Here is a 144179-nt window from a genome sequence, read left to right on the forward strand (position 1 = left end):
AGTTCTATACCACCTAAATACTGATCCCCCTGGCCACTGCTCCCAGCCCTTGACAGTCATCTTTCTACTTTCTGTTTCTATGATTTTGATGACTTGAGATACTGCACATGAGTGGAATTATACAGTATTTGTACTTTTGTGACTGGATTATTTTGCCTAGCACAGTGTCCTTCAGGTTTACCATGCTGTAGTATGTAACAGAATTTCCTTCTTTCAAATGGCTGCATGAGATTCCACTACGTATATACCGTATTTTCTTAATCGGTTCGTCAATTAATGGGCATTTGAGTTTTTTCTACCTCTTGCCTATTCTGAATAATGCTGCCATAAATACTGACGTGCTGACATCTCTTCCAGATCACAATTTGGATTCTTTTGGATATATACCTGGAAGTAGGATTGCTAGGTCATATGGTAACTCTTTTCAACTTGTTGAGGAATCTGCACTCACAGGAAAGTTTTTTCAGTTCCTTGTGTTATGTTTTATTCCCGACTGAAATCTTTATATGTTATTGTCATATTGTGCAGGTTTTGTTTTCACTCCGCTACCCCTCTTCCACATCATGTTTGCTTAGTTTCTGTGATATTTCATTTCTTCTTGCCTAATGCGTATAACTTTGTCCAGATTTTTTCTCTCTTCTGATATAACTGATTTTAATTTTCTTTACTCCATTTACAACTTGCCTGGCACTTGCTTGTCTTTTCTGAGTTATAACTGGATAGACAGATTTTGCAGACAGTTTGCTCTACTGCAGTATGTGGGGTGGATAGGAGACAGGGGAGAGTTAGGAGCTCTTTTTGGCACCTTGGGTATTCTTTTGGGGAAGACTAAGTCTCTGTTATCTTTCCTGATGACTTAGATACCTTCTGACAACATATGCTCCCATCGAATGAAGCTCTGCCCTTAGGACAGGAAACCCACTACCCTCTCCCCTGCCTATCATCACTAGCACCAAAGCTGTGACTAACTGAAGAGCTTAGGCCATGATCAGAAATATTCAGATCCTCTTACTTACATCTATTTTTATACTTCTCTTCCTGTCAGCAGTTCGTACTAACCCCTCACGCTCAATGTAGTAAAAAACGGGGAATAATACTTCCTTCTCATGAGACTTAAGGTTATCAGCATTTTCTGAATTTTATCAACTCATTAATGCAGATGCAAAATATGATATCTATGACTAAATACAGCACACTACTCCCCTGAAATTTCCTTTATATCCTTGATCATGGCTATGATCTGAGTATTTGTGCCACACCTAAATTCACATGTTGAAATCCCAAAGCTCAAGGTGATGATATTAGAAAGAAGGATCTTTGGGAAATATTTAGGTCATAAGGGTGACGCTCTCATGAATGGGATTAGTGTTCTTATAAAAGAGACCCCATGGTGCTTCCTAGCCCCTCCTGCCACATGAGGATACAACACGGAGAAGCCTGTAACTCACAGGAGGGCCCTCACCCAACAACAGCGGCACCAGATCAATGACTTCCAGCCTCCAAAACTATGAGAAATGAATTTGTTTTTTATAAGCTACCCAGCCTGTGGACTTTGTTATAGCAGCCCAAATGGACTAAGATATCACTTTTTAAAAATATTATCATAATAGGCCATACCCTAACTCTTGCTTGACAGTTGTTATTCTTTTTATTTATTTGTCTGTTTGTAGCTTTTTTTGTAATGGTGGGTGAAGGGTTATCTCATTCTTCCCATTTAATTACATGTATTTGAAGAAAGAAGAGTGGAGACTCAAATACCATACAGCATTAGATCTTAGAAATTAAGACTTCCTTTTGAATACAACAATCTTAGACCAAATTCCAGAATGATTTCAAATGAAATGGGTTGTAATTATTACTTTTTTCATATAGACAAGTTTGCACTTCTGTAGTAATTGTTTGCTTTGAAATAATCAGAAAATAAATTGTAGAAAGGTCAACAATACTTTCCTGAGTAAATATAGGACATTGATCATAAGTGTATTCTTACACGTGCTTGACCTGAACCATTTCAACTGCCCTCCACTACAGGCATTGCTGGAATATTGCAAGTTTAGTTTAACAAGACCATCATAATAAAGTGAATATCACAATAAAGTGAGTCACACAATTTTTTTTTGCTTCCCAGTGCATATATTTACACTATACAGTAGTCTATTAAATATGTAATTGCATTATGTCTAAAAAATGTACATATGTTAATGAAAAAATACTTTGTTGCTAAAAAATGCTAACCATCATCTTAGGGCTGCCACAAACCTTCAATTTATAAGATCAACAATATCCGCAAAGCACAATAAAAAGAAGTGCAATAAAACGAGGTATGCCTGCATGTCCCCCCAAAAACTTTGTTTGACACATTATAGTACAAATATTTACCTAAAGCCTATACCGACTTTGAGAATATCACATTCATATCCCTTGGTGTTAGGGGTGAAATATTTATCATCACATTCATCTTTTATTAGTTTGAAATCTGACATGTCTATCTCAGAAGATCCTTAAAGGTAAGCTCTCCACTATTTTTGAAATCCTTTTCTCATGATGTTTCAAAAACATAAACTTCATTAACGAGAAAGAGAAGAAAATTAGATAATTGCTCCACTTAATATTTGTATAATGATTTATTATTATATTTGCTTGTAATGTAACTCCTTTTAGAGTTTAATTAATCCCACTTAGTGTTTAAGTATCCCATATATCTGCCAACAGGAGTTCAATTTCTAGTTGCTATTTATTAGCAAGATAATTGGGCTTATTACTTAAGCATGGTGCCTCCCTGGCATTCAGCCCAGATGGGATATTTTATATGTATTATATCTGGAAAGGAAAGTATACATTTCCTCAAAAGCAGATGTTTAAACAACATTAAGAACTTGAATTTTTTTCAAACCACCATAATGCACTGAACTGGAACTAAGACAATGTAGAAGAACCAAATGCATTAAACTCAAGAACTGGAATTCTTTCTCTTAAACTGTTAAGTTTATATTTACTATTCGCTCAAATAATTATATGATTTTATTTATCTATGCACATTCATGTAAATATTTCTAAAGGTGTTTTACAACCAGCTTAGTTGGTTGAACTGTTTTGCCTGCTTGTAACTTCCTTTTTTCTGAAGAATATTTTTCAAACTTTTATTAAGTTTTCTTGCTGAAGACTTGCCAAGTTTCCAGTTTTTAATACAAAATTTATTTTGAGATACATGGAGTAACAGATTACTTGAAAGAAAAAAGACCCCCAGTAAATCTTGGAGAAAATTATGCAAAATTTTAAATCTAGGAATTAGAAGTGGAGGACTGACAGATCAGCGGTATCATTTCTTCTTTGCTAAGTCTATTTCAGCACTTGATGACAAACTAGGTTTTGAGAACAAGCTTGAAATAAAATTTATGCTAAACATGAGAGTATGTGAGCATGAGACTCAAATATACTTTACCGTGGCCCATAAAACTCAGGGCAATCATATTAAGTAACCTCAAATAACCCAGGGAGAAAGGACTTTAGAAAGACTGGGATGGGTCTATATTCAATTGTCAAAGGAAGGTGTCACTATGCACAGATATATAATCCCTAGGACATACCAGTGACAAAATCTTCACTTTCCTAATACAACAAGCACTTCTTATTAAACCATAAGCTTTCAGAGGATGGGAATATATTAATTTATCATTATATTCCCAGCACTGAGTAAAATATCAGGTTCCTGGAATAGGCTTACCAAATGATTGCTGAATGGATAGATAAACAGTGAGGAAATAGGCAAATCTAGCAGTAATACATTAAACAGTTACTACTTAAAATCTTAATTGACTTATAATAGAGCTCAGATCTCCAAAATGAATGTCATTTTTGCCATGAAAAATGAAATCCTTTTAATTATATAATACCATATGATTATTTTAAGCTACACACTCTCAAAGCAAAGAAATTATGAAAAAGGCACATTTTAAATATTATGAGCTCTCAAAACATAACAAATAGTATGCATTCACAAAAGCATCCAATGTAATGTTACGATAATTTCCAATTTTTAAAAAATATCTCCTTTTAGAAACCTACTTTACTATTGATGAGATGGAAATAGAGCTTGGGAAAGAAGCTATTTATCTTTTCTTCTAAAACTCACTTGCCCTTAAAATGTGATGATTCTTTTCGCCATTGTGCTGCATTTATATGTACCCAAGAAACAGACTTCAAGGAGAAAAGAAAACACATCTCTCTCTTCTCTCTTCTTATCTTCTTTTTCTTCTTGGTTAACTCAGAAGCACAGGAGATAAATATAACATAGGAAGTTAGAATAAAAAGTCTCCCTAGGACTTCAAAAACACTTCATCAAAATGAAACAGAATTTCTCTTATCCAGTATGTGTTTTCTCTCTTCTCTGGCTTCAATTTTATTTTCATATGTCTTTGTTTCTATGTGCTTTTTCCAAACTACTCAAAATATCAGTAAGAATCTATATGACATCTACAGTTTAAAAATACAAATGGTAATGGTACCTTTTTCTCAAAGCTCTTTTGTAGACCTTAATCCTCTACATTTCTGTCACACCTAAGAAGATTCCTACCACATACTGTATGGTTTTAGATCATCAGTGATCTTTGATAATATGTAACAGTATGTTTTTGTAAATTATATAGACTGATCCAGAAAACAAGCAGGTTGAATATGGAAGACAGGGATTAGGAGGCTCAGACGAGATTGCGAAGGGTTAGTGGGCATCAGGATTAAACTTTCCTCTCAAGGAGAAGAAGCTGAATATCAACCTAAGTGTAAAATTGGTTTGACATATGACTGCATAAAATGTCAATGGGTACCTTATCTTACACGTCCTGTAAATTTGGTAGGTCCCTTACTGGTTTCTATAACCATGTTAGTTTACAGACACAGACCACGGCATGGAATACCCATATGGAATGTGGTTACTGTAAGAAGTGTGTGGTACGTGGTGGCTTACCTTGTGCATCCTGCTTCACCACCAGTGATTTACATTTGCTGATGAACAGTTTTCGTGTCATGGTAACTGTGGCAATTTAAGTCCTCTTTTTCAAGGGGGCAGAGATCTCAGCATGACAAGATGACAGGCTCGGGAAGTTCTGACAGATAAACCTATGCAGAGGCTAGTCCAACTCATTTGGACTAAGCAGTAAGAATGAAAGGGGATCTCTGAATTTAGATACACTGGGCTCAGACATAGCTCACTGGGTTGTGGGTAATTCTCTAAGCCTCTGTTTGCTCATCTGCTTGTGATGAAAATTAAATGAGAAAATACACAAAAGTAGATGTAATAAAAACTCAAAAATTCAGTAATGGTCTTTGGCATCATCAAGTAGCATTTATGATGTTTATATTATGAAATGTAAGTATATACTACCCCTAAGGTGTTGAATATATCAAGAACAAGGAAACATTTCAAACCCAGAAGAATCTTTTTTAGTGGAAGAGAATATTTACCATGCAAAATGAAAAGAATGGACTCTGTGCCACAACATTTAAATATAGTCATTTGTTACCTAGTTTCATCCCTCTAAATCACAGTTCTGAAAGCCTGTCAGCGACAAAATAAACTTCCCAGAAACTTAATAATGAGAAGTAGCAGTCAAGATGAATATGGGAAATACAGCTGGCCTAACAGAGTAAGTCATTTTTTCAGTTGTGTTTAGATATTTCAATAAATAGCCTGCGACATTATTGTTATTCTTATAACAAATAACATATGGTAACATAACCCACCAGTGGTATTGAGCTGCAGGATGACTTACGTGCACCATAACACTGTTTGTAGTAAAAATAAAATTGTCAAATGGTATATGGAGAGAATTCTTTACATTATATTGTAACCATTGTACTTGCTTTACAACTGTTATTTTCATACATGTGATCAATTGTAATAATAACCTGGGGAGAAAACTGTAATGTCTTCTTGAAAATCTTTTTTTTTTTTCTTTTTTCATTTTGGTTGCCATGTCATATTCTTATTTCTGCCTTGCCCTGGTGTTTGGCTTGCTGACATTCCATGTTATATTCATTGACAAATAAGATACTTAACTTTCTAATTGCTGTAAAATAAAGGTAAGTCAGACTGCTTGAATTCTACAGAGCTGGTTTTAATGTAAGAATGGCTCCAATGAAGATGAGTAGGTATTCTAGGCTTTTATTTAAGCCATAGAAGTTCAGGGCCAGGCAATGCTGTCATTCTTGAATTCCTATTTTCTCAAAGGCACAAAGTGATCACCTCCTGGCTATTCACTCAGCTGACATGAAGAATTTTTACTGAGGTTGCACATGAGTGGGGTAGAGGGGGAATAGAGATTCTTATGCTAAAAGGAAAATTCCTTAGTGAACAGAACCGATGGCAAACAGTTAAGTAGCAAAAACTCACAAGGAAGGACAAATAAATAGTCTAGGATAAAGAGTAGCTGATATAACAAGTGAAATTATTTCATGGTTCCAGGGATAGGTGGGGTGGAGCAAAATTAAGAATTCCATTGAGAAGTAATAATGATTTTGGTAATTATAAACTCTTCACTGAATTAGTTTGGGCTTTGGACAACATCTGATTACAATACCTGTGGTATCATCAGAAGTTTAATTAAAATAATTTATGATTTGTGTTAAATTTAGAACCTACAGGAGTGATGTGGCAAAGCAGGCGATGGTGTTGTTACTTAAACATTTTCATATTCAAATTCGAGTCTACAGTATACTTTAATATGGTAGGTCTTCACTACCAGAGGTCATTAGTATATCAGCTCACACAATACAAAGACATTTTCTATTCCTGTCGCATAATTCTTATACACTTCACTGTGGGGGCAAATTAATCCCTTATTTCTAGATCAATAGAAATAAGGTTCTGGGAAACATCCTGTCTTTAGGCTGACATAACTTAAGGATTCTGAGGTCAACAGTTTACAGATTTCTCAAGTCAGATTTGTTCTAACTTTGTGTCCATTACTGGGGAAAAAAGAACTCTTACCCTATTTCTGTTAACTAGCTCCCACCTCATACTGCAGTGTTATTATTTTAATCTGTGAAATATTTTGAATAAAAGAATAATGGTAATTTTCATGCATTAAAAAGATATCCATGAAAGCAATGTGTAGAATGAACTGAAAGTAGGAAAGCTAAGGGACAGAGACCATGGGGAAGGACTGATGAGGTATAAATTAGAACAATGTAGCAAGGTAGAGACAGGAGGTAGGTCAAACAGGGAGACATTGAATAAGGGTGAATAAAAAGAAGCTAGTTAACTGGACACTAAAAGATTGTGGGTCAATATAAAACAGTAGTTGTTTCAAAACCACACTGGCAAAGGTTATAAAAGGAATGAAATGTGAGGAAGGACAAGGAGCCAGTATTTAGCAATTTAGTGACAAGTGAGCAAGTACTCACACACACCTTGAACTAGTATTGTTTTGGTTCTAGAGCTTGTTTAAAGACAGTTTAATTTGATCACAAATTGAATCACTATCACAAAAAAACCTTTCATTTAACAACTATGTTTCTGTAATGATTCTAGATGTTGGAAATTCAAAGGTGAATAAGAAGCTATTCCAATGCGGATATCACAGTCTTCTGCAAAATGGTACACGCTGAGGCATTCTGTCCACATAATTCAGACAAAGTAAGTTTCAATTAAAGACAGGATTGTGTTTGGTTAAATCGCTCACACTGGCTTTACTCTATTGATCAGGTTTACTGCATAATTATTTGACCCTTGGCTTCACTTTGCTTGTGCTAGACACAGTCAATAACTTGGTCGCAGGACCTGAAACCAAAGCTTTGAAAATAACGGTGCTGATTGATCAAAAGTGCTAATGTATGTGAAAGTGCTCCGCAAATTGCAAAATATTATGTAGACAAAACTGCCACCACTTTCTCTTCAAAAAGAATTTACTCTTCCAAACACTAGACTGCCATTCAGAACATGACTCTGAGTCACTGGGAACTGGCTTTATGAGCTGTGGTGCTGGAAACTGAAGTATTTACTTGCTTTCTGGCAGACATTTACCGTGTACCTGCAATATCATACATTACCTACTGTGATGGTTAATTTCATGTCTCAACTTGCCTGGGCCATGGGCTGCCCAGATATGTGGTCAAACATCATTCTGGGTGTTTCTGTGACTATGTTTTTAGGTGAGCTTAACACTTAAGTCATTGGACTTGGACCAAAGCAGATTGCTCTCCATAATGTGAGGGTGCCTCATCCAAGCAACTGAAGGTCTGAAGAGAGAACAAAAAGATCACTCTGCTCTGAACTAGAGAGAATTCTCCAGAAGACTGCCTTCAGACTTCATGTGCAACATGGTTCTTCCCGTTTCTACAGCAGAAATGCCTTCACACTCAAATAGGAACATCAAGCCCTCCTGGGTCTCCAGCTTGCCTGTCTTCAGACTGGAACTGAAACATTATCTCTCTTGGGTCTCCAGCCTGTTGGCCCACTCTGCAGATTTTATACTTGCTGGCCTCTATAATCACTTGAGCCAATTTCTTATTATAAATCTCTTCACATATAGTCTATCCACTGTGATTCTGTGATTTATATTAAATGTATATTTGGCCTTCATCTCTAAGACAGTTTCTGTCACAGAGCTCCTAAAAACTTTGGAATTTCCTAAGTGATTAAGAGTGATAGAAGTGTCTTGATCTTCATAACAAACCCTCTTCAACCACAACTGGGTTTATGTTAATGAAGTGACATTTGGAAAGCACCTAAGGATGAGGGCTGGTTGGCAGGGGAACCAGCCGTGTAAGTGGAGAGCTGGACTTTTCAGTCCCACTCCCCTAACCTTCAGGGAAAGGAGAACGACTGAAGGTTGAATCAATCACCGAAGGCTAATGATTTAATCAATCATGCAGATGTAATGAAGCCCCCGTAAAAAACTGAAAGAATGGAGTTTGGAAAGCTTCCAGGTTGACGAACTCATAGAAATTTGGGGAGAGTGGCAGGCTCAGAAAGTAAGGAAGATCTGCAACCCTTCCCCCATTCTTTGCCCTATGCTTCTCTTCCATTTGGGTGTTCCTGTGTTATATCTGTTTATAATAAACTGGTAAACTGGTAAAGAGAATGTTTCCCTGAGTTCTGTGAGCTGCACTAGCAAATTAATTTGACCCAAGGAAGGAGTCACTAGAACCTCTGATCCTTAGGTAGCTGGTCAATCAGAAGCTCAAGTAGCAACTTGGACCTGTGATTGGTGTCTGAAGTGTGTGGAGAGGGGGGCAATCATGTGAAACCTAGCCCTTAACCTGAGGAGTCTGACACTATCTCCAGGGTGTGTGAGAACTGAGTTAGTTGCTTGGTGGCGTGAACACACACACATATCATATTCATAGGTCCTACTGTTTGTTTCTCAAGAGAACATTAATACAGCTACTCATCCCAGCAAATCTAGGGCATATACATATATCAAAATAATAAAAATAATGATAAATACAACACCACAACAACATTTTCATTGTGAAAGATTAACAAACACTATTTCAGAGTAAATAAAGAAAAAGCAATTAAAACACATGCAACCACAGCACTGACACAGGAAGTCAATTTTTCAGCCAGTGTTTTAAAACTCTAAGCCAGAACTGTACTATTGTGAGTTTTCCAAAGACCATTTGCTTTAAGTTCTATACTCAGTAGCAGTTTAAATCTTAGTGACATATCAAAAATGGCTTATTAAATTAAAAAAATTATAATGGACAAATATAAAAGGAAGAGTTGCTATTTTATTCTTATCTCAATACTTATTTCCTTTTTGTCACTGGACTTAAGTTTCCTTTCCGGGCTATAGCAAAACAAAATATACTATTTTGGCTTCCTGGAAACTGCCCCAAATGCCAAATACAAATGGAAACCACATCATGGAATGGGTGCAAAATAAAAACCACTGTTTTTCTCCAAAATGACTGTTTTGTAAACTGAAAAGCACTGTTATTGCCTAAACTAAAAAAAAAATATTTTGATTCATTAGTATAATTCTTTAATTTGTTTTATTTACTTTATTATAGATATAACAGTATAAATGTCAAATTATAGCTTAACAAGACTTTCACCTATTTATTTTATTTATTTGATAGAAAACTTGGTGAGCAGTTGTTATTCCCACTGTAAAGATGAAGAAAATAGGAATTAGTTTTCTCAGGCAGCATATAGCTGTGCTCACACTGTATTTCAGATTTTTAACCCCAAAAGCCAAATATCATTCACTACAATCAGTAACAGCACCCTATCCTGAACCCACATTAGCTGAGCTCCTGCTTCCTACAAGCATCACAATGACGCTGGAGAATATGAAGAAACACAAATTGTCATGCAGGGTTTCCAGGGACATACCATGAGGGTGAGGAAAGTAAACCCTTGTGAGAAAGTAAAATCATTAACAATACAAAAAAACTTTTAAAAAAATGAGGATAATATTTTAAAATTTTCTCCAATATATTTTCACCCTTCAGTAATGTGATTTTATTCCTTGATGTTTTAAGACCATTTTTATACCATGGGATGAGAAAGAGAGAAGAGAAGCAAAGTTCAAAAACAAGCAATTAAGCTTTGTCTCTCAGTTTCAAAAATTAGGAATGGAGGGTATCAAAATCCTTAGATGGGATAAAGAGGGTGCCAGGAAAAGATGTCCTAAGAAAGTAGCCTGAACTCAGTTTGAAATCTGAAGCTAGGAGATGATTCATGGACTTCAGAAGCAGGTGCCAACCTGAAGCCCCCCAGAGATATAACATGATAGATAGATAGATAGATAGATAGATAGACAGATGACAGATGATGGATGGATAGACAGACAGACAGACGAGTAGTACAGATTAGTGGTTTTCAGACTACTCCGGAGAGCCAAAGCAATAGCCGTTTGCTTTATTTCTCTCGCCCCTATCAAGGGCTGGAAGAGAGGATCCATCCTTACTGTTCAGACATCAATTCAGGCTTGGAAAGAACCAGCCAGCTCTTTCCTTCTGACTTTTTCTCTTCCACCTCAGCTTATTTTTTGTTTCCTCTCTACCCTCACCTCTGAAGCCATTTTATGAACTGTCAGGTGTCACCTAAGCCTCCATTAGAACAAAAACAGGCCTTCCTGTTAAAAGAAAAAGAGAGAGAGAGCAAGACAGCAAGAACGAGAGTGAGAGAGACGAGAGCTCATCTATGATGAAGTTCTGTAGCCAAATGACAAACCTAAGAAAAATGTAGTACAGTTTTTATATTACAAAATTTATTCTGTGTTTTCCATGATAATTTTGGTGATGAAAGAACATATTTCATAAAGTCATGGAACTACTCGATAACTGTTTCTTCAGAAATGATCTTTAAAAGAGTATTGTCAACACTCTGTGGTCCCCATATTTTTAATGTGTGTGTGGCGGGGTCTATTTTTGGCAAGTTGCTTTTGTTCATTAAATCACAAGCTCAGGAAACCAGTGATTTAATACAAGTGCTATGCTTCTTAGGAGGTAAGGGTTGTTTAGATCTGAGGAGTCAGAGGCAGTATCAAGGAAAAGGTAGGAAATAAGACAGGCTGGATTTAACTATGTGGAAACTAGGCAGAGGACATTATAGAAGGAAGGATGCTGGTAGAAAACATACAAGGGCTACTTTCCTATCTTAAAATAGGAAAAAAAAAGCAGCCTAGTTTAGCTTGAGAAGATGTAGTGAGAGTTACAGTTGGTGGAAAGTGGGTCAAAGTTGATTTAAAAATTTTGAATGTCAAGCATTAATAATTAAACTTTTAGAGTTAGGCAATTCTACTGCTCACAGCTGAGAAAGAAACAGCCTCTAAGAAAACAAAGGCATTGACTACAATATGCTCTTTCGAGAAGTTTAGTAACTAAAAGGAAGGGGTTAGGATGGAAATTCAAAAGATAAACGAAGATTGAGAGAAGGCACTGATAAAATGGGGGAACCACTCTCAAGAAAGAGCACCACCCAAAAGAGTGAAACTACAAAACTATCGCTTAGGAACTGTCTCATTTAGTAGAGCAAACTGATATCTTATACGGAGTTTAGTGGAAGAGTTTGTTTCAGGGTGAGTTTCTTACAGATGTGGAAGTGAGGAGGCAGAAGTATGAAGACTGTTGGTACGTGTTTTGTGCTGGTGTCAGGTATCTTTGATTGACTGAATATGTTTCATTTGTTTCTTTGGCAGTTTACTTGTTACCATGGCTGCAGAAAAATCATCCTTGCCCTAACTATATGGCAACTTCCTTACTCTCACCATTGAATAAAAAGGACTTCATGTCTTTCTTCCAAGTGATGGAAGCTTGGTTCAATCACCCCTCTTCCTTACCATCACTGTATCGCACAACAGCTTAGCTGCTATCACACTAGTCCTCAGTACTGTCCTGCCATAAGTTGTTCTCTGTGCCATCAATGGATTCATCCTGCTACAAGAAAGATAGATTCCATGATGTCACTGTCCTGCCCAACCACCTCTAATAATTCACGGTTCCTATAAACGAAAATTCTCGATCTCTTCTTTCCATACTTATCACGATGAAGCCCAATCCAGACTGTCGAGGTTTATCCTTGCTACCCCCACTTCATATACCAAACTCTTACTAGGCCATTTTTATCACTGTGCCCTGAAATTAGATACTGAAAATTCTAACTTCAACTCTTTGTTTATCATTGCCTAAGATAATTGCAATGACATGTATTTTAAGAAATAAACAAACAGAAAAACCACAGAATAGAATACAAATTTACGGTAAAGAATAAACACACACACACACACACACACACACACACACCGCCTATTAAAATTTCAATTTAAATACAAGGATCAAAGAGTTACCCACTACCTTAAAACAATACTATTCTCACTAGCTAGTGCTCTGGCTTAAATTATTCAGAAAATCATCTCAAATCATTGCCTTAATTTCTCCTTAAACATAGAATCTGAGTCAACAAATATCAAGTACCCTTCTAAAATCAGAATTCAATTAAGTTTAAATCATTTTAGAATAACTCAACAAAGGCATCTATCTTCCCTCGTTCCAATCAGTAAAGTAGCTTAATTCAGAGATGGAGCACCTCATCTCAACGGGTGAATATGAAAATAAACTGCTCTGAGTTTTGTCTCCCTTTCTTTCTTCATGCTCCATTAGGACGCAACAAGAAATACATTTTCATTTTTCTGGTCATTAAAGAAGAATGAGTATAGTAGAAAATGAAATTTAGCTCATTTGGATTGAGCTCAATTTAACGAGGCTGACCTTTCCTGTTCATTTTGATATGTTTCTTGTTTCTAAACAAATACAAACCTTACTCTGATGAAATATCTTAATCATCCCTCATTCATAAGCACCAAGTCTTAAGCAGATGAACTGTAGAAGTGCCGCCTTCACAGATATCCTATGCCTTTCAAAGCACCAGCATGAAACCTTAGTTAACTGTAACTACAAACATAAAAATCAGCACATAGATATTTATATAAGTTAAACTGAATGAGGAAGACTCATTGTGGCTACATTTTGGTTTCACTGTAGGCTAGCCCAGCTTGGTAAGGTATACTTATCCCATATATAGTAGATGGGACCTTTTATATTTTTCCTTTAGCATCTAGATCTCCCTCCCAAAGCTTCTCAATATTCAAACTATTTTCACTGTGTCCAGTATATGGCATATACTGCATGAGAGATCGTGGCCAAAACAAAATAATTTTGTGGAATTATATTTTGGTTGGAAAACAGTTACATGAAAAAGGAGCAGTTGAATTAACTTAGAAAGTATAAGGTAATTAAGCTAAAAAACTTACATAAATTTCAGAGTATAGAAAGTCACAGAATCGGAAAATCCCAAAGATGAGATCCAAAACCCATATATACCAGTTTCACAAAATCAAAACAGTTGTGTGGTAGAATAGCAAAATACATGGTTAATAACTGGGATCAAATATTGGGACCTTATATTAGGGGGCCTGAGAGACAACTTTATAGAAATTAGACTCTGTCCTTAAATAACACAAAAAATAAGTCAAAGTTCTCAGAAAAGAGGACTCAAATTACTTAAGTCACATGTCAGTCACTGAGACGAATATGGCTCAATCCTTAAGCTTGGAAACTATTTTCAGATATGGTGAGAAATCAGGACACCCCAAAGATATCAAGCTAAACTTTCAAGATGCTAAATACTATGATTTATACCTTATTTCTTATGTTCTATCTGGTTTTACTGGCATTTTAAAAACAGTGGATTAGAGAAGAAAACTTATCCCAGCTTATAAATTAATGCTTTCATTAACCATATCTTTCGAACTTGTCCTATTCTTTACACTGACATTATAATAGCAACTAAGTCTAAACGGTAACCAATTAATCTATTGAATGGCTACTAAGTGCCATGCATTTTGCTAGAATGGGGATAAAATAATGAGAAAAAAGGCAAAGACAAAAGTAATTAACTAACAAACAACAACACAATAAAACAAATCATTCCTATCCTCAATGACATATCCTAAAAGATAATTAATAATCTTGAGAATTAAGTAACTAATCATATAAATACCTGATTATTATGAATGCTGTGAATAAGAAATAAATCATGCAGTTCAGGAATTGACCTAATCAGGGAATCTTTCTTGGGAATGAGATGCTTAAGGGGAGAAATTAAAAACAAGAAATAACTGACTGAAGGAGAGGAACAAAGTCTCTCCTTGACAAGACTCTAGTGTAGACTCTTCTGGGCCTGACTAGGACCTGGCCTTGAATATATCCTCAAGAATCCAGTTTTAGAAAGAATCTTGCTGTTAGTTTGGCCAAAATCCCCCACCTTGACATCTAGTCAAATTCCTCATCCTTCACCATCCTCTAGGCCATGTCTGATTACCCTAACCTGCTTTCAGCAAGATTTCTGTTAGGTTAGTTTGGCCAGAATTCATCCTTACTCCTAATGCTTCCCCTTAATAACTTTCCATCCTCTGATCCCCACTCTGCTTCTTGTTTATAAATCCCCACTTTGTCCATTTTGTATTCAGTACTGAGCTGAGTTCTACAGTGTTTCTTTCCCCCTATGGCAACAGTTCCTGATAAAGATCTGTTTTTTACTGCTTTCATTACTGTCAGATGCTGTTTTTTCTTTAAACTGTACATAGGCCCTGAGAAGTGAGGGGTCGTTGTATCACACTGAAAAACTGTCCTTATATTTTTGTAATAGCACAAATATGTTTAACGTGATTGGCAGGAATCTGCACATTATTTCTTCAAGTTAAATCAGGCCCACCCACTGTTTTTATAAATAAAGTTTTCTTGGAACACAGTCACACTCGCTTATTTACATATTTTCTGTGGCTGCTTCACCTAATAAGAAGGCAGTTGGGTAGTTGTGACAGAGACTGTATATCCCACAAAGCCCAAAATAATTACCATGTGGCCCTTTGCCAAACCCTATTATAGACTCTTAATCGGATATACAAAACATTGATTTTTATGAGATTGCCAAATTTTACAAAACTTTGCCTGCTTTGGGACACATTTCATCAAGGAACTTATGACTAATTTTAAGACTTGCTTTCTAGAGTATTACTACCAGAAGCCTTTGTGCAAGCAAAATTTTAAGCAGACTCGATTGAAATATAAATTCGATTGAAATCTAATTCTCTTATTTAAAGCAAAGCAAGGGGTTTCAGATCTCTCTACCTAGATATTGGGCCAATCTTTCTGGGCAAAACAAATACTTCAGAAAATACTTCACTAGACTGCAGAAGGTATCCTACATTTCCAAAGGAGCCATAGTCATTTAATTTCCTGGAAAACAAAAAATTTTCCCATACAGAAAAGTTGAATTAATAATATATCATCTATGTACTCTACAAATAAAGTCAATACAACATTTTGCCATATTTGCTTTATCTAGATCATGTCAGTGTGAGGGTGTTTACAAACTTTTCTTTTACAGAATAAATCCTACATAAACTGCAGGCATCATGACCCTTCGGCCCTAAGTTCTTTGGGATGGCTCTCTTAAAGTAAAGACAATCTTTTACATCACCAAAATATCATTATCACAGCACAAAAATAATTAGCAACAATTTTTCCTAATATTTAACATACAGCCCACATTCAATTTTATCCCATTTGAATTACAACAACTCTCAAACTCATGCATTACATTTTTTTATCTCCCTTCAATCTTTATCATTCCATGACAGGTAACCATTTCCTTTTTTTTCCCTTTGGTTTTTGTTTTATTTCATTACATTGACTTTCTGGACAGTTATCCTGAAGAATATGCTACATCTGGAATGGTCTGATTGTGTGTGCCTTTTAATGTGTTCATTCTTTTTTCTATTTCCTGGAAGTTTAATTGATTAAAACCCATTGAATAAATGAAATCTCATGAGGCCACAGTAATACTTTTAGGAAAAGAAACAGGGAGAAACACAAAAAGAAAACAAACTAACACTCTTCAGTCTCACTGGAGGTGATTATTACATCCATTTTTCACTCTGAAAATTTCTAATCAAAGGGAAATAAGCATTCAGCCTACTTTTAGAAGGAGCTGTATTTTATCCCAAGCGGATGAGAAAAAGTGCTTCTTCAGAGGAAATTCCAATCAATAAACACAGAAAGAAAGAGAGAATTAGAAAATCACCATTCTACAATACCCAGGGAATCATTAATTGAGGAAAGGACAACCAAGAGATGCTGAAACTATTAGATGAAAGACTGCTGCAGAACCAGTCATTAACCTAGCGCCAAAAAAATCTCCCACCCACTTCTAGAGCACTTATTCATCACAAAGGAAAAACCACGACTTTAGAGAAACCTGTTGGCACTTTAAATTATACGATCAAAGCTATCTCTACTAAAAGTGAGACAACCTGATTTTATGTCCTTTTGATATGACATGATGTAAAATATATAGGATCACCTGTGAAAGGTTCTTGTCAAACATTTTTCTTTTTACTTGAACGTAGTTAAGTCTTTAGACTTAACTACCAGTTCTTCTAATTAGGTGCTTGATGAAATAATCTCAAAAAAAATAACTTGATAAAAAAATTTTTTTTAGGTTGTAAGTATACTTGAATTAATCACTCTGCTAGTGGGTGTGACTATCACAGCTGACCTGGGAAGTAACTGAGAAAGCTGCACAGGGCAGGGGAAAGGGCGGTGGACTGTGTGTAAGGAGCCTCACTTCTACGCTCAGACCTTTTTTAACTCAAAAACCTGGGTGATCTTGGCTACCACAGCTTTATTCTCAGGGCCTGTTTTTCCAATGACACAATATGTTTGAGTAACATACTTCTCATGTTATGCACTAAAGTTCTATGAGTTTTGAAATCACAGGAAATAGTCTCGCACAGCCAGTTTAGCACAGTGATTAGGAGGACGGACTTGCGACCCCGCCTCGCAGGCTGTGAAACCTCAGCTCCATCACTGCTATATCCTTTCTAAGCTGCAGCCGTTGACCCATAAAATGGAGATACTGCAGTTACATTACCTACTTCACAGGGATGTTGTGAGGACTTATTTGGTTAATGCAGCTAAAATGCTCAGAGAAAATGACAACTGCACCATAAGCATTAAACATACATTCTTACATTATTATTGTCTAAATTTATTTAAAATCATTACTATATTTTACTTAAAATGAGGTCTGAATTAAGACCATGCTGGGCTTCCTAGGTGGCGCAGTGGTTAAGAATCCGCCTGCCAATGCAGGGGACACGGGTTTGATCCCTACTCCAGGAAGATCCCACATGCCTCAGAGCAACTAAGCCTGTGCGCCACTATTGAGCCCGCGCTTTAGAGCCCGTGGGCCACAACTATTGAGCCCATGTGCTGCAACTACTGAAGCCCACGCGCCTAGAGCCTATGCTCTGCAACAGGAGAAGCCACGGCAATGAGGAGCCCGTGCACCACAACGAAGAGTAGCCCCCACTCATCGCAACTAAAAAGAAAGCGCGCGCACAGTAAAAAAAAAGACCCAAAACAGCCAATAAAATAAATAAATACATTTATTAAAAAAAAAAAAAAGACCATGCTGGTGGCAATTACATTGTAAAGTTACACATCGCTGTGGTCAGTGTGTTTGTCATAATAGGTATTTGACACATTAGTGAAAAGTGTGCCAGGCTCTAGGCTGGTTTGAAATCTGAAAGCCATTTACAACCCCTTTCTCCCTTTTGTTCCTCTATTACAGAGTCTGGAGAGTTAACCTTAGCAAGAGATGGCTAAGTGACATTCCTGCTGTAAGAAGTTAGTGGAAATCTACTGGTAGAGTATCTAGCAAAGCTTCTGAACAGGAGAGACTCAGCTGACATCACTGCTTTTGTCCCTTACAATTTGCCGTTCTTTCTGTCTGACACAGTATCAGGAAGCAGCCATGTTGAGAATGTGAAGTCAAAAGCCACAGTCTTTAGGTTGGCAAAGGAGAAAGATATAAGAGCTGGGTCCCCAATGACACCACTGAACACCTATACAGAAGTCAGCCTGCTAGACTTCTTGTTATATGAGGAAAGTAGGTCCATATGTGTTTAAACTGCAATTTATCTGATTTTCTATTGTTTGCTACCAAGGACAATTCCAACTTATATACTTATTCTATTTCATTTCATGTTGTAAAAACACTAAGAGGGAGGCGAGATTATTATCTGTTAGACGTGCAGTAAATACATTCTTTAAAAGCCTTGTTTTGAAAAGAGCTGTAAAGATTGAGTTTCTCTTAAACTTTCATTGAAGTTTAAAACTTTATTTTGCTGAATAGGTTAGGGGATTATTATCTTGCTTCCTAATTTGTATCCTCCTCAACAGAAACTGTACCAGGAGCAAACCGAGATGGGCTAATACAAATGACATTGTCTTAGGACAAAGGTCTATTGAATTAATGGACTATTTGTGGGAAGATAAGAATTTTAATGTGGCTTATGGATTGTGAAGACTTTAAGAAATGTCTAAAAGATAATTCCCACCCTGATAAAAGCAATCAGTTAAGACAATTTAACAAAAGGAAACTTCCACAGTGTGATAGATAATAAAAGTATTTGTCACTGGGTCCTGGAATATGGAATCCACTCTGTGGTATGCTTTGCATAGTAGGTCTATCTCTTACTGTTAAATTACTACGTTAGCCCTCTTCATTTTCCTTATGCTGCTAAGAAAATATAATAAAACAGGTTAGTTGAAACTCATTTTTGAATAAAATTCAAACTGATTCCCACTGCAGAAGATGCCAAAAGGAATGCAAAGGCACCTTCTATTTCTTAAAGCCTTTTACGGAGAGCTTACTGAGCTTCAAGGGAATAGCCATATAGCTATAAATCTTCCTCTACTTCTTTTCCTTAAAGTTTCTGTCCTCAATATTCTGCTCTAAACTATAGATTTAAATATAGCTACAGAAATCCTTCCCCTGCTCAATTCACTTCAAGACCTATAAATAATAGAATCACCATCTAAATATGTTTGCAAAGCTCTTTTGATGTTAAATTTTCAGCAGTATCCTAAGTCTATATACCATATGGTTTAGAAGGAATTATTTCAATTCTAGAGCATTCCAGAAACCTCATAAAAGCCAATGAGCAATTTGTTTTTCTGAACACAAGAGTCACAATTAAGATAGCTTTTTCATCATAAGGTGTTTTGTCAACTCTTTCCACAAACAACCAAAGTAGAATTTTTATATTCAGCTACACACTTTCATGTTACATGGTATTCAGAATACATAAAAGGATGAGAGGAGAACATCCCAGATTTAAAGGTGACTGGATTTACTGATTAATTCCACCTAAAGGTTTTTCAAATGTTAAGCACAAGAAATTTAAAAAAATTGTTTTTACCCATGCAAGTATGCAGAACACACGTATTCCTGACACCAGCATGGCAAGGTAAATGCAAGTGTTCAAGCTGCCTGCTCCTTTCCATCATCTCTCTCTCTCTACACCACAGCGACATTGAGGTGCAACATTTGGAATGGTCAAATAAACTCCTTTTCTCTATAATCTACCCTTTTGGCCCTGAGGAATATACTCATTCACACTGGAGACTTGGCACAGTTAAGCTCTCCCAAGGACTGTCCTAAATGCACACCAGACATACATGTAAGCCTGGGTCCTGACTGAAAACCATAATAATCAAGGACTAGCATGGACTCTGAGTCCAGCAAATACACCACCTCCTCTGTTTCATCTTGTTAACTAAGCAGATTAAGTTCCTGCCCTCCAGAAGCTCACATTCTAGTGGAGGATAAAGATGTCAAAGTAAACAAATGACTTAATTTTAAACAGTTCTAACTCCTATAAGAAAATTTAAGAACATTATCGAGGGTAGAATATTATCTCAAAAAATAAGGCTCAGGGGGAGGAAAAATTACTTTTATTATCCTTCTAGGTTCTCTGGCTGTGAATTGGACAAGACAGATTAACAAAAGAAGAGCATACAAATGTATTTCACATAAGTTTTACACAATATGGGAGCCTTCAAAAGGAAATGAAGACCTGAAGAAATGTTTAAATCTGACCATTTTTTACTAGGTTTGACAAAGAGTGGAAAGTCACAGAAAACATGATAGGAAAAATAGGTATGAGCTAAGGGTAGTAAACTCAGGGAAACTTAACACAGCCTGCTTGCTCAGGTTCCTCTTGGAACCCATCACTTCATCTTCAAAGGTAAGAAAGCTCCTTTCCTCTGGGAATAGGGAAGGTCTCACCTGAGGGTCTACTGATCTGCTTCAGGTGAGAAGGTGGAGGTCAGACAGTCTTTACGCAACTGCTGTTTCTCAAATTCCTTCATTTTAAAAGATTCAATATGCCAAAGTGCCATATTTGGGGGTAGAGTGTTCTGAATCCTATTAAAGTCTATTTTTGAGAGGGCCACAACTGAGCAGGTATTTAAGTTGTGCATGTTGGGAAGGTGGATTATTCTGGAAGATGTAGGAGCTAGTTCAAAGGCTCCAAGGTGAGAATGCAGCTGATGGGATTTTAGGAACAGAACAAGGCCACTGCTGCTGGACCAAAGCTATCAGGAAACAATATGGCAGAAAACAGGCAGGGCTGGCATCCACCAGATCCTGTAGGCTATGAAGAGGTAGGAGATTACTAAAGTGTCTCACACAGGAGAAATGAGAACTTATATGTTTATTGGAAAAACCTCTCCCTGCTACAAAGGGATGCTATTATGGGACTAACTTACAGGGCTATCTATGCTGAAGAGCTTGTGTATGAAAGGGACTGTACCCAATGTTTGGTATAGAGCAGGAATACAATAAATCTTAGCTCATTGCTATTTCTTTCCATTACAATGATGCAAGACCACAATGTATCCCAAATCAACACAGAGGCAAGTGACTGCATTTTTCCACTCTATTTAACTTTAAATTGCTTTGCCTTACCATAAAAGTGACACACACTCATTTATAGAATTCATAAAACTATGAAGAACTATCATAAAGAATAAGAGGAAAACCTGCAACCACAACTCTTTCTCCCAGAGACAACTGCTAATAGTAGTTTCTTCTTCTAGATTTTTTCTATGCAATCATATCCAGATAATTGGGCTCACATTATGTGCACACATCCATATGCTGTTACATTTTTCTGTATTAAAGCAGTTAAGATTTAAGAGTTTCATAGAGCTCACAAAATCTCTTTACAGAAGCAAGGTGCCTTACAAAATCAGTATGATTGCCTCTGCACATTTGTTTAACGCTCAGACAGGTCACAAACTGAATGTGTATGTATTCTCAGTGAAGTCTCAATTCAGCTGTCTGATGTATGGAGGGCAACCTAGAATTTTTATACCAATTTAGCAGATGGGTAAACTGAGAGTTCAGTGGCTAAAGGGAGAAGCTGCATTTCAAATGATAATAGTAATTCTGAGCCAAAATAGTTCTACTGGCGATGTATTTATTGTCTACTACAATGCAGCATAAAAACGAGTCACTCACTTAGCTGAAGACCTTTAGCTAAAGGGGTAAGCAAAACTTACATTTTAAAAATAGTTTTCACCTACAGATAGACTAAATCATGTGAAAATGATGTGTGAATAAATATTCTCGCCAACAATGATTTTATTAGCAAAAAGTTAGCAAAACCCTAAATGTAGTCACAAGGGATTGGTTAGGACAATTATGGTATATCTATACAATGGCAAGCTATCCAGTCATTTAAAAGGATGTAATGTACCAGAAAACTACTTGCGCTAATCAATGAATTTGGTAAAGTTGCAGGATACAAGATTAACACACAGAAATCTCTTGCATTTCTATACACTAACAATGAAAGATCAGAAAGAGAAATTAAGGAAACAATCCCATTCACCACTGCAACAAAAAGAATAAAACACCCAGGAATAAACCTAACTAAGGAGGTAAAAGACCTGTACTCAGAAAACTATAAGACACTCATGAAAGAAATCAAAGACAACACAAACAGATGGAGAGATATACCATGTTCTTGGATTGGGAGAATCAACATTGTGAACATGACTATACTCCCCAAAGCAATACACAGATTCAGTGCAATCCCTATCAAATTACCAATGGCATTTTTCACAGAACTAGAGCAAGAAATCTTATGATTTGTATGGAAATGTAAAAGACCCCAAATAGCCAAAGCAATCTTGAGAAGGAAAGATGGAGTTGGTGGAATCAGGCTTCCTGACTTCAAACTATACTACAAGGCTACAGTGATCAAGACAGTATGGTACTGGCACAAAAACAGAAATATAGATCAATGGAGCAAGATAGAAAGCCCAGAGATAAACTATGGTCAACCAATCTATGACAAAGGAGGCAAAGATATACAATGGAGAAAAGGCAGCCTCTTCAATAAGTGGTGCTGGGAAAACTAGACAACTACATGTAAAAGAATGAAATTAGAACACTCCTTAACACCATACACAAAAATAAACTCCAAATGGATGAAAGACCTAAACGTAAGGCCAGACACTATAAAACTCCTAGAGGAAAACATAGGAAGAACACTCTTTGACATAAATCACAGCAAGATCTTTTTTGATCCACTCCCTAGAGTAATGGAAATAAAAACAAAAATAAATAAGTGGGACCTAATGAAACTTCAGCGCTTCTGCACAGCAAAGGAAACTATAAGCAAGATGAAAAGACAACCCTCAGAATGGGAGAAAATATTTGCAAACGCATCAACAAAGGATTAATCTCCAAAATATATAAACAGTTCATCCAGCTCAATATCAAAAAATCAAGCAACCCAATCAAAAAATGGGCAGAAGACCTAAATAGGCATTTCTCCAAAGGAGACATACAGATGGCCAAGAGGCGCATAAAAAGCTGCTCAACATCACTAATTCTTAGAGAAATGCAAATTAAAATGACAATGAGGTATCACCTCACACAGGTCAGAATGGGCATCATCAGAAAATCTAGAAACAGTAAATTCTGGAGAGGGTGTGGAGAAAAGGGAATGCTCCTGCACTGTTGCTGGGAATGTAAATGGATACAGCCACTGTGGAGAACAGTATGGAAGTTCCTTGCAAAACTAAAAACAGAGTTACCATATGACCCAGCAATCCCACTGCTGGGCATATACCCAGAGAACACCATCATTCAAAAAGACACATGCACTCCAATGTTCATTGCAGCACTATTTACAATAGCCAGGACATGGAAGTAAGCTAAATGTCCATCAACAGATGAAAGGATAAAGAATATGTGGTACATATATACAATGGAATATTACTCAGCTGTAAAAAGGAATGAAACTGGGACATTTGTAGAGACATGGATGGACCTAGAGACTGTCATACAGAGTGAAGGGAGTCAGAAAGAGGAAAACAAATATCATATATTAACACATATATGCAGAATATAGAAAAATGGTACAAATCAACCAGTTTGCAAGGCAGAAACAGAGACACACATGTAGAGAACAAACATACTGACACCAAGTGGGGAAAGCAAGGCGGGTTGGGGGGCAATGAATTTGGAGATTGGGATTGCCATATATACATTACTAATAAGAAAAAAATACCAAATTGTACACTCTAAATATATGCAGTTTATTGTCTGTTAACTGTACCTCAATAAAAGTTCTAAAAAAAAAATAAAAAAATAAAATAAAATAAAAGGATGTAATGTTATGGAATACCCACCCAGGTGCTGTTAAGTGAAACCAAGCAAGATGCTTTATTCTTGTGTATACAAAATTATATTTAAGACACAAATATGACTGGAAATACATAGAATATTTCTAGAGGAATACACAAGACACTAGCAACTTATTTTTGTGGGAGGGGAGCTGAGTGATGTAAAAACAGAAGAGAGACTTACATTTTACCATGCATGTTTATATATTTTGAAAGGTGTAAAGTGTGCATATATTATTTAATCTCTAATTTTAAATAAACGCAGACAGAAATCATTTTTATTCAGGGCAAGGGAAATGGGAGGAGGCAGTAATTATCGTGGATATGACCTTTGTGTGATGTAAAAGCAGAGAGTAGTAGAAATGAAACTAGATTTGCAATTTAACAATCCATCTCCACCATTAACTTGCTGAGTGACTAGTTTAATCCTTTTTATTTTCAAGTTTCAGTGTTACTTTCATTTTAGAGGAGAGCAAACTCTCTCTCCCACCGACCACCTTATAATATTGTAAGGACAAAATAAGGAACTGCGTGGGGAAATCCACTATGAACTGTAACATGCTATACAAAATTAAGTCTGTATTGTTGAGCCTGGATGCTTACTGTTTTGATATTCTCTAAATGGAACCACATCAAATATTAACCACCTCCATTCTTGTTCTCCTCCAATACAACCAAAATTTTGGTAATAAATGAGTCTTCTTGAGTGACAGATCTTAACATGAATCTGTCCAAAAAAACTCCAGGGACATATCAAATTTGTTTGGCATTCCAGGCTTATAGTGCCCCTGCGCAATAAAAAATACAGTTTTCCTTTAATTACTTTCTTTTAAAAATAAAGGTTCCAGTCCAAATGTTTAATTTTCTTTGTCCCTAAACAGTACCTTCAGTCTTCTGACATCAGGTTGTTAGAGCTTAGTTTGTGGCAAGGATAGGAAGAATACACTCATTCTTATGCCAAATCTAACGTGCATGGACTTTGTGGGGTAAAACTGGTGGAGAGGACAGGAGGTGATTATGGTGATGATGTTGTAACACTACAATTTATTCCCTTACATATGGAGCACTTACCCTAGTGACACCTAGGAGGCTACAACTATTAAAAGAGGGCATATTTTGTGTGCTCCTCCTAGATTATCTATTCTTCTTTCTCTGATGGTGGAAAAGATATCCATCCTTTAAGGACCATTTCAAATACAGTTCCTTTCAAGAAGCCATTTCCAATGACCACAACTGAACACTATTTAGCCTTCTGTGAATCACTACTGTATACTCTTACTTGTCTTATGAAATGTCACATTCTCATGTGATATAACTGAGTTAATTTTCTTCCCTACTATAGTGTTTGCTATCTGAGGACAAGACTGTGACTTGTTAATCTTTCTATCTGCAAAAATATTTCATACTGAGTAAGCATTCAGCAAAATATTAATTCATCACATCATTTAATAAGTAAAAAGTCTCCCACAAATCCACTTCAAGCTATGTGATAAAACAATTCAGTCTCTAAGTGAAAAACTACTAACTACAGAAGGAACACATTTGATCAACAAAGAAACTGCCTTTATAAAGACCTCTTTTGCACTGGGAATTCATTTCCTGCAGCTACCCTATTACTGAATTTTGTTCAAAAACAAACACCACTATTTGTACAAACTAAGGTAAATTATTCTCTAAACTTGCAATACATACAAATTAGCAGGTTATTTCCAAACAGCTAGCTTCACTTGGGTTCTTATTTGTGCTTGTTTAAAAGTTCTTCCTCCTTGTATACATGCATTGATTCAAAAACCAAATGCTCAAAGCAATTTAACAAATATGGAATAGAGATTTTTGTTTCAAATTGGAATCCCAAGAGAAGGGGAAAATTACAGTGACATTAATAACTAATGACTCAATCAAGAATTGATTTGAGACAAATTAACAAGATGAAAGTCAAATTTAGGCTCATTTAGTCTGTCTAGAAGAGCTGAAGGAGAATGAAAGCCAATAAGTGCTGAAATTTTGAGAGAAATTACACATTTAATTCATAATCTCTACATTTATTTTGAAATTATTTCAGTGAGTTGTTTAAATGCACCAAAATGTATAGCTGATTCTTTTTTCAATATAAAGACAGAGTTAGCATTCATCAAGTCTCCGTATTGAACTATACAACAGACGCATCTGATGCATATTTGACCCTCACATAGTTTCATAGCTTTAATCATGAGTGATTGAATGGGCTTCTAAGAGAATTAAAAAGAAAAACTCCAGCCAACAACTTCCACTACCTTCGTTGGCTGTAATTCTACTCCAAGATTTCATCTGGCCATTTGCTTGGCCATCACCTCACTCCTTCAAGCGTCTAAGTTTAGTTATAACCTCCTTCCTCAACTTTGCTTTTCACTTGCCTGAAGAAGTTATCTCATGCCTTACAAAAAAAGCAGTGCTAACTCACTCCAGGCAGCAAAGTAATTTATTGTTCGGAAAAGGTGGAACCAGGTTCTGAAAGAGAAGCCTGACTGCTATGGCCTTCCAGGAACCAGAAACAAATAGGTGGTCTTTTTGTGGATACAACCTGCTTGATGAACGCCTCCGTGCCTATTCCATCCTAGTGGATTTCTGGGAGCGAGTACCTGGTTATCCTAGGTGTTGTCTCATGCCCAACGCCCTCAGCAAAGTCAAGGCTGCTTGCCTGACAGTTAAAAGTGCATCCCAGGGCTTCCTAGGTGGTGCAGTGGTTAAGAATCCGCCTGCCAATGCAGAGGTCACGGGTTTGATCCCAGCTCCAGGAAGATCCCACATGCCGCGGAGCAACTAAGCCCATGTGCCAAAAAAAAAAAAAAAGTGCATCCCACCTATAATGCGGGCGACAGCTTCTCAGCTGGGAAGGGGAGAGGAGTGAGGGGAGAAGACACGTGTTTACTGCCTCTCTAACCCAAGCCCCCCACCATTTTCTCAGAACCTTTCCTCACAGGAACACAAAGCTCAGATTACCAATAAAAGAAACTTTTGGAACTTCCCTGATGGCACAATGGTTAAGAATCCAATGCAGGGGACACCAGTTCGATTCCTGGTCCAGGAAGATCCCATGCGGCATGGAGCAACTGAGGCGGTGTGCTGCAACTACTGAGCCTGCGCAGCTAGAGCCCAAGAGCTACAGCTACTGAGCCCGTGTGCTGCAACTACTGAAGCCTGTGCTCCACAACAAGAGAAGCCACCACAATGAGAAGCCAGCACACCTCAACAAAGAGTAGCACCCCCCCCAACTGCAGAAAGCCTGGGAGCAAGCAACCAAAGCCCCAACGCAGCCAATATAAGTAAATAAATAAATGCAAAAAAGCAAAAAAGAAACTTTCAGACTTAAAAGTCAAGAAAATCTCTGTTTGTTTGCTCTATTTAATTCTTCTAGGTCTTTGGTAAACTTTTCAATCTTTGCATCCAGTCTTTTTTCAAAGTCCTGGATCATCCTCACTATCATTATGGACACCAAGTGGGGAAAGCTGGGAGAGTTAGGGGGGAATGAATTGGGAGATTGGGATACCAAACTGTATACTCTAAATATATGGTGTTTATTGTCTGTTAACTGTATCTCAATAAAAGTTCTTAAAAAAAAAAAAAGTCAAGAAAAATAGCATGTCGTGTCACGTCTGCTTGCCTGTGCTCACAGGGTTCACGCCGATTGGAAAGCCCTCAATCCTGGTTGGGTGAATTCCACTCCTGCTTCCAAACCTAGTTCGGATACCACCTCCTTTGTGATGATTCTCCCGCCCTCGCCAGGAGGAACGCACAGTCCTGCTCCCCAGCTGCCCAGCGCTTCCTCGCCGTCTGGACTCACTCGCTGCGATACACTTAGTTGTGCAAGGGCCGGTCTCCTTGCCGGGACGGTGAGCGCACAGGTTACAGACGGCTTCCTGACCTCGTATACCTCCAGACCATCCACTCTGACCCGACCAGCACGACTGCCACAAATGTGCTCTGAACACAAAACCTTGAGGGTCAGGATGAAATCAGTTCCGCGGCCCAAGATGGAGCCGCACCTGCCAGGGGGTCCACGCCAGCAACCGGACCTGCAGAGTTCCCTTCCATGCTCTGCTTGACTAGAAATGCAGTGTATGCAGCCAGCCAAGCCAACCCCGGGCCCTAGTCTTCCTTCCTTATTTCTGGAGCTTTCTAAGTAACGCTCGAGAGGCAGAGCAGCCCCCCAGGCCGCTGGGGCACCGCCCACTCCAGAGGCTCTAGAAAGCTCGCGCTGGCCCAGCATCCCGCAAGAAGAGCGCGACGCTGCTCGTGTGTGAAACGCGGCCCTCCGCGAGTCCGCCCGTGGTTTTCCCTGGAACAAAGGACCTCAAACTCGTTACTGAATTGTTTCGGTGTCCTCATTTGGCAGTACTATGCTGATAAGTTCATTCCAGACAGTCTCTGATTCTAGTCTGTGGGAATACTATATATAATTACAAAATCAGCACACGTTTAAAAGCTGAGTGATGAACCAGAGACCGTTTTGAGATGTAGTTTGAACGAATTTAATAGTTCCGCGTGATTAATATAATGATGGTCGGGACACACATTTTTCCAGGGCAGGAGCCCACTGTGTCCCACTTTGCTTGGCAAAGTAATAGAGCTATCCATTTCTCCTTTACCCTAGATTCTCCTCTCCCAAGATTCCATCACCAGTGTACAGAGAGGCCAAGCTTTCACTCCAGGACGGGCCAAGGAAGGGAGGTCCCTAGAGGCCAGATCGCCTGGGACCCTTGCCTGGAAAGGCCGAGCCCTCAGTCATACCTGGGATTGTCATACCCGGTCCCCCATCGCTGCAGCTGGTACTCTGAGGTGGGAAAAGACAAAGGAAGAGGGAAGCCCCAGCAGCTGGGGAGACCCAGTTTGCCTTGAGGACGTTCCTTTCTTCCTCCTGCCTGGACAGCCCTGAACTCCAAGGAATTATTTGGGGGAAGCAGAAAAGAGAGCATCTGACATCCGTGACACCTCTGCCAGAATCTGGGTGTGAGGTCTGCTGTTTTTCAGTCCAGCCGCGAGTGTTCTATAGATCAAATATGGGAAGTGCTTTTTCTTCCCCTTCTCCTCCTCCTTTTTCTTTTTCTTCTTTTTCTATTCCTTCTCTTCCTCTTTCTCCTTCCTCTTTTTCCTCCTCTTCTTCCTCCTCCTCTCCTTCTTCTTCTTCTCCTCCTTTTTCTTTTCTTTCTTCTCCTCCTCCTTCTCCTCCATCTGAAAGGCCCCTGGGGAAAATCTTGGCAGACTGGTCAATCTATAGTTCTAAACATATGAGTAGGGAAAAAATGATATTCTATTGTAATTTTATTTGGCCAACATACATTCTTGAATGTGAGAAATGATGGCCTTTGAATGGCAGCCTAAATTATTATACTATTCTCCAGCTAGAGCTGTTTTTTTACGGAATAGAAAGAAAGAAGAATTTCCATATGTTGAAGCATTCATAAAGTTATATAATAGTGAGCAGCCAGGTAACATGATGGTACAATGAAAAAGGAAAGGCATTTTGCCTAGAGCTGATTGTTTCTGAAGGGAAAGGAAAATGAGGGGCGCTGGGGAAAAGGGCTGTATATGTTTTGTGGGACCAATGTTTGTTTGTATGCATGTCAGTACTTGACTGGCTGAGACGTCTTTGAATAACAGGGCTCACATGTGACCACACCAGGGTATCTGTCCTATTGTGTCTGTTTTACCTGTGGCAGAATGTTGGTTGGGATTTTCTGTTTAGGACTAGCCTTTATCAGGGTAATCAGAGCTCTGTTCCATCTTATAACCACTCTCCACCAGGGTATTTTTACAAAACTGGGAGATCTTCAGCTATTCCCCCATGAAAAGGAATTGTTATTTCTCTCCTGTGTGCCTGGGCCCTCTGGAACACTTAACTTTATCTAGACCATCTCTAGCTCCTGAGACTGAAGCAAAGGGCAGGGAAAGATCTTTTTAAGGTCAAGCAGAAAAACAGATCTCAGCAGATCCTGTCTTAATGTAAAAGGTAACTTGTAAATGAGCTCTATTTAACTGACTTAAAAGTAAGCACTTAAACAAATTAAATATAAATGTCTAGAAAATTGGCCAAGATAAAATTAAAACGTTTGGATAAACTCTTTAGGAATAATTGTTTTAGGAATGTGTACTTATGAATAATCTCTTTCACCCACTTGGTAATCTTAAAATTTAGAGTTAAATGATCCCGAAGTTTATTGAATAGATAGGTCATTTCCAAATACTGATACTTTAACTGATACTGAAACATTTGTGAATATTGGCTGCCATTGGCAGAGAGGGAGACTAAAGGTATTTAGGAAACTAAAGGTATTTGGTGCCACCCTGAGATCTTTTCTGTAAGAAAGCATCTGTTCTTAGAGTGCATGATCAGAATTTTCAAAGATTGGGTTAAATCTAGTTGGGTAAATGGATTTTGTTGGGAGTGGGCTCAGACAAGGCCAGATTTTCTCTTATGGAGAAGAATAAAGTTGTATACTTTAGGTTAAGATGTTTTGAACATCATCCAAAACATCTCTTTTGAGATGTTTCTCCCTTCCAAGTTATCTTGGAATACTGCTTTTGATAACAGCTTGTGAGTTCCTTTGTCTTTAAGTGATCATATGTGCCTTTGAAATCTTTTCACTTTGGTAAAATAAGTATTTGGCAGTTTTCTAAAGATTCTTTTGACCTCCAGCCAACTTTGAGATGCTTCAGAGGGCCCCTGAGGCATCTCAAATATTTAACTAGGATTATTTGGTAAATTAAATTAAAATATAATAATCAGTCAAGTGTAATCTCAGTTATCATAACCAAGTTTCTTTACAAATTACATTGCAATCAGATGTTTGAGCCCTTTTTAAGTCTTTCTATTGTATAGTGATGCTTTTGCAAAGGTGCTTCATCTTCAAGAATTATGTGAAGGACCCTTTTTTGACAAATAGAGGTTTCTGATATATTTCATATCATACCACTGAGCTGGGTAAGAAATTTTAAAATCTTAATGGAGAACCTATGGCGGCATAAAATTAACAGAAGGGTTAGTTACTGAATGGGCTGGTAAATGTTTATGGTTTTCCCAGACATAAGGAAGCCCTCCCCCTCAAGCTACCTATGACTTAGAAAAATTGGGTAAATTACACCTCAGGAAAAATGGAAATATTCTTTTCTCTCTGCCTAGTCCCTCCAGAAATTGGAGATGCTTGGGTTATGGAAATGAGGGTAATTTTAGAGAAAAGGATTGTTTCAATAGATATGAAATTCTAGTTCTGTTAATTGAAGTCTGAACTTATGAAGTTATTGTGTTAGCCACAGTTGCCCTGATGTTTAGGAGGAAAGGAAAACTACCTAGAGAAGGTATCAGAGTGCAATTATTATGTACCCCCCTTGTTTTAGGTCTATTGCTGAAAGCACATGTACAATGCTTGTGTGACAATTGGGTATAAATGACAAAATGTATGGCCTATAAAGGGTATCCTCATTAACATACCTCTGAGGTTGGTTCACAATACCTGATCAGTTTCCCCCCCATCCCCCAACATGGATTGACTAGGCAAATACAAAATAGACCTAGCACCAAGCTGAATCTCCCTGGCATGGAGGGACAGATATTTTTTGATCATCAGTGTCTTCTGTTGAAAGATTTGCAATCAAAAGGGGAAATGAAAGAAAAATCTTGCATGTATTGAGGTATGAGGAAGTCACTCTGGCCTATACATGGTTGAACTTAAAAATTTTGTGGCCTTTCAGACATGCATTGTACATCTGCTTTAACACTGAGATGGGGAATGCATTTGAAAGTCAAAATGGATTAATTATGATAAAACTAGGTGACCACTGTGAATGTGATTTCAGACACAAATTCCTATATTGTTGCAAACTTGGAATTTTCTGAGCTATGTCAGACTTTAGCAGCCACAAGGATTTAAAAATTTCCCCACCCTCTTCAACAGATTTGGGCTAAAGATTTAAGAGGATTGTACCTGGATCAAAGTTAAGTAGAGGACCTTCCAGCCAGAAGGGAAAAAGTAGTGACAGTAAAGAGAAACATTTCTAACTTGGGAAGAAAAAATTAAGCAGTATGTACAACAGATTGATCAATTGCTAATTGCTATGCATGAGTTTATGTTCCACAGGTCTCCCCCTCACCTGGAAGCTCTCTTGCATCCCTTCAAAGCAGGAGACCTGGGTGCTGCTGAAACTATGGAAAGAGCAAGGACCTAAGCAGCAGCTTAAAGAGAAATGGAAGGGATCTTATCATCTTCTCACTCCTCTCTATAAAATTGGATGGAGTAAAATCATGGGTACATCACACCACAGTAGGAACATTACCAGAGACTGACCAGCCAAGCCTGCCTACAGCCAGGGAGCAGGCTCCTGAGAAGCAGACCTCTCACCCTTTGGGAAACTTTGGAAACAAGTAGAATGAAAGTCTATTTTCTTATGCCTTTCACGTATCTTCTACCTAAGAGATTCATATTCCGATTCTTTTGATAATTCTAACTGCTAGATATGTGGTCAACTTCCTATTTGCAGGTCATCAGGATTGCCTTTTTGATTTTTCCCCATACAAGGAATGGGACCAAGGGACTGAGATCTTAATCATAACTTGGAACTCAAATATTTTTAATTTGGTATCTATTCCCCCAAATTAGGCAGAACTACACCCCATCTCAGCAGGAAGTAGTTAGAGCAGTCATCTCCCAGTTCCCTGAAAGATTTGGGGAAGGATAAAACCAAAGTGGGAATTAAAACCAAGTCCCCCTGAAATTGAGTTCCTCTGAGAGTTTGATTAACATCTATTGTTCTCTTCCTTGTCCAACATCTGTCCTCAAGATTGAGGAGTATCAAAGAAAAGGGTGGAGTGAAACTGAGTGAGGCCCTGTGGGGCTCTCAGGCCCTTTTTTCTCCTGTGTCTTTGTAGGCAAGACTCCAGCCTCCCTGAGTATTGAAGGAAAGACCTTCCCTGAGTTGCTAACAGTTGCTAATCAAGGGAGGAGTAGCCAAGAAACCACCTGAGGCAAGATTAAAGATGAAAGGAACCAGAGAAGCTCATTAAGATTAGGAGACCTGAGAATCACCTTCAAGTCCTGTTCACACCCTAATCTTGTCAGACAGCCACCTTCGAACCAGTGCCTTTGTTTCCCATCAGACATTTAAGGAAGAGGAAAAGGGGGCGGGGGGGGGGAACTGTCAGGGGAAAGTAAACTTTTGGCTTATGACCCTTAATCCTCCAGAAAGAATCAGAAGCTTAAAATCTTGTGAAGAGGTTGGGAGATGTTAATGATTATTATTAATTGAGCATTTACTATGTGTCGAGAATTACGCTAAACTTTACCTACATTAACTTAATCCTTGACACCAATTCTGTGTGCTAGGTATTATCCTGTTTTACAGATAAGGAAACTGAGCCTTAAAGTGATTAAATAAATCAAGCAGCAGGTCCAGGATTCAAAATCTTACAATGCACAAGCTCTTACTCTAAGGTATCAAGGAAAACTGATATTAGTTAGAACCCTTGTAAGGGGCATTGTCTTACAATGAAACACAAAGAAAAAATATTAAAAGCAGCATGAGAAAAGCAACAAATAACATATAAGGGAAAACCCATAAGGATAACAGCTGACCTCTCTACAGATACTCTGCAGGCCAGAAGGGAATGGCAGGATATACTGAAAGTCCTGAAAGAGAGAAACCTACAGCCAAGAATACTCTACCAGCAAGAATCTCATTCAGATCTGAGGGAGAAATCAAAAGCTTTCCAGACAAGCAAAAGTTAAGAGAATTCAGCACCACCAAACCAGCCTTACAACAATTGCTCAAGGAACTTCTCTAAGTAGGAAACACAAGAAAAGGAAAACACCTACAAATACAAACCCAAAACAATTCAGAAAATGGTAATTGGAACACACATGTCAATAATCACTTTAAATGTGAATGGATTAAATGCTCCAAGCAAAAGACACAGACTGGCTGAATGGATACAAAAACAAGACCCTTCTATATGCTGCCTACAAGAAACCCACTTCAGACCAAGGGATACATATAGACTGAAAGGAAAGGGATGGAAAAAGATATTCCATGCAAATGGAAGTCAAAACAAAGCTGGAGTAGCAATACTCATATCAGACAAATTAGACTTGAAAGTAAAGACTATTAAAAGAGACAAGGAAGGACACTACATAATGATCAAGGGATCCATTCAAGAACATATCACAATGGTAAATATCTATGCCCCCAACATAGGAGCACCTCAATACATAAGGCAAATGCTAACAGCTATAAAAGGGGACATCGACAGTAACACAATAATAGTGGGAGACTTGAACACCCCACTTACATTCATGGACAGATCATCCAAACAGAAAATAAATAAAGACACATAAGCTTTAAATGACACATTAGACCATCTCCACTTAATTGATATTTATAGGACATTCCATCCAAAAACGACAGAATACACCTTCTTCTCAAGTGCACACGGAACATTTTCCAGGATAGATCACATCTTGGGTCACAAATCAAACCTCGGCAAATTCAAGAAAATTGAAATCATATCAAGCATCTACTCAGACCACAACGCCATGAGACTAGATATCAATTACAGGAAAAAAAGCTGCAACAAATACAAACACATGGAGGCTAAACAATTCACTCTTAAGCAACCAAGAAATCACTAAAGATATCAAAGAGGAAATCAAAAAATACATAGAAACAAACAACAATGAAAACACAACAACCCAAAATCTATGGGACGCAGCAAAAGCAGTTCTAAGAGGGAAGTTTATAGCAATACAGTCTTACCTTAAGAAACAAGAAAATGATCGAATAAACAACCTAACCTTACACCTAAAACAACTAGAGAAAGAAGAACAAAGAAACCCCAAAGTGAGCAGAAGGAAAGAAATCATAAAGATCAGAGCAGAAATAAATGAAAAAGAAAGGAAGGAAGCAATAGCAAAAATTAATAAAACTAAAAGCTGGTCTTTGAGAAGATTAACAAAATTGATAAACCATTAGCCAGACTCATCAAGAAAAAAAGGGAGAAGATGCAAATCAACAGAATTAGAAATGAAAAAGGAGAAGTAACAACGGACACCTCAGAAATACAAAACATCGTGAGAGACTACTACAAGCAACTATCTGCCAATAAATTGGAGAACCTGGAAGAAATGGATACATTCTTAGAAAAATACAATCTTCCAAGACGGAACCAGGAAGAAATAGAAACCATGCACAGACCAATCACAAGTACAGAAATTGAGGCAGTGATTAAAACTCTCCCAACACACAAAAGCCCAGGACCAGATGGGTTCACGGGCGAATTCTATCAAACATTTCGAGAAGAGCTAACACCTATCCTTCTCAAACTCTTCCAAAATATTGCAGAAGGCAGAACACTCCCAAACTCATTCTACCAGGCCACCATCACCCTGATACCAAAACCAGGCAAAGATGTCACCAAAAAAGAAAATTACAGACCAATATCACTGATGAATATAGATGCAAAAATCCTCAACAAAATACTAGCTAACAGACTCCAACAGCACATTAAAAAAATCATACACCATGATCAAGTGGGGTTTATCCCTGGGATGCAAGGATTCTTCAATATACGCAAATCAATCAACGTGATACATCATATCAACCAATTGAAGGATAAAAACCATATGATAATCTCAATAGACATGGAAAAAGCTTTTGACTAAATTCAACATCCATTTACGATAAAAGCTCTCCAGAAAATGGGCATAGAAGGAAATTACCTCAACATAATAAAAGCCATATATGAGAAACCAAAAGCCAGCATCATTCTCAATGGGGAAAAACTGAAAGAATTCCCTCTTAGAACAGGAACAAGACAAGGGTGCCCACTCTCACCATTATTATTCAACACAGTTTTGGAAGTTTTAGCCACAGCAATCAGAGAAGAAAAAGAAATCAAAGGAATCCAAATTGGAAAAGAAGAAGTAAAATTGTCACTCTTTGCAGATGACATGATATTATATATAGAAAACCCTAAAGACTCTATCAGAAAACTGCTAGCACTCATTGATGAGTTTAGTAAAGTAGCAGGATACAAAATTAATGCACAGAAATCTCTTGCATTCCTATACACTAACAACGGAAGAGCAGAAAGAGAAATTAAGGAAACTCTCCCATTCACCATTGCAACCAAAAGAATAAAATACCTAGGAATAAACCTGCCTAAGGAGGCAAAAGATCTGTATGCAGAAAACTTTAAGACATTGCTGAAAGAAATCAAAGACAACACAGACAGATGGAGGGACATACCATCTTCCTGGATTGGAAGAATCAACATCATGAAAATGTCTGTACTACCCAAAGCAATTTACACATTCAATGCAATCCCCATCAAATTACCAATGGCATTTTTCACAGAACTAGAGCAAGAAATCTTATGATTTGTATGGAAACGCAATAGACCCCGAATAGCCAAAGCAATCTTGAGAAGGAAAAATGGAGTTGGTGGAATCAGGCTTCCTGACTTCAAACTATACTACAAGGCCATAATGATCAAGACAGTATGGTACTGGCACAAAAATAGAAAAGAAGATCAATGGAATAGAATAGAGAACTCAGAAGTAAGCCCAAACACCTATGGGCACCTTATCTTTGACAAAGGAGGCATGCGTATACAATGGAAAAAAGACAGCCTCTTCCATAAGTGGTGCTGGGAAAATTGAACAGCAACATGTAAAAGAATGAAATTAGAACACTTCCTAACACCATACACAAAAATAAACTCCAAATGGATTAAAGACCTACGTGTAAGGCCAGACACTATAAAACTCCTAGAGGAAAACATAGGCAGAACACTCTATGACATACATCAAAGCAAGATCCTTTTGGACCCACCTCCTAGAATCAGGGAAATAAAATCAAGAAGAAACAAATGGGATCTCATGAAACTTAAAAGCTTTTGCACAGCAAAAGAAACCATAAACAAGACTAAAAGGCAACCCTCAGAATGGGAAAAAATAATTGCCTATGAAACAACGGACAAAGGATTAACCTCCAAAATATACAAGCAGCTCATAAAGCTTAATACCAAAAAAGCAAATAACCCAATCCACAAATGGGCAGAAGACCTAAACAGACACTTCTCCAAAGAAGACATACAGATGGCCAACAAACACATGAAAGATGCTCAAAGCCACAATGAGGTATCACCTCACACCGATCAGAATGGCCATCATCACAAAATCTGGAAACAACAAATGTTGAAGAGGGTGTGGAGAAAAGGGAACTCTCCTGCACTGTTGGTGGGAATGTAAGTTGGTACAGCCACTATGGAAAACAGTTTGGAGGTTCCTTAAAAAACTAAGAATAGAACTACCATATGATCCAGTAATCCCACTACTGGGCATATACCCAAAGAAAACCATAACCCCAAAAGAAACATGTACCATAATGTTTATTGCAGCACTATGTACAATAGCCAGGACATGGAAGCAACCTAAATGCCCATCAACAAATGAATGGATAAAGAAGATGTGGCATATATATACAATGGAATATTACTCATCTATAAAAAGGGATGAGATGGAGCTATATGTAATGAGGCTGATAGACCTACAGTCTGTCATACAGAGTGAAGTAAGTCAGAAAGAGAAAGACAAATATTGTATGCTAACTCACATATACGGAATCTAAAAATGGTACTGATGAACTCAGTGACAAGAACAAGGATGCAGGTGCAGAGAATGGACTTGAGAACTTGAGATTTGGGAGGGGGCGGGGGGTGAAGGGGAAGCTGAGACGAAGCAAGAGTAGCACAGACATATATATACTACCAAGTGTAAAATAGATAGCCAGTGGGAAGTTGTTGTACAACAAAGGGAGTTCAACTCGAGGATGGAAGATGCCTTAGAGGACTGGGACAGGGAAGGTGGGGAGGACTCGAAGGAGGGTGGGGGGGGGAGTCAAGCGAGGGAGGGAATACGGGGGTTTGTGTATAAAAACAGATGACTGAACTTGGTGTACTCCCCAAAAAATAATAAATTAAAAAAAATAAAATAAAAAATAAAACAGCAAAAAAAAATATAATGATGGTCATTAAACAAGGAGAGAAAAAACAAGATGTATCAGGAACTCAAAACTCTCTAGGCTAGATCTTACAGAAAAGAAGCTCAAATATTCTTCCTACCTCCTACAAACTTAGTATCTGATATGAATGATAATGATATCAATATTCAAAGCAAGAGTAGAATAATGGAGACATAATAATAAAGAAAAAAAGTAAATTACCCCTATGTCCAGGAAGTAGTATATGAGTATCCAAGAAAGGAGTACAAAAAAAATCTAAGTTGAAAAGTGAAGAATTTGCACCCAATAACCTAATGCAAACAGCTACTTTCCTACCTGCTTAAGGTAAATTGGAAGGTGTCCAGTTCTTCAGAATTCTTAGAAATATGATTGCCCACTTATTTGATATTTAAATTTCTTCACTCTTTAATATGTTATTTAATTTTTACTTGGCCTGGTTTGTCTCTCCAATGAGATTTTAAACTCTGTGAAAACAAGCACCGTCTCTTTTCCTTCTGTGGTATTCTGCAATATTCTGAAAATCTGAACATTCTAAATGAACACAAATCCAGAGGTCCTCTAAAGCACACAGGGTTATCATTACCTTATTTCCTCAAAATATTACCAATATGAATAATATTATCAATACTTGATTTTTAACATCACCTCCAAGTAATCTGAACTGCACTAAAAATCCTGTGTTTATAGCATACTCATTTGAAATTATCCCCAAGGCAGGCTACCAAAATAGTAATAATAATAATAACAATAATAACAACAACAATAATATAAAAAAGCAGTAAAGAAAACCAGGAAAGCCAATAGGACTATTGAAAAGGAATTCCAAGTCTATATTTATAGCTTGTTTGAATTCAATAGCAGATTAGACTTTGAGTGGTTATTATGTGTTTCAGCAATTCTGCTAATAAACATTAAGGGGGAAAAAGCAATTTTCTTCAGACAAACCTAGATCTGTGACACTAACTACTTTCTTACTTGCACATACATGGCTTAAATTAACTGAAAATACTCTTAGTCTATTTAGTCCCTTAATCTGAAACAGAGGTATGAATCACTTTAAAAGGAACTCAAGCTGAATTCCTGCTTTGAGGTGGCCAGTAACTCATTTAGCTTTTGAGTTTTATTTCATTTCAGGGACACAGTAATTGAAATACAACAATTCCCTCTGACTGTGGAAAATAATTTTGAGTTTAGTATTAGCACAACTTTAAAAAATTAAATAAATCAAATATAAATAGAGATGTGCATATTAATTTAATTCTTGAGAAGGTTGTAAATTTTTATGCTCAAAGCAAACATACAAAGTGGAGTCCATTTTATGTTGCCTGAATCTAGACACATCACAGGAGGAAAATTTTTTTTCTCTGACCATGTAGACATTAGTTAGTCCCTTTATTGAGTACCTGTTAGGTGACCAACACCATACTAAACGTGAGCCCAGGGCAGTGTGGACTGTAGAGGAAATGAAAGGTCAGGTGCCTGAATTTTAGTTTATCCACAGAACAGAAGATAAAAATAGAAAGAAAAAATTATACTCATGAAAACATTTACAGAGCTTATAACAAATTCTTTATTGAGAGTTTTAACAGAGCCTGGTAAATTAGTTTTTCACATTGCTCTTTACTAAAGGTATTCACATACATCTTTCCACTGGAAATTGATGACAGCTGGTATGCATCTTTACTTCCATTCAGATTGGCTGCTTGGACACTATGCAGTGCACAAGACTGCAGGCTCAGAATAGTCCCAGGCTTGGTTTAATGCTCTGATGTTGCTATCTTGAAATTCAGCATAATACCTGAACACAGGGCTCCACATCTTCATTTTGCACTGGACCCTGCAAATTAGGTAGCTGATCCAGCTTGCATTTCACAAACAAGAAAAGACAACAGAAGGAGAGGAATCATCTTCAAAAGCATGGAAACAGTTAATGAAATTCTCTAGAGAAGAAAAAGAAAAGATGGTATTTCATTGGATCTTTACCAGGACAATGGGAATAGATGTGATTTGGTGGCAAAGGGGAGGAAAAGTGACAATTTCCAGGTAGATTAAATAGATACAACATGGCCCCTGTTAGGGTGCTCATACTCTAGTAGGAAACTGGGGTCCACCCAGACTCAGGTTTATCTCTGCCTGACAAAACCCTGACAAAAAATCTCTTGTGAGAATTTTAAAAGAAAAGCCAAGAATTTGAATTAACTGATTACACCATGAATAAGAGACCTATGGCCAATCTGATGTCATGTGCCTACTGCAAAAGCAAGCCTCCCTTTTTTTTTAATTTTAATTTTGTATTGGAGTATAGTTGATTAACAATGTTGTGTTAGTTTCAGGTATACAGCAAAGTGATTCAGTTATTACTCAACCATTAAGAAGAATGAAATAATGCCATTTGCAGCAACGCAGGTGGACATGGAGATTATCATACTAAGTGAAGTAAGTCAGAGAAAGTCGTGGAATCTTAAAAAAATGATACAAATGAATTTATGTACAAAACAGAAACACACTCACAGACTTAGAGAATGAACTTATGTTTACTAGGAGGAGAAGGGAGGGATAGATTGGGAGTTTGGGATTGACATGTACACACCGCTATATTTAAAGTAGATAACCAATAAGGACTTACTGTATAACACAGGGAACTCTGTTCAATACTCTAATACAGGGGTCCCCACCCCTGGACCTGTGGACTGGTACCAGTCTGTGGCCTGTGGGGAACTGGGCCGCACAGAAGGAGGTGGACAGCGAGTGAGCGAAACTTCATCGGCCGCTCCCCATAGTTCACCATCGCTCGCATTACTGCCTGAACCAGTCCCCACCCCCACCCCGGCCCCAGTCTGTGGAAAAATTGTCTTCTACAAGACTGGTCCCTGGTGCCAAAAAGACTGGGGACCACTGATCCAATAACTTAAATGGGAAAAGAATTTGAAAAAGAATAGATACATGTGTATGTATAACCAACCTCCCTTTGATCAATGATCCTAGGGCTCTCTCCTTGGTAGGAGGCCATTGTCTCTGTGCTGCTTCTGACATTGTGAAAACCAAGATGCTCTGTACATTTGAAAGGACTTCATACAATGCTAGTTTTGCTCCACAGGCCCCGGAAGTGTGACCTTCCAGAGTATTCCAGGGTCTCCTTTCACCCTCATTCCTCACTGCATCCTCCTGACCATTTGTTTTTTGAGGCCACGTAGACTTTGGGTTTGAAATGCTTCGGGTTAAGGGCTGACAAACTGTGTTCTGAGGGCCAAATCTGGTCCAGAGCCTGTTTTCGTAAAACTCTCAAAGTGAGAATGGTTTTCACATGTTAAAAGTGTTGTAAATAAAGCAAAACAAACAACAGAGAATATGCAACAGAGGGAGTACCATTAATATATGTGGCCTGCAAAGTCTAAAATATTTACTATCTAGACTTTTATAGAAAAAGCATGTGAATCCTTGGTCTAGAGTCAACCATTTTCAAAGAAACATGTTGCACTCTTCATTCTTTCCCTGACCAAGAACAATTATTAGGGTATCTTAAAGCTAGAATCCTTAAATTTTTAACAGCTAGATTTACAAGGCACAGTAGGGCCTTAAGAACTCTATCGAGTTGATTGTTTTGATCTTGGAGAGTCTGGATTACGTTACCCTCACTTCAGAGCAAGACTTGATTCACACCTCGCACCCTCCTGACCTTGATTGAACCTTGGCTGCCTCTGGTTGGAGCTCATCCATTCAGACTCAGCAGTAAGCAGTAGGTTGCTTATAATCTTTTATTTTCATCTGTCCTCTCCCTCTTCCCTTTTTTCCACTCTGAAAGAGTAGTCTGCTCATGACAACCAAAAATAAGTACATTTTCTCATCATTCATCTCTCCTATAGGGCTCTTCCTACTGGCTGTGAGCCCACATTATACTGAGAACCTTTGAGAAATGCCATCGGTGTAACTCTATGGCCCACACCCTAGGTTCTGAGGCAGCCCTTGTGACTACCTTGCAGACCTCAGTGTTGGCAGAGGCACTTCCTTTCACACTCACCCGCATAATGGCAGGTACTTTTTCCAGGTACAAACAGAGTTCATCAAGTTCAGAATCCTGGCCACCACCAAGCCTTCCCTGGCTGCTTCTGTCTCTAACAGATGGGTACCCAGCCATGGGTTGTTCTATCTCAGCAGCCAAACCGTCTTGGCCTGCCTCAATGTGTTGGTGTAGAATATTGGAGAAATGACCAACTGTGTTGAAGCTGAAGAAGGCTGGCTGGAAACATGCCTGTTCTCAGCATAGAAGAGATTTTCACTCTACTGCAAAGAGAGATTTTTGGATGATTTACTTCAATAAAACCCTGCATTTATTTTTTCCTGTCCTAGTACGTCTTAAGGCATGGATGAGGGGAAAAAAACGGGGGGAGGGGGATGATGAGTGAAGCTCAGATACGGATAAATAATATAGCTGTAAATAGTCCAGAAGGGAAATATGAACTATTAAGCATGACGCACTTATTATGTTATAGTCCTGTTAAACTTGACTGAAGCAAGTGTTCTTCCTTTCTCTTTCTTTTCCTTTCCTGACATTTATGTTTTTGTGCAAGAATAATTTACTGAGAGATGAACTTGTACTAGTTCTTCCTTTTTCCATTCCTTCATTGCAAGCTAGAAGGCAGGCCCTTAGTTACAGATGTTTACAGAGTGGAAAACAGAAGCCACCTTAAGTTAAAATCTCTTTTCCTGTCTATTATAAAAACTTTAAAGCATTTATGCTAGTGAGTGCCTTCAAGGGCAGGAAGGGAAATAGGAAGAGATTTTCTTAAGGATAAAAAAAAAGAAAGAAAGAAAATGGAGACTGTGGAAATAAGAAAACAAGCCAAAGAAAATAGGTTCCTTAAGTCTTGGTATCTTGGTATCAATATCTCAGGGAGTTAGTTGACAAGAACTGAAAGGAGATGGTTTTCTGGTGTTTATAAGAAGGTTGGAGCCCAGGCACAGGAACTTTTGGTTTTCCCATAATCGGCTTTTCCCAAAGCAGAGCACAAAAGCAGCAAAGTTATGAATAGAGATAACATGGAGACTGGTACAATGGGCATCTCACTGATACCATGGATGGATGACCAATGACTAAAATGGTCCTATGGATGTGCCCAATGTCATGATGCTAAAGAGTCTCTGGGACTTTTGCACAATTCTGGGCAAGTCAACCTCAACAATACTTAATATTACTTTTCCCATCAGCTGATGGTGGGGAACTTTGGAATCAGAATGATTTTTAATTTAAAAAAGGGGATAAATTGGACTTTCTTGAAAATCTGAGTTTACGGACTGTGATTTGAGTTGGCCATATCTTTCTGCTTATAGATGATCACAATAAACGTCTTAAAAAGATGGGGAGATCATGTGGCCTTTGTCATAGACAAGGTCAGTAGCCCTTGCACACAGAACATCCCTTCGTGTTTTCATTGTCATTGAACTTTATTGTCAGTGATGGTTTATCAAGAAAACTGCAGTTTGGAGCCCGGCCCCTGGAAGAGCTCCTCCTACTAATCTCACAGGGTGGTTTCTCTATGAAGCAGAATAGTCTTTTAAATAAAATATATATATGTTGGGTAGAAAAGAGAAATTGTCCCATGTGAATTGATGCTGCAGGATACATAGAGGGAAAGGCCCCTTTTTCATACACACCGACGTCAAAGGATTTCACTTCCTCTAACCTTGTTATAAAACTTTTATATCCTTGACTAGCTGGTGCTTCTAGTGCATCTGAGTTTGCAGCTGGTCCAAGTGCTGAGTGCAGAAAGAAGCCTTGGCTGGAAGAGTCCTTCTGAGGTCACCCTGCCTATCTCCCTGCCTCCAAGCAGATTAGCACCTAAACCAAGCAATTCACAAAAGTACTGTCTATTTTTAAAGAGCTCAAGAATCGGCATTACGTAACTTCACTTTGGTAACCCACTTTAATGTTTACCAAGCTGTTCCTATATCCAGCCTTCACATAATCTAAAATAGTAATTGAAAGAAGAATGAAAAAGATTAAATAAATAAACCAAAAGAAAATGTGCTCTAACTTAAGCTCAGTTTCTTTCCCCCTCTCTTAAGGAGATAGATTATATTAAAAGTGCCCATCAGTCTATTTTAAAAGTGCCCATCAGTCTATTTTAAGCTACTTTTTTTTTGCTGGGTTGGGGGAGGGGGGGGGCAGCCTCCTGGGATTAGTGCCCGTTCAACTCTGTCCATTACAGCAACCACGCCCACCCTCCCTTAGTAGGTTGAGTGCTGCCACTAAGCCTTCACCACCCCATTATCCAATTACTCCCAACATTTTTTTTTTTTTTTAGATTCCCAGGCCACTCATTCAAGCACATGTTCATTTTTTTTTCACATAAACCCTAAATTTTCTTTCTAACTCATACTGTCTGAAAGTATCTTTTTTATTTTGCTTATTTTTAACTCTGTGTTCTACTCTCATCTCATTTCACTTCCACTGAATGGAAGGTTCCAGAAAGCTGGAGCATTGTCAGATTACGTTATGGCTATCTGTCCTATTGCTAGATTATCAATAGGAATATAGCAGGTGTGCATCAAATATTTTCAAATGAGAGAATAAACTGAATAAGAAATTGATACATTTGTCAGGCATCATTAAGTGTCTACTTTGTACAAAGCACTTTTGGATTACAAAGATGTGTTTATGTGAGTGCTTACAACCCCAGGCAAAAGGTAAAACATGATTTAGCTTGCTCTAGTAGAAAGAGAAATAAGGAGCTCACAGAAGACATAATGCTAATGAATCCATCTTGTTTAATTCTTATTCTTATGGACGTTGCTTTGACGCTCAATCCCAACTCTTGCCAATGAATAGGCAGCATAAGCCCTCAGTCTCTTAGGGAGCACTGAGTTTGTCTTTGTCTACACAATTACTGGTGAGACTTCTGTGAGGGCTGCCCAGAAAGACAAGATTCTGTCTGGGACAGATACTATGTCATCTTCCCCTTGTAAAGAAGGGAAAGTAGAGCTAGTTGATCAAACTGCCAAGAAATCCAGAGCCTCAGGAATGCTCCATGATGATAGTTTAGAGCAATTCCACAGCTTGGCCAATAAAATGATGATGATTGTGAGCTCCATCCAGGATGTATTTAGCTTTTTTTTTTTCCCTCCCTCCCTCAACTCCCCCCCACCCTCCCTCGTATTTAGCTTTAAAAAAGAACTTGCTAAGAATGTAGAGCAATTATATTCCAATAAAGAGCTTAAAAAAAAAAAAAACTTGTTTAGCTTTCAAAATAATCCAGAGATTACTTAGAACTTAAATTCCAGGAAGCACTGCCAAGACTTTCCAAAACATAATATATACATTATTTTCTCATGGCTCTGCACTGAATAAGCATTGAGAACAAGTTAAAAGGGGTTAACTTGTTATGCAAACTGCTACAATCTGTGATATGCCTTTTGGTTGGAATGACAGTAACCTTAGTGAAAACTCATGCCAGTTTTAAGGAAATGTTAAACATTCTTCCCAAGGGTCTATGAATGATACATTCTGTAACATGGAAACTGTCAAGCTGCTTGTTGAGGATTCTAGTCACAGTAAGGCTGGTACTATAGTCAGCACAGTATTTCCACCAGAAGGATAAATCAATGATACAATGTGAGTGTATATGCATTCACCTAGAAAAGCAGAGCTACAGTGGAGGAAACTAATCATTTTTAATCTCCCTCTTACAAGAGTTTTATGTCCAACTCTTATCCCATTAAATTATTTTCCTAAAGTAAGACTATAAAATAGACTTCTGACTCTTGCATTTCAAGTGTGCTGTTTAATTCATTACTTCTCTGAACAAGAACAAATAACAAAATAAGGAGTTATTGATATTCTAACCCTGTATGCTTCAAATGACCAGGAGAATAAATATCTTGCATGACATTATAAGGAGTACAAAAAACTACACTTCTATTTCTTCCATACTTTATCAACAGACATGGCTTATCAGTTATGTGATAGTTATATGGACTTTATGATTGATTTTCATGGCCCAAAGCTGAAAAGGGGCAACAGGGTGTTTAAGAAGCATCTTTTTGGCAAATACGTTTTTATCTATTGATTTTTTTCCCCTTGTGTTGGCAAGGGGAATTTATCCAAACATTTGATTTATTTACAAGTTTTTTCAAGTGGTGTGCCATGTAGTATTTCATGAAGTCTTTTGCTTCATTTTACTCATTTTGACCCTTTTTTTCAAAATGTTATTTTGTAGGCCATCTCTGCAATGAAACTTTCTTCTCCCTGGCACTCTGCCCAACAAACATCTGGACTCTTCAGGCCTCTTGGGTATTCTTCTTAGGACTCCTCCTGAATTTAGAGAGCATTTCCTAAATTCTCCCTTAACGCTCACATTCAAAGCTGTGTAAGCATCACTTGTGACCCTCACCCCGGAAACTCTAATTCAGTGGGTTTCAGTAAGAACCTAGGAACCTTAATTTATATAGGTTCTATGTGGGATAGAGATACATGGCCAAGACTGGGAACCACTGCTTTTTTTTTTTTTTTTCTTCAATCTTAGGTGTTATCACAGTTATTTTGTTTGTTTGTTCAGTTTTACAGATGTCTTCTTTATTTTAGAATCTCAAATTCACGTCTTCAAGCCTCATGCCTAATCTAAGTTCTATCTTTCATTTGCAAGGGTGTACTAGACTCATTCATTGGACTACACTAAAACCCTCCAAAAGAATATATTAGGTGCATATCCTACACCAGGTACTGTGCTACCCACTTTACATAAACCACCTCATTTAACCATCGTAACAACCCCTCTGAGGTAGAGTTTATTAATTTCATTTCCCAGATCAGAAAACTCTAATTCAAAGAGGTTTCAGGACTCACCCTACATTATACAATATTAAAAGAGCCAGTTGACTGGACAGCTTGACTTTTTTTTCCTTCGCATTCAATAATGCTTTAGACACAAATATAAATTTGATTCTGAATTTTCCCTTCTTCAAATTGATTCCTTTTCCAGAATTCCACTTTTCCTATGCATATTCCTAAAATTTTTGTGACCATAAACCAGAAACATTATTATGAGCTAAGAATTATGCTATTTCATGTCATCCTTCCAACAATATTATGAGCTAAATACTGTTTCTACAGATGAGAAAATTCAGCTCAGAGAGCATGTGTATTATGTCCAATGGAATGTACTACATCCAATGGGATTTGCCTGAACTTTCAGCTATCCTTCTCAACCAAAATGCTACACTCAGTAGAAAATAAGGACCCTACTGGCCATCAGGGACGATGACAAACAGGAGTCAAGGGTGCCTGTCCTAACTCTGAAAGCAAAATGTTAAAAGGACACCACAATTTCATAAGATTGAACCAGTCCACATTTGGGAGGAAAACACGCCACACAGTGGAATTAAAACACAGCATTAAACTCACTCAATTTATTAGAGCCTATGTGTGTATGGTGGAGACAAGAAAATGAGCTCCAGGATTTTTTCAGGATGAATAATTTTTACTGTAATTGCGTAAATACTGATGTAATCATTACAATATTTTCCAAATAGAATTGTCAGGAATGATACACAATAAATATTTTGATTACAGCAGAACTAATGATGACAACTGGAATATTTTAATAAAGTTTCTAATTCTGTTTGTGTTTGCATCTTGAAAAAAAAAATCTGATGGTGATTAAGAGGTAGTCATGTGTCAATTAGAAGGACAGTTGATTTTTAATGAAAATTAACAGTAGAAATGATTTGTTCACAATGATAGATTAAGGCTCACTCACAAGTTTACCTGGTAAAGAAACCAGGCTATTTCAGAAAGGTTATTATGTGCTAACTTGTGAAATAACTTTAGGTCTTAAACCATTGATGAAATTACTCAACCTTTTAAATCTGGTATGCCAAGACAATTTTTTTCCCCCAAATTCCTTTATATGCTTTCTCATAAGTCTGAAATTATTCCAAAAAAAAAAAAAAAGTCTCATGGTTGGGTCTATTAGTGCTATCTTAGTAAGTGAGAGGACAGATATGTAAAAAAGAAAAACATTTAAAATCATTTTTCCTGTTTTGCAACTAATCTTGATATAATAATTTATTTCTGGAGAAATGGAATTCTTTTATCTCCCAAACCATAATCATTTAATTTGGCCACCTATTAGTATTTTGGCATCTATTAACATTTTAATTTGATGGGGGATTTTGTTGTTATTGTTCTTTATACCCAGAACACTTAGAAACTGAGTATGAATGGTTTGCTGGGAGGAAGGAGCTGACTTCGTCCAGGAAGAAGAGGAAAGAGTTAAGGAGGAATGAGATGTTACAAAACTAAAGAAAAAAAATATGTGTGCAGAATGTTCACACCATATTGAAAAATCTGTGGCAAGGGGGAAAAGAAGAAAATAACTAATGTTGACAGTATATGTTACTAGGTTTTCCCTTCTTAAGGAAGTGGGTGTGACTTGTTTTTCTTTGCATTTTGAGCAGACAGCTGTGCTTAGCAAATGCTCAGTAAATATTAGTTGAAATATTTGAAAAAATACTATGTGTCTTACATATTTTCTGAAACTCTCTTTATAACATTTTAATATTACTACATAAATGAGAAAATGTACATATTACATTAATATGTAATATTATTACATAAATAATAAATATTATTATTAGTATAATAAGAAACATATAAAATGCATGTAATACTATGGGTTCACTATTAGGCAGCCATCAATAACTCTGTGAAAGGGCTATCATTAGCCTCTTTTTCAGATGAAGAAACTGAGGAAGAGAGAGATTCACCACCTTAGCAAAGTCCTACACCGAGTCCCTGGCAAAACAAGGGGTACCTCTTTTCAAAACTGTGTTCTTACTTTGCAAATTTGATGTCCAAATATATTTTTTAAGGCTCTTTCTCGTTTATCTCTAGCATCCAGGGACCATATTTCTCAGGCTGAAGACTCCTCTGGTGATGGATAAAGGAAAAGGAGATCCAAGCAGCCTTCCCCTTCTGGTGTATTGTTGCCGAAATGTTAAACGACAAACTTCTCCTTGCCTGTCTCTCCACAGATCCCTCATTCCCCAACATCACTTTTCCCGACCTCCCTTCCTTTAACTGTGCCTCCCAATCCCCCTATCCTTACACTCAAAAAACTCTCAAACTCATCGTCTCTATTCACTAAGCAAATATAGACCCAACACTTGCTGAGCTCCCCAAATGAGTATCCTTTGGAAAGAACAGAAGCAAGACAGAGCATTGCACTCCTCTTCACTCAAGGAAGAAGATTTAGTGCATCATACCAGGCCTGAAGGGAGAAAAAGTCCTCTTTCAGATGGCACCAAAACAACTAGAGTCATTCTGCCTGTTTCAAGATGAGACACAAAGGAATATCTGAATAGTTTCTTGTCATTGTGATTCAGTCCCCTGCATTCTGAAACCAAGTGTTGTGCAGGTTCTAAATGTTCAAGAATGAGGCCTGCTAAGGGGTGTGAGCATCCTTTACGATGCTCCTAAAGGAAGCATCTATCATTTGCCCTAACAAATGGAAGGATTTGCCAACACTGGCCTCAAGTCAGAGGAACGTATAGTGTGATGCTACGAAATTATTCCACTACAGAAACGTCCATGCTTCTCTTTCAAATAAATGAATGGGGATAGTGGATGCTCACCTAACTTTTAAGATGAAAGATTTTCCAGGAATTTAGAAATCTGAACTTCCTATGACCTATAATACCGCTTGTACACAACTGTATTTGTAAAAATTACCTCCCCTTTCCAGCATCACAGAGATCTATTCACAAATGATAAAACTTGACTTTATTAAGGCAAAATACATCTATCATCTTTTCTGTTACTCCTCCCTCTAGTTTGTCCCAAGTTTCTTAAGATAAAATTATCTTCCTTAATCCCCTGAATGTAACAGAAGAAAGGTCAATTAGCAGTCTATATACAGGACAAGCAAGTGCTATTTGGATTCTATTTTCTGCATCCTAGTTTGATTTTCTAAATATGTTTTGAGAATTATCAGAGAATTAACTGATCACCTGGCTACAATGAGAACAATCTAATCAAAAAATGCAGTGATCAGCTTTGTCCTATTTCAAAAGGGCCACTTATTACCTGTACGAAATATAACAGCCTATTACTAAATTTACCTACTCTATTTTCTAAGGGTTGCCATTATCATCATGGATGTGATTGTACCAGACCGAAGAATACAAAACATTATCTTCCTGTTGAAAAATGGCTCAGCGAGATTTCAAAGCAAAAATTCATAGATAGCCACCCACACACTGCTTAGTACAATCACTTCTGAGATGGGTTACTTCCCGTGATTACATAGGACAGAGGAAGGGATACCGAGAAAATACAGTGGGCCTGCCAAGACATTTGTCATCAAGTGCTACAGGATAACAAGAGGAAGTGATAAAAGTAGAATGCAAATAGGAAGTAGCAAGACCAAAACCAAAGTGATGCCAGATACTGCACATTACATATAACTGATGGAGCTGGGCCCAGAAAGAGAGCCCCAGAAAAAGTAAGAATTTTTGTTGGGCTCCTCTTCTTTGTTTGAGGCTCGCCCTCTTCTATAGAGCAATGGATATATGTTGAACAGAATTAATATCCTTGCACTTAATTATGTTTAACTGATTTTCCGTACCTCTTGCTTCAAGCAAATTCCTCGCAAACTTTTGTTTGCTTGTATTTAGTTTGTTTCCCCACCTCCCGCCCTGGGCAGTGTTATTAGAATGGTAGATTAGAAGGGTGACATAGACCTGGCGTATGTGAATTTGATGGTGTTTTCAGGGTTTTACTGTTCACATGTGAGATACTATGGCATGGAGAAGAATGCAGACAAGGAGGTGAATTAACGATATGTTTAATGAACATATCAAAGTACTGTTAATTGCACAGGTAAGGATGAAGGCGTTTCTAACTGGAACCTGACACAGTTCTACCATCAGGCCTGTCTTGTTCAACATGACCTTTTTGCAAGGCTCATCAAATGGGAAAATAGTATACATTTGGGAGAGACACAAACAGGTTAGATACAAGAGTTAAAAACAGACCCTGCAAACCGGGATGAATGAGACAAATACAATAAGATAACATTTAACTGAGGGAGAATAAGAGGAACAGCACATTAAGCTTCTAGAAAAGAGTAGTAGTGATATTAGCAGCTACTATCAACTACGCAAACACATTATGGATTAATTCTTGTAACAACACAAGTGAGGTGAGTGTAGGGTCTATATTCCTACATTTTATGTATGCATGCTGACAGCATATCTAGGAACTGATGTGAAGAAAAATATTTCCTTGATCAAAAAGCAGAGCTTACATGATGATTTATCAAATTAAGAACATACTTAGCAGTGTTTTTTAAAGCACTGTAACTGCCTACTCAAATCATTACTAAAAGAAAAAAAGAGACACTCCTATTGACTTTCCATTTGCTTTACTGAACTTGTTTAGTTCAAAAACATCTGATATAATAAAACATGCCCTTCACAGAATAACATTTTTGATGTTCCCAAATAAAATGTAAAAAGAAGTGTTCCTTGCCTTAGGACATTTATTTAATAATTCTAATCTTATGCAAAATTGTGTATGTGTGAGTGTGTGTGTTGACATGAAATGCAGTGGTGATTAAGAAATGTGAAATAAAATCTGGTATCTAGAAACCAAGTACTGTTGTCTTGTTTGGGGAGAGAAGCATCATTAGTGGATCTTGTTTGGGGAGATGTTAATCACCTGTCTCTCAGTCACTGGCATAGAAATCACAAGTTGCTTTTTAATTGTTTCCTTTTTTTTTTTTTACAGCCAAAATGGCAGAGGAGGTTTTCTGATCATCAACAAAAACTAGCAAGTCTCTTGTTTAAATATCTTTCCCTTTTTCTTCATGAATGAAATAAACCCCCTACGGGAAAATGTTGGCTTTTTGGTCATAAATCATGTCTTTCTCTTCCAGAAGCTACTTTATGTGATGATGTAGCCAAATTTCACTCTGAATCCCATGTGCTTACCAATGGTGGCAGTGACATTTTCTCCTGGAGGAAATTAAATTTGCCTTCACCTTCAAAATGATGAGCTCTGCCTCTTAGCAACTGGTTGTCCTGGCTGAGCTCCATCCTTGAAATAAGGTGATGCATCACTGTGACATACAGAATGGATTTTCAAGAGCTGTCTTCCAAACTATACAGGGTAGCTTTCCATTGCTGGCCGGGGCTGCTGAGAACCTGAGGATAGAAGACAACACGGACAGAATTCTTTTGAGCAGGGAGGTGTATTCACAGCCACTTTGTTGACTGAGATGTGTTCTAAATTAAAGCTTTTTTCATTGCACTACAATGTGCCAAGGAGTTGGGCCAGCGAGGAGAGACCAATCCAGATGGTACTAGGAGTGCGATTCCTCCCCCTTTCGGTGGGCAAAGAGTGGACTAACCATGGCTGAGCAAGATCAACAGAAGATCAAACTGGTACCAGCGAGAGTTCAGAGCTTTCTCTTTACTAATGAGGTCACTCCCTGAGCCAAAAAAAAATTTTATTGTTGCAGAGTTGACTAGAGGTGCCCTATTGCCCTATTTCCCTTTCAGTATGAGGAGTCTGATTAGGTGGGATCCGTCTGCTGGAGCTCTTTTCCTGTTGCATCCACCTCAGCCACGCCCAGTCTAAGCACATCTTTGTGTGAAATAATGAGACCTCAGGGGAACTTGTGTAGTGTTTTCCTGCTTCTAAGTTTTTCCTAACAATAAATTCTGTTTTATATTTATACCCCATGGCACTCTGCTGTGTATAGCCATACCTACCCTACACTGCTCAACAGCTTGACTTTCAGGCTTCTGAGCATTTTAAATTCATTCCACTGGTTGGCTGTGCCAGCAATCTAGAAGTAAGCAATGGACACAAAAATCTCTCAAAATCCCTTGGGATGTGGAACAAGGGCTACCCACTTCAGGGCATTTGACTTGAATATTCTTCCCTCCTTTTTTCTCTTTTGATCCTTCTTGAGTTCTTCCTTTTCCTGAGTGAAGGAATGGCAGAAAAGCAGTCAAATTTGATTTAGAATTAGCCTGGGGAAAAGAAGCAGAAAATGACCCCAGTTCCTCTTCTTTTCTCTCCAGCCCTGAAAGGAAATAACACATACACCCAGAAATCTGGTACTATACTATCAACCCAGTCATGCCATTGCTAATTGGGCACTATCCACGTGATTCACGAATGTAAAGGACATATTTGTTTGTTTCTGCTACTAGTGCCATTGTTGGATGTCTCTTTCCAGCATTCTTAAGACAGCCCTTCACACGTAGTCATCTTGCCTCCATTGGTACCTGCCTGTATCTGAAGCAGATTTTAAATCTGTGAAGAAAATTGATGACCTGCTGGGCAAGAGTGGAAGGACCCCAGAAAGTATCAGCAGCAGGAATGCTGGCCAAAATTATGGATATTGTGGTTGGGAATTTAGCTCCTCTCTGTAGATATTGTGGTTTTGATTTATTCTGCAAATATGTAGGAATTTTTATTATTTAAGATAAGATAAAGTTTTTACTTCTAGCCCTCTGGGTGCAAAGATAGCTGTTGCTCTGTAAATCAACACAGGATTATCTGCTTTCTGCATCAGACTGTGAGTCTGAGACAAAATACTCCAGTCTTCACTGAAGACAGTGCCAACAATTCATCTTAATTTTGTGTACTTTAAGTCAGTTTTCCAAGGAAAATACACTGAACAAGATATGATATGGAGAGGAATCATTACATAGTTAAATACACAAACGTAAATTCTGCATAGTTATTTGATTTATTTTCTTAGATGGTTGTTTTCTTGCATAAGTAGGTTTTATTCTGAGAAGTTTCGTATTCACACAAATAGCTGATCATTTGTTTCTAAATGGTTCTTCATATTTTTCTAAACTGAAAACAAGCTTTATAGTTACAAGAATGTAAATATATAAAGCATTATTATTTCTGTCCTTCACATCGAGTTTAGATTACAGAATTTAGTAAAAGTTAAAATTTATAGTTGAATCATGTTAGTCAACAAGTGTAGGAGACTGCTTGATTCTTAATGTCAAGAAACTTCAGTAAGAGAAGCAAAAACTGAGGTAAGCCTGATGGCTAAATCTGAACTTGGCTAATGTTCACATGCTGGGTTCGATTTATAGGGTGCAATGAGACAAGTAAAATTATGCATTTGAGGCTTTCTTTTAACCTTGGGAACAGAATGGAAAACTGATGCACACAAGACAGATTTTCTTATTGTCTTTCTTGCTGTGGGCATGAACTAGCCACTGGTTCTTTACCACTGATCCATATCTCATCAATAAGGTATCATGTTTGGAAAGGTTAACAGTCTCTATACAAATTTAAGATGACTGCAAATATGGACTAGGGATTGTCTATAATATCTGAATTATACACTTGCTTGTAATGTATACACAATGATAAGAAGTACCAATGCCTAAATATTACAACACTTTGCATTTAGTAGAGACATATGCATTGTTCCATTTCAATTACAACAGTAATTAAAATTATATATTACCACTCACCAATCTACAGAAAAAAATACAAAATAATAAAGAATAGAAATGAATAAATAGCTCAAAAGTTCTGAGTAACTGGGAAACTTCAACAACAGACTAACTCATTTCACCTAGCAATTTTGCCTAAAACTAAAAATATAACTTTATTTTTTGTCCATGTGCAGCTAAATGTCACAGAGATGGGTCTATATTTATTTACCAGTTCTTTGCCCTGAGGATCTGTACCCAGTTCTTATTTCTGTCAAGACAATGAATTTTTACATAATAATGCTTATATAAACTCTGGTATGAACCTCTTAATTATTTGAATAAGTTTTCCATTTTTTCAATCTCTTTCAACAAAAATAGACATATAACAACCTTTCGAATGCTTGGCACCCAATCCAACATAGTCAAGCTGAGAACAAAATTTTTATCAGAGTGGAAAGTGGAGCCAATATCCAGAGAATAAGCACAGTGTAGATAAATATTTAGAATAAGCCAGGCCTCAAATTTAGGTCTGACGATATATATAAATGTTGTATTCCTTCTGGATGTTTTTAAATAATTATTTTTAACTCTTCACTTTAATAGTAAAAAGCATGGCTCAAGTAACACAGCTATTGTAACAGATTTTTTTCCTCATTTAGTGATTTTCTGCCAATGTAAGTTTTTTTGTTAGTTACAATGTGAAAACATTTCCTTAGTCTTTGTCATCTGTTCCTGGCAAATAATAGCTGCCATTGCCACTCAGTGAAGATGCCTCTTGTTATACATGCACACACACACACAGATCAGACAAAGGCCAGATATGAGCTCGTGTTAATAGCATAACCACACAGATTCACAAATCAGAAACATTCTGTACATATATACAGAATAGTCTTTGTGTGTGTGTGTGTGTACAGAGGGAGGGAGGGAGGGAGAGAGAGGAAAGGATATTTTGCTATTTGGACTATGTGTGTTGAATACTGATGACAGAACATTCGACTGCTGCTTTAAGCCAGGTCTTCCTGGTGAAATATAGGACATAGAAAATTAAAGAGTACTTGAAGAAACGGAGACTACTAAAAACATGCATGGCTTTAATCAAAGCTGAGAAATATTACATTCTTCCAAAAAAGAAATTCTGTTGGTGGACATGTAAACACAATCCTCATTTGTGAATTTTATAATTGATCTTCCTGTCTGACATTACTAACATTCAGGGCAGGAAAGCATGCCTACTTATTTCTGTAGTCAGAAAAGCAAACACTTATTGTGTACAGTTATTATTCTGGATGTATAAAACATAACAATAAATCAGACTCTCACCCTATCTTGAGGAGGATCATGCTTACATGAAAAACAATAGAAATTCAGCACAATGTGGTACAAGCCAAATGTCCAAACTTCAGAAGATAAGTTAAGAACTTAAGATATCTCCATATGACAGACAGCATAGCAGTCATTACAAAATCATGTTTTAAAGGACACCATTACCTTAAAATGTTTCCACTAAAATACAACATAGTAATACAAAACTGCATTCACAGAATGATACCAGTTCTATTAGATAGGTAGTTGAAGAAAATAGATATGTGAAGACAAAAAAGAGGGAAGGAAGAGAAGGGATGGGGGAAAAAGAGAGAAAGGGAAGAAAGAAAAACAAAAATAAACAACTGGAAGGAAGGAAGACATGTCAGCAGTGTTTATAACTAAATTGTGAGATTATGTGGATTTTTATTTGTTCTTTATAATTTACTGCCTATAAATAATGCACATTATTACAAAAGTAAATTAAATAATAAATTCTAGACAAGGATTACTTACAATCTCTTTGCCAAATAAAAATCAGTAGTTTCCTTTTTCTTCTTTTGTCCTTTTCTATATGAATAATTAACTTTTTATATACATGAAAAATATTCAAATTAGAGCTTTACATTCTTCAGTTTTATTTAACGTGGAACTTGAGCTTTGTTTGCCCCTAAGGATTTTGTTGTTTGCTTTTTTATATCCCCTTCCTACCACCTCCATTTCTATGCCATCCCTACCAACCAATTTCACAGTCTGGTGTGGGTTCTTCCTCCCACACCATCCCCCACTCTCCTAACACAGACACGTACACACGTTTATGAAATGTATAGGATTGTTTGCCCATTTTTACGTTTTTATACAGCTCACATTTTTCACTTTTTTTGAACACTATTCCTGGTCAAAAGATATATATCTAACTCATTAAATTTAATAATCATAAAAAATATTTATTGAACTTCTAACGTACACCGGAAACTCTTGTAGCCCTGGGGCGACAGTGTGAACAGAAAAGATGACTATGCCACAGTGGTGCTTCCCATGCTCCACTGCATGAATGAACCAGTTTACTCAGCAGTTCCCTTGTTCATAAATGTTTAACTTGTTCCCCAAATTTCCCCCTTTCTTTGCCCCTTCACACAGCACTGTATTAAACATCTTTTTATATACACAATATATTATATTCTTATATTCTCCACATCTTACTTTATAGTGGCTTTATATTATTTACTTACTCAGAAATACCAATTATCATTCTTTTTAAGAAATATTGACCAACTGCAGAGTGTACTAGAGCTATAAAGAAAGTGTTATAAGACCTCTCAGGGAGTAACTAAAATCAATGTACAGTTTTCAAGGATTAGGTTCCCATCTGCAAACGGTTCCAAGCATGGCAATGTACTGTCAGTCAAAGGAGAGGAAGCATTAAACTTAAAGCAGACAGCATTCATGTAGGTGCAACAAAGAAAGGGCGAGGGACTGACTGAGCAGAAGAATAAAGGAGTAGCAGCTGCAACTACCAAACAGTTAAATATAGAAAGTATTTAAAATATATGTGAAACATGGAGTTGCATGGTCTTTATTCTGTGATGTATGAGTTGGGTAATAGTGGAAAATATTCAACTCTATCAGAAAAGCATCTGTGACCCACTGCCTCATTTTGACACTTTATTGTTTTTTTATCATGACTGTTAAAGAGGGAGAAAGAAAGAGATCAATGCATTTTCCCTACTAAGTGCCAGTTAGTCCTTTTAATTTCATAATTTTATCTAATTATTACCAATTGTATTATTATGATATTGGTGTTATAATCATGATTACCATTTTACAAATAAGGAAACAGGATCGCAGAAGTTAAGAAATGGCAAAGGAACAAAAGCACTGAGATTGAAAATTAGGTTTTAATTCCAATATCCCTGTCCCTCAGAATACATCTACTAAGACATTTTCTCAAACGCTTGGGCAAGATAGATAGCAAAAATAATTCCCCAGTAAAAGAAATAATATGATGCATGGCATCGTGGATAGCCATGCATATTTGTTCTTTGGGGAGTGTGACTATATCTTTTTTTGTTTGTTTGTTTTTTGTTTATTGGCTGCATTGGGTCTTCGCTGCTGCATACGGGCTTTCTCTAGTTGTGAAGAGTGGCGGGGGCGGGGGGGGGCTACTCTTTGTTGTGGTGTGCAGGCTCCTCATTGCAGTGGCTTCTCTTGTTGCAGAGCATGGGCTCTAGGCGCATGGGCTTCAGTAGTTGTGGGCACATGGGCTTAGTTGCTCCGTGGCATGTGGAATCTTCCTGGGGCAGGGATCGAACCCATGTCCCCTGCATTGGCAGGCGGATTCTTAGCCACTGCGCCACCTAGGAAGTCCGACTATATCTTATATATAAATCTCACTACCTCTCTCACTGCCCATGACACATGCCAACTGATATGCATGGAGCTTAATTTAAACTTTGAACTTCCCAGTCAAGCCCTATAATTCCTTGGAAACTGTTCACCACCACTGCCACTGGAATGATCACTATGGGAAGACTTTTCCTACATAAAGGAGACACATTTTATTTGTACATTAAATAAATTAATCACACACATGTTCATACCTGCATAAACCTAGGCCAGACCCAGCCCCTTCTGCAAATACAAAGAGAAGACCTGGCTATGTAACTTCTCAAGCCATATGCAACAGGAAGACTCTAGAACCCTTTCCCCAGGTTATTTGAAAAAAAACCTCTAAAATCTTGCAGAAATCTTCTTAAATAAAATTCAAGAGATGGATAGATGGGACTTGCACTTTTCTCACTTTTCAAGAGAAGCATTCACACTTTATATCACTATATAAATCCCTAAAAGTCGGAAACCTTAAAGTACTCAGAGTACTCATCAAATCTCTGTGGAGAAAATAATCCCTGACACATGTTATGGGTACAGCTTGAGACCTTTGCAAATCATCACATTCAATAATGCTCCAAAGCACCTCATTTTACTCACGAAATACAATAAAGTATGGCAGGAGTGAGCTATAAACAGGGAGAAGTCAGCTAGAATCAATGATTAGCCACATATCAAATCCAAACCTCACCCTTAGCAAGCCTGTAAAGGCCTTCCACGACTGGGACTTTCCAGCCCCTCCTATATACAAGAAAACGAGAATGTTAAAACCAGGACCCCCACTGGGTCTACTGCTGTTCACTCCTTCCCTCCCCACATGTAATGGGTTGTTAGTTTGTTGAGTCTGGGGCTGTTTCTAGTAGAATCTCTGCAATATTTAACACAGATCCTCCCCCAGAGAAGACAAACAATGCTTGGTTGAATGCACTAGAGACAGCAATAAATTAGACAGAACTTATAATTCAATACATGCTGGGATACTCCTGAACTGTCCCTGGTAAATACAAAATGTGTCATGTTAGGATAATGTCTCTTAATAATTTCACCAAAATAAGACTAACAGCTAGAGACAGTAGAACATGTATGCCTGGTAAATTTTTAATTTGATTAAATGTTTCTTTTACTGAGAAAAAGGAGCCAGAGTTTTTAAAAATGAGAAATTAGGTTAAAAAGACTGCTTAAACTTACTAATGTAATTCCATGTAAAATTTATAATCTATTTCATAATATATTCATGCTTGTTTTAATATAACAATTTCATTTTAAATTATACACAACGTAAATGATTTATAATCCCTCACACGAAATTTCAATTACAATTGGCCCTTCAAGGCTTCTAGAAGGCATAATATACTTCCACAGTGGGATGTTTACTCATGTTCTGGTATTAGTGAGTATCAGGAAGTGGGAGCTTGGGATCTACAGAACTTAATATTAGAAGTCCAACATTAGCAGTTGAAATCTAGAGGAGTGAGGGTGCCTTCATCACAGATGACGGGATCAACATGGGGCTGGATTAGACAGGCACTTGCTTGGTTTGGCCAGTGTGGCTGAATGATGCATAGCTTTAGTATTTTAAAGGGCAATGGATTTGAGGGCAATGACTAAGCCACTGTTAAAACTGGAGATAACACAACAGCTTAGGATCTATGGTCTTACATTAGCTTTACTCTTCTATGTTACCTACCTCTGTGAGTATTTAAGTTTAAAGTTTCTGGTTTAAAATCCCCCACAAATTAACTCATTACATGGATATCCTTTAATAAGCTGAAAAATGTTCACAGTTCTTCTAGGCAAGGCATACTCCTAGGCACAGTGGGGAATAGGACAAAACACCAGGTACACGCATTAAATAGCATCTATTATAGCACTGTAACCAGTACAAATTGGAAATGCTATCTAATAGTGCAATATATAAATGATAGTTAAAAACAGCATTAGAAGGATATCACAAAACTATACAGTATAAGTAATTCTTATTATCCAAATCTATGTGAATGTTAAGTTCAAAAAGCAAAATAAATAATCCAAATGCAAAATAAGTAATTAAAAGAGGCTCATACTGATGAAATGTTAGAGTTATGAGAATCAATAATATCTTTAAGAAAATGTTAAAACAACATTTCAAAAACAGGTATTTCATGAAGTAGTCATACATGAATGTTTAGACATATATAAACTAGCATAATGAAAAGAGAGAGAGCAAGAAATAGAGATGAGAGAGGGAAATTATTAGATCATGTAAATTAAAAATTGAAAGGCTCCACATTCAGGTAAGGCTTGATCAGGAAACTAAACAATGTTATCAAAGCCAAAACCTAATCCTTTCCATCTCTCTGATCTGCTTGTCTCTATACTGGTTTTATTCTCAGATATAATTTTTCCCCTTATGAAGGCAAGATGGTAAGGTGAATTAAAGAGTTCCAGGTTTATATTTTCAAATTTCCAAGTTCAGGAAAAAAGAGAGTAATCTCTCAAAAGTCCCATAATTGGCTTTTGGCAAGCTCTGATTTTAACCCTTCTCTGTCATAGCAAGCACTAAGATCTGCAGATGTGATGCTATGATGGGCTAAACCTGAATTACATATGTGCCCAGAAACTAGTGGCAGAGTCAACCATGAGAATAAAAATTTCATCAGCTGTAAGTTGAATACAATTAGTTCCCCAAACAATATTCTTTTTACTGTCACTAGAAAAAGAAAAGAAGGATGCTTAGCAGGAATTCAAATAAATATTCACCACTGGCACTAAATGTTAGAAAGCCTTGAATGTTATGACAAAGAAGTTGTGGTTTTCGTCCTACATTTAACAGTAAACAAGGAGAAGGTGGGCACTATAATAAAAAGGTGAATGAAAGAATGAATCAAAAGGCAGCTGGAAGACTGAATCACAGATGAACTCATTGGATGTTCTCTCTAGCAATTTTGCTTACACCCCACAAATTTAAAAAATGATGGGAAATTTTGGAGAATAAACACTGCATAAAAGGATATCTTTGACATATCACTCCTGACAGGGCTAAGCCAAAGGTTGTGAAGATAAGTAAGTCTGGAATAAAATATTAAACCAATTTTTCTTATTTGGTTTTGATTTAAAGGTACACCAGGCAAAATGATTTATCTTCTGTCCAGAAGTCATAAATCAAATAATTTTAATGGGATAAAAGAGGAGAAAAATGGGAGATTCAGAGGAATCCGTTATTTGTCAAAATGTAAACTTAATAATATTCTAAATTCTATCCTCATTGTCTGCTTCCATCACATTCTGTCGAGTTGAAAAACAAATCAACACAACTAAACAAATGTGTCATTAAAATTGGGCATTATGATACCAGGAGTTAATGGAGAGAGAGAAAAACTATAGTACACCAAAGAGTAACCTAGCTCTGTACCGACACAACTTCTAAACTGGAAAAGCTCAGAGGCAAATGGAAAATGAACGTCTGCCAACTTTGCGTCTGACAGAGATTGCCTATTTTTCTTTGAGACACTTATCATGGAAGGAGCTCAGAAATATTTTCAATGCATGAGTTAATAAAAGAGGATGAGAAGCTACCCTAAGGAAAAACAGAGGCACAACAATACTGCTGACTGCTGAATTCCAGCATATTGTCTAGAGAATGTAAAGAATTTCTTCTTATTCATACTTTTGCTTATATTCTGAAGGCATCAAGGGCTTTCCCATGTACTGTATCTGCCTTAAAAAAACTCTTCCACTCTACCACAAGGTTTCTGATTGCCCTCATGACTCAAGTTGAATTCTTATCAATGCAGAAAATATTTTTTATTCAAACCTCTGCTATATGGGGGAAAACAGATCATAGACTCAGACTATGTTAATCTTTGGTGAAAATATTGGGGTTTTTTTGTTGTTGCATTGAATGCCAAACTTGTGGGTGATTAAAAATAATCATCTTCATAATTGTTAAAGCCTAAGGAGCATCAGCTAAGGTGATAGTAGGAAAACCAAGAAATCAAACAAGTGTCTCATGAGAAAAAACAGGAGAATCTACAAGAAAAATGCACAAACATGTTGAGTTACTTGAGAGAGTCAGCAAGACAAAAGTAATGTGATCCTTATAACCAACCACATGATGGTTGTTGGGATTTGACAAAAGAAGTTTAATGGAGTTTAGGGGAAATGCCATATATTAACAAGATTAGGAGTAAATGGAAGTGAAGAACTTGATATATTTTACTGAGAATTATTTCTAGATGTTCAGCTTTAAATGAAGCCTGAAAAACAGTGCAGATGCAGAAGAGGGATATAAGATCAAGGAAAGGATTTATTTTGTTTCAGTTGATGTTTTGTCATTTATTGTTGCCTTTGTTTGGATGGGAGAGGTAAGAGTCTTTGTATTCTGAAGGGAATGATCCAGCAGAGAGAGGGAAGGTTCAGAAGACAGAAGCTATGAGCTGAGTAGGAAAGTCTTCAAGGAGGTTGCCACTGGTGTTAGAAGAAGAAGTGAACACAATAAGGGAAAGTTTGGGGACCTGGTGTGGAGAGATATGGAAGGCAACAGAAGATTTTATTTCTTACTGACAACCTATAAGGAAAGCTGATAAGCTCAGTGTGAGGAACAAGGAAGAGGAAGAAGGAGTTAAAGATAATGTTACATTTTTAAATGGTAAAATCGCTATAAAGGAAAATAGAGAACCAAGATTTGTTCTTGAGGTAGAGATAATAATCTTTCAGTATACTTACTTGGCAGTGCATGAGTGACTTCCAGGTACAGCTAGCCAAGTTCTTAGAAATGGAACATGACAATGCCATAGAATTATCAGGACTAAAGATTCAGATTCGTGACTATCAAGGGAGAGATAACAGTTGAAGCCAAAGGACTGGATGACACACACAAAGAAGTAAGTAGGGAAAGAGTAGAAAAAATGAGTGAGAACAGAGCCTTTGGGAAACTTCTGAACTTACAGAACAGAAGCAAGAAGTTGATTCAAAGGGGATAGAACAGTGGTGCCTAGAAAGCAAAGAGGTCTAAAATCGTGATGCGACACAGATACCACACAATTAAGTCCAAAGACTAAAGAAGTGTAGAAGGAAAGACCAGTTAGGAAATCCCACTGGATTTAGCAGGTGGGGGGTCATTTCAAGAAAGCTCTTTCAGTAGATAGATAAGGGTGATACGTCCAAACTCCACAAATAAAGCCGTAATCGAAAGGAAGTAACAGCTGTCAATTTTATCTGAGAAGTTTGGCCTTGGAGGAAATGGGAGAGCCAGACCAGCAGTTTGAAGAGGTGGCAGAATCAAGGAATGGGAATGAAAGATATTAACATAATTATAGGATGAACTGAAATGTCAGGGGAAAGACAGAAATTGAAAACAGGGGTAAGAATGAAGATAATGGATAGAGTGACCCTTCCTTCCAGCCCCGACAAAACATGCTTTGGCCCTGTCTTACCTGCAAACTCTTCTCATACCCTTCCCCCTGTTGTAGGGGCATGAGAGTCTGGTCACGGTCCAGACTTTGGGTGAGTCCCTGGGACGGGCTGCCAGTGAGTGCCCTTGGCTTCACGCAGGAAAGAAGTTGAGAGCAAGCCATAGTAAAGTGCAAACAGGTTTATTTAGAGAGATACACACTCCATAGACAGAGTGTGGGCCATCTCAGAGGTGAGAGCGGCCTGAGGTGTGGCAATGGTTAGTTTTTACAGGCTGGGTAGTTTCATAGGCTAATGAGTGGGAGGAATATTCTAACTATCTTGGAGAAGGGGTAGGGATTTCCATGAATTGAAGAACCACTGACTATTTTGCCTTTTATGGTCAGCCTTGCAACTGTCATGGTGCCTGTGGGTGTGTCATTTAGCAACGCTAACGTATTTCAATGAATGTAAAATGAGGCTCAAGGTCTACTGGAAGTCAAATTTCCTACCATCTTAGACCTAGTAGGTTCTAACTGGTTTTTGTGGTATCCTGTTCTTAATGGTTCCTTCCTTCCTGCCTAACCCCCACATTTGACGACTCGCTGATGCCCCTAAATTCCTCCAAGTCAGGATAAGACCCAGGACATATTTACATGCTGGCTGCAGCCTGGGTGATCTTCATGCCCCAGGTCTCATTTCAAACATTTCCTCCTGTAAAAGTTTTTCTCTGACAACACTCTCTGAAGCAGTCTGCCCAGGAGTCACACCCTATCACAGCACACCATTTATTTCCTTGACAGAACTTATCAAAATAAGAAGCCACCCTTTCTTGGTTACCTCTAAGCTTTATGAAGGGGAATCTGTTGCAAAAGGCAGCATAATTTCTCTGCTTGGCTTTATAATAAGCAATAGACCAACAATTGTAGAATAAATCAACAAATAAAGGTAGAGAAATGGGACTTAGAAAACTAAAGAAGGAGTTCTCTTTAGAAATAAACAGGAATATGTTCTTTCCATGAGAAAGCTGATAGTTATAAGAGTTAGAAATTTTGCGGTAGAGAGGAACAATTTTGAAGGAACTCAATTTGATAAGGTAGAAGGCAAGGTCATCTGCTAAAATAATATCCCAAGACCATCAATGAACTTACATTCATGGAGCATTTATGATTCACCAGGTACTGTGTTTGGTACTTTTTAGCAATATCCCACTTAATCCTCACAGCAGCCCAGGGGATGGCCCATTGTTCTCCACATCTTACTGATAAGCCAACTGAGACTCAAAGAAGAAGAGACGCAGCCACAGACAAATAGTAAGAGAGACACAGGACTGAAATCCAGGTTTATCCTAAATCTCCCCCTCTTATCCATGATGATATACGGCCAGGTGTGAGGAGAATCAGGTTGGACTTTGAGACATAAGGCAGCAGAAAACCCCAGGCTTAGCTACACTGGAGTGTGTTCCCAGACTCAGGATTCAGTTAAGATAAATGGAAGATTTTGAGTGGTTCTTCTAGAGCAGAGCCACCAAGTTAGTAAACTGGGGCTGTGTTTCCCAGAACTCCCTTCCCTATGAAGTGCTGGCCACAAACAGACAATCGGTGTGAGATGTGGAAGGCAGGAGAGAAGCACCCGCTGTATCCTTTTTCATTCTAGCAATCAAAGCAGAACACCAGACACACCCAGCTCCACGCCCACTGCCCCTGACCTGGGGCTCTGTGGTTGGTGTGGGGCCACGGCCCAGTGCCTCCCTACCCAGCGCCCCCAGCGTCCCCAGCGTCCCAGCATCTGCTGGACCTCCCCTCTCCAAGTGCCAAGTCACCAAGTACAGCCACTGAGGCATCAACCAAACCAGCCGCTCCTCCTGCCATCATGTCTCCTCCTCCTGCATTTCCAGCTCCTGGGCCAGTGCATGTTTATCTTCACCACACAGAAAACCAGCCTCTCTTGCAGGTCACCTGAAGCACAGAAGGTGGAGGTTTTGATGGTGGCGAGAGGTGGATGCGGGTTCCAGCTTTCCTCACTGGTTGGTGCCACTTAGTCCTTGCCCCCCCCGCTTTCCTTCCACCCTTCCTTCCTGACCACTTGCTCTGCCAATGTCAGCCCCAGCAGGAGACACAGACACAACAGGCACACCTGAACTATATAACCAGCTCCACAACGGCCTATGTCATAGCCCCATAAGAAACCCTGTATTCTATATCATTCTTAGTGTTTCTGCTCCTTAGACAGTACCCTCCGGGACTAAAAGGGCCTAGTTGATGGAAAGGAGCATGGAGTCAGCTGGCACTTGTGCTGCTATCCGACAATGATTAAAAAAATACAAGTAATAAATAAAGAAGTAAATAATTAAATAACTGAAGGAAGCCCTGTGAGGGGATTAGACATACAAGAATAGTTGAAGGGCAAAGTGAGTTAAGGAACTCTGTATACATTTCTTCATAGCCCTGTGTGGTGTGAGCTCCCTTGTTATACATCACCTCCTCTGAGAAGTCCACCCTGACTTTCCAGACTGTTAGATATTTCTGTTTTGTGCTGGCTTAGGACCCTCTGCTCATCTCTCCTGGAATCCTAATACATTGAACTCAAATTGCACATTTACTTGTCTGTAGCTTACACCTTGTCCTTCTCTAGCACCTACCCTAGAATCTCTAAAAGACAGCAGGAAGGGTGGTATGTCAATTATATCTCAATAAAACTAGGAAAAAAATAAAGGGAGGAAGGGGGGAAGGAAGGGAACTTTTTTTTTTTCATTTCCCAGTCCTACCATATCACCTTGCAGAATACTATAATGACCTCGTAGGTACTCAATGCATTTTTTGTGCTAAATTAGATCTATCCAGAAATTACAGCAACAATGGGATCTTGTTACATATTTCATAGCTATCTTTGTTTTATGTGTTATTACTTTCCACAAGATACTCTAATCATGGTACACTCTTTAAAAGTATTTTACAAACTTTCTTCTCAAATGTTTCCTAATTCTCTTTGAAAAACAAAGTCAATTATGTGTAACTCATTTAATTAACTTGGCAATGAAAATGAAGCGAATAAACAGTCAGCAGAAAAAAAATAAATATGCTATAAAAGGAGGATTTAAGTATATATTTTGTACAAAGTAAATATAATAGACTTTGTGTAGATAAGAGAGGATACAAGAAAAGCAAGGCATCTGCAAATGTCATTAATCCTGTAAGTAAAATTAGGAAATCATTTATTATAGCAAACAGATTATACTAGGGCATATCACAAAAGCCCAAAGTGTGAAAATATTATAATTCCTGCTTCATGTTATGAATTAATGGCCATCTTTATGTGATGTTTTAGTAGAGTTAAGCAAAAACAAATAGCCTAGGTGGGACTTTACTGTTATTTGTGTGTGTGTGTGTGTGTGTGTGTGTGTATACATATATTTATAAAATACGTATTGTTAAATATGTAATGTTATTTAAAAGCCCCAAATTGATTATGCACAGTATCTTCTTCTCCCCAGTTTAAATCCAAATGCCACAAATGATAGATTCTTAATAGTAGGAGTAACCATAAAGCAAAAGGTGCAACTTGTCAGACAAAATTGAATTTAACCGCCTGATGTAACTTGGAAGAAGAAAAGCGGACAGGTTTATGTGGATAAAAAAACACAAGGGAGAATATATACCTGAGAGATGATTCTGCCAGGTGGAGCCACAAAAAGCAGCCAAACAAAAATGAGCACGTAGGAACAGAGGACTTATGGAAAATTCTCAGGATGGTTCCCTGGAGACTACCTGCAGGTCGTTTTATAGATGGGCCTGCATCACTGGAGAGATACTTCTCTCCTCTGCCTATAGAATTTGTTCCTAGTCAGTGATCTAAACAGAATACTCTTTGAGCAGAGTAAATTATTTTCTTGGGGGGAATCCACTGTGTGGGTGATGGAGCTGTCAAGAGGAAAGTGAGTCACAATAACTTCAAACCTCCAAAAGATCTAGAGAAAGGAAGGGAACTCCAGCTTGCGGGAAGAGTATGCTAAAGCACTTCACTCAGAGAGAAAATACTTCTGACTTGGGTAATTATAGGAGTCCTAAGCAAATCCTCCTACTCAAAACTGAAATGCCATAAAAAAATCCTGACCATGGGTCAGATTTTCCACTTACACAGAAACCACAGCACCTTTTCCTTTCAGTGATGTAGTGTTTTCCGTAAACAGAAACGCACAACAACCTAAAACAAACTTCTAATCATCCATAAAAATAGATATAAATGATGAACCAAGAATTAATAAATATTAGAGGCATATAATTGAAAGATAATAAATATAGAGGGCAATTAATATAAGAAGAAACACACAAGGCAAAAAACAGAAAAGAACTTGATTCTAATTAGTATCTTTAGCAAAATCAATATGATGTTGTCAACCTAAAAAATGAGCATATTATCATGAAATTAAAGAATTTAGACAACTACATATAGTTTTTGAAATTAAAAATATGTTCTCATAGGTGATTTCTACTTCTGGCTCTGATAGTATAGCTTGTAGCATTTCAACTCTCCCAATGGAAACTGTCATGAAAGAGGTACAGAAATGAATCTTTCAGAAAGCATAGAAAAGTTGCTAAAGCAGCCAGGACATGAGAGCCTATAATCTGGAAATAACGGCAGCTCATTGAATTGAGCCCAACTTTCTGTACACTGCTTTTCCCTTTGGGGCATTTACCTATTTTTGATGTATGCCCAAGAAATAGGAAAATGGACAGCTTCCAAGAGGCAAGAAGCCATTAAAATTTTTGTAAAGTACTCTAGGGCAAGGAGACAAAAAAAATGGAGTTTAGAGATGTGAAAGTAACTAGGGCCTTTTCACAGAGAAAGGAGCACAAAGAAGTTAGCCCAATACTTGTCACAATTTCATATTCAGGCATTTGCTTATATTTAAGATGCACAGGGCAAAATGTTAAGAAATCATGCAGAAAGTAGCTATCCACAATAGTGGACTTTTTGGCAGACCCAAAGTACTGGACACACAAAAACTGAAACTCAATATTTATCAAGAAGGAGAATCCTAGTCAATACTACACGCTCACATTTGGAATACCTGGAGGATTACACCATCAGATTAGAAATAAGACTTGCAGACACTCCCCAGTTCTTAACCGGACTGAGGTAATCTATTCATCTACTACCTGCCAGATGATGCAGTAAATTCTTTCCAGAGGAATAAAAATAATCATCCATACTCTCTATAATTTCTGTATGAAATACTGGCATTTAATAAAAAGTTATCGGGCATAATAACTAACTGGATGAATGTATACACGGATGGATGAATGAATGAATAAAGTGGGGGAAAGAGTGAGCACAAATGCTATCAGGCTTAAACTGTCATCACTTCAAGAAAGTAGATGATACAAAGAAACGAATTCACTGTGAATCAGATTCTATATAAAAGGGTCCAAGTGGGAACTGCAGAAATAAAAACTAAAATAACTGAAATTAAGAACTTAAGAAATCAGTTTACCCACAGATAGCAGAAGGAATAAGTGAACTGAAAAATAAGTTGTCAGTAAATAGCTGGACTTGACATGGAAAGCAAAAAAGATGGAAGATACATTAAAGAGTGTAAGAGACTTATGAGACATGGTGAATACATTTAACAGACATGTGATTTGAGTCTCAGAGGAGGCAGAGAAAGAATGGTAAAAGAAACACATAAGATGATGGCTGTGGTACTTCCCTGGTGGTCCAGTGGTTAAGACTCCACCTTCCCAAGGCAGGGTCCTGTGTTCCATCCCTGGTCAGGGAACTAGATCCCACATACTGCAACTAAGAGCTCACATGCCACAACTAAAAGAGCCCACATGCCACAGTGAAGATCTCATGTGCCACAACTAAGACCTGGCACAGCCAAATACATACATACACACATACATAACTAAATAAATTAATTAATTAAATGTTAAAAGGGAAAAAAAAGATGACTGCTGTGATTTTCTAAATGATCGAATACATCAACCCACAGATTCAAAAATATGCTGGGAGCCCAAGTAGACAGAATAAATAGAAAGTAAATGACAACAAGGCATGTTACAATAATATTTTAACATTGCTTAAAATTAAAGATAAGCACTCTTTAATATAAACAAAGTAAAACAATATCTATCACCTTTTAAGAAGCAAAACAAAAACTGAGAGTTGACTTTTCAATATAAAAATGAAAGCCAAAAGACAGTAAAACATCACTGTTAATTGAAAGAAAATACTTGTTAACCCCAAAATCCATATTTGTGATATAACAACATTTCCAGTCAAATGAAAACAACGACTATTTTCCTTCCTCAATCTTATTTTAAGGTATTTCAAGCAAAAGAAAATTATTCCATAGGGAAAACCAAAAATGGAGGAGGGAATAAATAGTGATTGAAAGATAATATTATCTGGGTAAATCTAAATGAAAATTGACTGTACAAATGCTTATCCTGTCTACTGGGGTATAAAATATATAAAATTAAAATGCATGACAATGACAGAAGCAGCAGGAGGAGGATAAATGGAATTGTCTTGGAAATGAGTACTAATTATATTAAACTATGTTAATTCAAGAATGATTGTTTTAATATCTAGGAAGTCAATGAAAGAAGAGTAAAAGAATGTATAAGTAACAAGAGAATAGAGGAGAATGGAAAAAATAAAAACAATTTATACAGAAGGCAAAAGAGAGAAAACTGAACATAAAAGAGGTTAGAGAGATTGAAGTTGAATAGTGTCTGTAAATAAAATAAACACTTCAAAAAATATGAAATTTTCTTACTGGATAGAACAGTAACAACAAACCAATCACAGAAACAAATTACATGCTTCTTAGAAAAGATACACTTTAAATATGATGCATTGGAGGTTGAAAGTAAAAGAATGTAAAATGATATACTTTGCAAATAAACACTAAGAACAGCAACAAGAAGCTGAGTTAGCTAAACTAACATAAATCCAGTTGACATTAAGGTCAAAATCATTACTAGAGATAAAGCAGCACATTTCATGTAATAGAGTATGTATTACTTTTTCATTACTGTGTAAAAATTTACCACAAATATAGCAGCTGACAATAATACACATTTATTTTATCTCCCAATTTCCATGGATCAGGAGGTCAGGAATGGCTTATCTGGGTTTTCTGTTTTAGGGTCCCAAGACGCTAACTGCTATCAAAATGCTATTAATATGTCTGCCGGACTTCATCCTCACTCATCAATAAGACTGATGAAGAAAGAGTGCCTTAGTTTTTGTTTGTCTGGAAATGTTATTTCACTGAATATGGGTTTCTGGGTTGACAGAAATTTTCTTTCATATAAAAGTGTGTATATTAGTCAAAATTCTTCAGAGAAACAGAAACAACAGGATGGATGGATGGATGGTTGGATGGATGGATGGATAGATGGATGGATAGATAGACAGACAGACAGATAGACAGAAAGAAATATAAGAGGAGATTTATTACAGGAATTCATTTGGTTATGGAGGCTGATAATTTCCACAGGCTAGAGAACTAGGAAAGCCAGTGGTGTAATTCAGTCCAAGTCTGTAGGCCTGAGGATCAAAGGGCCATTGGTGTAAGTCCCGATCTGAGTCTGAATACCTGAGAAACAGGAGCATCCACACCCAAGGGCAAGAGAATATCGATGACCCAGCTCAAGCAAAGAAAAAATTCTCCCTGCTATATGTGTTTGTTCTCTTCGAGCCCTCAGTGAATTGGACGATGCCCACTAGCATTGTTGACGGTGATATCCTCTACTAGGTCTACTGATTCAAATGCTGATCTCTTTTCAAGGTACTCTCATAGACACACCCAGAAATAATGTCTTACCAGCTGCCTTGGCATCCCTTAGCCCAGTTCGGTTAACACATAAAGTTAACCATCACCATGCCATTTCATTATATTCTGGCCAGGGAGGAACTTGCTCATTCAGGTTGTTGGCAGAATTTATTTCCTTATGGAATGAATATAGGATTGAGGGCCACAGCTCCTTAATGCCTCTTGGTTACGGGCTGCTGGCAGTTTCCTGCTGTGCAGCCCTCTCCGCAGGCAGTTCACAGCATTACTATTTCCTTCTTCTGGGAGAAGAAAGAACCTCTCTTCTATGAAAGAGGCCAAAAATTCAGTATAATAGAGACTATGTGCATTTAAAAAATAATAAACATTCTCTCAGAGACCATTCAATACTAAATAATAACAATATGTATTTTTAAAAATGGATATGAATTTTAAAATTAGACGTTCATTGGCTTGTAAAATAATTTTCAACAAATAGGAAGACAATGGAAATGTTCAAAGTATTGCCTTTGTGTGGAGATGAATTAAGTTATAAATCAATAACTGTCATCATCATCATATGAAGAAGGACAGACAGGAGAGAAGAGGGGGATTTGGACAAAGAAGAAAGGGGAGAAAGAAGGAGGAGAATAAAAAGATTGCCAAATGTTTAGAAATAGATAACACATTTCTAAATGACAAATGGATCACAGAAGAAATAAAAATGGAAGTGAAAAAAACATTTTGCACTTGAATCATACTGAAAACACAATATATCAAAGCCACTGAGATAGAGAGAATTCTCCTTAGAGGGCTATTTTTCACCTTAAAGGTATACATCATGGAGGAAAGGATGAAAATCAATTATATCAATTTCCCTGTCAAGAAATTATACTAAAAAACAGCAAATAAATCCATATAATTTGTATAAGGAAAGACATAATAATGGTAAAAGTTGAAATTTATAAGATAGAAAACAATAACACAATGAGGAATATAAATATAGACAAAAGATGCATGCTATGCTTCAATAGAATTCTTATGTAAAATGGCATTATAAAATAGTAAAAATGATAAATAGACAAATAATAAAATATGTCAATCCAAAAGGTAACATATCTACAATTCAATTATTTTTGAAATTTTCTTGATTGATTGCTATAAACTAATGTATTCTTTAACTTAAAGAATGAAATGAAAAGGAAAGTCTTAGAAAAATACCAAATTGCCCCATACAAGAGATAGAAAACCTTTCAGAAAACTGAAATGGTAATCAAAATGTATCTCCTGTATATTCCCCTTAGCCACACAAATGCAAAAGTCATCAGGCCATTTTATAGCTTAATTTTACCAGATCCCCCAATTTGGTAACTGTTTCAAAAAAAGAGGAAGGGAAAGAAAGGCAAGTCCTCTCACATTCTTTTTGTAAGTCTAGCAATACTTTGAAAACAAGATTGGACAAAGAATGTCAAGAAAAGAAATATAGAGCAAACTAACCTATGAAGGTTCATGTAAAATTTTTAAACTTTCCTGTGCTTTATTTAAATTCCAAAATCTTTACACTGAAGAAAAGACCAACTGAATATTATATAAGATGAATTAATAAAAATGTCCCCACTAAAGAACTGGAATACTGGGAAGTATAAAATCAAGTTTCCTTCAAAGGAAAATAAATATCTTCAGGATAGGATGCCTGTGAGGATATTAGGAAATATTACTATTAACCTAGAATTCAGTTCTTAGCAACATCAGCAATCAAAGGTGGGAACAAGATAAATATATTTTCAGAAATTCAATGATTCAGAAAGTTTAACTTTTTAAAAATAATAGTTGAGCCTCTGGTGGGAGGAACCCTGAAAAGAGTAAGAGAATAAAAAGAGATGAATCACAAAGTATGTATTTATATTTCCAGGTTGTCAGCTTTATAGCCAACCTAGGAAATAACTAGTCCAAATGAAAATAGGAAACTAGGGAGGGAGATTCATCACATAATGCAAAGATAAACATACATTTTATACAGGTTTTGTGATTAGGATTGCTTTTCATTTTTTGTAAGTACTATCATAATTCTTGTTTTGAATAGTTGTCACAAAATAATTCAACATTTAGAATCAACTTAGAACAGCACATTAAGGAATCACAATCACAGGGAAAAGATGGAGAGAAATTTCCAATTTTCTTATCTCAGATATTGGGACATTGATAGAAAGTGTTTAAAATTGATAGCTCAAGAAATAACTAATTGTAACTGCTGAAGTATATTGCTTAAAGTTAAAAACAGAATAAATTACTAATAAAAATAAAAATCATTATAAAATTAAAAATATTAATGGTGTGGTTAAAGGAAAAGAGGTCAGGAATAAGGTAAGTTTATTAACTCTAATCTTTCTCAGTGGGGAAATGATATTTATTGAAAAACATGAAGAAATCATGTGACCAGAAGTTTCTGTGTATTTCTTATTGTCATTGGTGACCACCAGAGAAAATACTATATTATTTCTGGGGAATGGGGTAGGATGCACTTGGAGGGAATATATTACTTTTGAAAACTTCAGTATTGTTTACACTTTTTAATTTTACTCTCCAAATAAAATTAATAAAAACAAATAAATAATTACAACCTAATCAATTTCATATTCTTCACCTGATGTTTAAATCCTCTCTAAGTGCTTGAATACCTCTAGTGAGTGACAGGTAAGTAAATATATCCTGAGCCAAATACAAAACTATATTTTCCCCTTATATCTCTCTCTAAGTAAATTTATTGAGAGTACTTTTGTTCTCTAGCCATTTGGATGTAAATTCCTACTAAGACTTTTCTTCTTTATGCTAAACATTGCTTGTTCTTCACGTATCTTTTTTGTTGTTGTTGTTACCTTATTCTTAGAGCAGTTAACAATGTTCTAAACCCTTTAGATACTTTAACACAATCCTCCCAGGAATCTTGGAAAAGGTACTCTATTAGTTCCACTTGAGAGATGATGCAGTGAGGCACAAAGCTTAAATGACTTATTTAATAACCTCTCAAATTGGGAAGGCCAGGAGTTGAACCCAAGCAGACTAGTTCCAGATCCCACACTCCTAAAACCTATACTGTTTTTCTTATTACAGAACAAAATCTAAATGCTAAATCTAAATATTATTACTGCCTAAGTGCCACTTCAATTCCCATCAGTTTTCCAGTGTTGGTAAGATTGATGCCCCAAATAGAATGGATGCTATGTGCTATTCCAGAGATAGTCTAATTCAGAAAGATTAAAATTAGACATTATTGTCCTCATTTTGAACACTTCTCATCTCTGATGGACTTTTTGTTTTTGTTTTTGTTTTGCAAAGCTTCACTTGCAATGAACTCCATTTTGCTAATTTCTTTCATGTTTTCTGTTAAGAGTCATCTCCTTGATCCTGTCCTTTTGTAATATTCATATTTTGCATCAAAGTGTGGATATCTTTCCTCAATAGATATATTTTTTCCATTTTCAGCTGAGGAAATAAAATCAACAGCTAATCAAGACAGCAAAAATTCAGGTTTGTTTGGTTAAAAACTTTGACTCTCAAGTTAGACTGATCTTGCTCAAATTCTGACTCTGTTTACCTCACTGAACGTCAGTTTTTTATCAGCCAATCACTGCTCCTAATTTTGTTTGGGACCTATCTCATAGCTCTGTTGCACTGTTGTAAATACTTAATAACTAAGCTATGTATCCAAAATTGCACAGCTAATCATTGCACTTCTTTCTTTCTGTGCCACTCTGTTGATGTTATAAGATAGTGATAATATATCCAATGGGTACTTTTCATTATCATTTCTAAACTAGAGGAAATTGGTACAGCATCTGAGATCAAAAATCATGCCATATAGCTCATAAAAATATTGACTAATCATAGAAGATGTTCAGGGAACATGTCCCAAAGGAATGAAACCAGAAATATTTGGTTGATCCAATTTCCTCTGTCTTTTTCTGTGTCCCTTCTTCTGTTCCCCAGCTTTAGCAGCAAGGAGGAAGGAATTGCTCTCTGTTTCTGGGCTGGCTTTATTTTGAACAGATTCAGTAGGAGGTCTAGGAATCTCTCCTTTCTCAAAGAACCATCAACTCTTTGCACTTAAAGGACCTCAAAGGGTTCTCTAGTTAACTCTCTACTTTATGGATACATTCCCATGACATCACATATTTCTCATTTTCTGTACCACACCACAAATTCTAATACAGCCTTCAGCCTGGAATATTAAGTCAAACTCTTAAAAGTGAAACAAAATGGAGGGTTTTATTTGTTTTGTAGTAAAGATGATAGAAGAAATGCAATCTTACAATTTGAATGTAAATTTGTGGTTCTAATTTTTTTGGCCTCATCCTTTTGAGAAATTGATGAATGCTCCAGAATCACTTCCCACAAAGAAAACCAAAACACGTTTACATACAATTCCATATACAATTTAAGGGAGTTTATGGAATCTTTTCAGCCCATCTATGGACCTCAGATTAAAAAACATGACCTGCAGCTCTTTTCAGAGCAAATTTTAGTCTGCATACCCTTTAGCATCTTTCAGATAAAAGCATCTAGTGAAGGTTATTACTTTTTATTAGAATACTTCATTTCCCTTGAATTGCATAAAGAGCTTTATAATATCTGGTTAATGGACAGAAACCTCAAGCTGGCTCAATCTAAGGGAAAAGCACATCAGAAATACATTGGCTGATATGAATGGTCTTGTAGAGCTCAGTTAAAAAAAGACAATGGTGCATGCCCAATATTTAGGTTATAATATCATCGTGTTCTCCCAATGCTCTCCTACATTGAGAGAACCCAAAGATCTCTCACTTATCTCAGCAGACCTGAAAAACATCCTTATGTCCCCATAAGGTAGCCTGTCAATTACCATCAAATAATTTACACAAAATTAATTACTACCAAATAATTTGCACAAAATTTTAGGGAAATGCCAATGAGATTCAGAAGTGATACTAAACTTTACTCCCTATCTTAGAAATTGTGGAAACATAGAGTTGCCTTGCCAGTGTCTTTATTTTTTCTTTTGTTTTTTATTGTTGATTTTAGAAGAGTCAGGAAAGGCATAATTGTGTTCACAACATTTGCAGAAATTCTAATTTGTCGGCAGATTGCTAAGTTTTTTGACTTGAGATGTTCTGAGCCTGACTTATGGAAAGGGGAGGATGGAATGAATATTCCTTAATAGGTGGTATCTGGGAATGTAACTTTTCTCTTTGTGCTAAGAGTATGTCAAGACGTCCCTTGGACTTTGTCAAACTTTCCACTCCATTTATAATAAAGATAGTCAAAAGAACACCACATGCAATAAAACTTTAGATTACTGTACTGAGCAAATTTATACGAAAATCAAAGCATGGGTCCGTATGAAAATGTGGCAAGGTGACATTAATGCCTATTGTTTTACCATCCATCCAAGTAACAGTACCTTTAGAAATTGTTTTCAGAGCATTTCTTCACCTCACCTCAGTCAATGATAATCAAATAAATAATAAAATAACATGCATTCATCTATTTTTCCAAAGTGCTTTTAAATATTTCTATGGTCCCATTTAATCTTTTTTTTTTTTAAGCTCTTTATTGGAATATAATTGCTTTACACTCTTGCACCAGCTTTTGAGGTACACCAAAGTGAATCAACTGTATTTATACATATATCCCCATATCCCCTCCCTCTCGCGACTTCCTCCCACCCTCTCTGTCCTGGCCCTCTAAGCCATCACCCATCATCAAGTTGATCTCCCTTTGATATACAGCAACTTCCCACTGGCTACCTATTTTACAGTTGGTAGTGTATATATGTCTATGCTTCTCTCTCACTTCGTCCCAGCTTCCCCTTCACCCCCTGCCCCCTCAACTCCACGTCCTCAAGTCCATTCTCTGCATCTGCATAGTTATTCTTGCCCTGTCACTGGGTTCATCAGTACCATTTTTTTTTTTTTGATTCCGTATATATGAGTTAGCATACAGTATTTGTTTTTCTCTTTCTGGCTTACTTCACTTTGTATGACAGACTCTAGATCTATCCACCTCATTACATATAGCTCCATTTCATTCCTTTTTATGGCTGAGTAATATTCTGTTGTATATATATGCCACATCTTCTTTATCCATTCATCTGTTGATGGCCATTTAGATTGCTTCCATGTCCTGGTTATTGTAAATAGTGCTGCAATAAACATTACGATACATGTTTCTTTTTGGATTATGGTTTTCTCTGGGTATATGCCCAGGAATGGGATTACTGGATCATATGGTAGTTCTATTCTTAGTATTTTAAGGAACCTCCAAACTGTTTTCCATAGTGGCTGTACCAACTTATATTCCCACCAACAGTACAGGAGGGTTCTCTTTTCTCCACACCTTCTCCAACATTTGTTGTTTCCAGATGTTTTGATGATGTCCTTTCTGACCAGTGTGAGGTGATACCTTACTGTGCCTTTGACTTGCATTTCTCTAATGATTAGTGATGTTGAGCATCTTTTCATGTGTTTGTTGGCCATCTGTATGTCTTCTTTGGAGAAATGTCTATTTAGGTCTTTTGCTCAATTGTGGATTGGGTTATTTGCTTTTTTGGTATTAAGCGGCATGAGCTGCTTGTATATTTTGGAGATTAAGCCTTTGTCCATTGCTTCATTCGCAACTATTTTCTCCCATTCTGAGGGATGTCTTCTTGTCTTGTTTATGGTTTCTTTCGCTGTGCAAAAAAGCTTTTAAGTTTCATGAGATCCCATTTGTTTATTCTTGATTTTATTTCCATTATTCTAGGAGGTGGGTCGAAAAGGATCTTGCTTTGATGGATGTCACAGAGTGTTCTGCCTATGTTTTCCTCTAAGCGTTTTACAGTGTCTGGCCTTATATTTAGGTCATTAATCCATTTTCAGTTTATTTTTGTGTATGGTGTTAGGAAGTGTTCTAAATTCATTCTTTTACATGTAGCTGTCCAATATTCCCAGCACCACTTATTGAAGAGGCTGTCTTTTTTCCATTGTATATTCGTGCCTCCTCTATCAAAGATAAGGTGCCCATATGTGTTTGGGTTTACCTCTGAATTCTCTACTCTGTTCCATTGATCTTTCTTTCTGTTTTTGTGCCAGTACCATACTGTCTTCATCACTTTGGCCTTGTAGTATAGTTTGATTCCACCAACTCCATCTTTCCTTCTCAAGATTGCTTTGGCTATTCGGGGTCTTTTGCGTTTCCATACAAATCGTAAGATTTCTTGTTCTAGTACTGTGAAAATTGCCATTGGTAATTTGACAGGGATTGCATTGAATCTGTTCATTGCTTTGGATAGTACAGTCATTTTCACAATGTTGATTATTCCAATCCAGGAACATGGTATGTCTCTCCATCTGTTTGTATTGTCTTTGATTTCTTTCATCAGTGTCTTAAAGTTTTCTGCATACAGATTTTTTGCCTCCTTAGGCAGGTTTATTCCTAGGTATTTTATTCTTTTGGTTGCAATGATAAATGGGAGATTTTCCTTAATTTCTCTTTCTGCTTTTCTGTTGTTAGTGTATAGGAATGCAAGAGATTTCTGTGCATTAATTTTGTATCCTGCTACTTTACTAAATTTATCAATTAGTGCTAGCAGCTTTATGGAAGAGTCTTTAGGGTTTTTCTATGTATAATATCATGTCATCTGCAGAGAGAGACAATTTTACTTCTTTTCCAATTTGGATTCCTTTTATTTCATTTTCTTCTCTGATTGCTATGGCTAAAACTTCCAAAACTATGTTGAATAATAATGCTGAGAATGGGAACCCTTGTCTTGTTCCTGTTCTTAAAGGGAATTCTTTCAGTGTTTCACCATTTAGAATGATGTTGGCTGTTGGTTTCTCATATATGGCTTTTATTATGTTGAATAATTTCCCTCTATTCCCATTTTCTGAAGAGCTCTTATCATAAATGGATGTTGAATTTAGTCAAAAGCTTTTTCCATGTCTATTGAGATTATCATATGGTTTTTATCCTTCAAGTTGTTGATATGATGTATCACATTGATTGATTTGCGTATATTGAAGAATCCTTGCATTCCAGGGTTAAACCCCACTTGATCATGGTGTATGCTCTTTTTAAAGTGCTGTTGGATTCTGTCAGCTAGTATTTTGTTGAGGATTTTTGTATCTATATTCATCAGTGATATTGGTCTGTAATTTTCTTTTTTGGTGACATCTTTGCCTGGTTTTGGTATCAGGGTGATGGTGACCTCGTAGAATGAGTTTCGGAGTGTTCCTCCTTCTGCTATGTTTTGGAAGAGTTTGAGAAGGATACGTGTTAGCTCTTCTCTAAATGTTTGATAGAATTCACCTGTGAAGCCATCTGGTCCTGGGCTTTTGTGTGTTGGGAGAGTTTTAATCACTGCCTCAATTTCTGTACTTGTGATTGGTCTGTTCATATGTTCTATTTCTTCCTGGTTCAGTCTTGGAAGATTGTATTTTTCTAAGAATGTATCCATTTCTTCCAGGTTCTCCAATTTATTGGCATATAGTTGCTTATAGTAGTTTCTCATGATCTTTTGTATTTCTGAGGTGTCCATTGTTACTTCTCCTTTTTCATTTCTAATTCTGCTGATTTGCATCTTCTCCCTTTTTTTCTTGATGAGTCTGGCTAATGGTTTATCAATTTTGTTAATCTTCTCAAAGAACCAGCTTTTAGTTTCACTGATCTTTGCTATTGTTTCCTTCCTTTCTTTTTCATTTATTTCTGACCTGATCTTTATGATTTCTTTCCTTCTGCAAACTTTGGGGTTTCTTTGTTCCTCTTTGTCTAATTGTTTTAGGTGTAAGGTTAGGTTGTTTATTCGATAATTTTCTTGTTTCTTGAGGTAGGACTGTATTGCTATAAACTTCCCTCTTAGAACTGTTTTTGCTGCATCCCATAGGTTTTGGGTGGTGTGTTTTCATTGTCATTTGTTTCTGGATATTTTTTGATTTCCTCTTTAATTTCTTTAGTGATTTCTTGGTTGCTTAATAGCATATTGTTTAGCCTCCATGTGTATTTTTTATATTTTTTTTTCCTGTATTTGATATTTAGTTTCATGGCGTTGTGGTCTGAGAAGATGCTAGATATGATTTCAATTTTCTTGAATTGACTGAGGCTTGATTTGTGACCCAAGATGTGATCTATCCTGGAAAATGTTCCTTGTGCACTTGAGAAGAAAGTGTATTCTGTTGTTTTTGGATGGAATGTCCTATAAATATCAATGAAGTCGAGATGGTCTAATGTGTCATTGAAAGCTTGTGTGTCTTTATTTATTTTCTGTTTGGATGATCTGTCCATTGATGTAAGTGGGGTGTTCAAGTCTCCCACTATTGTTGTGTTACTGTCGATGTCCCATTCTATGGCTGTTAGCATTTACCTTATGTATTGAGGTGCTCCTATGTTGGGGGCATAGATATTTACAATTGTTATATCTTCTTCTTGGATTGATACCTTGATTGTTATGTAGTGTCCTTCCTTGTCTCTTGTAATAGTCTTTAAAGTCTAATGTGTCTGATATGAGTATTGCTACTCCAGCTTTCTTTTGACTTCCATTTGCATGGAATATCTTTTTCCTTCCCTTTACTTTCAGTCTATATGTATCCCTTGGTCTGAAGTGGGTTTCTTCTTGGCAGCATATAGAAGGGTCTTGTTTTTTAACCATTCAGCCAGTCTGTGTCTTTTGGTTGGAGCATTTAATCCACTTACATTTAAGGGGATTATTGGCATGTGTGTTCCAATTACCATTTTCTGAATTGTTTTGGGTTTGTTTTTGTAGGTCTTTTCCTTCTCTTGTGTTTCCTACTGAGAAAAGTTCCTTTAGCACTTGTTGTAAGGCTGGTTTGGTGGTGCTGAATTCTCTGAACTTGTGCTTGTCTGGAAAGCTTTTGATTTCTCCCTCAAATCTGAATGAGATTCTTGCTGGGTAGAGTATTCTTGGCTGTAGGTTTCTCTCTTTCAGGACTCTCAGTATATCCTGCCATTCCATTCTGGCCTGCAGAGTTTCTGCACAAAGATCAGCTGTTATCCTCATGAGTTTTCCCTTATATGTTATTTGTTGCTTTTCTCTTGCTGCTTTTAATATTTTTTCTTTGTGTTTAATTGTCATTAGTTTGATTAATATGTGCCTTGGTGTATTTCTCCTTGGGTTTATTCTGTATAGGACTCTCTGCACTTCTTGGACTTGATGAATTATTTCCTTTCCCATGTTGGGGAAGTTTTCCACTATAACCTCTTCAAATATTTTCTCAGATCCTTTCTTCTTCTCTTCTTCTTCTGGGATGCCTATGATTCGAATGTTAGTGCACTTAATGTTGTCACCAAGGTCTCTGAGACTGTCTTCCATTCCTTTTATTCTTTTTTCTCTTTCTTGCTCTGTGGCAGTTATTTCCCCCATTCTATCTTCCAACTCACTTATTTGTTCTTCTGCGTCAGTTATTCTGCTGTTTATACCATCTAGAGTATTTTTAATTTTGGTTATTTTGTTGTCCATTACTGCTTGTTTGCTCTTTAGTTCTTCTGAGTCCTTATTAACTGTTCCTTGTATTTTCTGTATTTTGTTATTGAGATTTTGTATCATCTTTACTATCATTACTCTGAGTTCTTTTTCAGGCAATTTTCCTATTTCCTCTTCATGTATTTGGTCTTGTGGGTTTTTTTCCTTCTCCTTTGCCTGCATGGTGTTTGTTTTCTCATTTTGTCTAATTTATGGGATTTAATCTCCTTTCCCTATGCTGCCTAGTAGTAATTCCTCTTGTTTCTGCCCTCTGCCCCCTGTGGTGTGGTTTGTCCAGTGTCTTGAGTAGGCTTCCTGGTGGGGGGGGGTCTGGTGTCTGCTTTCTGGTGTGTGGCTCTGTGTATTTTCTCTCTGATGAGCAGGGCCGTGTCAGGTGGTGTATTTTAGGGTATCTGTGAGGTTAACATGACTTTAGGTAGTCTGTGTGCTGATGCTTGGGTTTGTGTTCCTGTCTTGTTTGTAGATTGGTGTGAGGTGTCCAGCACTGGCAGTTGCAGACAGTCGGATGAAGCTGAGTCTTGAACTCTGATACAGGGCTCTGTGAGAGTTCTCTGCAGTTAATCTTCCCAGTGTCTGAGGACTCCCTAGTAGTCTAGCATCCTGGATTCAGTGCTCCCTCCCCAGAGCCTCCTACTTGACTTCTGATGGAGTAGTCTAGACTTTAGATGTTGCTTGTCCCGGCAATAAAGGGGTTTAAAGAAGACTGTCCAAGCCCCAGACTAATGGCAGAGTGTTGAGTCAAACAAATACTAAGTCAAGGAAACACATACATGTATAAGACACAAATACTGAATCCAATAGGACATAAGGCAATAGAAAGATCTGACAGAAGAACCCCAGTATGCCATCAGACAATCAGAGAGAAAACCAACATAAATTCAAAACCAAAACACACACACATACACACACACACACAAATCCAGGGAGATTTTGAAAGCTAGGATCAAATATAATAAAGAGCAAGAGTACCACCAGACAGACTGAAGATTCTCAGAACAAAATCAGACAATTATACTTAGAACTAAGATAAAGAGAAAACCTAATAATAAAAACCAAAGCAGTGTGTCATCTGGAGAATAAAGCAAGGAAACAGTATTGCTTATAAGTATATTAAGATAAAATAAACTAAAAAAGGATAGAAGACAGGGCAACAGAAGAGCATAGTGTGACTGGAAATATGAAAAGAAAAAGAGAGAAATAGAAATATATAAAAGATAGAGATGAAAAGAAGGTGGCAGAGATATAGTCAACACTACAAAACTTAGCTAGAAATACAAATATATAAAAAGGCGAAAAATAAAAATAGAATAAAAAATAGAATAAAAAATAGAATAAAAAATGTTATAAAACGTGTAGATCCCTTAGAACTAAGATCATAGTTAATAAAAAGAAAAAGAAAAAAAAAAAACTAGAACTGACCCCGAATGGACCAGATCAATAGAATTAATAATATTTCTGTTTCCTTGGTGTCTCAGCTGTAAGTGTCCTTCTACCCACATTTGGCATTTTGTATTACTCTGCAACCAGCAGAGCTTCCTTTATTGTTCATCTGTAAGCACCAGTGTGTGGGGAGAGAGAGGGTACAATAGCGGCTCCTTCCCCTGGGAGTGAGTGAACAGTGGCGCCCTGCCTGGGTCACGGCGGCTTGGGTGGCTCAGGTCGAGGGAGCGATTCCAACCGCGGCTCCTCCCCTCTGCTACTACTCTGCCGGTGCGCCCTGCCTAGGTCACGGCAACTCAGTCGGCCATGGCGGTACCTGTTGCAGAGGGACACCGGCAGCTCAAGTGTGAATAGAATGTCTCCAGAGCAGGGCCACTCTGCGGACTTTTGGCTCTCGGCTGCGGGCACTTGAGACCAGCCCCACCCGGGGGCCTTTGTTATCCCTGAGTGCATTAGCCAGGCCCAGAGGGGTCCTTCCTTTGTCTGTAGCAGGTGCCAAGAGAGGCTACACCCACAGCTCCTCCTCCCTGCTTGTGAGTCAGCAGCTTTCCCCTGTAGGCATTCTCCACTGTGGATTTCTTCCCTCCTGTCCTCTCAGTCCATCTCCCCACTGCCAACAATGTTTCTCACCCTGAACCAGTTCTCTGGTTCCCACGTTCCAGCTCCCAGACCCCCTGTTTGGCTGTGAACTGATATCTCAGTCCGGACACACTGAGCTGTGGTGCGGACCCTCCATGTGTTTCTCACTCTTTCCTGTCTGCCACAGCTCAGCCGCTTCACCCTCTTTGAATAGTCCCAAATGCCTCCCTTCTGACCCAGGGAAATTCCCCGTTGGAGAAGGGGTTTCCCCTTCAGATAAGGGACGTTTCCCTGAATTCGGCAATCTCCCCTCTGTTTCAGATCCCCCTGCCCTAGTGTGTGGGACCCATCCCATTCCTTTCTTCTCCTCCTATTTCTTTTTTTTTTTCCCTCTGTCCTACCCAGTTATGTCGGGATCTTTGCCATTCTTTCTGGTGTCCAAGGTTGTTTACTGGTGTTCAGCTGGTTCTCTGTGGGAATTATTGTGTCTTTTGGTGTATTCCTGATGCATCTGTGGAGAGGGATGCATTCCACATCCTTCTCCCCATTTGATCTTACACCAATCCTATAGAATTATCAATATAGGTTACACTTTTCTTTGGATAGATAGATTAGCAAGGAATACTGTACCTTGTACGGAAATGCTCCAATGATTCATTTCCTATGATATAAGTCATATTATAAATAAAGTTATCACAAAATTATTTTGGGAGGGGGATAAAGATGGCAGAGTAGAAGGACTTGGAACTCACCTCCTCTGACCAACATATCAAAAACACACCAATATGTGGAAAAATTCTCATGGAAAACTAACTGGAAACTGGCAGAAGAACTCCTATACAGCCAAAGCTGCAAGAAAAATCTCCATGCAGCCAGATAGGATGGGGGAAAAGGCATTGGGTTGGGACCTGTGCTTCTTGGAGGGATCTTTAAGGAAGAGAAGGTCTACATGGGTGAACCTTTGCCCTGGGGAGTGAGCAGGTCAAGTCACAACCTGGGCACCCTAATTCTGGGGTCCTGCATGGAGGAGACAAGCCCCCTTGCCTTCTGGCAAATCCACTGAGACAGAGTGTTGGAGAAACCTTGACTTTACTTGCAAGGAGTTCGAGCATGCTGGCTTGCCAACAATCAGGGCAGAGAGAGCCAAGCACTGGGACTGCCTCCTCACTCCACTTCCCAACCCAGGCCCAGCTCACTCCATACCACAGCTTGGGGTGATATCTGGGTAAAGACTCAGTCTAACTCTGCAGAGACAGACAGGCGTGCCTGAGGTATGATTTAGGTGGAGCTGTGGAGGCCACTGTCAGGGCATGCATAGGGCAGTGTCACAAGAGCACACAGTGGCTAAGCACTGAATCTTGTGAAGGAAGGCCCTGGAAGAGGACTCATCTAGCTATGCAGGGACAGCCTGGAGGGCCTGAGGTGTGGTCCAGGTGGGGCCACAATGGTCACTGTCCACAATTCAGTAGTACTGGTTGGTCTCCCAGCAAGAGTGCCCTGTCTCCACCCACTCTACACCACAGCTTATTGCCAGATCTGGGGCCAACATGTTCTGGAAGGAAGCAGCCCACATATCAGGGGGACAGCAAAGCCACCTCAATTCCTTCAGTCACAAAATCTGGACCCTCAACCCCAGCCTACTCCATACCACAGCCTAGCACTAGATCTGTGACCCACACAACAGAGAAAGGGAAGCAATTTGGGGTTGCTTCTGAGCAGAATCACCTGGCTGGTGTCCACACTGAAACCAGCCATTGTGCCAAAAATATTGGACTTAGTCTACAGAGGGAAGTTCCCACATAAAAACACATCTTCAAGATCAAAGTAGACAACTATTTCTCATAAAATCATAGAGATAAAGTTAAGTAAAATAAAAAAGCCAAAGAACCACTCTCGGTTAAAAGAACAAGTTAAATCCCCTGTAAGAACAAATAATGAAACAGATCTCATCAGTCTACTAAACCCTATTTTCAAAAAGGAGGTAATAAAAATGCTAAAGGAGTTAAAAATATTATTGATAGAATGCAGATCACTTTAACAAGGAACTAGAAACTAGAAAGGAGGAGCCAATCAAAAGTACACAACTCAACTACTGAAATAAAAACCAATTGAGAAGCAATGAATAGCAGACTAAACACACAGAAGAACAAATAAGTGATCTGGAAGACAGAATAATGGGACTCACCCAATAAGAACAGCAGACAGAAAAACAAATGGGAAAAAAAAATGAAAGCAACATACGAGATCTATGGGATAATATAAACCAGGCTAGTGTACGTATAATAGGGGTTCCAGAAGGAGAAGAAAGAGAAAAGGGGATCAAAAATGTATTTGGGAGAAAAAAAGATGGCGGCAAAGTAGGGGGACGTGGAGTGCATCCCTCTCCACAGATGCATTGGGAATGCACGGAAGGACGCAGTCATTCCCACAGAGAACCAGCTGAACACCAGCAGACGGCCTCGGACACCAGAAAGGACCGCGGGGAGCCCGACATAGCCAGTAGGGAGGCATCTACGAGGGCTCAAGAAGGGTGAAGCGGTGGAGCTGTGGCAGATGGGAGGGAGTGAGAAACATACGGAGGGTCCGCAGCGCAGCTCAGCATTCCCGGACCGAGACATCGATCCGCGGCTGAACGGAGGGTCCGGGAGCGGGAGCATGGGAACCAGAGAGCTGGTTCAGGGTGAGAAACATTGTTGCCGGTAGGGTGACGGACCAAGAGGACAGGAGGGAGGAGGTCTGCGGAGAGGAGTGCCCGTCCCTGAGAGCTGCCCGGCCATGATGGCGGCTGGAGGCTGCAGGCTCACAGGCAGGGGGGAGGAGCCTCGTGCGTAGCCTCTCTCTCTCTTTCGGCGCCTCTGCAACAGGCAATGGAGAGACGCCCGTGGGCCACCTAAGGTGCTCAGGGATAACAGGCACCCTCAGGCACTCGGGCGGGGCTAGATTAAAACCCCTTGCAACGTCAACAGCAGGGAGGCTGCCGAGAGAAAAACAACAACAACAACAACAGCAACAACAACAAAAAAAACCTGAGAGAGGCCCAACTCTAAGACTTTCTGTTTACGCCTGAGCAACCAGCGTCCCTCTACAACAGGCACCTCCAAGCCCGACTGAAACAACAGTGCGCCACTGCTCACTCACTCCCAGGAGAAGGAGACACTATTGTACCCTCTCCCTCCCCACACACTGATGCTTACAGACAAACAATAAAGGAACCTCTGCTGGTCACAGAATAATGCAAAAAAACCCAAGGCAAGGAGAAGGACACTTACAGCTGAGATGCTAAGGAAACAGAAATAGTAGTATCAATACCTATTGAACTGGTCCATTCTGGGATCAGTTCTGGATTTTTTTTTTTTTTCTTTTGCTCTCTCTCTTTTTTTTTTTTTTTTTCTTTATTAAATACGATCTTAGCTCTAAGGGATCTACAAGTTTTATAACATAATTTTTTAATGATATTTTTTATTCTTTTTTTTTTTTTTTGCCTTTTTATATACTTCTATATCTAGCTAAGTTTTTGGTAGTACGGACAATATATCTCTCATACTTTCCTTTCATCCCTATCTTTTATACATCTCTATTCCTTTCTTTTTATTTGCATATTTCCAACCACATTATGCTCTTCTGTTCCCCTTTCTTCCAGCCTTTTTAAGTTTATTTTATCTTAACATACTTATAAGCAACACTATCGGTCTGCTCAGATTCCTTGTTCTATTCTCCAGATGACACACTGCCTTGGTATTTAATATTAGGCTTTTGTCTTTATCTTAGTTCTTAGTACAGTTGTCTAATTACATTCTGAGAATCTCCATTCTCTCTGGTGGTACTCTGGCTCTTTTCTATATTTGATCCTAGCTTACAAAATCTCCCTGGATTAATGTTTGTATGTGTAAGGTGTTATTTGTTTGTTTGTTTGCTTTTGCATTTGTCTCTGATTTGTTCTGTTTCAGTTATCAATTTCTGTTGGGTTTCTCTTTGAATATCTGATAGCATACTGGGGTTCTGTCAGGTCTTTCTAGAGCCTTATGTCCTAATGGATTCAGTAATTGTGTGTCTTATACATGTATGTGTTTCCTAGACTTAATATTTGTTTAATCCAATACTTGGACACTAGTCTGAGGCTTGGACAGTCTTCTATAAACACCTCTATCGCCAGGACAAGCAACCCCAAAAGTTTGGACAACCATGAGGAAACAAAGAAACACCATGCAGGCAAAGGAGCAGGAAAAAGACACACAAGACCAAATAAATGAGGAGGAAATAGGAAAAATGCCTGAAAAAGAATTCAGAGTAATGATAGTAAAAATGATATAAAATCTCAATAACAAAATAGAGAAAGTACAAGAAACAGTTCATAAGAACTCAGAAAAACAAACAGCAATGTATAACAAAATAACCAAAATTAAAAATACCCTAGATGCTATAACCAGCAGAATGACTGAGGCAGAAGAATGAATAAGTGAGTTGGAAGATAGAATGGGGGAAATAAATGCCACAGAGCAGGAAAAAGAAAAAAGAATAAAAAGAATAGAAGACAGTCTCAGAGACCTCAGTGATAACATTAAGCATACCAACATTCGAATTATAGGCATCCCAGAAGAAGAAGAAAACAAGAAAGGGTCTGAGAAAATATTTGAAGAGCTTATAGTGGAAAACTTCCCCAACATGGGAAAGGAAATAATGAACCAAGTCCAAGAAGCACAGAGAGTCCCATACAGAATAAACCCAAGGAGAAATACACCAAGACACACATTAATCAAACTAACGACAATTAAACACAAAGAAAAAATATTAAAAGCAGCAAGAGAAAAGCAACAGACAACATATAAGGGAAAACCCATACGGATAACAGCTGACCTTTCTACAGAAACTCTTCAGGCCAGAAGGGAATGGCAGGATATACTGAAAGTCCTGAAAGAGAGAAACCTACAGCCAAGAATACTCTACCCAGCAAGAATCTCATTCAGATTTGAGGGAGAAATCAAAAGCTTTCCAGACAAGCACAAGTTCAGAGAATTCAGCACCACCAAACCAGCCTTACAACAAGTGCTAAAGGAACTTCTCTAAGTAGGAAACACAAGAAAAGGAAAACACCTACAAATACAAACCCAAAACAATTCAGAAAATGGTAATTGGAACACACAATAATCACTTTAAATGTAAATGGATCAAATGCTCCAACCAAAAGACACAGACTGGTTGAATGGATACAAAAACAAGACCCTTCTATATGCTGCCTACAAGAAACCCACTTCAGACCAAGGGATACATATAGACTGAAAGTAAAGGGAAGGAAAAAGATATTCCATGCAAATGGAAGTCAAAAGAAAGCTGGAGTAGCAATACTCATATCAGACACATTAGATTTGAAAGTAAAGACTATTAAAAGAGACAAGGAAGGACACTACATAATGATCAAGGGATCCATTCAAGAAGAACATATGACAATGGTAAATATCTATGCCCCCAATATAGGAGCACCTCAATACATTAGCTTTCAAATGAGAGCTCTGTAGAAAAGCCAACATGAGAGTTTAGCTTAGAATTGAGGGCATTTAGGGAGAATGGCACTAGAATGTTAACATGGACTTTCTGAGTCACTGTTCCTTTTGCTTTGGGTAGTATTTGTTTTGTTTGATTCTGGTTTAACTAAACTTCCAACTCACTTGTTATTTTTCTGTTCAGGTGGAAGGAATGTCTAATTGGGAAACATCATGATTGAGCAGTAATTAACTCAGGCATCAAATATTGCAGATATAATCTCTGAAAATATAGATATTGCAGGAAGAAGTTATGATTGGTTCTTGGTTCAGAGTCCAGCCTTGGGAAGGAAATAAAAGAAAAGGAGAGAAGACAGATGCACATGAAGGAGAGCTTCAAGGGAGAACCTGCAGATGTGCCTTTTTCCCTACTTGGGAAAAAGTTTGTACTCTCAGAACTTTCTTTAATAAAGTTGTCTTTATGTTCTGTGGGTCTGGAAGAGAGTTTTAGGGATCCACATGCTGGCTGTGGATCTCTCTTAGGTTTCCACTCTGGACCCTGGAATTGGTTAAGTCAGTGTCATCACCACATTTCATGGTGATAGTCACTCACACACAAGCACACGCTCTCGTTCATCTGTGCACGGCCACGGCCACATACATTCATGTACTCAGGCACGTGAACGCACAGAGACAGATGTGTAGACCTGGAGCTGCTTCAACAATAAGCTGTTCCCATAATATGAGACAAATAAATCAGTTTGTTGCTGTTCTATTCTGATACCTTGACACTCAATGACCTGCAAACCAGATGACTTCTTTATTCCAAGAAACCAGTAGAATGTTGGCAAATTTTATGTAAATTACTATGATCATTGCATTTAAGGTGAACACTCCTTGATTTCCATTTTCTTCTTCATAACCACCAGTGCTATACATTACAGTTGCAGGATACCAAGGGGGACAAAAATAAAACATCTCAAGGGAAAGCTTTGTAATAATAAGAATCAGTGGAAATCTCAATCAAGCCACCGAGGTTTATAGAATAATAAAGAAATTCAATATATTAAAAAAAAAATCAAAGTGGCAAATAATTTTTTCAAGTTTCCATTTTCTCATGCAGTGTAATCAGTGAGCTGTGAATGACTGGTTTATCAGCCTGTCAGCAAGCTTCCCTATATTACAAACAGGGAAAGTCAAGTAGGGATATAGCTTTCCTACTGAAACGTTCACATCCTTACATCAAAAAACAAGTATTTTTATATTTCATAGGTACCTATTTTGAAGGAATAATTAAAATGAAATATTCGTAAAATATAACACATATTAGACCTTGCACTAACCCCGCCCAGGTTTCCTCTTCCTTTCCTTTTTGTCCTTCCTCCCTTCCTTCCTTCCTTCCTTCTTCTTTTTTTCCTACTTTCCTCCCCCTCTTTCTTGATAACAGATGTGAAACAGACAGTATAACAAGAGAAGAACAGGGCAGGCATAATCTCTGGCGTCAGATGGTCTTGGGTTAAAATCAGTCCAACAGTGACTTGTAGTGAGGCCTTGGACAACTCCTTAAACTTTCCAAGCCTTGTTTTCCCATTTAGAAAATGGGACCACCCTACCGGACTATTGTGAAAATTGGATGAGCCCATGCTTATAACCTATTTAGCATCCCACTTGGCACATGTGAAGCCCTCAGAACATTTTACTTTATATTGCTCTCTGGATTAAGAAGCTCACTCAGATATACCCCAGGATAATACTACGTTAACTTTCATACCTTTGTGGTCATTATACTCTTGATTAGAATGACTCAAACAATATATTCTTGTGTGAAAAGACACAGATATCAAAGGAAAGGAAGATTTTTGAAGAAGTCTACACATGAAATGTTGTTTTATATTTAGATAAAATATGACAAGAACAAAGAACACAAAGGAACTTTATAAGTTACAAAGAAATATGAAATCAAAATTTGGCAGATATTCAAAAAATTCCCAGCATCTAAAGTAAAATCTCTTTTCATGAAGCCTTTGATTTTTCATCATTCAAACACAGAATCCTCTGTAATGGAAAAGTTGTGACAAAGATGTTACATAGAAGCAACTGTCAAGATAGCTCAAGTGACACTTGAGTAATAAGGTAATAAGGAGAGATGTTGCTTGAGCTCTGTACCATTTGGCTGAACTGTTGCAACAGGAATATAGAAGATTTCAGGGAGCTGGATAAGGGTTTGACTGTCTGACTGATTAATACCTACAACTGTTTGCAACACTTCAAGAGAATCTACAGCCAAGTTTACATTCCCTGACACAGTCACGTGAATTCATATCGATGTCCTTTTCCTCATTCTGTTTTCTTTGCTTTGAGGGATGTTCTCCTTCCACGGTGTGTAAATTGTTCATTTCTCAAATGAAAGCGAAGATGTCCTCTTTCCTATACTACATTCTAAGAGCACATATTCTCACTGCAGTAAGTTACTCTTTCATCTGTGTCCCAGAGAATCCTATACCAATACTTGCTGATCATCTCCAGGAATGAGAACAGGACAGGAGCTATTTTTTCCCCAATGCTTCATTCTCTCATGCTTGATAGTTTACTGAATAAAGGAACCATAGAATGAATGAACAAAGAAATAAATGAGATGCCAGAGGACACGGAATACAAACAGTGCTCACAATCAAAGCCTAGATTCTCTCTTCCACTGTAGGTCCCAGCACACCTATTCCTATGGCTTCCTTTCCTGTAGATGGGATTAGGAGAGTGACAAGATTCCTAATGCTTCTCCAGGAATCTCCTTAACATTTCCTTCATATTCTTAACAGGAGATGAACCTATTTGCAGGGCAGGAATAGAGATGCAGACATAGAGAAAGAACATGTGGACACAGTGGGGGAAATGGAGGGTTGGACAAATTGGGAGATTAAGATTGACATAAATCCGCTACCATGTATAATATAGATAGCTAGTGGGAACCTGCTGTATAGCACAGGGAGCTCAGCTTGGTGCTCTGTGATGACCTAGAGGGGTGGGATGGGGTGGGGTGTGTAGGAGAGAAATCCAAGAGGGAGGGGATATGTGTATACATATAGTTGGTTCACTTTGTTGTATAGCAGAAATTAACACAACACTGTAAAGCAACTATACTCCAATAATAAAATTTAAAAAAAATAAAATAAAGCAGGTTACCCAACGCTAAAAAAAAAAAGAAGCTACTGTACCAGACTTACGCTGTCTACAAAAAGAACATCTCTCAATAAAATGAAACTTGGCCTCTACTAAACACTTGATTTTGTAAACATTCATGAAGATTTTTAAGAAAGAGCAAGAACATAGCACTTACAAATAGCCACTTAAGGGCCTTAATGAAAAACCTGAAATAATTTGATTTAAATTGTAAAAATTATGTTGCCATAATTTCATAATGTGTTCTGTAACACAGACTTAAGAAGCGTACTTATCACCCTGAATGACTGCGTCACACAGTTATCGTGTTCCTCAAGAAACTCACATGTAGAAAACTAAATGAACCAAATCATCATTGTCCTCACACCTGACATGAAAGTAATAAACAAATTACTTGATGCAAAATATAAAAACTTTGGAGTTTTTATAAGATATGATTCTTAACTTTTGCTTCTCAGTTGCTCTCTCTAGATCACTGAATTCTGAGGGTCCTTGATCTAAATTCACTCTGTTTGATTAACAAAATTGAATTAACAAAAATTTAAAAACATACTAGAGACCTATGTTTTTAAATGTAAAGTATCTTAAACCTTATAGTTATCTAATATTTCTCTATACTTGTAGCTCTTTATATGTGAACTCTTCCTTGCACTCAAAACATATCATCTCAGATTTGCTTTTAGAGCAACACTGGATTCTGCGTGTGGCTGAGTAGCCATTTCTACTTCAGTTAACAATTTAGCTATCTGTCTTCTCATCGGCAAACTTTATCTTTCTTCTCAGCCTATTAACTGTGGTCTAATGTTTCCGAACTCTAGTAATAAAGTTCATTCTGACTGCATTCTAGGAAGTAAAGGAAATAATTGGCAACTTTTCTTCCTGCCAGTTTTCTGATGACCTGGAATCTAAGCTAATGGTCTCAGTTCATGCTTTCTTCTCCCTTGCTGGTTCTTTTTCCACAGCCATAAATTAGCATTCTCTTAGTTCCATGGTCCCCCGAGTTGCTAATTTCTCATCTCTGAAGTTTTTGTAGATCCAAAGTGTTTGGCCATTAAGTAATATATACTGGCTTCAAGAGCTTTTCTCCTCGGTTAAACTCATGTTCTGCATACAAATTGATGCTAAGGGCAGCTGCTCGATTCATCTTGTCAGATATAAATTCAGTATCTAAATGTCCTTTTGCCCTAGTTTCTCTACATAAATAATTCTGCTTATGTCTTCACTGAAAATTAAAACAGGTTTCCATGATTGGGTCTCATTTTTGTATGTCAAGGTTATTAAACATGCCATTAAGTTCAAATTCATTTTTTCCCTTATTAATGTGCCAATGAAAGACTGAATTAGTGATTAACAAACTACTGTTGATATTTAAATAATATTTTGGGGATTTTAAGCTGGATTCTGAATGTAATATACATTAGGGTCATCTTGCTAAGAATTTTATTTTTTATTCTTATATTTTATTTTACATATGAATTGATTTCAGTGAGCTCTTGGTAAAATGGCTTTGGTTGGTTTTCTGTGCTCAACTCAAAACTGTACTAACAAAAGGAATCAATGTCCAAAGTACAGTACACAATAAGCTGGTGGAATGGTCCCAGAAATGGATTCAAGAAACTTGGATATCAGCCTTAGTCAATAATATCCTGGGTTTGTTTCTTATTAAAATATATGTATTCCTGCAACCTCAACGTTCATAACAGCATTATTTACAGCTATCAAGATATGGAAGCAACAGAGGTGTCCATCAACAGATGAATGGATAAAGAAGATGAGGCATACGCGTGCGCGCGCGCGCGCACACACACACACACACATACACACTAGAATACTGCTCGGCCATAACAAGGAATGAAATTTTGCCATTGTAACAACATGGATGAACTTGGAAGGTATTATGCCAAGTGAAAATGTCAGACAGAGAAAGACAAATACTGTATGATATCACAGCGTGGAATCTAAAAAATACAACAAACTAGTAAACATAACAAAAAAACTGACTCAGATATAAAGAACAAATAAGTGGTAACCAGTGGTGTGAGGAAAGGAGGGAGGGGCAAGACAGGGGTAGGGGATTAAGAGATATAAACTATTATGTATAAAATAAGCACACAATACAGCCAATATTTTATAATAATAAATATACTGGAATACAGCCAATATTTTATAATAACTATATTGTACACCCATAACTTATATAATATTGTACATTAACTTTACTTAATAAAAACAAAATAAAATAAAAATATATATATTTCAAAGAAGAAACATCTAGTTTTTTTCAAAGTGTGATGCAGCTTCCAGCAAGAGTCCCCAAGACACTTGCAGGGGGGCTGGAAGGTCAAGGTTATTTTTTACAGCAGTAGTAAGATGTTATTTACTTTCTTCACTCTCATTGTCTCACAAGTATACAGTGGAGGCTGTGAGTACAGGAAGAGAACATACAGAGGCTGCATAACATATGATAATATTATCACTTGGATCGCTAAAGGTATACATATTTGTGTTTTGAAAAAATTTATTTTAATTTCTAATGAAGGAGGAAGAGATCCATGCCTAGCATGACACCATGAGGAGCTCCCCTTCCCTGCTCCCCACTGAAACTGAGAATTACAAAACAACAATAATAACACAACCACTGGAAGCCTTTGCAAATAATCCTAAAAGCAAACATCAAGTGAAGAAGCATCTATTCAAGAAAAACTATGAAAAATTAGTAATAAAGTTTAAGTTTGTGGTATTTGAACCAACACTGCTCCCTGGCTCATCTCTTCTGTTCAGGAATGTTGAAATCCCACTTCAGACTGTTGTAGCCAAAAACACAGGGCGCCCTCCTCCTTCACTTCCCAGCCAGACAGCTTCATTCCTGGAAGGAGCAGGACTTTAGCATTCCTCATCCTGCCCTCAGTTTCCTGATTGTGAGACTAAATCCCACATGACTGCAAAGAAAAAGTGAAGACTCCCTTCTTCCACCCAAACCCCACTCATGGAATGGAGGCTCTGCCTTGGACACACTATCACTGAGAACCCTTCCCCTGGCTCCTGAGGAAGTAGTTCCAAACTAGGAGAGGCAAGTTGAGAGTACTTCAGGCTATCCTATCACTCAGGTCCTGAATAGGAGTATCACTCAGAGAGAAGCTTGCAATTGTTCCCACTCCCACTTCAGAGCCCAGCTCAGAGGTTATATCAACACATGGGGAGAAATAAGCCTCAGAGTGGATAGTTCTCAATCTCTTCCAAAAGAAACTGACTTCATCAGCAGTAGATTGTGGTGAAGTTTAAACTCCAGTCAAGAACAGTGGAGGTTGTGTTAAAAGGCAAATGAAAGTATAAGAGGGAAGAGCTAAATCGGACTCCATGTTAGATCTGTTGCTGTGAATTTAACCTTTGCTTTTCATTGCTTTTGTTATTGCAATCATACATGATGGCCTGCCTCAGGGAACCCTGCCCCTCTGCTGTTCAGCCAGCAGAGAGACTATCTGACCCTGCCCATCTGTGAATGGCTGCAAGAAAGAAGAAATTAATACATCCCCTCACCAAGGCTGGTCATTCCAGGAAATGTTTTGCAAGACTGATGGTCCTTTTACTTCCTCACCACCTCTCCCTCTCTATTCTGCCTTTTTACTATACTTCCTCACTGCCTCTTCCTCTCTGATTCTATAAAAGAAATTGGTGTCCAGAAGCTGATAAGATGGTTTTTCAAAGACACTAGTCTGCCATCTTCTTGGTCTGCTGGCTTTCCAAATAAAGTCGTATTCCTTGCCGCAACACTTCATCTCAGATTTATTGGCCTGTCGTGCGGTGAGCAGAGTGAGCTTGGACTCAGTGACAAAAGGATATACATGGATCTAATGAGTTTACAGCCTAAACTGTAGGTTGACTGGTTTGCAGGAGAATCAAGGAAAAAGATCGGAGGAGTGTTCCTGGCATCAGAAAAAATAACAATGAAGTTTGAAGCTATTCCTTTGAAGGGTCTTGATTTGACTGGACTAATTTAGAGAGGAATTTACACTCTAACAATTAATGTTGAAAACAATAGCAATCTCAGGCAATTAGTGGATTTTAACAACGGGGTGTATTCAGGGAAGCTAGAGAGATTTATCATTAACACTATTTTCCCAGGGTGACAATGTTCAAACCATAAGCTGCACCTCCCTAAGGAGCAGTATCACAGACTTAATTGACTGTGGGGGTGAGGTGAGTGATTAACTCTACTAAAATAATCCAACTCTACTAAAATAATCCAGCTAGTCACTAAACAAATAAACAAGTAAATAATAATAAATCTAGGGATGGGGTATCCCAACCAGTATCCAGAGTTGTTATTATATGTTATTGAAAATGCCCAGTTTATAGCAAACAACTTTAGGGATATGAAAGAACAGAAAAAGCCTCAGGGAAATGTAGGACACCACTAGTGCACTAATATTTGCATAATAGGAGTCCCAGAGGGAGAAGAGAGAAAGAAAGGAGAAAAAAAGATATTAAAAAAACTAATGGCGGAAAGCTTCCCAGATTTATTGAAAAACAATCACCCACAAGTCCAATAGGCTCAATGAACTTCAAGAAGGATAACACAGAGATCTCAAAACATACACATCACAGGAAGACTGATGAAAGTCAAAGACAAGGAAAAAATAAAGTAACAAGTGAAAAATTATTCTTCACTAAAAAGGGAACTCCAATATGATTAACAGCTGACTTCTCAGCAGAAATGATGGAAACCAGAAGGCAGGGGGATAACATATTGAAAGTATTCAAATGGAAAACAAAACAAAACAATCTGTCAAACAAGAATTCTGTATTCATCAGTATTTTCTTTCAAAAATGAAGGCCAAATACTTGCTCAGATAAAAAAAAAAAAAAAAAAAAAGGAGAGAGAAAGAAAGAATTTGCTCCCAGCAGACAGCTTACAAGAAAAACTGCAGAGATTTCTTCAGGCTAAAAGCAAGTGACCTCAGATGAGACTTTCAGTCTACATGAATAAAAGCAAACAACACTTATAAAGGTAATTATGTAATTATAAAAGACACTATAAATACATATTTTCTCCTTTCATCTTTAACTTATTTAAATATAATTGTATAAAATTATATGTATATAGTGTATTTACTGTTGGGCTTAAACATACAGAAATGTAACATTATATATAATACATTTGTCAATAACGGCACAAAGCAGATGGGTAGGAGCAAAGCTGTAATGGGCTAAGGAAATGATAACAGATGGTAAAGTAAGAGTTATAATAATGAGCTATCGGGTTTTTAACAGTAATAGATATAATATTTACAAAAATAATACCGAAAAAGGGGAGAAGAGCAACAGAGCTACATAGCAGCAAAATTTCTATAAATAACTGAAATTGAACTAGTATAAATCTGAAACCGACTTTTATAAGTTAAAATGTATTTTGTAAACTCTAGAACAATGACTAAAAGTATATATTCAAAAATATAGCAAAAAATATGAAAAGATTCTCTATATTATTAGTCATCAGGGAAATAAAACTTAAGAAATAAGCAAAACCACATGAGATATGGCTTCATGCCCAATGTGACATCTGGATTCAAAAAGTGAGATAAAAACAAGTGTTGCTGGGGACATGGAGAAATTAAAAAACCTCACACCCTGCTGGTGGGAAAGTACAGTGGTGCAGCAGGCTTTGCAAAACAATCTGGCAGTTCCTCAAATAACAGAGTTTCCATTTAACCCCAAAATTCTACTCCTAGGTATGAAATGAAAACATAATATCCACACAAAAGCTTGTTGATGAATATTTACAGCAGCATCATTCACAAAAGCCAAGTGGTAGAAACACCATAAATACCTATCAACAGACAGACGAATGGATATATTAATTGACCATATAAAGAACTGAAGTACTAAAACACCTACAACATGAATGAATGTCAATAGCATTATGCTAAGTGAAAGCACCTAGTTACAGAAGATCATATACTATACGATTCAATTCATGTAGAAGTCCAGGATAGGGAAATCTGTCTATACAAACACCAAGCTGATTAGTGGTTGCTTAGGGCTGGGGTGCTGTTGGTGATGGTGAAGGGACTGAAGAGCATAGCTAGAGCTTACAGGACTTCTCTTTGAGATGGTGAAAATGTTCTAAAGTTGACTGTGGTGCTGAATTTCCATATTTGTGACTATATTAAAAAACACTGAATTTTACATTTCAAATTTGTTCACTGTTCAGAGACCCTGACTTTGACCCACTGTTCAAAGTTTGAGAACTGCTGATCTAAACTATCGTGAATCTTGTAAAACCTGGCTTCAAACATTTCAGCTGGCCATTGTCAGAAGCATGAGTGACCATTAACAGATGTAATTTTCCAAAGTGGAGTTTCAGTCTTTTCCTTTTAAAATTTTTTAGTAAATACTGATCGGTCTTCAACAGAGTTGAGAGTCACTTTTTGGCATCAAGTCTGCCCTCAACATAATTTCTGAATGGAAGAAAAGACTTGTCTTCTCTGAATCTCAGTTTCATCTTAAACAATAAAAAAACTGAATTCAAAGACCTCTCATACCCCTTCTAGTTGGCAAGTGCTCAACAAATTATTGCTTCTAATTGATATGGACTTTGACAATTAATATCTCTAGATTCTCCCTCAACCTCATGTAATACACACCAATCTAATAATACTAACTTCTTTGTTCCATGATTTACTCTTTAATTACACTTCACTGATCCCAACTTTAACTCACACAATGAAGACAAAATCTTCATTGTGTCTATATCCAACAAATTATTTTAGAATATAATTAAGTAAAAAGGTCATGTAATCACAGCTAAAATCTAATTTCTGCCACTGAAGAAGGAAATATTCACATTCATTCAGAAAACAGTGGCTCATTCAGTGTTTTAGCTGCTGGTATCATATTAGGCACTTTAAAATTCAATGTAGGGGGGACTTCCCTGGTGGTGCAGTAGTTAATAATCCACCTGCCAATGCAGGGGACACTGGTTCGATTCCTGGCCCAGGAAGATCCCATGTGCCGCGGAGCAACTAAGCCCGTGTGCCACAACTACTGAGCCTGCACTCTAGAGCCCGTGAGCACAACTATTGAGCCCATGTGCCACAACTACTGAAAGCCCATGTGCCTAGAGCCTGTGCTCTGCAACAGGAGAAGCCACTGCAATGAGAAGCCCACGCACCACAACAAAGAGTAGCCCCCACTCACTGCAACTAGAGAAAGCCCATGTGCATCACCGAAGACCCAACGCAGCCAATAAATTAATTACTTAATTTAAAAATATCCAGTGTAGGAATTTGCCTTCTATGCATGTAAAAGTAAATGCTGTACAATTAAAGAAAGTAGAACATGACATAAATATAGGACTAATTCTGGAAAGGTTATGGCAGAAGTGTTTTCCACTTAACTTGATGCTCATTTACTTGTGTTCATGATTTGAAATGTGTTCATAAAAACATATCATTTATTCACCACAACAACTTTTTAAAGTAGGCATAAAAAATGCTTTAGTATCCATTATCTATAATGGAAGATACAGAGATTAAAGAAGTAACCTACGATGGCATGGACAACAGCTGAACTGGAATTAGCCCTGAATTTCCTGAAACCAAGTTTTATGCTACATACACCACAGCCATTTTTGCTGCTAAAAATTAAAATTTAATATATAGTATATATCTGAAATTATAGAGAGTAAAGACTCTCCCATCAAGAAACTTAGATGCTAGATTAATCGACATAAGATAATGATGGCTCACTGAAGGAATTGGTTTAAATCTACAAGCATCATTTAGCAAACTGACTGGGTTTATATTTATTCTCATATTAAATACCAAACTTTCAAAATTTTGGGTAGAGTCATTTTATTTTGGTTACTGTCATAAATGAAAGATAATCAGTCTAGGTGAATTATACACACATTTATGTTTCTAGATATTTTCTAGAGTTAACATTTTTTTGTAACATGGTAATACTACGAAAATGTAGTGTAGCACAGTTAATTAAGTGGCACTAGAATTGTCGAAAACATTTGGGAAACACAATTTCAGTGTAGAAGCTAATATGTATTAGCATTCTAAAGACTTCAATATATCCTCATTTTCATAAATTATTTATTTACGTCATGGTTACAAGCCCTAGCATGATCTGGCCCCTGCTCACTTGCCACTCTCCCCCTTGCTAAAGTAGTAAGCATGTAATGCATGGGAAGCTTGCGGCCTCACTTCTGGCCATAACACCAAAGGCCAAGTATATCCACATCTTGAAGTGAGAAGATGCAAGACCACGCATGTGGGACCTGCCCAGAGGCCAGTTTTTCTCAGCCTAATCTCAGCATCAGCGATCATAGAAGAAAACTAAAGTTTTTATTTGAAAGGATTACCAATAAAGTTTTTATTGAAGGGTCCTCCGCACTTTCACCATGAGGGAAAAGAGTTAGGTGCTTGCAGAGCAACCAAAGACTGATTAAAACTGCACCAGTGAGGGACTTCCCTGGTGGCACAGTGGTTAAGAATCTGCCTGCCAATGCAGGGGACACGGGTTTGAGCCCTGCTCAGCGAAGATCCCACATGCTGCGGAGCAACTAGAGCCCATGCACCACAACTACTGAAGCCCGAGCGCCTACAGCCCGTGCTGCACAACAAGAGAAACCACTGCAATGAGAAGCCTGTGCACTGCAACGAAGAGTAGCCCCAACTTGCCAACACTAGAGAAAGCCCAGGCGCAACAACAAACACCCAACACAGCCCATAAATAAATAAATTAATTAAAAACTGCACCAGCCACTAAATCTCCTCATGATATATAGAGCTAGAGCTAGGAAATGGTAAGGTAACCCTCCAGGAGGCGTCTAAGCATGAATCAGTCAAAAACTGGAAAAGGGGAGAAAAACCTTGACTTGAAGATTTAGTTAGTGCTCTGGGCTGGATCTGTGAATGACTGAGAGGAAACTCTTCTTGTGCTGCAGAGGAAGAGAAAAAACTTTGAAACCTGTATGAGGTTTCATTCAGGGGCAGCAAAAGGATCACAATGAGAGAGAAACTTTGAAGAACTTGGGGAAAATAAAACAGTTGCTTTATGCTTTCTAACTAGAGTCCAGCTTGTTTGATAAAATGGTTATGTTATAGAGAAGGGGTTGTATTCTTGGAAGGTATTTCACCATAGAAGCTACAGACTCCACTTCTCTCACTTCCTAATGCACCAAAATGCTGGAGGTCTTAGGACCACTGCACATGCTCACACGTGCACTGGAAAGCTCAACCTTTCTCTCCCCTCCTCCAGTTCTTTATCTAATCAGTTTCTACTTGACCTTCCAATCTCAACCTTAATATCAGCCCCTTGGGGAGGACTTTATCAATCCTCCTTCTTTCCCAGTCTAAAAATACCTTGTTATTCATTCCTTCTCATAGCGTTCTGTGTTTATACTTCATAATATTTATCAGGTATTAATCTTTCTGTCAAAAAGTTCTTAAGCACATATTATATTCCTACATATAGGTGCAACAGACCAAGAGAAGTGTTATAAATAATACATATGCTAGCAGTTAATCATTATTAATGCATATTAGCCCACATTAATTCTGCAATAAAGACCTAGGTAAAGCATTAATCATTAAATGTGCACAAACCATGGAAATTTTTTTCTTTTCTTTTCTTTTTTGTGAATTGATTGGAGAAGTCTGGAGTTCGTGTATGTGTGTGTACACAATAACCAAAGCAAATGAGAGAATTAAATATACATGTGCACACATTCAAATAGTACCATTAGGAGTCATAGTTGCCACTTACATTAATTTGGTTTAATTTTACCCCTTCTTCGCTCTTTCCAAAGGTTGCTGAAATGATCTATGTAAAACACACATCTGGGCATGTATCTCTGCTTCTTAAAAATTTACCACAGCTCCATGTGACCCTTGAGAAGTCCCCTGAAAGACCTTGAATGTCCCTCTCAGACTGGCCTGAGTGCACCCTTTGTCCTCAATGTCTGCTACTGTATCTAGTGAGTTTAAAAATTTTAAAGTGAAGATCACTGAGCAATAACTGTTTCCCTGTTAATGATGATAATCTCTAAATATTTTTATAGTTATTTCCCCTACCATACCTGGACTTCAACTCATTGAATTACTGCTTAATATAACTTTTTTTTAATTTAACTTCTGCAGTAGATCTCATTTAACTTTTAAATACTGGGAACTTATAAAGAGAGTGGGGGTATAAATACAAAATGGAGACTGGATTTGAAAAGTCCCTGAGCAGAAAAAACCATCTAAGCCATGTAAGCAAAACCAAACCTAGCTTATTTCATAAACATAAGCAAAATCTAGCAAGTTATCTCTTTCTTTTTTTTTAATTTATTTATTTTATTGGCCATGTTGGGTCTTTTTTTGCTGTGTGCAGGCTTTCTTTAGTTGCGGTGAGTGGGGGCTCCTCTTCGTTGTAGTACGCGGGCTTCTCATTGCCGTGGCTTCTCTTGTTGTGGGGCACGGGCTCTGGGCACGTGGGCTTCAGTAGTTGCAGCACATGGGCTCAACAGTTGTGGCTCACAGGCTCTAAAGCGCAGGCTCAATAGTTGTGGCGCAAGGGCTTAGTTGCTCCGCGGGATGTGGGATATTCCTGGAGCAGGGATCGAACCCATGTCCCCTGCATTGGCAGGCGGATTCTTAACCACTGTGCCACCTAGGAAGCCCTAGCAGGTTATTTCTTATAAATGCCTCTGACAGCCATAAAAGAAACTTAAGCATGATTCTAAAAATGGCATGAGATCATCACTTTTAACCAATGCCTTGCCATCTAGAAAGCCCCGTTGTAATAACCAATCATTATAAAGGTAACAACGTCCTCATTTTCACTTTATAAGCCATCCTATAACTTCATGCTCTTCATGTTTCATACCAGTCATTGGATTTGGAAGATCCTAGTTCACAAAATATTTTTATATGCGCAGTAAACTCTTACTAAATATTATTTATTAGTTTGGTGATTTTAATTTTGCTACTTCTGGATTTTTGACAGTAGAAAAAACACATATCAAAAAGAGATGCAGAGGGACTTCCCTGGTGATGCAGTGGTTAAGAATCCACCATGCACTGCAACAAAGAGTAGCCCCACTCGCCGCAACTAGAGAAAGCCTGCACGCCCGTAAAGACTCAACGCAGCCAATAAATAAATAAATAAATAAATTTATTAAAAAAAGAGAGAGATGTAGAAATCTTTCCTTCCTATTCTGTAGTGATTAAGATATGACTGCCCTAAACACTCAATTTTCTTTAATGAATAACTCTTATCTCCATGATAGTTCCTGCCCTAGAACTATGAATATGGCCAATATGCCCTATGATGTTACTTTTTTTGGAGAGGTGAGAAACGGTTCCTTTAAATTCATTGGTAAAGCTGAATTTTAGAACTTTATCCCTGGCTTCATAAGCCCTTTAGGAAATCTGACTGGAACTTTGATGTAATTGTATTGTCTGACTCCAATAAATCTAGTCCTCAAAGGAAAGAGTATGATAAACTCTAAAAAGAGATACTGCCTTTTCCAGGCCTATTTGGCTTTTAGATCAAAGATAAAACTCAAACAGGCTTTTAGTGTAAAAGCATTTCCATAATCCTGTCCACTAGCTTGATTTTAAAATATACTAATTGGTTTGTCACAGAGTAAAGCAAAACAGCACATCACCTTATTAAACTGGTGGCAATTAGCTAGGTGACATTCTGTTTAGTTTTCTAAATTATGCCTGGCAATGCTAGCTCAAATTTGTATATAATTATGTAACCTGATACCTAATTCCGTGACAGGAAATCAGAAAAATTTGGCTAAAATTTATGTTTTGTAATGTATAACCAATATGAGTTGAGGAGAATTTATATCCCTTCTAAGTGTTACTTTTCTTTTGTGTATACAGTGAAAATATGACTATCCTAAAACAGGGTTTCTCATCCTTGGCACTATTGGCACTTTAGGCCAGATAATTCTTGGTTATGGGGAGCTGACCCATGCCTTATAAGATATTAGCTGCATCTTTAACCTCTAACCACCAAATGCCAGTAGCCTTCCCCATAGTTATGACAATGAAAAATGTCTCCAGACATTGCCAAATGTGTCCAGAGGGGCAAAAGTGCCCATGGTCAAGAATCACTATTCTAAAGGATTGTCAGGAAGACAACGTGTCTACCTACCAATGAGAGTCTACTATGTATTTGGCCCTGAGATAGCACTGGTAAGCATACACAAACAGACCTCCACCATGATGGGACCTAACAGCCCAGGGAATCAAAGTTGATAATTAAAACATACACATCCCACTCATACCTGGCACATAGTACACAGTCAATAAGAATTTGCTGAAACTTTTAGGTCCTCTGTTAGTAAAGTAATAAACCTAGCATTTATAGCACTAGTGATTCACTGGAAAGACAAAACATGAATTATATTTAACATACTATTTTCATACCTATTGTTATGTAAACTCCAGCATCAAATATTAAATGAGGATGCACAGAATAGGTGAAGAAAATCCTCTTCCAGTCTTCAGGTAGTGTATTGTCTCCTCGGGCACCAGAGTAAGTACACAAGTATTTACAATTCAAGGTAGAATGTGTTAAGTGCCACACACAACCTTCAATCAAAATGCCAAGAGAGGTTAAAGGTAGAAAAACTGACATCTAGTTAGAGCAAACAGAAAATGAAAATTACAACTTCAGAAAGCCTTTACAGAACTGTATTTCACAGAGTTGCAAAATGATCGTGCTCCCTTTTTCTTGTTTGGTTTAAGGCCTTTCACGTTATACAAATTGCAGGGCAAGTGCCTTTGACTCTTTTACCATTTCTAATCTAAAATAATGAACTAAAGGCTGTTTTGAAACATAAAATAAGCTAACTTGAAAATAGTTCACGTTATTTAAATGTGTCCTATTTTTCTGGTACTGGAGAACAATTTACAAAATGAAGTAGCTATAGGTCATATCTCTAGAAGAGATAGACTTTTTCCTTTTTTACCTAGCATCTTTTCAAGGAACCACCTCTACCCTCCTCTCAACCCATGCAGTTTAGATGGGGCTAATTTTACTCTTGGGTTCAAGGGTTAGATATATAATCCCAACCTGGCCCATTGGACTATTCCACCCTTCTGAACTTGGTATTGAGCTTAGAAAAACATTTAAGCCCCAAGAGGGATCTAACTGGAGTTGATCCCATGAAATATGCTAGAAGTCTGGGGGGACATTGGTCTCTTCTTCCTAAAGTTGGAATATGTCTAAAGAGTTTTTCTGGGAATAAAAAGCCAATAGCGTGGAAAGCAGAGGCAAGAAGGAGAGAAAAAAAGCCTAGAGATGATACACACCCTGGATTTGGTACTGCCTGAATGGGAGTTATTCCTTGAACTATCTAGTTATATGAAGCAATCAATTCTCATGTTGGTTTGAGTTGGGTTTCTATATTTTGCAATTTAAAGAGTTCTTATTAATAAAAACACTAATTATGCTAAACATTTACTTAAATAGGTCACTTTCCAAAATAATATAATGTCATGATTTTGATGAGACTCTAATAAAAAAAATTAAGTGAATAATATCTGACACTCCGTAAATCTTGACTGAAAGAACAAATGCTCGTTGTGGATAAAAGAATGAATATTAAATAAATCAAGCAACAGGCTCCTGAAGCATTATAAATCATAATTAACAGAAAGTCTTGAACCTACATACCCTAAAATACGGTAAAAAAATGTAAGAATTTTGAAAACGTGTTTCCTCTGGTGTGTTCCTTTTTGACTGTTAATAAATTCACATGATATTTTTTTACATTTCGTGTGATCATGACAATGACACTTGAACCCATAAGGCCGCATTACTTCTTTCTTGGCTCTTCTCACTTAACAGTCTTCACAGGAAAAATAATCCCAGGCTTCTTAGGAACTGATTTATCATCCTTTCTGTTTTGGAGACAGCTCTATTGTGGTTCTCAGCACTTCTCTCTCCGCCCCACCACCCCATCTTCTGTCAAACTAGTCACTCTGTCTTTGGTGCTACCATGCACTCCTCTGTGGGAGCCTGCAACACTTCGTAGTATAGTTAGTTGTGTCTCTTGTGGTTGTACCAGTCAAATTATTGCTCCTTGAACCCAAGTTCCTGGGCTTATTCGTGCTACATCTCTAGAGCATATCACAGTTCCAGGCACATTACAAATACTTAGTTGCTTCATAAGTACCTTGAGCACCTAAAGGAATGAATGGAATGATGTCAGAAAAGAAGACAAAAAGGGAGAGCAAAAGATCCAGAAGTGTCATTCTACATTCTTCAATTAGCCAGATTATATTGCAGCATTTTAAGTGCCAACATGTAGAAAATTTCCATTATTCCTTCCCAGGCTTGAGAAAGGCAGTTTCTCTGTTGTTTAATATGCTCATCAGCTACTAGCTTTGAGACACAGCATTAACAAGATGCAATTAATCAGGTAATTCCAATGGCAAATCATCTTTAAAATCCTGCTCTGCCAGTAACTTTTAACTTCTTTGAAGACTGGAACAACGTGTTATGAAATTTTTATAGACTCCTATCTTGCCAGGATAAAACTTCGAAAACAAATGAGTGATCTGTTGTCATTAGAATGGATTCTATTCCACCGATGTAGGGTAGGGTGATATCTGACATCCTTTTCTGGTGATTTCTTGGCCTTTTACTATGTAATGTCAGCATGTAGAAACAGAGCTGTCTCCAAAACATTGAATATATAGTTTGTGTTTTGCAGACTTGTAGCAAAGTTGTAAGCAGCCTATCACCAGGAGAAGCTATTTGACTTATTTTGGATTCAAATGCAAAGAACAATCGAAAGACCTTTTTCAGCAAGGATAACCTATTGACATGTAAGAAAGGGAATGACAGCATTCAGCAGGGATGGAGAAAGCTCCAAGGTTTCTAATGCTGGCAAATGAGTAGATGATTTTGCGTTTAAGAGAGATGGCATATCATGAGGGAAGCACGTTTGGGGTAGGACAAGTAGAACAATAGATTGCTGGCACTCTACTAACAGGATGAGCACAAAGGGACTCCATGGTGTACATCTAGTTTCATTTGATATCTGATAATTTGGCCTGAAAGCCCCAGCACTGACTTCTTTAATTATCTCTCACCTGTCTTGCAAGAGCATCTGTGTGTACCACCTCAGTTCTTAGACTATTTCAGACAACACCCCTCAGTCATCTCATACTCTTTATCACTTATGTTGCTTTAGACTAGATTTCAGAGTCCACCAACTTCCCGCAGCCTCTGGCTCTATCCCCTTCTTGTGCCTTTTTTGCGCTTCCTCTATCCTGGAAGCAAAGCCAAGAATGCATCCCTTTGTTTCACGCATCCTTTGGTTGCCTGAGTCTCTCAGCTTCTCTCCTAGGAAGTAATTTCTACTGCACAGATGCAATGCTCTCCAGAAAGGAGTCCGTGGCATAGAATTTTCTTCATCTGGTAGCTCGTAAGGGTGACACAGGAAGGAAAGGCACCATTCAAAGTGATAATCCACAGGCAGTTTCACCACTGAGAATTCCAAGCTCCATTTCTCAAAAAGCCTCATAAAGCTTTATGGGGCATTAAGTAGACTCATAGGTCAGAAGCATAAGTCTAGCTTTAACCATTTCAAACTATAGGGAAAAAGTGAAAATTTTTATATTTTCTAAAGGCACTATCTTATTTAATCATTTTTTTTCTATTTTGCACTCATATATAATTTTACCATACCTATATTCCTGTTTATTGGTGGGGCTGGCACCCAGGGGCTAAAGGGTAGTGATAAGTACCTATAACATACACACATACATAATATATATACATGTGTGTGTATATGTATATCTACCTTCCACAGAATATTACTTGGAACATCCTAAGAATTCAATAAATATTAGCAATGAACTCAATGGTGCCTAGGATCAATTCTGATCAATAGCACAATAGAATTATACTAATATTGAAAGTGATATGCTGCTAGGACTACAGAGCAGGATGTTTTTTCCCCGTCTTACTCCTTGTTTCATCCGTGTAAGCATAGGCAGCAGAAGCTGTGTCCAAATTACACAACTTCAACGGTCCTTCAGTCCGTTATTTTATATAGTGTGCTGTCTGTCTCTCAGTTGCTGAGCTCTCAAAATTCAAGACAGATTGTCAGACTCCTGGAAGACTGGCTAGCTTTCAGTCTAATACCACTTATTTTATGAAGTGAAGCTCTTCTTAAACTTGAAGAAGTCAACCCAAGTAAAGGAAATGACAATGCCTTCCAAAAAGCGCTTCATAGCCCACAGCCTACCTGAGTACACTTTTCATAACTCAGACAAAATTTATATTCCTCCTTGCCCCCAACATCCTCAATAAGAAGATTTAATCTTATTTTACACCAGATAGTATTTATGGCTACCTGAAGAAGAATATGGAATTTCTCCTCAAAGTCATGGATGCCTATGAGAAGTCACCTTAGGTTTGAAAAGTCATTAGTCCATCCAGTACTTAAATGAATAAGGATCATGGCTGAGACCAAAAATACCTACGTTATTTTAGCCACTTAACCACAAAAGAGTTTGCACAGTGAGAAAAATTATTCCAAAGCATGAGTTTTCATTGCCTACTCATTTAAGTTCACAGTGAGAAGTAATTTATTGACACATTCATTATGATATAAAGACATTTTTATGAGCTGGACAGACTATTGTATGACATAGACCTTTGTAACACGTGTGTTTGTATTTTAAGTATCAAAATGTTGTTATCCTAGATGATCAAACAACCTTATATTTTATGTCTTGTTGTGATATATTTTTTGACTGGTCTATAAGATATTTAATGTTGAGTCTTTGGTCAGAAACACAGCTCCCAATGTTAATATTTTTTTGGGGGGCAATGAAATCATTTTAAGTGTGTAGCCAAGTAATTAATTATATAAAAATAAAAGAATTTCTACCTTGAGATATAAATATAGCTGGCTGGTCACACAGACATGTCAGAAAAATCCAAAGAAAATCTGATGAAGATGAAAAATGTATTCCACCCACTGGACTTTTTGTTCAGTTGAATAAACAGAACATACCAAGCTTATAAAAATGCCCATGGAGTGAAAGTACCTATGTGAAGAGTGTGTGTGTGTGTGTGTGTGTGTGTATAATTAAAATTATTATAGAATTAAATATAGAATTATAGAATTAAAATATACATAGACTTAAAAGAGGAAAAAGCAAAAGATATGGTTTTTGAGATATACACTTAGCTACTGGTAATAAACAAATTATCAATATCCTGTACAACAAGACAATACTATATATATATTAAATGCATTTAGATGTGACAGAAATTACTCTCAACGGCATTATGCAGTCTATATGAGAGTACAATACTAAAAAACATTTCAGACCTTTAATTACGCTCATTGACACTAAAGCTGTAATTGCCTGCTCTGCCACCGGAGCCTGGAGGGAGAGGCGGGTGAACAGATGGACAGGATCTCTATTCTATGCTCTACTGGCTGCTGTTCAGTGAATGGTAGTATGCTAATACAGCGCTCAGAGGACTTCTGCCTCCATCTGCTCTTAATAAAAATAAATGAGGCTCTGAAGCAAGCACGCGCTTTTGGAGTTCTTGTGTGGAACCCTTCAATAGTGCGTGAGGAAGTGGATGGGCTGATCTAAGATGACTGCTTACAGGTTGTGACAGCCCCACCAACCCATGGCCCTAGTCTCCCATTCCCAGGTCCCTGAGCAGCACTCCCTCTTTCCTGACTATTTATCATGAGAAATTATCATGCTTGGGCAGCCTTAACAGCCTCCTAGCCCCACTGTTCCACGGCAAGTAATGAAATTAGATGTGTGCTGCTCAGTTTAGTGAGCAGGGACTTTATGATTCTCTTATGTTTGGGGAAATAAATGTTTATGCAACTCCTCTTACAGTCCACGAGTGTACAGCAAATTTCATTAATAGGCTGGTTTTGCCTCCATTACAAGGCTTTGATTGCAGTCTCCTTGCCACGTCCCCCACCCTGGCAGAAACTAGACACACAGAAAAAGACAGAAACTGTAATTTCCCCATTACAACATGTCAGACATTTAAGGCAGGAGATACACATCGCCTTCTTCAGAAAAAAGTTTGGTATTGCCATTGTATGCAGGGCATTAGGTCCCACTAAATTTTACCCAGAAAAAGAGGGAATAAAATTGGGATCAAAATCATTTCTTCAAAATAACAGATGAAAGTCTCTGTGGTAGATTATTTTGGGCAATTTCTGTTTTAGAGTTGCTGCTTTTAAATGGTCTATCTACCAGGGCTCATCCTTGGAGATTAATGGAGAATTGCAAAGATGCTTTAATGTGGGTCCAAAGGTAGACACTTCCGCTATTCAGTGCAGATAATAATCCCTCAATTAGCATTTATCTCTTCCCATTGTGGAGGAAAAGTGCTGAATTAGTATAAAAGCAGAATAAATGGATAGACATTACAGGAAGATAGTTTTTAACTCAATATTTGGAAGAACTTTCCAATATTCAGATTCTGTCAAAGATACATGGAGCTGTTCAATTCCCTTCACTAGAAGTAACCTAACATAGTCAATGTTCACTTGAAGTTATAAAGGGTGCATGTTTTCTGTAGTACTTCCAATACCAGATTGTTTGAATTTAGTATTAAAATATCTATTCCTATTACTCAGCCATAAAAAAGAATGAAATGCCATTTGCAGCAACATGGATGGACCTAGAGATTATCATACTAAGTGAAGGATGTCAGACAGAGAAAGACAAATATCATGTGATATCACTCATATGTGGAATCTAATTAAAAATGATACAAATGAATTTATTTACAAAACAGAAACAGATATACAGATATTGAAAACAAACATGGATACCAAAGGGAAAACATGGCAGGGAGGGATAAATCAGGAGCTTGGGATTAACATACACAGAGTACTATACATAAGACAGATAACCAACAAGGACCTGCTGTATTGCACAGGGAACTCTACTCAATATTCTGTGATAACCTATAAGAGAAAAGAATCAAAAAAAGAATGAATGTATGTATATGTAGAACTGAATCACTTTGCTGTAACACCTAAAACTAACACAACATTGTAAATCAACTATACTCCAATAAAATGAAAATTAAATATCTCTTCCTCTCTTTCCCCCTCACACACACACACACACACACAGTAGTGTGGATTGATGAGCTCTGTAAAACTGGAATGTGGTAAAGACAAAGTGAATCATCAGCGCCAGGCACGCTTCATTAATATGGAAAGGTGACTCCAAGCTTGGGCTCAAATTTCATTCAGCAGTCAGGGACTAACAAGTGGAACTTCTGTGATTAGGGGCCTAATATGGCCCTCTTTGTCTACTCATGCAGTAAGAATGTATTGAGGCCCACTATGTGTGATGCACTGGAATAGGTATTAGATATACAGATGTAAAAATAACTCCATCTATCACTTCATCTATCTATCTATCTACCTACCTATCTATCATCTATTTACTTATGTCTCTATATGCCCAACTCTCTATGATTTATGGTCTAATTACGTCTATGTCCACGGTATCTATTCATATATGTACATCTATGTACACATGGCTAGAGCTATAGAATCGGAGATAGGATATACAAATACAGAGGGCTGCTTTAGTTGCTACTGGTAATCATCCTGATACCTGAGAGAAGTCATGCTAAAGTCAAACTTAATTTGTTGAAAAGAACAGAACTGAGAAAATTAAAGAGAAATGGAGCTTGTTCCCTGATGGTACTGCACATAGTCCACTCTTCCTCTGCACTTGTGGGATGGTACATTGTATTAATGTTTAAATGATTGTTAGCAGTGTTTTTGGTGACAGCCGAACAGAAAATTTTATTCTAAATGACATAATTGAAAAAGTACAAAGTAATTTTGGTGGCTGCCTTTCATTTATTAGCATGAAAAGAGGAAGAAACAAAGGAAAACTATACAGGAACACTAAACAGCATCCTCACATTTTGACATGTTGCAGGATGCCCTTGTTGCAGTCAGAAGGTAGGGTATTAAGAAAGAGAGAGAAATTATAGGCAAGCAAGTGGAAAGCTGCAAAGTGTTCCAGTGATGATTGGGAAGAATTTTAGCAAGAGAGAAAAAGCGACATTTCCCCTTAAGTTATTGACAGTGTTTTGTTTTGCTTTGCTTTGTTTTGTTTAAACATACTCTCTTTCTTGTTGTCCTTTGTAGGAAAGCAAAAACAGAGAAGATGAGATAGAAAAAAGGGAGAAGGAAAAAAAATGATAGAAGAAATCAATGACCGTTCTTGGATGTAGCCTCTATATTTGGAACTTGCCACACAACCTACATTCCCCTAGTCACTTGGCAGTTATATATCCCCAGCGCCAGTCCCAGGAACTCTTAGTACCCTGGGGAGAGGCCAGGTATTAGATGCTGAGGAAGGAGGGTTGCTGCTGCACATGGGGCTGGGTTTGCACACCAACTTTACCACAACAGGATCCCAGATCCCTAGGCTCTATGCTCCCTCGTAGAGAGATAAGGAAACTCACTTGGTTTTCAAAATAAACCGGTCATGCTACTTTCTATCACAAAGAAAACAAAACTTGTTCAATTTTCAATTGCTTTCCTGTTGCCTGTGCTACTGAAACACTCTACTGGTGTGCATGTGTGCTATGTTCATACACTGAGACCAATATACGTAAGTCCGTATTTTACAGGACTACAAATCAAGAATGTGCATTTTACCTTATCCTATGACATGCTTTTCAAGTACAGACAAATTTCTTTTTTTTAATATTTATTTATTTTATTTTATTTTATTTATTTTGGCTGCATTGGGTCTTTGTTGCTGTGCTTGTGGCTTTCTCTAGTTGCAGAGAGCGGAGGCATCTCTTCCTTGTGGTGGGCGGGCTGCTCAGTGCAGTGGCTTCTCTTGTTGCAGAGCATGGGCTCTAGGCGTGCGGGCTTCAGTAGTTGTGGCACATGGGCTCAGTAGTTGTGGCACACGGGCTTAGCTGCTCCACAGCATGTGGGATCTTCCCAGACCAGGGCTCAAACCCATGCCTCCTGCATTGGCAGGAGGATTCTTAACCACTGCACCACCAGGGAAGCCCCAGACTAATTTCTTCTTCAAAGAATGTAATGATAACCAACAAGCTGCTATATCATACACAAGTGTTTAAAAAGCAGAGAGGAATTAAGATCCAATTTTTTCACATTTCAGATATATCTTGAACAGGTCACAAAACCTTGCAAAACTTGAGATTCCCCACTTATAAGACAGGCATACTCCTAACTCCTTCCAGAAATAAAAGAAGTAATGACAAACCAATAACATGTCTGAAATATAATTTGCAGAAGCATACTCTAGTACTTAAAAGCTAGGATTTGGAGTCAGACACATCAAGGCACAGGTAGAATAACCAGTAATTTATTTAGCAGCCCTAGGTTAGTTTCTTCATCCCCAAAAGGAGGTCAATAGTACCTAACTTGTAGAATTACTGTGACGATTCAAAGAGGTGAATACTAAAAATGCCTAGTAATGGTGCCAACTTATAATAAAAGCTTGATGAATGGCCACAGTCACTGATGGGATTCTCCAAGCTCTCTCCTTGATTTCAGTTAACTTTCACAATGCCTAAACCAAAGGTTGGAAAGAACTTGGAAAAAATCAATCCCCAGAACATTGAGGATAACATGTTTCCTACAGCTTCAATATATGTAATTTGAAACAGCTGAGATAGCAAAGCACAGAAATTGAAAATAAATTCTTGGCAGGCTTGGTGTTAGAACCTAATTATAAGTTCTCAATATGGCACCAAGGCCTGGAAGGAAGATGAAGAAAAGGAAGCTCTGTGTATGCTTGATAGCAGACTTCCACCCTGAAATCCCTCAACCATCCCAAAGCCGGTTTTTATTTGTAAATAGTTAACTAGCAGCATATAGGAAAAGTATAATCCCTACAAAGTTTTGTATTTTAGAAATCACCCAGTTGTAAAAAATCCTACAAAGGTGACATATTATTTTCCCATTATACTACCAAATAAATAAGTCTGATACTTAATGAATATTCTTTGGATTTAATACATATTTATTCTCATTTGCTGATGTACGATGATTGAATCATATGGAAGGTTGTCTACCTTGAATCCATAAGAATGATCTGACATCAGATCATTAGGGTGAAGACACATTTAGATACACACACATTTCCTAACGCGAGTGAGGCTTCTTCAAGAAATATCTGGGTGTGAATCCAGAATGAATTAGAGAAGATTGCATTTTATAAAGATGGCTAAGGAAATGCATTTCTCATTCATTTATTTGGTATCATTTGTTGACTTAAAGCAAATGGATATTTCTCCAACAAAGATGGGTTTATTCACGATTAGCAAAGAATTGCAATTTGAGGTCTGCCGCTATGGCCAGCCATGTGCAAATTCCCCACACAGCAAGAGAAGGAGAATGCTTTTACAGAGGGAGGGGGGATAATAAATAAAGAGTTCATGGTTTTTCATTGGCTGAGTCCTTGCCAGGAAAGAGAAGGAGTCTTCCTTCTTCCTGTAGGGTATGAGAGTCCCCCCTGCTGGTCTTCCAACTCTATCTAATTTAGGTTTCTATTAATTTTTTACATATTGGTAGACAGTATAGATTAATATTTAAAAATATTGACCTGGAACCTTAAAAGACATGAGCTAAAACCCCAGCTTTGTCTTGTACTGGCTGAGTAAACTAGGCCAGTTATTTAACCTACAAATCTCAGACTTCTCATCTTTAAAATAAGGAGAAGAAAACCCACATCATAGGGTTATTGTGAATTATCAAAGTTACATGGTATAAGTCATGTGCTCAGCACAGTGCTGGTGCAGAGAACCCAGTTAATAAATGATCATTACAAATCTTATTATCTCTTGCCAAAGAAAAACCTTTCTCAGGCTTGGCTTTCTTAAAAAATATGAAATATTAAAAAAAAAATTCAGAACCATAAGACTGTTTCTCTACATAATGCATTATACACATTCTGACTACCTGGGAGAATCTGAAGGTAAACATTTGCCTCTAGGTCAGCACAAATCATGTGGACCAAGATTGAAAATTAAGTACATCAATGAATGCTAAGAGATCTGAAAGACTGAATGTGGAAGGGGAGTACATATAGAATAACAATCTGTTTCACTTTTTAGATAAACAAGACTAAGAAATCACATCTAGAGATGGTATGAGGAAAATGTGTTTAGGACAAAATTACTAACGTGAGATAAGATGACTTATTGCGTGCAGTTCAGAACTTCCTCCTAAGCACAGGGGGCTAAATTCATGTGGGTATTTCCTATTGTGGGGGCTGCAGAGGGCATAGACCACATTAATTTCTAAAGATTCTGCCTGGTTTGAGGCTGAAGACCTACCTAACAATGCTGTCCCTGGAAAAATTAATTCACAGTGAACAAAGAAAGTTTGAACAAATAGTATAAATGAGTCCAATCTCAATATAAGTTAAGATAATCCCACAGGAATGAATATGCCCTTCCATGAGAAGTTTAGATAATATAATTTAGGGTGCATGTGACTGAGAGATGACCAATGGAGGAACTGTCATGTATGTGTGAAACTAGTGTGAACAAATTCACTCCAGGCAATAAAAGGATGGCAAGTGTACTGGGTCACTGGGACCTGCAGCTTTGAGAGGGCAATTTAACACCCGCACCCACCCTCTACAGGTTGTCTCTTGAGGTTCCGAGCACTGAGAAGGAGCTTTGCAAGACAGAGATCTCAAAGAGCATTAGCCTCAAGTCCTTAGGCTATGCTGAGGTGCTCTTGATAATACTGATAAATTGATATTGCTCTATAGATCAATGTTACTTTAATACAGTTCCACCAGTCACTTGTTACTAATCGTTGACAAGAAGTTCCAGTAGAGAAGGTAAATCAACTACATCACTGAGCACACTGCTTAGTTCAACTGGAATTTTCCTGACGAAGGAAAAAGTGCACTAATTTATTTTTTGACATAAGTTCTTTATCTGGTGGTGGACCAGTAACAATTCAGGGACCAGCACTTTGAATACAAGGCACTAGATTATTATTTAGGCAGAAGTCAGAGAAGAAAACAGACTGAGGTTAAATGTTCCACCTAGTAACTGATGAAGATTTCAAGAATGGTATAAAACAAACAGCATGGGATAAAACAAGTCTAGCCATTGACCATTTTAAGCAGCTCAAGAAGAATCTGCCTTTGGGAGCTCAACCATGTAAGTTATATTCTGATCATTTACTAAATGTTGGGTATTATGCTAGGCCACATGCCTGCATCATTTGTTTTGGAAAAACACGTTATCCTCCAAATGAATTAAAGATCCTAAGAAGGCACTTTGGAAAATGCTGGCTAACAGATTATGTTTGGACACGCCTCAATTTCTTCAAATAAGATGAAGTCACACCATCTTACACTCTCTTCATTGATCCATCTCTTTCCTATTCAAACTTTCAAAGCTCATGCAATTCATTTGCCTCTCAGATTTACAGCATAATGATTGTATGCCAGGATCTTTGTATGTTGAGCACTGCATATATAAAAACAGATAACTAGTTATCACCACTCTCAGTGAACTCAGAATGTAGTAGGCAATGTCCATGTATTAAAGACAAGTTTGAAAACCAGTCCCATTGAAAGTGTAGTTGACCTTCTCCATGAAAGAACTTGCTGAATGAATGCACTTGTATATTTGATTCCTGTGTTAGTCTGAATGCTTTGATTGTCAATAAAAGACCCAAAGTCAAAAATATTTAAGCAAAAAGGAAATTTATTGATTCACACAATTCATTGGCCAGTGTTGGTCTAGCCTTAGTTACAGCAAAATCCAAACTGTAAACAATGCCTTCAAGGCAACTGCTTTCTCTTCACACCTCATGTTCTTAAATGGCTTCATCTCCCTTCAGGGTTTCCCCAACTGTTACATACAATGGCTGTGAGAGCACCATCAGATAAACATCCTCCTAGTTGAGAAACCCAACCTTAAAGAGTTTTTCTCTCCTAGAATTCACATGCAATCTCAGGAAAGGACCTAATGAGACTTGCTTGGTTCATAAGCCCATCTCTGGATCATCACTGTGGACAGGAATAGGGGGACTTTGACTGGGTCGCCTGACATATTTCCAGTCCTCTGGTGTCACAGTGTGAAGGGGAGACAGTGGGGAATGGATACAGACTATAATTCGCAGTCACATCAGAGCCATGAAATTGTGCGTATATCCCCAAAAGCACTCCAAAAGAGTAAGTCAGGTATTAGAGATTTAATTAATCTTGCTTTTGCTATTTTTATAAAGTAGTAAATTATTATTATTGTATATAAAAATGCACAGCTATGTATTATTGGATATCTTATTTGGTGCAAAACTATTTTGACACTACACCTATTAACATCCCAAAGAATTCACGTTAAAGGGTCCCTGATCTAACTCAGTCTTCTCCATTTACAGATAAATAAGTAAATTAAGGCTTAAAGGAGTAACCATATTTCCTTGATTTTTAAGACACCTTTTTTTTAAACACCTTTAGCATCTCAGAAATTTCACCTTACAATTGATGATGTGCCATGGTTTGTGGTGTTTTTTTGTTTGTTTGGTTTTGGTTTTTTTTCCCCTCTCTTAGTGGCCTATGATATAATGGTACAACTTACATTCAAAGGTATCTTTGGTGAGATAAAATTCACTAAATGAAAACAAAAATTCACTAAATGTCTTGCCAAAGGTCCTAAGAGGAGCATAGCTAAGTGACACAGGCTAGGGCATGACATGGGATTTGTGACTCTCATCTAATGCTTCTTCAATCTCCCCACTGTAGTGAGTGATGCCATCTGATAAATGCTTCTTGCCAGAAGCCAGGTTCTTGCTAAAAGCTAATGCAGACAAGGTTTTACCCTATAAGGCCTGCAAACCATGCCTGAGGCCTGACAGATATAGGTATTCTGATTCTTCTTTGAGGTTTTAGGTGAGATGAATTTACAAAAAGAAAAAAGAAAAAAAAAAAAAAAAAGAAATGCTATTAACTGACTACCAGTGTGCCTACTTTAATTGCAAGAATGCATCCTGATGCCTTCCACTGGCAACTGCCTTGGATTCTTCTGGCTTGTTCCTTCTGGAAACCACTGCGTTCTCTCCTCAACAAATGATTAACTACTTAAATAAAATGCTGTTGTGTTCTGTTCTGTTGACTGTCAGTATAATCTTTTGTACCTTTTGACAAGTTTTCAAGACAGCCTCAATTTGGGTATTACACGTCCAAATGGATCCAATCAATATCTAAATTGCTGAAGTGACATGTGAACGTAGAAACTCACTTGTGAATAAACATGATAATTAATGACAATCAATAGGACAGTTCAGTTAAGTAAATCTTAAGAGTATAGCTTTTACTAATACGCATTTGTCAAACTGTATTGCTCAGCAAACTACTTGCTTTAGGGAGTTATTAACAACCCAATTTCAACAAAACCATTGTCAAAAGAATGCAAACAAAAAGCATAGCTTCCCAGAAATTCAAGGAAATGGTGTCTGCTTCAAAGGCACAAGTATAGAATTACTGACAAAATCGTTAATACTCATCCATTCTTCATATATAACACTCATCAGCTAATAGGAAAAAAAAAAAAAGAATCCCTTTACCTTGCTCTTCTCTCTCACTAAAAATAATCTAAGTACCAGCCTTACAGGTTTCACCATATGCATCTTTATAGCCCACAGAGTTTAGATATGGACATAAAAATGCTTTGAAATGAAGATGGCACAGAAACAAACTGTATGTGATAAAATGAATTGATTCTAATTGGATTTAATTAGAAATCAGCAACACACTAAAATGAAATTATCCAAGAATTATTTAAATTTTTTCCATAATGAAAGATACTTGTATTTTTTAAAAGTCATTTCTTTTGTTTCTAATGGATGTTTACTATAAAAATAAATTACAGCTATTTGACCAAAGTCCCTTTTTGAAGAAGTCTTTTAACAATTATAATAGCTTTTCCCAGTTGGTACTTTAAGAACAATTTGTTTTTCACATCCCTAATGTTAGCACAGGAATTTAAATTTGAATATTTGATTTAGTAACATGCATCTCCATTAATATTAGACATCAGGAAAGAACTCTGAATCCAAATACACTTTTCAAATTTCTTACAAAGACAAAGCACTGACTGATAATTACTATTCTAATTTTTCAAAAGCAATAAAAAGCTTTCTTTTGGTTCCATTTTTATCTCTCCAAGAGTTGGTATTTTCCATGAAAAATGGCCATTTAGTTAATACTTCAGTGGCCTTATAAATACAATAATACACTCTCAAGACCAAAGCTTGGTACATGAATTCTGGCCACAAGATAGAATGTCAGGTCAGAGAGTTTACATACAAAATGTTTTTACAGGTTCACAATAACCCACAGACGTTGATAAAGTTATATCATTTAGAAAGAAAGCTCAGGGAGGATGTCACTTATTTAAAAAAAAAAAAAAAAGGAGGAAAAGATGGCGGCGAAGTAGAGAGACGTGGAGTGCATCCCTCCCCACAGATGCATTGGGAATGCACGGAAGGACGCAGTCATTCTCACAGAGAACCAGCTGAACCCCAGCAGACGGCCTCGGACACCGGATGGGACTGCGGGGAGCCCGACATAGCCGGTAGGGAGGCATCTACGAGGGCTCAAAGAGGGTGAAGCGGCGGAGCTGTGGCAGACGGGAAGGAGTGAGAAACATTCAGAGGGTCCGCAGCACAGCTCAGCGTTCCCGGACCAAGACATCGATCCGCGGCTGAACGGAGGGTCCAGGAGCGGGAGTGTGGGAGCAGGAGAGCTGGTTCAGTGTGGGAAACATTGTTGCCGGACCGAAAGGACAGGAGGGAGGAGGCCCGCGGAGAGGAGTGCCCGTTCCTGAGAGCTGCCCGGCCATGATGGCAGCTGGAGGCTGCAGGCTCACTGGCCGCTGGGAGGAGCCACGCGCATAGCCTCTCTCTCTCTTTCCGCGCCTCTGCAACAGGCAGTGGAGAGACGCCCTGCGGGCCACCTAAGGCGCTCAGGGATAACAAGTACCCTCAGGCACTCGGGTGGGGCTCGATTAAAACCCCTTGCAACGCCAGCAGCAGGGAGGCTGCCGAGAGAAAAAAAAAAAAAAAAGAAAAGAAAAAAAAACCCGAGAGAGGCCCAACTCTAAGACTTTCTGTTTACGCCTGAGCCACCGGCGCCCTCTGCAACAGGCACCTCCAAGCCTGACTGAGACATCAGTGCGCCACTGCTCACTCCCTCCCAGGAGAAGGAGACACTGTTGTACCCTCTCCCTCCCCACACACCGACGCTTACAGACGAACAATAAAGGAACCTCTGCTGGTCACAGAATAATGCAAAAAAACCCAAGGACAAGCAACCCCAAAAGTTTGGACAACCATGAGGAAACAAAGAAACACCATGCAGGCAAAGGAGCAAGAAAAAAACCCACAAGACCAAATAAAAGAGGAGGAAATAGGAAAAATGCCTGAAAAGGAATTTAGAGTAATGATAGTAAAAATGATACAAAATCTTGATAACAAAATAGAGAAAGTACAAGAAACAGTTCATAAGAACTCAGAAAAACAAACAGCAATGGACAACAAAATAACTGAAATTAAAAATACTCTAGATGCTATAACCAGCAGAATGACTGAGGCAGAAGAACGAATAAGTGAGTTGGAAGATAGAATGGGGGAAATAACTGCCACAGAGCAGGAAAAAGAAAAAATAATAAAAAGATTAGAAGACAGTCTCAGAGACCTCACTGATAACATTAAGCGTACCAACATTCGAATTATAGGCATCCCAGAAGAAGAAGAAAACAAGAAAGGGTCTGAGAAAATATTTGAAGAGCTTATAGTGGAAAACTTCCCCAACATGGGAAAGGAAATAATTCACCAAGTCCAAGAAGCACAGACAGTCCCATACAGAATAAACCCAAGGAGAAATACACCAAGGCACATATTAATCAAACTAACGACAACTAAACACAAAGAAAAAATATTAAAAGCAGCAAGAGAAAAGCAACAAACAACATATAAGGGAAAACCCATCAGGATAACAGCTGACCTTTCCACAGAAACTCTGCAGGCCAGAAGGGAATGGCAGGATATCCTGAAAGTCCTGAAAGAGAGAAACCTACAGCCAAGAATACTCTACCCAGCAAGAATCTCATTCAGATTTGAGGGAGAAATCAAAAGCTTTCCAGACAAGCACAAGTTAAGAGAATTTAGCACCACCAAACCAGCCTTACAACAAGTGCTAAAGGAACTTCTCTAAGTAGGAAACACAAGAAAAGGAAAACACCCACAAATACAAACCCAAAACAATTCAGAAAATGGTAATTGGAACACACATGTCAATAATCACCTTAAATGTAAATGGATTAAATGCTCCAAGCAAAAGACACAGACTGGCTGAATGGATACAAAAACAAGACCCTTCTATATGCTGCCTACAAGAAACCCACTTCAGACCAAGGGATACATATAGACTGAAAGGAAAGGGATAGAAAAAGATATTCCATGCAAATGGAAGTCAAAAGAAAGCTGGAGTAGCAATACTCATATCAGACAAATTAGACTTGAAAATAAAGACTATTAAAAGAGACAAGGAAGGACACTACATAATGATCAAGGGATCCATCCAAGAAGAACATATCACAATGGTAAATATCTATGCCCCCAATATAGGAGCACCTCAATACATAAGGCAAATGCTAACAGCTATAAAAGGGGACATCGACAGGAACACAATAATAGTGGGAGACTTGAACACCCCACTTACATCAATGGACAGATCATCCAAACAGAAAATAAATAAAGACACACAAGCTTTAAATGACACATTAGACCATCTCGACTTCATTGATATTTATAGGACATTCCATCCAAAAACGACAGAATACACGTGCTTCTCAAGTGCACACGGAACATTTTCCAGGATAGATCACATCTTGGGTCACAAATCAAACCTCAGCAAATTCAAGAAAATTGAAATCATATCAAGCATCTTCTCAGACCACAACGCCATGAGACTAGATATCAATTACAGGAAAAAAACTGCAAAAAAGACAAACACATGGAGGCTAAACAATTCACTCCTAAACAACCAAGGAATCACTAAAGAAATCAAAGAGGAAATCAAAAAATAACTAGAAACAAATGACAACGAAAACACAACAACCCAAAACCTATGGGATGCAGCAAAAGCAGTTCTAAGGGGGAAGTTTATAGCAATACAGTCCTACCTTAAGAAACAAGAAAATGATCGAATAAACAACCTAACCTTACACCTAAAACAACTAGAGAAAGAAGAACAAAGAAACCCTAAAGTGAGCAGAAGAAAAGAAATCATAAAGATCAGAGCAGAAATAAATGAAAAAGAAAGGAAAGAAACCATAAGAAAAATAAATAAAACTAAAAGCTGGTTCTTTGAGAAGATTAACAAAATTGATAAACCATTAGCCAGACTCATCAAGAAAAAAAGGGAGAAGATGCAAATCAACAGAATTAGAAATGAAAAAGGAGAAGTCACAACGGACACCTCAGAAATACAAAAGATCATGAGAGACTACTACAAGCAACTATATGCCAATCAATTGGATAACCTGGAAGAAATGGATACATTCTTAGAAAAATACAATCTTCCAAGACTGAACCAGGAAGAAATAGAAACCATGAACAGACCAATCACAAGTATGGAAATTGAGGCAGTGGTTAAAAATCTCCCAACACACAAAAGCCCAGGACCAGATGGGTTCACAGGCGAATTCTATCAAACATTTCGAGAAGAGTTAACATCTATCCTTCTCAAACTCTTCCAAAATATTGCAGAAGGCGGAGCACTCCCAAACTCATTCTACGAGGCCACCATCACCCTGATACCAAAACCAGGCAAAGATGTCACAAAAAAAGAAAACTACAGACCAATATCACTGATGAATATAGATGCAAAAATCCTCAACAAAATACTAGCTAACAGACTGCAACAGCACATTAAAAAAATCATACACCATGATCAAGTGGTGTTTATCCCTGGGATGCAAGGATTCTTCAATATATGGAAATCAATCAATGTGATACATCATATCAACAAATTGAAGGATAAAAACCATATGATCATTTCAATAGATGCAGAAAAAGCTTTTGACAAAGTTCAACATCCATTTATGATAAAAGCTCTCCAGAAAATGGGCATAGAAGGAAATTACCTCAACATAATAAAAGCCATATATGCAAAACCAAAAGCCAACATTGTTCTCAATGGAGAAAAACTGGAAGAATTCCCCCTAAAAACAGGAACAAGACAAGGGTGTCCACTCTCACCACGATTATTCAACATAGTTTTGGAAGTTTTAGCCACAGCAATCAGAGAAGAAAAAGAAATCAAAGGAATCCAAATTGGAAAAGAAGAAGTAAAATTGTCACTCTTTGCAGATGACATGATATTATATATAGAAAACCCTAAAGACTCTACCAGAAAACTGCTAGCACTCATTGATGAGTTTAGTAAAGTAGCAGGATACAAAATTAATGCACAGAAATCTCTTGCATTCCTATACACTAGCAACGGAAGAGCAGAAAGAGAAATTAAGGAAACTCTCCCATTCACCATTGCAACCAAAAGAATAAAATACCTAGGAATAAACCTGCCTAAGGAGGCAAAAGATCTGTATGCAGAAAACTTTAAGACATTGATGAAAGAAACCAAAGATGACATAAACAGATGGAGGGATATACCATGTTCCTGGATTGGAAGAATCAACATCGTGAACATGACTGTACTACCCAAAGCAATTTACAGATTTAATGCAATCCCGATCAGATTACCAATGGCATTTTTCACAGAACTAGAGCAAGAAATCTTACGATTTGTATGGAAACGCAAAAGACCCCGAATAGCCAAAGCAATCTTGAGAAGGAAAAATGGAGTTGGTGGAATCAGGCTTCCTGACTTCAAACTATACTACAAGGCCATAGTGATCAAGACAGTATGGTACTGGCACAAAAATAGAAAGGAAGATCAATGGAACAGAATAGAGAACTCAGAAGTAAGCCCAAACACATATGGGCACCTTATCTTTGACAAAGGAGGCACGAGTATACAATGGAAAAAAGACAGCCTCTTCAATAAGTGGTGCTGGGAAAATTGGACAGCAACATGTAAAAGAATGAAATTAGAACAATTCCTAACACCATACACAAAAATAAACTCCAAATGGATTAAAGACCTACATATAAGGCCAGACACTATCAAACTCCTAGAGGAAAACATAGGCAGAACACTCTTTGACATACATCAAAGCAACATCCTTTTTGACCCACCTCCTAGAATCATGGAAATAAAATCAAGAATAAACAAATGGGACCTCATGAAACTTAAAAGCTTTTGCACAGCAAAAGAAACCATAAACAAGACTAAAAGGCAACCCTCAGAATGGGAAAAAATAATTGCCTATGAAACAACGGACAAAGGATTAACCTCCAAAATATACAAGCAGCTCATGCAGCTTCATACCAAAAAAGCAAATAACCCAATCCACAAATGGGCAGAAGACCTAAAGAGACATTTCTCCAAAGAAGACATACAGATGGCCAACAAACACATGAAAAGATGCTCAACATCACTCATCATCAGAGAAATGCAAGTCAAAGCCACAAGGAGGTATCACCTCACACCAATCAGAATGGCCATCATCACAAAGTCTGGAAACAACAAATGTTGGAGAGGGTGTGGAGAAAAGGGAACTCTCCTGCACTGTTGGTGGGACTGTAAGTTGGTACAGCCACTATGGAAAACAATTTGGAGGTTCCTTAAAAAACTACAAATAGAACTACCATATGATCCAGTAATCCCACTTCTGGGCATATACCCAAAGAAAACCATAATCCCAAAAGAAACTTGTACCATAATGTTTATTGCAGCACTCTTTACAATAGCCAGGACATGGAAGCAACCTAAATGCCCATCAACAAATGAATGGATACAGAAGATGTGGCATATATATACAATGGAATATTACTCAGCTATAAAAAGGGATGAGATGGAGCTATATGTAATGAGGTGGATAGAACTACAATCTGTCATACAGAGTGAAGTAAGTCAGAAAGAGAAAGACAAATATTGTATGCTAACTCACATATACGGAATCTAAAAATGGTACTGATGAACTCAGTGACAGGAACAGGGAAGCAGATACAGGGAATGGACTGGAGAACTCGAGGTATGGGAGGGGGCGGGGGGTGAAGGGGAAACTGAGAAGAAGCGGGAGAGTAGTACAGACATATATATACTACCAACTGTAAAATAGTGGGAAGTTGTTGTATAACAAAGGGAGTCCAACTCGAGGATGGAAGATGCCTTAGAGGACTGGGGCAGGGAGGGTGGGGGGGACTCGAGGGGGGGGCGTCAAGTAAGGGAGGGAATATGGGGATATGTGTATAAAAAACAGTTGATTGAACCTGGTGTACACCCCAAAAAAATAAAATAAAATAATAAAAAAAAAAAAAAAAAAAAAAACAATAGCAACAACAAAAATCCTTGCTATTTCTTCACTAATGTACTACCCCCAATCCAAACCCCTTTGTCTGGTCAATTCTTCACAAATTCACTGCTTCCTTGTCTAAAAGTTATAAAATCTGCCTGCTTTGGTCACTTGAGTCTCATATTTTATGGGGATCCCATACATACAAAATTAAATTGGTTTTTCTCCTGTGAATCTGTCTTATACCAATTTAATTGTTAGACTAGCCAAAGTACTTAGAAGGGAAGAATGGAAGTTTTCCATCCCTACACCCAGTAGACCTACATAAGGGTTTTCTCTTCTTTGGCTTCCTATTTAGTATTCACTGCAGCTCATACTCTGAAAGTACATTTAAATTTGTAGAAGGTCAACATGTTGCAAATAATATTTTATCCAAGAGAAAAGGGAACGATTTTTGTGTAGTAGAAAAGACTCCCTAAATACTACAGTCTTATCCTACAGTCTTGTAGGACATTCACTAGTTCTATAACTATTTTTACAATCTTATTTCAACACAAACTGATTGTAATAACTTTGATCTCTTGATTCCTCCTTTGAACTTGTGTCATCTTCCTATTGTTTCTGTTATTAATGAGTTTTTAAAAAATCTTTAACAGGTACTCATATCTATACGAGGAACATATTTTAACTTTTTTAAAAATTGTACGTTGACATTATTTAATCCTCAGAATCTTAGTTTTCTCATTGTAAAATATAAATAGTAACTTCCTCAAACTGCCTGGCATGATTAAATGAAAGGAGGTCATGATCCAGTAGTTGGCGCTCATTAAATGTTCTAACAATAAAAATTGTAATATTACTACCAACAATTATGATTGTAACTGTCATTGTTACTATTACTTTTGTTATTTTTCCAATGCAAATTATGGACCAATCTGTCCAACATGTGTACACTTATGGTTTGAAAGAGTAAATCTTTGCTAAGAATTAGGTAAACAAGAAGAGTTTGAATTTAAGTTCTGTGATAGTTAAGGCAGGTAATCTCAAATGCTCTGTAGTCAAAGATCATTTTTAAAAATTTCTATTTCGTCATTGGCAATTTTGTACAAAACAATAAAAATAAATTACTAGGAAAATGAGATATAAAGACATAAAAGCAAATATTCATTTTTAAATTTATTCATTAGACATAAAACCACTGTCGGTTTTCCATAAATATCTAAACCTTTGCTCTCAATTTCCTTACTTATCTTGCTGTAAACCACTTGCAAACAGCTTGGAAACTAGCCTGGTTCACAGACTATACTTGGAGTAGAAATGGTGTAAGATTCACCAGATGATAATGAAGTGATGCTCCTTAAGACAAAATGATCGGCTATATGACATCAACCTCCAGCTGCTGCAGACACTAACTCAATATGCTAGGATCATGATATCGTCTCTGAATTTCACTACTGGCACAGACAGCCACTTTGGAAACCTATGATGAGTAGGAATTAGTTCATATATCAGTGGCAGCATAGTCTTTAGTTTTTAACTACAAAGAGTAAAAAGGAAGATAGTTTACACAAGTGAGAGCAAAGATAAATGAATGGTGTTGCCCTTTAAAGTCCTGCAGGACTGAATGACAAGCACACCTCTTTCCCTTGGAGAATTCAGCCTGAAGACCATAGAATCTTGCAAAGGAAAACTTAAAATTTACCTTGCTTTATTTTCTCCTTTAAACTTTGAATCTCAAAAAGAGATTAATCTGGAGCCAATTTCTGTTTGAATTGCTTGCTTTGTCATGCAAATGCAATGCTGGCCGACTTTATGTTTTCTTAATTAGGGGTCAAAGAGCAAAATGTTTCATTCATTCTAATGCTACCAGCTTGTCATCACTTTTTCCCCTGTTTCTTTCTTAGGGAGATTTTTCTCCTTTGGACAAGGTGTTTAGTTAATATGTTAAAAGTCACCAGCCTTTAAACAAAGTTCAGTTGTATAATGGGTTTGTGAAAAGAGCAAAGAGTTTTGCTCCTGGGCCTAGAAGTGAACTTAGAATCCTAACAAGAAACTCTTCCATGAAGGCAATGAGCCAGACCTTCACCAGGCCCCTAGTCACTGTTCGAACTCTCCAGGGAAAAGCAATATTGAACAAAGCATTCAGTGAGTTAGGAGACTCTCAACTCTCTATTAACTTCTATTCTAGATACAAATAAAGATGATCCAGGTTTTTCAGAGTTGATATCAGAAGCTAAGTGTTCCATGTCACAATCAAGGTTATTTTTACTAAATCAGAGAAGGACCACATACGGTATTTTATCTTTCCTTGGAAAGTACCCATTCATAAAAATACAAACGAAAAAAGTGAACAACTTCCTTGTATTGAATTAAAATTGATTCCTAAATACCTCGATTTCTGCCCATTGATTATACATCTGTGCTCACAATTAGTCCTAACAATCTAATTTTTTTGGAAGTAACTTCTAGTACTATTTTGCCCTCTATCATTAAATCATTTTTCTTACCTTAGATAATCATCCACTTCTCTGGATCCTCTATTAGTAACAGAATTATGGTCCAAAATAGTCTTGACAGGTCTGCTTACATAATGAAAGAGATGCAATTTAAGTAGGAACAATGTAATTTCCTTTTTTTTTAGTTTTTTTTAAAGAATTTTATTGCGATATAATTGACATACAATAAACTGCATATATTTAAATTGTAAAATTTGATATTTTTTTCTTATTAGTAATGTATATATGGCAATCCCAATCTCCAAATTCATTTCACCCCAACCCTTCCTGCTTTCCTCCCTTGGTGTCCATAGGAACAGTGTAATTTCTTAGGATTGAGTACTATGAACAAAGTCTGTTTGAGTTTGGGACAGGAGACATCTTAATTTTTTATCTGGAATGTTAACTTATCATAGACAATAAATCACACAGCAGATCATGGCTATTTAGAAATACTTAAACATCTACTTCAGATGTTTAGTTCAGATACTTTAGATTTTAGCTCAGATACAAGGAAGTTGTTTTTTTGGTTTTTTTCTTCACAATTTTTAAACTATTGAATTTTAGAACTGGAAGAATCTTACAGCTCATTTAGTTACTCCAGCTTTCAGGGTATCTGTAAAGTAGAAAAACTTTTAAACTGAGGCCTTCTTTAAATTTCAAATAAATATTTTGACAAGGACTGGGTGGAAGGCAGAGCTCTGTGGTCTATCACTACAGACCTCTGTCCTTCATAACGTGGATTTATTTTTTAGATTTGGTCATTTAGGAAGTTTTTGAAACACCTATATGTATTTGTTAAACCTTATCCCAAAAGACAGTGAAAGATTTAGGCAAATGTATTTTCTAGGTCAATGGAGAGGACTCCCATAATTTTCTTCTGTATCTTCAAAATCTATTCTTTCTCATCAATGTCCATGCTCTCTTTTCCCATGTGACGGTCTTCTGAACAGAGAAGACAGAACACAAAACAAGTTGAACCATGCTGCTTTCTCTCTGTTTTCTGTTATTATTTTACCATCTGCCCCAAGCAGTAGGCCTCTTCCTTTCTTTTAGAGTCCACTAAGTTTAAACCATAATTAACAATTTTGCTGTTTTACACCCTTCACTAGCATATGTGCTCTTTAGAGTTTATGAGGTAGTTTTTTTTTTTTTTAAATCCTGAAACCAATTTTATCTCCATGTTAATCCTGTGAGGTAAACAGACTGTTTTATAAATACAGCTCTATTTAATAAGAGGGAACCATGACACTATCACAGGCATCTATACAGATTACATTCATTTACTACATTGTTTAAGTTCATCACTTTTTCCATATATCTAGCTAGCAAATTACAGGTCCAGGAGCCAAATTCAGCCTAAAGTGTATTGGCCAGTAAACTAAGAATGGTCTTTACATTTTTTTTAAATTACACCAATAACTACACAATAGCCTCAATTTTGCATCTTGGCCTACAAGGTCTAAAATATTTACTATCTGGCCCTTTAAGCCAAAGTTTGCTGATGCCTGCTCTATATCGTAAACTCCAGAAGAGAAGAATCTTCCAGAATAAATACTGAGGACAGCTTAAGAAACATAGATCAGTATTAACTTTTAGAAAGAGGACAACTCATAAAAAAAAAGAAAATAGAAAAGTGAATAAGTGACTGAAAGTCAAAGACTGGACAGAGAGGGAAACTCCACAAAAAAAGCACTCAACATTCATTAGAAAAGACTGAAGAAACTTAAAGTGGGAAAGAAAAAAAAAGATTTTATTCTTTAAAATACTTTTTGCATGTTTGCTTCATCAGTTATCGTTCTAAACTTAGGTTTCATGTTTCTTGAGGAAAAAATGAAATATTCTTCCGTTTAAATTATATATGGTCCACATCCTGTGAGCCTTCAATAAAATGCCACTCAAACATTTGAAAAGAACAAACTGGGCTTGAGAGATTCTTCTGGGCTAGAGGCAATCTGCCAAACTCCCACCCAATACAGCCCATTGGATGAGGTGAGGAAAGGAAACAGAAGCCCTGATAAACCCAAGTCATGATACAGGTCACGGAGGAATGCACCAGCAATTCCTCTCCACAGTGAGAAAAAGCCTGAGGGATTTCCTGGCTGGCTCAGTGGTTAAGAATCCACTTGCCAATGCAGGGGACATGGGTTCGATCCCTGGACTGGGAAGATGCCACATGCCGTGGAGTAACTAAGCCCTTGCACCGCAACTACTGAGCCTGGTGCCACAACTACTGAAGCCCATGTGCTCTAGGGCCCACATGCCGCAACTACTGAGCCTGCATGCTGCAACTACTGAAGCCCATGGGCCTAGAGCCTGTGTTTAGCAACAAAAGAAGCCACCACAGTGAGAAACCTGCGTACCACAAGGAAGAGTAGCCCCCACTCGCAGCAACTAGAGAAAGCCTGCATGCAGAAACAAAGACCCAATGCAGACAAAAAAAAAAAAGAAGAAGAAGAAAAACAAAAAGAAAAAGGCTGAAAAGCTGACACTGTGGGCTTATTTTGAGTATGGCAGCTGGAAATATTCCTTTTTGTTCACTGTATCCTCTCAGAGATGAGACTGGCAAAAGCATTTTGTTCCCTAATTGAGTCAGGTGGATGTGACCAGTTTCTTACTTTTCTTCTGTTTGGCATCAGCACCTTCTCTGCCCCTACTGAGACTAGAAATCTAAATGTCAGAGGAAGACCAGGAGCAAACAGGCTGATCATGACTTGATGGAAGGACAAAAGGTGGTTATTGTTTACCTGGTAACTGTATAAGCTTTAATAAAGCCAGACTGCAAATAGCTACCTAATGAGGGAAATTATTAGAAGTTCTTATTTCCTTGGGTGAACCCACACTGAACCCAGACTAGAGGGTTTAATATGAAGCTGATTATAGTAAGCAAGTAAAATATATTATCAGATTTGTTGTTACTTATCCCTGGACCTAAAATAGTTTTATAGCTCAGAAGAATAGTAAATGTCAAGACTATTTTTACTTATTCTCCCATCAGTATAAAGAGGAAAAACAATAACAACTCTGTGATGGTTAATTTTATGTGTCAACTTGGCTAGGCTATGGTGCCCAGTTGCTTGGTCAAACACTAAATGTTCCTGTAAAAGTATTTTCTAGACATGATTTACATCTACAATCAGTTAACTTTAAAGCAGAATACCTTCCATAATGTGGGTCTCATCCCAACAGTCGAAGGCCTTAGGAACAAAGAGTTAGGTTTCCAAAAAAAAGAAGGAATTCTGCCTTAACACTGCAACACAGAAATTCTGCCTGAGTTTCCAGCTTTCAAACTCAAGTCTGTAACATCAATTCTTGCCTGAATTTCCATCCTCCCCTACAGATTTTAAACTTCCCATCTCCTACAACTGTGTGAACCAACTCCTTAAAGTCAAAGTCTCTTTCTCTCATTCATATTAAATTGGTTTTATTTCTTAGAGAACCCTAATACCTCTTGATTTGCTTCAAAATGAGTAATGAAGATAGGGCAAACTGCCCAAAGATAGGGAGAACCATGCAATGAAGACTTCCAAGACAGAATATCTGGCCAATCTGAGCCAAATGGTGGAGCAGAGCATGCGTTCATCCTGTGAAACACTCTTCCTCCAAGCTTGCTACATTCAGCTGTTACTGTACTTGATGTTACACTTACATGAATCCCTTATCCACTAATCACAGATGAGCTCATCTGCATAAAGAAACACCTGTTGTAACAGAACAGTGTGCATACTATAAACTGCAAACCGTAACATGGCAAAGAAATTCAGATGGCGTTACAAGCATCAAACACCGGTGACTGACCTTGTCAACAGTTCAGGTGAGTTTCTCCAAAGAAGAGAAATTTGAACTGAAATTTGAAAGATGAACAGTTCATTCAGTGAAGTTGGTTCACTTTCAAATCTGCATAAGAAATGGTGACTTTGCTCTTGGATTTCAGATCTACATGATGAACTGCCTTTAAGACTTTCCTTTCAGACCTGGAACTCCTAAGCTTAAAATGACTCTTTATACATGAAGTACAGCTTCAACTTGCTGTCCCCCTATTGTCATACTGCTCTTGACTACAAAGTTTAGGAACAGTATTGCTCCTAAACTTTGCTGCATATTGCAGTCACCTGGGAAGTTTTAACACTCTTAATGCTCTTGTCATATCCCACATCAACTGAGTCAGAATACCTGAGAGTGGTAATTAGGCATCTGTTTTGTTTAATGATTATTAGGTGACTATAATGTGCAGCAAAGCTTAGGAACCACTGACTTTAGCTTATGATTTAAGTAAAATTTTTCATTGGGCATTCAAGGCACTCCACTTGGTATCTGTCCCTGATCAATGAAGATTTATCTTACACACAATCCAAATCCCAGGCAAACTGAACTAATCACATTTCTTTGCCAATGTCTCCTTTCATTGTGCTGATTAAGCTGATCTTTTCATGTAGGTGTGGTCCTCCTGTCCCATGCACCTATTGACATTCTGTCTTTCAAGATTTACATTCTCCAAAAGGCTTTCTCCAGGGCCCCGACTAGATGAGAACAGTCCCTTTGGAAATCTCATACAGAAGTTTATTTCTCTTAGGGACTGTACTGTGATCTGTAATCCAGGTTAGTAATTTTCAATTCAACAAACCTAAGTAGAGAACTGTTTGCTAGTCACACAGCTAGTCATGAGGGGATGCCGTCATGACTGACTACAAGGAGCACATGCCCATGTCCGAGCTGCAAATTCAGGAACTGGGTACACTGAGCCCGATGCCTCTTTGAGGTAGACACTAAATAAACACATTTTGAACTCAGAAATTATACAAGTCTAAGTGTAAAGAAAGTAATACAGCATGGTGTGAGCATGAATATTATGCTTAAAGTGAAAAATAGTAATTTTCATCAGGAAAGTGAAATGTGTTATGTCAGTGGTCTGAAGTATGACAGCCGCAAATTTGGATTCCAGAGTCAAGGGAAAAGTCAAGATATTTCAGGATCTCTCAGTGAGCAAACTTGTTACCGTCTGAGACAATGCACCATTACCCTCCTAATATCTGCTTTAGAATACAAACTTATGGTTACGGGGCGGGGGTGGGGGAAGTGAGGGGAAGGATAAATTGGGAGATTGGGATTGACATATAAACACTAGTATATATAAAATAGAAAACTAATAAGGACCTACTGTATAGCACAGGGAGCTCTACTCAATACTCTGTAATAACCTATATGGGAAAAGAATCTAAAAAAGAGTGGGTATATGGATATGTATAACTGATTCACTTTGTTGTATACATGAAACTAATACAAAATTGTAAATCAAATATATACTCCAATGAAAATTAAAAAAATATATACACTTACCATAAAATCCAAAAAAATGCAATCTATGTTCATTTATTCCTTAAGTTATTTAACAATTACTAAGCATGTACTCTCAGGTGCCAAACTAGAAACTGAGATCCAATACTGACTAGAAAAGTAATTCATTCATTCATTTCATCAACTAATATTTGTTAAGTATTTACCGTGTGTCAGGTAATGTTGTAGGCACTGGGGGATAGTGCCGTGAATGAACAGACCAAAATATCTGCCCTCATGAGACATGATCACAAGTAACTTTGGAACCAGACTAAAAGCATTTTTTTTCTAATTTAATTGCAAGCAATTGGAAAGTGTATCAACATTGTTAAATTTAAATTTACTAGACTAAGTGTAATTCTATATTTGGATCCCACATAAAGGACAGTCAGCAAAAGGAAAACTCAAGGATAACTTCTCATGGACCACTTGTTGTTCTATTTTTAAACAAGCAATGGTCTTCTCTGGCACATACATGTCTTGCACATAAGAATATGTGTCTCCGGGCAGTGCATCTTGTGCCACTTCAGGCAGAAAAAATATATTTCTCTGCATGTTCCTCATCTGTCAAGTCAAAGACAGAAAATGAGAAGAAGACTTGCAAAAATACCAAATCAGCAAGTTTTCTAAATTTTCTGTTACTCTTCTGCTGGAGGCAATATATATTTCAGTGCTGTCCAGAGACTGCTTGACCAGTTGGAGGGGATGGTGTTTGGAGTCCCTATCCATATTGAAAGTCTATGATTCAAGTTGTTATCCTAGGATTTTTCAAACTGTATATTATTATTCCCCACCTATGAGATAAAGATTATCTATTAGAATGCTTTTAGTCAAAAGTAAGAGATGACTTAGCTAAAAATGTCTTCACAAATAAGAAAATTTAGTATTTTAGATAAGAAATCAAAGGTAGTTATTAATGTTGGTTAATTCAGCAGGTCAACCATAACAGCTTCTTTTCGACCTTCTGCCCTAAATCTCTCTCCCATCAAGTGTGGCCTCGAGGTCCTGAGCTACCTGCAGTGGCTTCAGGTATCACACAGAAAATTTAAAGGCTGGAAAAATCACAAAGAATACAGCCCTTTCTGATGTTCCACTTTAAGAGTGAGGAAAGCTTTCTCAGAGGTTCTGAACCCATATCCCTTCCTTCATTTTGGTCACAAGGATACCAAGTGCCTATTTTTAAGCCAGTCACTGACAGAGGAATGAAACTACTAGGATTAGCTTGAAGTGTGAATGAAGACCCAGCCTGTATGCCTCTAGTCCTGGAAAACAAGACTTTAGAAAGCTTTCTGGGTATTAGCAAGGAAATGTGAAGATTGGTTGCCTGGGTAGGTGACAGTGTCTTCAATTGAATAACATCTGTTCCTAGAAAACTGGTACAGATACCAACTAGGAAATTCCTTGCAAGATGACTGGCTCTCAGAGTTAGCAGCACCAACAGTGGAATCACCTGGCTGAAGAGAGTGGATTAAAAACAAATACTGAGGCTGGCACCCACTCACAGAGTCTGATTTAATAGCACTTAAGCAAGCCTAGTTGTCACGATTTTTAAAAGGGTCCAGGTGATTCTGATATGAGCAGAGTTGGAGAAATACTGCTCTAAAGCAGTGTTTTTTAAACTTTCATGTGCACACAAGTCACCTGGGGATCTGGCTAATCACCTGAAGATCATGATTTGGTTAGTGGCATTTCTAACCATCTCCTAATAATGCTAATACTACAGGTCCATGGATCACACTTTGAGTTGCAAGACTCTAATATCATGGGCTCCCGTAGCCTATAGTTCCCTCAAATTCCTGTAGTGTATGTAATTTGGCTGGTGCATATGACTTTTCAACTCAGCCTGACTTCTTCCAAAAAGCTAGAAAACTGTCCACCCCAGAGAAGGTATTTCATAATTGTTCATTGAATTCACATTGTTGAATATTACAGAGAGCCTGTTTCCAAGTGGTAGTGTGTGACAGGTGGACCACATCAGAAGATGGAACTTTGAGGTCCCCAGGTGAGAAATTCTAGAATAGCAACAATGACGGATTCCACTGGACTACCCGTGGGCCTTTGGTGGGGGACAATCGGTTAAATTCTAGAGACTGTGATGTTATTGCAAGGCCAACCTAAGTGTTCACACACAGATCTTACCTACGCTTAGGAGACAAGCTGTCAACAGTGATTAAGCGAGAAGTAGCAGTTGAAGCCAAGTCTGGATGCAGACAGCTGCCTCTTCTCCCTCTGGCGCTTTGGCAGAAGTTAACCTTTTATTATTTTAATTTTTATATTTAAAGGCATGCACTAAGCCTGCATGAGACCCAGGAGGGACAATGAAAAGCGACTTTACATTAGGATGCCCGTGATCGTCCTTGTGTAGCTCAAAAGAGCAAGGCTGGATTTTAAGCATAAGGAGTCAGCTTCCTTTTTCACAAAAGTATAAAAATTGTAGTCCACAGCACAGGAAGCCAAGGAGAATACAGCCATTAGAGACGCCTGTGAGTGGCAGTAAGTTATTCTTCCACACTCCAAAGGATAATCATCCCAGAATCTGGATCCCTGCTGCTTGCCTTTTTCCTGCTCACAGCAACGTAACACAGGATGGGGTATCCAAATACTGCATTCCCACAGGAGTGTAAGGAATGAGATGCTGTCCTAATATGTAATTTTGCCACCTGCACAAAAGGCTGTTCCTGAACCGCGTTTAGCTGACATAAGCAAATCTTGAAACAAGCTGTGTGGGGAAACGCATGAGCACTCGAGTGTACAAGTGTCTCCAGTTCCACAGTTGCCTTTCCAAGCTGTATTTTTCTTGGCCACTTGAGACAGTGTTTTTGTTGTTTTTTAATTTCTTAACTGAAAAGAAGCTTCATTTTCAAATCCCTGGGCTTAAGCTGGGATACTGAGCAAAAGCAGAATGACAATTAAATCACAAAAGCATATTTATTTTTAATGGTGAGATCACCCTTTCCCAGATGATGAGTTCATCAGCTTGCCTCTTGCCAAAGTGGTAAATTCTTTCTTTGCACAACTGAGTGACTCTCAATCTCCAGCCCTGCTTTAGTCCTTCTGCTGTGTCTCTCTGGAATGCAGTTCCTCCATCTTTACATACCCACATTCTACATGGTACAGTGATAAATGGGGGGCAAGGGGCAATAATAGAGACTAAAGAGAAATACAGTGTCTGAGTAGGTCAGAGAGGCCATATAATGGAGGGCTTGGAGGGACTGCAGCTGGAGCCACCCTTTCTGGATTTGATTCCAAGTTTTGACCCATACTAGCTGTGTTACGACAACCTTTTATGACTCAGTTTTCCCACATTTAAAATCTAGCTAATAATCTGTACAGGGCTATTTGAATATTAAATTATTTAATAACATGTAAAGTTTTCTATAGAATACCTTGTACACAGAAAGCAGTATCACATGTAATAAGCATTACAATTTTACATCACAGTGTTTACTTCAGGGTGATAGGATCTGGTGCTTCAGTTTTTTTCTTCTTAATACATATTTTTGCTCCTTCTAATTAAGAAAATGAATGCATAATACTTTGTATAATGTGAAAAAATTATATATAAATTTTAAAATGTATAAAATATATAATTACACATCATAAAATATATAACATATAATTACACATTATATATAATAATTTTACATATATATACATACAGTAAGTCCCCTACATATGAAACTTCAAGTTGCGAACTTTCAAAGATGTGAATGTGCATTCTATTAACGTCAGGTGTGAGTGAAATTGCAGCTTGCCTTCCATCTCCTATCGCTGAAGATCCTTCAGTTCTACCATCTCCCACCTCCTCTCCCTTCTCCAGTCAGTATCTCTTCTTGCCTGTTCACTGGATGCCAGCCCCTGTATGCCAGCTGTTTACTGTACTACTGTACTTTTCAAGGTACTGTACTATAAGAATAAAAATGTTTTATTTTTTGTGTTTGTTTTTATGTATTATTTATGTGAAAAGTATTATAAACCTATTACAGTACAGTACTATATAGCCGACTGTGTTAGTTGGGTACCTAGGCTAACGTTGCTGGACTTATGAACAAACTGGACTTACAAACGCACTCTCAGAATGGAACTCATTCATATGTAGGAGACTTACTGTATGTTACTTTGGCAAGTCACTTCACCTCCCTGAATCGCAGCTTTCTATTTGTAATGTGGAGATAAAAATAGTGCTAGCCTCATTATATCTTTAATAATGAAATGAGGCAATCCATTTAAAGTTCTTAGAAAGTACTGGGATAAGTACTATGAGTACATAGTAAGCATTTAATATTTGTTGATAGCCTTGGTGTGGCTTAACATCCCCCATCTTCAATAAAGCTGTCATAAGCTTCCCAAACAGAAGTAATCTCTTCCTCTCAAGGCCTTTACTTCTGTAATCACCTCTACTGGCCATCTGATGCGCATCACCTATAGTGTGGCTTTGCAGTTATTTAGGTACCTCTCTTACCGGACTGTAAAGGTCTCGATGGGCAGAGACCATGCTTTATGTATCTTTGTGTTCCACAGCACTTTGTATGTCTTTACTGCAGTTACAATGCCATGAATAATTTATGCTTTTACAATTCTTTGTAGCCAATAAAAAGTTTTCTAATTTAATTCTCTCAATGTGAGATAGTAGGGGCAGACTTTATCCCCATTTTATAGATGAGAAAACTGAGGCTCAGAGACTTTGACAGTTGCCCAGTATCACATGATGTGTGATATAAACTTCATTCAATTTTATATCTCTGACTTTTACCCTGTTAACTTTCACTGTATGTACATAATACAGATTTACTGATGGAAAAAATGAAGTAAGTTCAACAACACTGTAAAAACCATTTTCAATATCCAACACTAAAGAGCACCATGAAATCCAAGGTATGAGTTATTCTGATCAGTAATTTTTTCCCAGCAATATGTTGGAAGAAAAATGAGGAAAGCAATACTCTTAGGTTTTATTTTGGTTTTAATTTTTTTTACCTTATGCAAAATCACATAATTTATTTGAATTTGTATGAGATAAAGTGATGATTGTTTCTAAATGCCATGCTTTTTACTTAACTCAGGATGGAAAAGCAAGACAAATTTTTATAATGTTCTTTACATTGCAGGTGTCATTTTTAAAGTGTACCATCATCCAACAGAAGAGACAAAGGGGAGGGGGAAGGGCAAGCTTAAATCTGAAAGGTTGGCACCTCGTGTAGTCATTCCTTCCCATCCTTAACCTCATGAGTCAAAAGGATTCACTCTCCAGAAAGAGAATGACAATCTTTCTGGGGTCTATCTCTTCCTATCTCCCTCTAGAATTTGCTTTCCTGTTTACCATAAATCGGTTGACTATTAAATTATGGCCAAGTACATATATGTCCAATTGCATGTTCAGGGTTTCAGAACAATTTTCTGAAATATATACCTATTTTCTCAATAATACTTCAATTTATATTGGAGGACTATTGTTGAAGCCTAAAGAAGTCTAAAGCTCAATATCCAAAAGCCACTGAAAAGGTTTTGTGATTTGTAAAGTTCACTAGAAGCAAGACTCATTTTGAAAATTAATGAAAAATGATAATATCCTGTATAGATGTATTTTTATGTTGAAGGGTCTGTTCACTAGAACAATGGCTACATAGGTTAAAGGAATTTGCAAATTAAATATTTATCCCCTCTCACACATGCAGTGAAAAAAGCTGATAAAATGTACATTTAATCCTGGAATCCAAGAGAGAATCAGAGAATGAAACGGAGAGGGACAGAGAGAGAGAGAGAGGGAGAGAGAGAGAGAGAGAATTTTTACCTGGTGTAGCTAATATTCTAATTTATAGAATAATATTTTCTTTTAGATTATCATTCACTCTTATACCAAAGCAATAGACTGGTTCCTTTTTCCAAAAATGTTCTACTCTGCTGGACTGGGGTAGTATCCCAGAAAGTTATTGAAAAAATATTTGAATGGTAAAAACCAAACTCTATAATCTTGATCTAAGTCACTTGCTCAGTACTGAGAATGATTCTGACTTACAAACACTCAGTTTTCTTCCTGCCAAGTTACGTGGTCTTTATTCCACACTAGTGACTGCCAACCCCCAGCCACGAACTCCTGGTGGTGTGGAATTCGGGCAAGTAGTTTGTGAATCTACTTGCCTACCAAGTAAGATCTATTAGAAAAATAAGTTGCATATTCTGCTTATATAGCTAATTTTTATAATAATGATAAATCTAACTTATAATTAAAATTTTCTTTTAAAATGAATAATTACACATTACACACTTCTATATTTAAAATGGATAATCAACAAGGACCTACTGTACAGCACAGGGAACTCTGCTCTATATTATGTAACAACCTAAATGGGAAAAGAATTTGAAAAATAATAGATACATGTATATGAATAACTGAATCACTTTGCTGTACACCTGAAACTAACACAACATTGTTAATCAACTATAGTCCGATATAAAATAAAAAGTTAAAAAAAGAGTAAACCAAAAAAAAAAAGAATAATTATAATCAAAAGGTATCTATGAAATTACTTGATGTTAAAAAGTGGTCTGGGACATTACAGTCCAAAAATTCGGTTGGTGACTACCATAGGCACCACTACCTGCTGCTCTAACCAACTTCTGATCTGTGGAAGATGGGGATAGCATAATGGCCCTACATTGTTAAATCACGTGTGTTCTATTTTTCACGATCAAATAATTATATTCTTTACCTATATTTTTCCTCTACCTTTTTAACAAAGATTTTTCCCCCTGAGCAAAGCAGCAGTAAGAGCTTTCTACTTAACACATTATCCCAGTGGTGTCTTGAAACTTTAATGATGTGGCCTCAGGGATGATGAGATTTCATAATATCCCACATTCATCTTCAAAACCACTTTTCACTTATAGGTTTTAATAATCAAAACTTAACAATTTTCATGATATTTGCATTAGTTACAGAACTGAAATATGTATTTCTCCCTTTAAAATTGTATTGGACTTTCATTGTTTTACAGTATTGCTTATAATTTTTTCAGACTTCTGAAATTTATTATGCTCTAAGTACCTATAAAGCATTTTTTTCCTGACATGTCTGTCAAAAGATTTTGCAAAGCTATAGAACAGATAGCATTTTTATCAAAGTAAAAATTAACACTTGTTCAGAATACCACTGCAAACTAAGACATTCTCCTGAAATTCTCTTATACATGAGGATGACCCTAAACTCATAGATTTCATATAAATACTTCACAGTAGTAACAATAACAGTCATGTGATCATCTGAATAGATGCAGAAAAAGCATTTGACAAAATTCAATATCCTCTCATGATTAAAAACTCTCAATGAATTGAGTATAGAAGAAACATAACTTAGCATAATAAAGCCCACATATGACAAATACACAGCTAACATCATACCCAGTGGTAAAAGTTTGAAAGCTTTTCCTCTGAGAGCACAAACAAGAGTTCCCATGTTCACCACTCTTATTCAGCATAATAGTGGATGTCTTAGCTACAGCAGTCTCATAAAAAGAAAGGAAGGAAGGTAGGAAGGAAGGAAGGAAGGTAGGAAGGAAGGAAGGAAGGAAGGAAGGAAGGAAGGAAGGGAGGGAGGGAGGGAAAGAAAGAAAAGCCTTCCAAATCAGAAAGAAGTAAAATTGTCCCTGTTTGTAGATGATAAGATGATATGATCTTATACATAGAAACTTAAAGGCTCCACTAAGAAATGTTAGAACTTATCAATGAATTCACTAAATCTGCAGGACATAAAATCAATATACAGAAATCAGTTGCATTTTCATACACTAGCAACAATCTGAAAAAGAAATAAAAACAATCCCATTCACGATAGCATCAAAAACAATAAAATACTTAGAATAAATTTAACAAAGAAGGTGAAAGACCTATACACCAAACACTATAAGACACTGAGGAAAGAAACTGACAAAGATATAAATAAATAGAAAGATATCCATGTTCATAGATTGGAAGGATTAATATTATTAAATTGTCTGTACTACCCAAAGTGATCTATAGATTCAAAGGAATCCCTATCATAATTCCAGTGGCATTTTTCAAATAGAAGAAACAATCCTAAAATTCATATAAAACCACACAAGACCTAAAATAGCCAAAGCAATCTTAAGAAAAACAAAGGTGGGGATATCACATTTCCTGATTTCAAACTATGTAACAAAGCCTTAGTAATTAAAGCAGGGCTGTTTTGTTAGAAATGACATAAAAACAGATACAGAACAGTGGAACAGAAGTGACAGCCCAAAGATAAGCTCATGCTTATATGGTGAACTAATATTTGACAAGGATGCCAAGAACACTCAGTGGGGAAATGATACTCTTTTCAATAAATGCTGTTGGGTAAACTGGATACTCATACACAAAACTATGAAATTGGACTTCCATCTTACACTGCTTAAAAAATTTACTCAAAGTAGATTAAAGACAAATATGAGACTTGAAACCACAAAACTCTTAGAAAAAGACACAGGAGAAAAGCTCTTTGACACTGGTTCACAATGATATTTTTGGATATGACATCAAAAGTACAAGCAAGAAAAGCAAAAATAAATAAATGAGACTATATCAAACTAAAAAGCATATGCACAGCAAAATAATCAATTAAATGAAAAGGCAATCTTCAAAACAGGAGAAAATATTTGCAAACTATATATCTGATAAAGGGTTAGTATCCAAAATACATATGAAATCCTACATCTCAATAAAAATACATATATATTTATATAAATATATGTATATACATATGTATGTCTCAATTAAAAATAGGCAAAGAACCTGAATAGACATTTTTCCGACGAAGACATACAAAGGGCCAGTAGGTACATGAAAAGATGCTCAACATCACTAATCATCAGGTAAATGCAAATTAAAACCACAATGACATAGCATCTTACACTTGTAGAATGATTATTATTAAAAAGATAACAGATTAAAAAGTACTGGTGAGGGTGTGGAGAAAAGGAGACCCTTGTGCACTGTTGGTCTGAATATAAATTGGTGCAGCCACTGTGGAATATAATATAGAGGTTCTTCAAAACTAAAAGTAGAACTATGAGATGATCCAGCAATCCCATTTCTAGGTAATATATTCAAAAGAGATAAAATCACTGTCTCAAAGAGACAGCTGCACCCTCATGTTTACTGAAGCATTATTAACAAAAGCCAAGACATGGAAACAAGCTAAGAGTTTGTCAATGAATAAATGGCTAAAAAGCATGTGATATACACACACACGCACGCGCGCACAGTGGAACATTATTTAGCCATGAGAAAAAAGGAAATTCTGCCATTAGCAACAACATGATGGACTGTGAGGGCATTATGCTAAGTGAAATAATTCAGACAGTAGAAGACAAATGTCATCTCAGTTTTATGTGGAATCTAAAATCACGGAATTCACAGAACAGCGTAGAATGGTGGTTGCCTTGGGTGGGGGTGGGAGTAAATGATGAAGGTGGTCAAAGGGCAGAAACTTCCATTTATAAAATGAATAAGTTTTACGAATCCAAGGTACATTGTGATGACAATAATTAACAACATTGTATATTATACCTGAAAGTTCGTAAGAAAATAGATCTCAAAAGTTCTTTACATACACACACACACACACACAAATGGTAACTGTGAGGTGACGGATGTATTAACTATACTTATCATAGTAATCATTTCACAATAGATATGTGTATCAAATCATCACATTGTATACCTTAAAATGATTTCCCAGATAAGCTGGAAAGAAAGTGAGGAGGATTTTTTTTAACAAGGGTTATCTAATCAGGAAGATCACAACATGAAGGAGATCTAACTGAGCTGGAGAAACCTGGGAAGCCCGTGTCTTCATACAGGAGAAGTGTCCTGCTTTGTTTCAGCTAAGTGTTTTTAGAGCATTTGATTCTTCAAGATAGTTCATAACTCCAGTTTTCATATAAAAAGTAAGAAAAACCTTCTTTTAGAGAAATTATATCCATATGATTCAGGCTGCAATTCACCAACTTCTCGCTGTTATTTTCTACACTAAAATCTCCAGGATTCTATGTAGGACTAGCTAGCTAATCAAATGGGAGTTCACATCGATCACTTTACCACAGGAATAAATCTGGACCCTTTGGAAAAATCTTTTCCTTCCAACTTATAAGAGGAGTAAGTCTGTAAGTCAAAATTATGTTTAGAAAACATTTGTTTAATGCTCTAAGCTTTGACATCACTGAGTTACATGAGACTGTGCTGGTTTTTATTTC

Source organism: Hippopotamus amphibius, chromosome 13, assembly GCF_030028045.1.
Source record: "Hippopotamus amphibius kiboko isolate mHipAmp2 chromosome 13, mHipAmp2.hap2, whole genome shotgun sequence".
Lineage (NCBI taxonomy): Eukaryota > Metazoa > Chordata > Mammalia > Artiodactyla > Hippopotamidae > Hippopotamus > Hippopotamus amphibius.